At 37.9% G+C, this 144,179-nt stretch overlaps 1 protein-coding gene across 4 annotated transcripts; it reads left to right on the top strand.

Moving 5' to 3' along the window:
• The first annotated feature begins 49,025 nt into the window (after positions 1-49,025).
• On the top strand, positions 49,026-115,458 carry AP4E1 (adaptor related protein complex 4 subunit epsilon 1). 4 transcript variants are annotated; one of them, XM_036843161.1, is made up of 21 exons: positions 49,026-49,207; positions 50,976-51,047; positions 54,010-54,133; positions 58,122-58,195; positions 60,585-60,706; positions 63,298-63,457; positions 65,028-65,194; positions 68,620-68,693; positions 75,472-75,594; positions 75,695-75,804; positions 79,133-79,272; positions 80,311-80,423; positions 80,531-80,649; positions 86,806-87,108; positions 89,272-89,386; positions 99,978-100,101; positions 103,982-104,240; positions 107,737-108,294; positions 109,421-109,611; positions 111,129-111,286; positions 112,306-115,457. In XM_036843161.1, the coding sequence occupies exons 1-21, from the start codon at positions 49,058-49,060 to the stop codon at positions 112,464-112,466; spliced, it is 3,417 nt and encodes a 1,138-aa protein (XP_036699056.1). In that variant the 5' UTR covers positions 49,026-49,057; the 3' UTR covers positions 112,467-115,457. The 4 variants fall into 4 exon arrangements, with proteins under 4 accessions (XP_036699056.1, XP_036699058.1, XP_036699059.1 ...); XM_036843164.1 differs by lacking the exons at positions 49,026-49,207; positions 50,976-51,047 and having other exon boundaries at positions 54,071-54,129; XM_036843163.1 differs by lacking the exons at positions 79,133-79,272; positions 80,311-80,423; positions 80,531-80,649 and having other exon boundaries at positions 112,306-115,458.
• Positions 115,459-144,179: the final 28,721 nt, after the last annotated feature.

Genomic DNA, 144,179 nt, shown 5'->3' with positions numbered 1-144,179 from the left:
GTCCATAGTTTATATTAGGATTCACTCAGTGGTGTACATTTTATAGATTTGGGTGAGTGCATAATGGCATGTATTCATTATTATAGTACTATGCAAGAGTATTTTCACTGGCTTAAAAATCCTCTGTGCTCCACCTATTCATCCTCCACCCACCACCTTTAGATTTTCATTCCTCTGGTCCATCTGCAAATTGCCAAATCTCCCCGTAGCACTATTTTCATCACATTGCTACCTTGCTCAAAACCTCCAGTGGTGCCAATAATGAGGTTTCATTGTCTTTAGGCTGCTCAGCATTTATTTCTTTTACACCTCAACTCCCTTTGGGGAATTATCTCTTCCCATTGGATATAGTTTGGAAAAACTGTTAATCTAGTACTCATCTTCACCTATGAGAAGGGAATGTGACCCAAGCTAGGGCTTTGGACCAGTCAGTCCCTCTATTTGAATCATTAGCAGTGTGATAAAGAGATCAAACATGGTTGGGTATTCATTCACACTAGCATGGTGCTCGGCCTGCTTTAAGACCACTCTTTTGTTTCCTGCATTTTAGCCCTTGGAGGCCATCTTACTTTCTAATGTTTCCAAACCTGGTTTTCTAGCTTTCCCATTGGTTCTGGGAACTCCTGGTATTTTTCCTATATACTACTCTCTTGAAGTTTACCAGAGTTGGTTTCTGACGCTTGCAGGCAGAACCTGACTGATTCCTTCTCTATTATACAAAGTATATAAACTTCTTTCCTGGTTTCATATTCTCCATGATCCCGCCTCAGCCTATTTTGTCTTACTCACCAAATCCTTAGCCAGGTCAGTCACTTCCTGATACTGGAAAATGCCATGTTAGTCCTGCTTTCATGCTTTATGACATCCTGAAATGACCTATTCTCTTTCATGCATCTATATCCATTTACTGATTCTTCAAGGTTTGCTCAGGATTTGTTTTCTCTATGAAAACAAATATTATGCTCTATATTGTTTTCCACTATCTTTGAAATCCATTAATACTTAGTTATTAATTTTTTAGTTGGAATAAAAATAATTTTGCATTTGCAGGGACATTTGATGGACCAATCTCCTACTTTCTCCCCAATTTTTTTGACTGAGAACCTATTGCCTAATTCATCGTTGGGCAACTGTAATTAAGAAGTGTCTCTTACGTGGAACTGAAATTTCTCATCCTATAACCCATTAGTTCCTTTGCTCATTTCAGCTTGATATTGCAAACTAAGAATATACTGAATAAAGATTCTGTGCTTTAGCTAGTGGCTAGTCCTTCCATCTTTGTGTCATCTGAGAACTTGGCAAGGCTGCCTTCAATGTCTATATCTAGGTTGTTGATAAAAATATGAAAGAGAACAGGGCTAAAGACTAGCACTCTATTGGATACATATGTCCAGATATATGAATATGATATTTAACTATGAATCACTTAATAATCTGCATTTCATAAATTTTCCAAAATGACTTTGTGAGAAACTTTGTGAAAAGTTTTGCTGAAATCAAAATACACTAAGTCTGTGATATTCCCCTGAGCTACTAATCTAGTTACCCTACCAAAAAGAAAATAGATTATTTTGTCATGGTTTGTTCTTAGTGAATCCATGTAGGCTGCTGATAATCACCACGCGCCTTTTTAAATGTTCACAAACCAACTGTTTAATAATCCATTCTAGACTTTTACTGATCAGTCTCTAGCTTTGTGGTTTGCAATTTCCAGAAGCTATTCTTTACTCCTTTCTGGAAATCAGAACCCTTGACCATTTTCAGCCTTCTGCCACCTCTCACCTTCTCTGTGAAATCTTAAGGTTGTTGATAATAGACTGTGAGAACTAAACATTTTTGTTCCTCCCTTTGGTGCATGCTTTGTCTGGGTGCAGGCATCAGAACGACTTTAAGGCAATTACATTTTCTCTGACTCTTTACTAACCTCAGGCTGTAACATCCTGACCACCTCTTTTTTCCCTTGATTTGCACTTTAGTATGTATTTTAACATTATGGAAATGATATATGCTTATCATAAAACTATTCAAATATTATGGAAATTTACAAAGGAAAAATAAAAGTCTCCCCAGTCAATTCTGGTGTTAACTGATTGGAATGTATCCTTCTAGACATCGTTCATGCACTAACAAACATATTCTTATATAATTTTTAGATGAGATCATACCCTGCGTACTGTGCTGCAACTTAGTTTATTCACCTAACAACATATCATTAACACCATTCTATGTGTGTCATAGTTAACTTATTTTTGCAATGGATACATGGTATTCCTTTGTAAACATTGCAAAAACACACCCTTGTATGTGTGTATATATATACATATGACTCTCTTTCTCCACCTCTTTTTCTACATGCTTTCCCTTGAGACTAAAGGAAAACTTCATAGGGAGCTACTTAGAGAAAATAAGGGGAGGAAGGGCGCTACTCTGTCCCAGGAGCTCTGAAGTACACAGTCATGTTGTTATCTTGACATGGCAATTTATGATTTACAATTGCTTTGACATTTCATTTGATCTTCATACAAGTCTGTGAAGTAGATAGGCCAGACAGTTAATCATCCCATTTTATAAAGTCTCAGAAATATTAAATGTCTTGCTTCATGCCTCACAACTAGTTAGGGGCAGAGTGAGGTTAGAATCCACGTCTTCTGTCTCCTAAATCCTCTGCTTATTACAACGTAGACAGCTACCCGCATGTGGGAAGAAAATAGGACTAACTGAAAAAACCTGTGTAGTGATTCACAGGGACCTCAGGATATGGTTGTCAGGAATGTGCTGCATCAGTCAGCTGGTGTCATGCTGAGCAGTGTTGGTTTGGGGAGTTTTTTTATATGATGAGAAACAAAGAGAATGAAAGTCTCTCCATGTGTTTCTTAGGTTGAGCGATGATTTCTGCTTACGCAGTAGAGACAGTTGTAGTATATATATGAACTTATTATATTCTTATATGTAAGGCTGGGATTATTAACCCTGTCTGCACATTGGAATCACCTGGAGAGCTTTAAAAAATAACCACCGTGGGGGCCTCAAACCCTAAATAGTCTGACTCACTTGCCTGGAAGTGGAAAGTTCCTCAGGTGATTCTAATATGCAATCAGGGTTAAGAACCACAGAGTGGGAGGGCAGCCTGAGTTGTGAGTTAAACTTTACTAAGTCTCTGGGAAGTAATTTCTTCCTACTTCCCTGCAAGTTTGCCCCATCAGAAGGGTTTCCAACTCCTTGAATTTTTAGACATCCTTCCAGCATAGGACCACATACATAGATGTTGGTTGATCAACTGGCCTGATAGGTAGAAGGTTCAGCTGTCAGCAAACAGAAGAGACAGGAATCAAAAAGCCTCTATTTTGGGAATGGGGAAAAATAAAATAAAATGAAAAGGAAGTATCACAGAGTGGAAAATCAAGATTTTCTTCCTAAGGGAAATTCCATAACGTAGTGTGACTTGATCCTTTGAGTAGACAATAGCCAGTAATGTCAGGAAGAGTCAGGGAGGTTGTTGTGCAATCTTTCCAGGAAAGGGGGCACTTGTCATTCCCACGGCCTCCACAAGTCCTTAACCCTATGTTCACCTTCAGGGCTAAAACAGTAATGCATCCCAGTTCAGCTCCTGCTTATAGCTCTGGAGTCTTAGACCCTGTGGTCAAATCCAGAACCTCAGAATAGGCCCTAGAAAACATGGCATCCATTTAGAGGATATTCATCTTTTAACTAGGAGCCAACACCCTGGAGGATACAGGTTGAGAAGGCTGAAGTCACTTTATGCTTATGGTGACCCTTAAAGCAAGTTTGTTATTCTCTTTATCTACACCAGAAATAATCAAGCAACTTTTAGACACTGATCACCCTGGATGAATGGTCACTCACTGATCCCAAGAAGGGAGGTAGCAAGAAAATGACCTAGATTTTACTTCCATAAACATTATAGACTTAAGAAAACATCTTAAAATGTTACATGGTTTATATCACCAAACAGTTACTGTGTATGACTTCTTCTCACATTGGAAAACAGATACCACTGGGGTATGAAGGCACAAAACACCAAGGAACAAAGGCACTGAATATAAATAGATGGAAAAAATCTTACAGAAACCAATAGCTCCCAAGATAAAATCAGGATAGAGAGGAGCAAAAATTAAACAGGTAGTTCAATAAAGGAGTGATAATTATCTGTACCCAGGAATTTTAAATACTAGCATGTGGTTAAATATCATATTAAAAGACATATACAAGTAGGGTAATTAACCATATCAGTTTTATTGGGACTGTCCTGATTTTAGCACTGAAAATTCCTTGTATTGAGAAAGTACTCAATCCTGGGCAAACTGAAAGGGTTGGTCGTCCTATGTACAGGTCCATCTTCCTGGAGAATTAATGAATATAAGAAAGTCTGTTAGTTAGGGTCCCATTGTACACTCAAGTTATAATAATTGGAGGAGAGTTTAATAAAGGAACTATTTTAAAAGGTGTGGGCATATCGCAGGAAAATCACAAGGGAGGGTGCAGTACCCTACGACAGATAACAGCAGGACTCCCTGTACCACTCGAAGGCTTAAAGTGGTGAGTGAGAGAGGATCTGGAGCTAGATGGATGCTAGAGGTAGAGGGATATATGAAGAGGGCCACTTGACTGAGGCAGACATTTTAGATGGAAGGACATAGCTGATGCATAACAATCCTTCAGGGAGTGGGCCAGGGCATAAATATTCTGATGTCTCTCTCCCTCTTCCCTCTGACCTGTGGGTGCTTCCCATTGACCAAAACCAACCAGAAATTAGAAGGAAGGAAGCTGTTGATCTGCCTCCTGGGGTACAGAGCAGGGTGATAAAGAGTGGAGGGTGTACCTGAAGGACAAATAAAACCTATCCGGCAGAGAAAGAAAGAATGAATAATTATGTTTATCTCTGAAAAATAAGGTGGATAGTACAATGGTTGCTCTCCAAAGATTCAGCTTTGGGGAGAGAAAGGTGAACAGCAGGAATAACAAAATTGACCTTGGGATTCAAAACAGCTAAGAGTCAAAGGCTCCAAATTGTTTAGATCAATGCTGTCCAAGAAAATTTTTTGTGATGACAGAAATATTTTATATCTGCCCAATACTATGGCTGTTGAGCAATTGAAATCCTGGCTAAAGTTACTGAGTATGTGAATTTTAATTTTTATTTAATTCTAATTAATTTAAACTTAAAGAGAAACTCATGGCTTCTAGAGACTGTAATGGATGGTGCAGGCCTATATGCAGAGGTCAACTATGCCAGTGTACTGTTGCAGCTGGAGAGAAGCCAAAATGAATTGGATTTCACAGTACTCTCAACCTTGTCCTAACTGCTTTGAAACATTTTACACTGTTGACTATTCCTTCCTTCTTAAACTATTCTTTGTATTTGGCTTTCATGATACTACACTCTTCTGGTTTTCTCCCTGCTTCTCTGTTCATTCCTTCTCATTCTCTTTCGAAGGCTGGTCTTCTTCACTTTCCCCTTAAATGTTCCTCAGTATGTGAGGATACTTTGGTCTGCAAGCAACAGAAAATCCAACGCAAAGAAATTTGAAAAATAAGGAGTTCCAGAATCCAGTTGATTTAAGGGTTGCTTAATTCAGTGGCTCAATTAAGTAACTGAAGTCCCAGATTCTTTTCATGTATTTCTTCTTTGCCATCCTTAGTTTGTCAGCTTTGTCCGAGGACTAACTCCTTTCATGGTTGCAAGAAAGCTGCTGCAATTCCAGTCATAATGTTCAAAGGAAGAGGATGTATATTTTCCTATAGCTCATTGAACGATGTCCCAGAAAACCTAGGCAAACTTCTTACATCTTATTGGCGAGAGTTGCACGTATGCCCATGCCTAAATCTATCCCTGGAAAACTAACCATGATTAGCTCAGTTCAGTGGTTATAAAGATTTGCTGCACATTTGGATCACCTAAGAAGTTTTAAAAAATCCTGATATGCCCCAATCCAATAAAATTGCAATCTCTGGGGATAGATCCAATAATATATATAAATATATGGCAGCTTTATGGAGATATAATTCACCTATTTAAAGTAAACAATTGAGTGGTTCCTAGTAGTATATTTACAGAGTTGTGCAGCCATCACCACGGTAAGTTTTAGAGCATTTTTGTCACCTCCGAAAACTCTCACTGTCATTCCCCATTCCCCCTAAGACTCCAGTCCTAGGCAATCACTAATCTTTCTATCTCTATAGATCTGTCTATTCTGGACATTTCATATAAATGGAATCATACAATATGTGGGCTTTTTGTAACTGTCTTCCTTCACATAGCATAATGTTTTCAAGGTTTGTCCATGTTGTAGCATATATCAGTACTTAATTCCTTTTTATGGTTGAATAATATTCCATTGTATGGTATGCCACATTTTATTTATCTGTTCATCGGTTAATGGACATTTGGGTTGTTTCTGCTTTTTGGCTATTGTGTATAATGATTCTGTGAACATTTGTGTACAAGTTTTCGTGTGGACATATTTTTCATTTCTCTTGGGTATATGCCTAGGAGTAGAATTTCTGGGTCATGTGATAACTCTAGCCTTAACCTTTTGAGGAACTTCCAGACTGTTTTCCAAAGTGTCTGCACCACTTAGAATTTCCATCAGCAGTATAAGAGGGCTCCAATTTCTCTACATCCTTATAAATAATTATCATCTGCCTTTTTTATTATAGTCATCCTAGTGGCTGTAAAGTGCTTTTGATTTGCATTTCCCTGATGGCTAATGATGTTGAGCATCTTTTCATGTGTTTATTGACCATTTTTATGTCTTCTTTGGAGAAATGTCTGTTTATATCCAATTTTTCTCATTTTAAAAGTGGGTGGTTTTCTTTTTATTGAGTTGTAAGAGTTCTTTATATATTTTATTTTTTAAATAAATTTATTTATTTATTTTTTGCTGCTTTGGGTCTTTGTTGCTGTGTGCAGGCTTTCTCTAGCTGTGGCGAGCGGGGGTTACTCTTGGTTGCGGTGCACAGGCTTCTTATTGTGGTGGCTTCTCTTGCTGCGGTGGCTTCTCTTTCTGCGGAGCACGGGCTCTAGGCGTGCGGGCTTCAGTAGTTGTGGCTCACGGGCTCTAGAGCGCAGGCTCAATAGTTGTGGCGCATGGGCTTAGTTGCTGCGCAGCATGTGGGATCTTCCTGGACCAGGGCTCGAACCTGTGTCCCCTGCATTGGCAGGCGGATTCTTAACCACTGCGCCACCAGGGAAGTCCCTTTATATATTTTAGATACAAGTCCCTTAACATATACATGATTTGCAAATATTTTCTCCTATATTGTGGGTTGTCTTTTCACTTTCTTGATGATATCCTTTGAAACACAAAGGTTTTTAATCTCTATGAAGTCCAACTTATCTATTTCTTTTGCCACATGTGCTTTGGTGTCATATCTAAGAAACCTTTGCCAAATCTGAGCTCATAAAGATTTATTCCTTTATTTTCTTCTAAGAGTTTTATTATTTTCACTCTCGTAATTATGTCTATGATCCATCTTCAGTTAATTTTTGCATATGGTGTAAGGAAGAGGTCCAATTTAATTCTCTGCATGTGGATATCCAGTTGTCCTGGCACAATTTGTTGAAGAGGCTATTATTTCCTCAATGAATTGTCTCGTCATCCTATAGCAGATCATTTGACTATAAATGAGATGGTTTATTTCTGGGCTTTCAAGTCTATTCCATTGATCTATATGTCTATTCTTTTACCAGTACCACACTGTCTTGATTACTGTAAATTTGTAGTAAGTTTTGAAATCAGGATGTGAGTCCTCCAACTTTGTTCTTTAACAAAGACTGTTTTGGTGATTCTGGATCCTTACATTTCTATATGAAATTTAGGATCAGCTTGTCAATTGCTGCAAAAAAACCCCAACTTTGATTGTGATAGGGATTGTTTTGCATCTGTAGATCAGTTTGAGGAGAATTGCTTACTCTTAACAATATTGTCTTCTATCCATGAACATAAGATGTTTTTCCATTTAGTTAGACCTTTTAAAATCTATTTTAACAATGTTTTATAGTTTTCAGAGTATAAGAACTAGTGCTAGGATGGTGGAGAGTGGGTTGTTGTTGGTCGTAGGATGCTTAGGTTTCCCTAATGCACGTGAGTTGCATGGGGGAGACTAACAAATAAAAACCTAGATTCTCTTCAGACAGAACAAAAGGATATACAGTGAGAAGTAATTCCTTAGGCTTGATTGGTGCCTTGGGAACCACACTGAGGAAGGGGAGGTGGGGCATAGTTTATTTTTCACTTTTCTTGCTCCTACTCTTTTGCAGTTTCTGACTTCTCCAGGGCAGGGAGGGGTGAATGGATGACAGGTCAATGGGCTAAGGTTGGTGCTATTTGTAGTTTTCTCTTGGCTGAGGAATGCCTTCTGTAATAGCAGGTGACCAAATATTTGTGGGGCACCTTTATGGGTTCTTTGGCAAACCTGTGGTGGATCTCCACACACCTTTCTGTGCCAAAGGTGATCTTCTCTCTGGGTGACCTTTGGTGATCTCCCCTCCCCTTTTCTGTCCTCTTGTTATACATCCCCTCTTTTTGGTGAGGCGGGGGCTGTCACTCAGAGATCAGTTCTCTTAGACAAGGTTCTTTCAGACAGCTCACAGCTGGCTACCTGTAGCCAAGGTGTCCATTTGGCCCAGGGAATTCATGTATTCTTGCCATGCCGAATGGTGGAAGAGCAGTTTGACTAGTTCTGACTCTCTTCCCCTTGTCTTGCTGTCATGGTAGCTCTAGCCAGTCTCCTGCCTTCAGACCTCTCCAGATAGAGAGCAGGCATCAGGCCTAAGACTCCTGGGACACTTATCAGATTCTCCCAGGACTCGCAGGCTCTGCTCTGATAGTAAACAGCTTGGTGTGGCCTAAGAGTTTCTGTAACTCAGCCAGCATTCATTCAGGGGCTGATATATTAGTCTTTCCTGTCGCAGGCTATCCCAACTTCTGTGAAGATTCTCTTGGAACTCTACATACTTGGCTTGGGGGAGGGTGTAGAGGAGTTGGAAAAGGAATAGCGTCTTTCCTAGCACATATGACCTTGTGTGAATTAGGAAAAGTACCTTACTCCTCAAGATACTTTACTGCCATCTGCTGGAAATTTGGTATAATACTATACAAATCTCCAATGACTGCGGGGTGAATGGTGCCCCCTGTAGTTGTGCAACATACACTTAGCACAGCTGTAGGGAGTGTTCCCAAGAACAAAAACCTCCACATCTTTTGATTCTATGAATTCCTTTTCTAACAAACTTTTTTTTCTCATATTTATATTATGTGTGCATAAGGGTTTTATCTTTTCGTAAATCCTGCATAGATGTATCTAGCACCTTTCTTCCCAATGTGGGAGTATTTATTACCCTTTGTTTTCAACTTTATGGCCTTAAATGAAATTCTGAGAAAACAGAAGAATCTCATTTTACTTCTTGTTACTGCCAGCTGTTAGTCAGAATGCAAATGTAACTTCTGCAGAATCCAGAAGGTGACAGCTCTTTCGAAGTACAAAAATCACTTCCCTGTTGTCAAGGGCTTTGTAGTTAATAGATATTGTTTAATAATCATCAGGAATGTGTGGCGTCTATGCTCTGTTAGTTCCCAAACAATGATGAAGACTTTTGCTGACGTATTCCCGGTGCTCATCAGACTAGTTACTCATTCAGTCATCTTGACTGAGGAACGCACTTCCTGTTTCCAAGCACGTACCCCCATACCCTAGGTTAACTGTAAAATTGTCCCAGTAGGCCCTTGGCAGAATGCAGCTGCAAATGCTTCAGATCGCTGTCCTCCCAATCCCACTCTATGAGTAAGCTACCCTATCGTAAATTGATCCATTGATTATATGGAGCTGCCTGCCGCCTTTTTTAGTCTCAAGATACCATCTCAGTTTGGTGGGTACTTTTCATTCCCTCCATCCTCCAATAATTACATTCACAGGTACCAGGATTAGAACTTGGAAATCTCATTTTGGGGACTATTATCCAACCCACTACACCAGCGAAAATCACTCATACTATGGTCCATACTTGTGTTCTGCAATACAAGTGAATGATATTTTCCACAGACACTTTCCAGCAGACAGTAGGATTCTATTCGGTCAGTGCAAGTGTGGCTTTGACTTTCCACCAATGTCATCATCAATCATGAGGAACACACCCATCACTGCACCCACACTAGTGAGGTCATATTAGGTGTCTGGACCTTGCATGATAACAAGCTAAGGGAAATCACAAATAGAAAATCATCTGTCCTTAATACTCTGAGAGGTACAGTCATCAAATAAATTGTGATGTAAAAAATGACAGTCTCTTTGAAAATACAGAGAAATAAGAGGCACGCTAGAAGATTCCTTCCTTGTTAGCTCAATGGTTTTTCCTGATATTGATATTTTTTAGAGTATTCAAATTTCTCAAAAGCCTCTACTATAAAAATGAAGTAAGAAAAATCTTGTTCTTCAGCAGATATGTATAACCATAGCTTCTGAACTAGAAAGAACCCACCATAATACATTTTTTTCAGATATAGTATCTTTTGGTGAGCATGGAGGCCTTGTTTCTTCACACTGAATTGCAGTTGAAAGTGCTTGGCCACCATGCCGTTCATCATGCTGAATGAGGATCTGTACTGGTCTGAACCAGAATCCTATTAGTCTTTACAGTCCAGTAGGATTCCTCCATGAATAACATTCAGTGTTTCTTGCTAAATTCCTTCTTTCTGAAGAATATCCTTTGTGTTCAAATATACAAAAAGAGGGACTTCCCTGGTGGCGCAGTGGTTAAGAATCCGCCTGCCAGTGCAGGGGACACAGGTTCGAGCCCTGGACTGGGAAGATCCCACATGCTGCAGAGCAACTAAGCCCGTGCGCCACAACTGCTGAGCCTGCGTGCCACAACTACTGAAGCCCGTGCGCCTAGAGCCCGTGCTCCACAACGAGAGAAGCCACCGCAATAAGAAGCCCACGCACCGCAACTAAGAGTAGCCCACGGCGCCTCAACTAAAGAAAGCCCGCGCGCAGCAACGAAGACCCAACGCAGCCACTAAATAAATAAATAAAATTTAAAATATATATATATACACAAAGATACAGGGAACTCTCACAAAGCCATCACCAAGATTCTAGAATTATCAATATTTTGTTACACTTATGTAACCTATCTATTCTCTCTCTCTTTCTTTGCTGAGATATTTTAAAGAAAATCCTAGACATCATGCCATTTTATCCCTACATACTTTGGTATGCATATCTAAAAATCAGAGACATTTGCTTACATACAGTACACAAGACTAGTACCATGGCCAACAATAATTCTTCAGTAGCATCTAATACCCAGTGTATATTCAAATTTCCCTGAGTGTCTCAAAAATGTTTTTTTGTGGTTTTGGTTTGTTTAAACCAGGATCCAAATAAGACCCAGACACTAAATTAGATTGTTGTGTCTTTTCAATCTCCTTTAGTATAGGCTTTCTCAACAGTGGCACTATTGACATTTCGGACCAGATAATTCTTGTAGGGGTGGGAGTAGGGGCTGTCCTGTGCATTGTAAGATGTATAGCAGCATCCTTGGCCTCTACTCCCTAGATTCCAGTAGCACTGCTCACATTGTGACGATCAAAAATGTCTCCAGACATTGTTAAATGTCCCCCTGAGGATAAAATCATCTCTAGTTGAGAAAACTGATTTAGTTCAATCCTCCTCCTTTTTTTAAAATATGACATTGACTTACAGAATAAATTAGATGAGTTGTCTTGTACAATGTCCCACATTCTGAATTTGCCTGCTCCCTCATGGGATCATCTAACTTACTCCTCTATCACTTATTCCTGTCACTGGAAACTAGGTTAAGGGAGGCAAAGTTAGGCTCAATACTTTTGACAAAAATACTTCAGAGTTGATGCCGTATTCTGGACTTCATATTGTATCAAATCAAGAGGCCTAGCATGTCTGATTCTATCATTATTAGTGATGCTAAGATTGATCAGTAGGTTCAGATGGTGACAGTCTGATCCCTTCCTTGTTCTCCATCAACCTTCTATCTAGTGGTTTCATCCACTGATGAGCTTTGCCTGTATCAACTATTTGATTAGGTTGAAAATTGGAGATTTTCTTATTCTATTTTTGCTTTATATTTATTAACTGAAGTTCTTTTGTGAAGAAAATTCTCTCATCAACCATTTGGTTATTCTGAGGCATAGTTCCTTCAGGAAAGGCAGGATAAATCCTTAATTATTTTAATTGCCAATTTTCAAAATAAGCATTTGTACCCTAGTTTTCAATAATGACCAACGTGTGCAAATGGTGTGCTTGTTTTCTCTTGTTTGCTTTTTGATTCTGTAAAATTATGAACTTGGGGATTTTTATATATTTAATGTGTCTTAATCTAATAGTCAATATTCTATTTGATGCTCACTTTTTCTCCTATATTTGGCCAATGGGAGCTTCTTCATGTTTTTAATTTTATTTTTCCCAAGTAAGAAAGTTTAGTAGTTCTTTCAATGAGGGTCTGGGCAGTAAATTGCCCTGGTCTTTAAATGTCTCAAGAAGTCTTTATTTTGACTTCATTATTAATTAAGGTTACATAGATTAGTTACCATTATTTTTCCTCAGTACTTTGAAGATATTAATCTACTGCTTTCTGAAATCTACTGTTTTGACAAGGAGTCTATTATCTCTCAGATGACATTCTCTTATAGGTATTTTCTCTTTTTCTCTCTGGTAGTTTTTAAAAAAAATAAATAATACATTTTATTTTTTCAAGTATTTTAGATTTACAGTGGAAAGTACAGAGAGTTCCCATATATCCCCTGTCCCCACTCACCCACATCCTCTCCTACTACTGACATCCTACACCATGTGGTATATTTGTTACAATCTATGAACCACAACATCATTATCACAGAAAGACCATGGCTTACATTCGGTTTCACTCTCAGTGTTGTACATTTTATAGGCTTTGGCAAATGTATCCACCATTGTAATATCATACAGAATAGTTTCACTGTCTTAAAATCCTCTGTGCTCTGCCTATGCACCCCTCCTTCCTCCCTAACCCCTGTAACCACTGATCTTTTTACTGTCTCCATCTTTTTTTACTGTTTTACCTTTTCAAACCTTATCATACGGTTTGAATTACACAGTATGTAGCCTTTTCAGATTTGTTTCTTCCACTTTGTAATATGTATTTAAGGTTCTCCATGTCTTTCCATAGCCTGATAGCTCATTTCTTTTTAGCACTGAATAATATGCCATTGTGTAGATGTACTACAGTTTACTTATCCATTCACCTACTGAAGGATATCTTGGTTGATTCCAAATTTTGGCAGCTATGAATAAAGCTGCTATAAAAATCTGTGTGTAGATTTTTTGTGGATATGTTTTCAACGTTTCTGAGTAGATACCAAGGAGTGTGATTACTGTATTGTGTGGTAGGACTATGATTTGTTTTGTAAAAAACTGCCAAACCATCTTCTAAAATGGCTGTACCCTTTTGCATTCCCAACAGCAGTGACTGAGAATTCCTGTTGCTCCATATCCTTGTCAGCATTTGGTGTTGTCAGTGTTTTGGATTTTGCCCATTCTAATAGGTGTGTAGTACTTTCTCATTGTAGTTTTAATTTGCAATTCCCTAATGACATAACTTGTTTAGCGTGTTTTCATATGCTTACTTGCCATCTGTATTCCTTCTTTGATGAGGTATCTGTTCAGGTCTTTTGCTCATTTTTTATTTTGATTGTTTATTTTCCTAATGTTGAGTTTCAAGTGTTTCTTGTATACTTTGAATAACAGTTCTTTATCAGATATGTCTTTTGCAAACATTTTCCCCCCATTCTGTGGATTGTTTTCTCATACTCTTGACATTGTCTTCCTTTTTCTTTCTTTAAACTAAATGCCTGCCCTTCACAGTGTTTACTTTTTCCCACATTTATTGAGATATAATTGACATATATCATTGTGTAAGTTCAAGGTGTACAATGTGATAATTTGATACATGTATATATTGTGAAATAATTACCACAGTAAGATTAGCTAACATATTCATCACCTCACATATTTACAATTTTATTTTTTTGTGGTGAGAACTTTTAAGATCTACTATTCTCTTAGCAACTTTCAAGTGTTAATACAGTATGGTTAACTATAGTTACCCTGCTGAATGTTAGATCCCCAGAACTTACTCATCTTATAACTGGAAGTTGTACCCTTTGACCAACATCTCCCCATTTCCCCCATCCTCCAGCCCCTGGCAACCACTATTCTATTCTCTGCTTCTATGGGTTTGGCTTTTTTTTTTTTTTTTTTTTTAAGAAGTAGATTTATTAATATAGGATGCTTTTGAAGGATACAAGCGGGCAGGCGAGAGGGCTCTGCCCCAAGAACTAAGTGGGCTACATTTTTACAAACAAAAGAAAAGTGGGGAGGGAGAGAAGACTATCTTCCTTCTCTTCCTTTGTAAAGATGTTGCAGGAAAATGGGGCATGAGAGGATGGTCATGTCCCAGGTCTTGGGCAAGTTCCTGGGATGGGCCACCAAGTGAGGGTCCTTGGCTTGGCACAAGAAAGAATTCAAGAATGAGCAGGTAAAGTAAAAGCAGGTTTATTGAGAGAGATATACATTCCATAGGCAGAATGCGGTCTGTCTCAGAAGGCAAGAGCAACCTGGTTTTTTTTTTTTTTAAGGTTCCACATATAAGTGAGATCTACAGTATTTGTCTTTCCCTGTCTGACTTGTTTCACTTAGCATAGTGCCCTCATGGTCCACCCATGTTGTTGCAAACAGCAGGATTTCCTCTTTTTGTGACTTAACAATATTCCAGTGTGTGTGTGTGTGTGTGTGTGTGTGTATCACAACTTCTTTATTCATTCATTTGTTGATGGACACAGGTTGTTTCTATGTCTTGGCTATTGTGAATAATGATGCAATAAACATGGTAGTGCAGATATCATTTGAGATAGTGACATTGTCTTTTGCAGAGCAGATGTTTTTTTTTTTTTCTTCCTATGTTTTCCTCTAAGAGTTTTATAGTGTCCAGTCTTACATTTAGGTCTCTAATCCATTTTGAGTTTATTTTTGTGTATGGTGTTAGGGAGTATTCTAATTTCATTCTTTTACATGTAGCTGTCCAGTTTTCCCAGCACCACTTATTGAAGAGACTGTCTTTTCTCCATTGTATATCTTTGCCTCCTTTGTCATAGATTAGTTGACCATAGGTGCGTGGGTTAATCTCTGGGCTTTCTATCTTGTTCCATTGATCTATGCTTCTGTTTTTGTGCCAGTACCATATTGTCTTGATTACTGTAGCTTTGTAGTAGAGTCTGAAGTCAGGGAGTCTGATTCCTCCAGCTCCATTTTTTTCCCTCAAGACTGCTTTGGCTATTCGGGGTCTTTTGTGTCTCCATACAAATTTTAAGATGATTTGTTCTAGCTCCGTAAAAAATGCCATTGGTAATTTGATAGGGATTGCATTGAATCTGTAGATTGCTTTGGGTAGTATAGTCATTTTCACAATGTTGATTCTTCCAATCCAAGAACATGGTATATCTCTCCATCTGTTGGTATCATCTTTAATTTCTTTCATCAGTGTCTTATAGTTTTCTGCATACAGGTCTTTTGTCTCCCTAGGTAGGTTTATTCCTAGGTATTTTATTCTTTTTGTTGCAATGGTAAATGGGAGTATTTCCATAATTTCTCTTTCAGATTTTTCATCATTAGTGTATAGGAATGCAAGAGATTTCTGTGCATTAATTTTGTATCCTGCAACTTTACCATATTCATTAATTAGCTCTAGCAGTTTTCTGGTGGCAGTTTTAGGATTCTCTATGTATAGTATCATGTCATCCGCAAACAGTGACAGTTTTACTTCTTCTTTTCCAATTTGTATTCCTTTTATTTCTTTTTCTTCTCTGATTGCCGTGGCTAGGACTTCCAGAACTATGTTGAATAATAGTGGTGAGAGTGGACATCCTTGTCTCGTTCCTGATCTTAGAGGAAATGCTTTCAGTTTTTCACCATTGAGAATGATGTTTGCTGTGGGTTTGTCATATATGGCCTTTATTATGTTGAGGTAGGTTCCCTCTATGCCCACTTTCTGGAGAGTTTTTATCAGAAATGGGTGTTGAATTTTGTCAAAAGCTTTTTCTGCATCTATTGAGATGATCATATGGTTTTTATTCTTCAATTTGTTAATATGGTGTATCACACTGATTGATTTGCGTATATTGAAGAATCCTTGCATCCCTGGGATAAATCCCACTTGATCGTGGTGTATGATCCTTTTAATGTGTTGTTGGATTCTGTTTGCTAGTATTTTGTTGAGGATTTTTGCATCTATATTCATCAGTGATATTGGTCTGTAATTTTCTTTTTTTGTAGTGTCTTTGTCTGGTTTTGGTATCAGGGTGATGGTGGCCTCATAGAATGAGTTTGGGAGTGTTCCTTCCTCTGCAATTTTTTGGAAGAGTTTGAGAAGGATGGGTGTTAGCTCTTCTCTAAATGTTTGATAGAATTCACCTGTGAAGCCATCTGGTCCTGGACTTTTGTTTTTTGGAAGATTTTTAATCACAGTTTCAATTTCATTACTTGTGACTGGTCTGTTCATATTTTCTGTTTCTTCCTGGTTCAGTTTTGGAAGGTTATACCTTTCTAAGAATTTGTCCATTTCTTCCAGGTTGTCCATTTTATTGGCATAAAGTTGCTTGTAGTAGTCTCTTAGGATGCTTTGTATTTCTGCGGTGTCTGTTGTAACTTCTCCTTTTTCATTTCTGATTTTATTGATTTGAGTCCTCTCCCTCTTTTACTTGATGAGTCTGGCTAATGGCTTATCAATTTTGTTTGTCTTCTCAAAGAACCAACTTTTAGTTTTATTGATCTTTGCTATTGTTTTCTTTGTTTCTATTTCATTTATTTCTGCTCTGATCTTTATGATTTCTTTCCTTCTGCTAACTTTGGGTTTTGTTTGTTCTTCTTTCTCTAGTTTCTTTAGGTGTAAGGTTAGATTGTTTACTTGAGATTTTTCTTGTTTCTTTAGGTAGGCTTGTATAGCTATAAACTTCCCTCTTAGAACTGCTTTTGCTGCATCCCATAGGTTTTGGGTCGTCGTGTTTTCATTGTCATTTGTCTCTAGGTATTTTTTTATTTCCTCTTTGATTACTTCAGTGATCTCTTGGTTATTTAGTAACGTATTGTTTAGCCTCCATGTGTTTGTCTTTTTTACGTTTTTTCCCCTGTAATTCATTTCTAATCTCATAGCGTTGTGGTCAGAAAAGATGCTTGATATGATTTCAATTTTCTTAAATTTACTGAGGCTTGATTTGTGACCCAAGATGTGATCTATCCTGGAGAATGTTCCGTGTGCACTTGAGAAGAACGTGTAATCTGCTGGTTTTGGATGGAATGTCCTATATATATCAATTAAATCTATCTGGTCTGTTGTGTCATTTAAAGCTTCTGTTTCCTTATTTATTTTCATTTTGGATGATCTGTCCATTGGTGTAAGTGAGGTGTTAAAGTCCCCCACTATTACTGTGTTACTGTCGATTTCCTCTTTTATAGCTGTTAGCAGTTGCCTTATGTATTGAGGTGCTCCTATGTTGGGTGCATATATATTTATAATTGTTATATCTTCTTCTTGGATTGATCCCTGGATCATTATGTAGTGTCCTTCCTTGTCTCTTGTAACATTCTTTATTTTAAAGTCTATTTTATCTGATATGAGTATAGCTACTCCAGCTTTCTTTTGATTTCCATTTGCATGGAATATCTTTTTCCATCCCCTCACTTTCAGTCTGTATGTGTCCCTAGGTCTAAAGTGGGTGTCTTGTAGACAGCATATATATGGGTCTTGTTTTTGTATCCATTCAGCCAGTCTATGTCTTTTGGTTGGGGCATTTAATCCATTCACGTTTAAGGTAATTATCGATATGTATGTTCCTATGACCATTTTCTTAATTGTTTTGGGTTTGTTTTTGTAGGTCCTTTTCTTCTCTTGTGTTTCCCACTTAGAGAAGTTCCTTTAGCATTTGTTGTAGAGCTGGTTTGGTGGTGCTGAATTCTCTTAGCTTTTGCTTGTCTGTAAAGCTTTTGATTTCTCCATCAAATCTAAATGAGATCCTTGCTGGGTAGAGTAATCTTGGTTGTAGGTTCTTCCCTTTCATCACTTTAAGTATATCATGCCACTCCCTTCTGGCTTGCAGAGTTTCTGCTGAGAAATCAGCTGTTAACCTTATGGGAGTTCCCTTGTATGTTATTTGTCATTTTTCCCTTGCTGCTTTCAATAATTTTTCTTTGTCTTTAATTTTTGCCACTTTGATTACTATGTGTCTTGGTGTGTTTCTCCTTGGGTTTATTCTGTATGGGACTCTCTGCGCTTCCTGGACTTGGGTGGCTATTTCCTTTCCCATGTTAGGGAAGTTTTCGACTATAATCTCTTCAAAAATTTTCTCTGGTCCTTTCTCTCTCTCTTCTCCTTCTGGGACCCCTATAATGCGAATGTTGTTGCGTTTAATGTTGTCCCAGAGGTCTCTTAGGCTGTCTTCATTTCTTTTCATTCTTTTTTCTTTAGTCTGTTCCGCAGCAGTGAATTCCACCATTCTGTCTTCCAGGTCACTTATCCGTTCTTCTGCCTCAGTTATTCTGCTATTGATTCCTTCTAGTGTAGTTTTCATTTCAGTTATTGTATTGGTCATCTCTGTTTGTTTGTTCTTTAATTCTTCTAGGTCTTTGTTAATCATTTCTTGCATCTTCTCAATCTTTGCCTCCATTCTTATTCCAAGGTCCTGGATCATCTTCACTATCATTATTCTGAATTCTTTTTCTGGAAGGTTGCCTATCTCCACTTCATTTAGTTGTTTTTCTGGGGTTTTATCTTGTTCCTTCATCTGGTACATAGCCCTCTGCCTTTTCATCTTTTCTATCTGTCTGTAACTGTGGTTTTTGGTCCACAGGCTGCAGGATTGTAGTTTTTCTTGCTTCTGTTGTCTGCCCTCTGGTGGTTGAGGCTATCTAAGAGGCTTGATGGGAGGCTCTGGAGAGCAGATGTTTTTAACTTTAATGAAACCCAGCTTACCAACTCTTTCTTTCCTGAATCATGCCTGTGGTATTGTATCTAAAAGGTCATTGCCATAGTGCTCCAGCTATTCATCCCTCTGGCCATGGATCTCTTTTTATATGTATTTTTCTACTTAAGGTTCTTACAACTTGCAGGTAGATCTTATACTCATGAATGGCACAGGTCTGGGTTTCTGATTTCTTTTGATTCATGGCATAGGCTCATAGCAGGATTCCTTGATACTTCCACTGAAGTCCACAGTGCTTTAAATTTACTTCATGGGCAGCCCTTTTTGGCTCCTGGAATTATGTAGGGACTTAGGTTTCAGCTCCTTTTCTTGTATTAATATTATGACCTTATTTTAGAAGTTTGTATTTATTTATTTATTTTAAAATAATTTTTATTTAAAAATTGTGGTAAAAATACACAAAATTTTACTATTTTAACCATGTTTTTTAACATTTAAAAAATTCATTTATTTTAATTTATTTTTATTTTTGGCTGCGTTGGGTCTTCATTGCTGCATGCGGGTTTTCTCTAGTGCGGCGAGCGGAGGCTACTCTTTGTTGTGGTGCGCGGGCTTCTCATTGCGGTGGCTTCTCTTGTTGCGGAGCATGGGCTCTAGGTGCGTGGGCTTCAGTGGCTGTGGCATGCGGTCTCAGAAGTTGTGTCTCGCAGGCTCTAGAGCACAGGCTCAGTAGTTGTGGCACACGGGCTCAGCTGCTCCATGGCAGGTGGGATCTTCCTGGACCAGGGCTCGAACCCGTGTCCCCTGCATTGGCTGGCGGATTCTTAACCACTGCACCACCAGGGAAGACCTGTCTTAACCATTTTTAAGTGTACAGTTCAGTGGCATTAACTATGTTCACATTGTTGTGCTACCACCACCACCATCCATCTCTAAAACTTTTATCTTCCCAAAGTGAAATTCCATCCCATTAAACAATAACTCCCCATTTTCCTCTCCCTTAAGCCCCTGTAAGTGACCAGTTTACTTTCTGTCTCCATGAATTTGACTATTTTAAGTACCTCAAATAAGGGATCATACTGTGTTATGTTTTGGTGACTGGCTTATTTCACTTAGCGTAATGTCCTCAAGGTTTGTCCATGTTGCAGCATGTGTCAGAATTTCCTTTCTTTTCAAGGCTGAATTACATTCTATGTATGTATATATCACATTTTGTTTATCCATTCATCCCTCAATGAACACTTGGGTTGCTTCCACCTTTTGGCTATTGTGAATAATGCTGCTATGAGCACTGGTTTACAATTACCTCCCTGATCTCTATGACTTAAGACTTAGTGTCCTTTCCTCAGAGACAAATTTAAACTCTATCTCTCAGCCCCAAAGGCCTATTTCCAACTTCAAAACCCCTCTAAGTGATGTAGCTTCTGTTTCCACTTGTCAGGGCCACTGGGTACAGTTGTATAGATTATATCCTACACAAGGGCACCTGGGCAAGGTGGTGCATTGGGGTGAAATCAAGCTTGAACTCCACTCACCAAGTCCTGCAGCCATGAGGGTGAATCTACTCAGAGGGTGGTCCATTTTCTGATTTATGAAAAGACACCTAAAGGGTTATCTGCCTTGGCTCTCACTTGCCTCTTCTTATGGCTTTTAGTTTCTGCGTCAGTTTTAGAACCCAGAGATTTCCCTCTCTTGCTTTTGAACTTATTTATATATTGCATTTAATTTTTTGTGCTGTTATGTGTGTTTTATTTCTATGCTTTTGGAATAGGAGGAAAGGTCTTTTCATTGACTGGAAGTTATGACCTTTACTGTTATTTTAAAATAATGCATTTCTTCTGTATACTCCTTATTCTTCCAAATTTAAATGGGGCGGGGGGGGGGGGGGGGTTACAATAAAAGAAACAGGAACAGTTAAATTCTAACCTATTAAGAGCAAAAAGATAAAGTGTCAAGTAATGAAGTGTGTATGTAATGCTAGGAACATATTTGTGCTAAGGGGAGACACTGAAAATAAAACCTAGTTGCCTATTTCAAATATCAAGGGAAATATGATGGGCTGTATTTAGGGCATATTATTTGGTAATTGATATGTACACAAAATATTTGTTATTCTTTAATTTTCCCATACAAACAAAAGGATAAACCCCTCTTATCCCCATAACATAGAGGTTCACTGTATACTAGTTATTCTGAATTTGAGTGTTTATAAGTGTAAGATTGGCTCTCCTATGTTTGCTTTCCCATCTCAAGAAGCCAAACATTCCTGATTTATACAAAGTAACTGTCCCTGCCTTCCCTTGTTATAACACCTAGCAGGTAGCAATGGAAGATGTTGTCTGTTCAGTCTCACTGGCTCTATTCACAGTGGAAGTTGAAGGGTTTGCACTCGAGGCAATAATTCTCCCTCTGTGCTTTCCTTTATACAATGTCCTAGAAAAATGGAGACTTAAACGTTGCTTAACTTGTTTGAATGGGATGTGAATGTAGAAGCCACAGCTTTAGGATTCTGAACCTGCAAGTGAGGGCAGACCTCAGAAGTCATCAAATCCTAGTTTTGAAGCCAATGGAGTAGCCTACAATTTTTTGTGTGTTTTCTCTTCTTGTTGGCCACAGAGCATAAGCAGATAACTTATGGCTGTGAACGCTCCCTAGAGACCTGGTGGCAGAGGTCTATACCTGAATCATATGAGAAAAAAAGTCTAGTCTCCCCAGCCAACAAAAGATGGCCTCACTTTTCAATGGCGCCTTATTCAACCTTTAGATAAGGCACCGACATTCAATTTTGCTTAAGGTGGGTAATTTCAGAGCAGCCAAAGCAGGAGTGAAGTTAACTTGATGAATCTTAAAACAACACTATGGGAAACCCATATTCGTGCTCACAGTGGGGTAACAAAAGTTCGATTTGCCTGAGATGGATGTAATCAGAAAGAGAAGGACTAATCAAGAAAGAAGAATGGGGGACTTCCCTGGTGGTGCAGTGGTTAAGAATCCGCCTGCCAATGCAAGGGACATGGGTTCGATCCCTGGTCCGGGAAGATCCCACATGCCGCGGAGCAACGAAGCCCGTACGCCACAACTACTGAGCCTGCGTGCCACAATTACTGAAGCCCGAGCGCCTAGAGCCCATGTTCCGCAGCAAGAGAAGCCACCGCAATGAGAAGCCTGCACACCACAACAAAGAGTAGCCCCCGCTTGCTGCAACTAGAGAAAGCCCGCACGCAGCAACAAAGACCCAACGCAGCAAAAAAAAAAAAGAAGAATGGGATGAGTCATGGGATACTTTTGGAATGTGAAACAGAAATAGTTTACCTCTGTAGTTTTTTGTTCCCTGGGGAGTTTGAAGATGCAGAATATAATTCTCCTAACCTCAGCTCACTAACCTGTTACTACCCCTCATGTTAGTTTCTGAAATAGTCTTGGTGGGGATAGGAGACCAGGGCATAATATGGTCTGCTACTGTCTTTCCCCAGGCTCAGAGAAAGACATCTTATATATGTGTCAGAAGAGATCGAGTATTGGGTGGTGATATTTCCATAGGAACCTAGGTCTGCAAATGGGCTTGTGTAGCTCCCTTAAATTACAGGTAGACTAGGTATTAGCAGTTTCCCTGCTCAAGAAATTCCACTAGAAAGAGTCTAGTCCCTAATAGGATTGCTGCTCCATCTAGGCCGCTCTACTCCTTCTGTGAATCCCAGCCCACACCTTAGTCGTGATTCCTCCTCCAATTCCTTCATTCTTCCAACTCCCACACCTGGTGTCCATAAAAAACCTGTCTTCCTACTTCCAAGTGATTGCAGAGTGCCACTTGATTCTTTAGAGGAGGGAAGCAGGCAGATGGGAATGTGTGTTGCTCCAAGTTCATCTCCCACATTCTCTCTACCATGTGGATAGAGTGTAAAAGCATGAGTCCTAACCACATTTAAAAAAATTTTTTATTGGAGTATAGTTGATTTACAATGTTGTGTTAGTTTCAGGTGTACAGCAAAGTGATTCAGTTATACATATACATATATTCATTTTTTAATATTTTTATATAGGTTATCTAAGAATATTGAGTAGAGTTCCCTATACAGTAGGTCCTTGTTGTTATCTATCTTATATATAGTAGTGTGTGTATGTTCATCCCAAGCTCCTGATTTATCCCCCCCCCCCCACCTCGCCCACCATACTTCCTCTTTGGTAACCATAAGTTGTTTTTTTTTTTTAATTTTATTTATTTTTTTAAATACAGCAGGTTCTTATTAGTTATCTATTTTATACATATTAGTGTATATATGTCAATCCCAATCTCCAAATTCATCTCACCACCCCCCCGCCCCGCTTTCCCCCCTTTGGTGTCCATACGTTTGTTCTCTACATCTGTGTCTCTATTTCTGCCTTGCAAACCGGTTCATCTATACCATTTTTCTAGATGCCACATATATGCATTAATATACAATATTTGTTTTTCTCTTTCTGACTTACTTCACTCTGTAAGACAGTCTCTAGGTCCATCCACGTCTCTACAAATGACCCAGTTTCGTTCCCTTTATGGCTGAGTAATATTCCATTGTATATATGTACCACATCTTCTTTATCCATTCATCTGTTGATGGGCCTTTAGGTTGCTTCCATGACCTGGCTATTGTAAATAGTGCTGCAATGAACATTGGGGTGCATGAGTCTTTTTGAATTATGGTTTTCTCTGGGTATATGCCCAGTAGTGGGGTTGCTGGGTCATATGGTAATATAAGTTTGTTTTTGATATCTGTAACTGTTTCTGTTTTGTGAATAATTTCATTTGTATCATTTTTAAAAATCAGATTCCACATATGAGTGATATCCTATGATATTTGGCTTTCTCTGCCTGACTTACTTCATTTAGTATGATAATCTCCAGGCCCATCCATGTTGCTGCAAATGACATTATTTCATTCTTTTTTTATGGCTGAGTAATATTCCATTGTATATATGTACCACATCACCTTTATCCATTCCTCTGTTGATGGACATTTAGGTTGCTTCTTGGTTATTGTAAACAGTGCTACAATGAACATTGGGGTGCACTGTCTTTTTGAACCATGTTTTTCTCTAGATATATGCCCAGGAGTGGGATTGCTGGATCATATGGTAGCTCTATTTTTAGTTTTTAAAGGAATCTCCATACTGTTCTCCATAGCAGCTGTACCAATTTACATTCCCACCGACAGTGTAGGAGGGTTCCCTTTTCTCCACACCCTCTCCAGCATTTATTGTTTCTGGATGTTTTGATGATGGCCATTCTGACTGATGTGACGTGATATCTCATTGTAGTTTTGATGTGCTTTTTGACCATTTGTGTGTCTTCTTTGGAAAAATGTCTATTTAGATTTTCTGCCCATTTTTTGACTGGGTTGTTTTTTGTTTTTGTTTTTTTTTGACATAGAGCTGCATGAGCTGTTTGTATATTTTGGAGATTAATCCCTTGTTGGTTGCTTCGTTTGCAAATATATTCTCCCATTCTGTGGGTTGTCTTTTCATTTTGTTTATGGTTTCCTTTGCTGTGCAGAAGTCAACCACATTTTAAGCAAATATGTTTTCTATATTCCACTGTATACTTTTACTTGCAATACAAAATATGATAGTGATTTATATTACCTTCCAGTAATTGGTAGGAATCACATATTCTTATTAAACTATTCTCAGCAATTTATACTCTATCATAACTTCAGTTTATCACAGTACCTACCTGCAGTGCTACCTGATACTCTCCTCCCTGAAAAGAATTTCCTTCTCTTGTGCTGACTTTGCTCTTTGCTGTATAAACTCCCTTTTATAGAGTTTCACAGTTTGTTGGAATAATGCTGTCCTTCTCCCTTCCTTTCCCAGCTGGGTTCAGGGGCTTGGGGGGATGTTGCGTTCTATGCTCCTCCATTTCTAGTGGATTCTTTCCTGCTTCCTTTACTCTTCTTCTCTCCTCTCCTGCTCTCATCACCAGTGTCTCCAGTCTGCTTTTTCCTCTCTTTCCTCCTTTGCCAGTCTTATAGCACCCTCTAAGAAATGTGATTAGCAGGAAGAAGGTTTCTGTACACTGGTATCAATTTCTTCTTTGACTGAATTTTTAGCTTTTGTGTAGTCTCTGAGATTTCCGCTACAGCAACATTCATGGAGGACAGCTGGACACTAGGGAAAGGAGAGGGGAAGGCAGGCAAAGAAAGAGAGGAGGGAAGGAGAGGGGCCCTGGGAGGACCCCAAACAAGCTAACATGGAGCATTTGGGAGTAAACCCTAAAAAGAGACACACTTTTGCAATATTTTTCCAGTTACAAAGTACTTTTTACATTTGTTACCCGATTTATCTGGGGCATAGGTATGCTTCACATTTTGCAGATGATGAAATGGGGCTATAAATTAAGAATAATATAAACTATGATGCAGCTTGTAATAGGAGAGTTGGGGTTTGAGGCTTCTGACTTCAGCTCTATTTCTCTGTCTACCATTCCATAGTTTTAGGAAAGGTAAGGGGGGTGAACTCAGGGAGAATTCAAGTCACCTTACAAAAGGCTATGCTTTTCACAAATTCAAAAAAACAAAAAGTCAAGACTTAAACCCTAGATTACCATGATTAGTTTTTCTTGGGGTAACGAGATAATTCAAAAATTAGGTGTGTTTGTTATAGCAACAAGGAGTGAATTACCTTCCAAATTGGAAATATCCCTTAATAGTCAATAGAAGAATGAGTAAAACTGTGGAAGAGTAAATCTGCTTAAAGATAAATATAAGATCAACTTTAAAAAATTCCTGAGGCATTGACAGAGCATGAGACCTAATTTCCAAGTGGGCAGAAAGCTCTCTTTCTGAAACAGCTTTACTTCAGTCCCATGTAGATGTAGAAAGATGGACATGGAGACCATTCAGGGTCCCTTCCAGCAAGGCAGGGATGATGGACATATTCGTGGGCCTTTTTCACTTTTCATGATTTCAGAATCTTACAAGATTCTATTATTCTCCATCCTTTCTGTGCCTTTGTGAACCACTTGTTCTACCTTAAAGCACGTCTGGAATATCCAGGGCAAACATTCTGAGCAAGGAACTTATTGAGTGTAAGGTCTCTAGAAAACAGACTGCTGTGTCATTGCCTTTGGAAAGCAATCATTTTAAGATAGTTTTCAGGTAGGTGAAAGACCAGTGCAACAAACTGATAAAAGCCCTCTGTCATCTGATCTTCTGCAGCCATTCTGATGAGAAGTGTGTTCCTGTTAGGAATCTGAGCAGAAGCTCTGGCCAGGAGGCCTCTATTTTGCTAGAATCCTACCCCAATTTAAGGGTCAGATTGCAGCTCTCCCAAAAAACTGCTCTGTGCTAGGCTGCATTATTTAGAAAATTCCAATAAAGCACCAGAATGTCTGAGATAAAAGAGCTCTTTGTAAATTAAGGAGAAAAATAAAGGACATCAGCATAATCCTATCTCTAAGCCAAATCTGGATAGTGTTAAAGTACTTCCAAATAACACCATTTAACTCCTTCTTTGCCAGAAATACAAGAATCTGCACTGGGAAAAATGTCTCTCAGCAAAGCAACACCTCTTGAACTTACTACTTAAACTATGGAAAGGAGAAGGAAAAAGTGGGAAAGGGTAAAGTGGGAAGATGTCAAGGAAATGTCCCACTCTTAAAACACCTTAAAAAAGGAAAAAGATTTTAATGCCAAGATTTGCTTAAAGAATTTCCTCAAGCCCACTAGGGACCTAGAATCCATTGACCCTGACCTCTTTCATCCCCCCTCTTCCCATTGTGTCCTTACTTCCCTCCTTATCCAACTGCCATTGACAGCCCTTTCATACAGCCCCAATTTCTTTGCCCCTCTCTCCTTTCACAGCACTTGTCTGGCAAACTCGTAACTCTAATTAATACCAGCTCTGCCTACTTCACACTTAAAAGTGTTGGGGAGACACACACAACCATGCTAACTGGACTCAATTTAAATTTGTGGTCATGGACATCATGTGGTCCTCCCTCCATTCTGCCTGCCTATTCCATTGCATCTCCCACTCCCTTAGACGCCTAGTTCACACCTGCCCCCTTTTACTCTGCTGGTCACCTTGCTTACTATTTCCTTATATGCAAAATTAGAGGAAACTTCCATGTAATCCCATTACCCTAATTCCCCCGCAACTCATATCTGTTAAACCTTTGGAAGATGGTGCTCAGCATCAAATTCATGCTCTTAGTTGTCATTTACTTAAAGGCAGTTTCTGGAGGTTAAAATAATCAGAGAGCATCAAGATAGCACTGTCCTGGGCACACTCTCTGGCAGCAGTGTCCCTTTGCCTTGTACTGCTGTGTCTCTTCTGTCTGAAGTTTCAATAAATGAATGCAAGCCTATGTAAACTAGGGACCAAGCATATACCCCATGCCTACATTTCTGCTGAACTGCAGGTCACATGTCTCCCTGGGCCAGCCGTGGGAGGATCTAGGAGCACAGACTACTTTTGATTTTCACTGCTGTGAACCCTGTCCAACTGCCACACAGAGCCCTGCCTAAGGTTTTCAGGTGCATGTTGCAGGGGTAGGGTGGGACCATTCAGGCCAGCACCTGTATAGTGCTGCCCTGCTTTCTGCCACATCCCCTGATGTATGCCACATGAAGAGACCATGGTAGGACTTGGAAAACAATCTTGGGCATTTTCAAAATAGCTACTATTTGTCGAGTATCTGTTATATGCCAGGAGCCTTACACATAATAGCTCACTTAATTCACACAACCACATTCCAAGGTAAGTTTCATTGTCCTCACTTTCTAGATGTAAACACGCTGCCAACTCCAGGGCCTCGGTTTCAGATTTCTGGATAGTACCTTCTCCTACAAGAATACATGTTTCCCTGGGCACAAGCAACAGGGCTGCCCTGACCCATTTGGATTCATATGAAAATAAAAGCAGCACTGTCTCCACCTCAAAAGTGACAAAGCAGGCAGAGAGACAGCATAGGTTTGGAAGCTAAAAGCAATTGTGTTACCAATGAGAATACCTAGCCAGGTTCTCCACTGAGAACATCGGTGTTTAGGTTTCCTCAAAGTGCTTTCCACCACCCAGGGAGTTACGAGTTTTACATTTTGTAAAGGGCTTAGTTGGGTCATTTCACCAGGACAAAGGGTGACAACAATGAGTAGTCAAGTTTTTACCTCTTTCTAAACTGAAAAACTCTCTAGCTTCGAAGCAATAGCTTTTCTAGATTCTTTCAATCGACTGCCAACCCTCCCTCACTTAAAAAAAATCTTATAAGTTCTGGGCATCCTGCTGAAACAACCCCATTTAAAAGATTAGAAAACTGAGATCTAGAGAGGCTTAATATCCTGCTCAAGATCAGGCAAGATGTGCCCAAATTTTAGATATAAATTCCATGTGTTTTCCATTGTAGAACACTGTAAAATTAAATACTATAAACTCACAAAGAACTTGAGAGATACTCCTTAATAAAGTCCCAAGGTTGAACATGCCCCTATGTATTTTTTTCTGTGGAAGAGAAACTAGCCCCAATCTCTACATGACTATAACTGGAAAAATAAATATTGATCCCATTTCTTCCTGTAATTCTAAATTCTAGATCATAGGAATTTAAAGTTGTAAGCAAATTTTAGACATTAAAATCCATCATAAATTTTAAGTATAAGGGAAAACCCAGAATAGCCTTATTTAAAACAAAAAAAGCATCTTTAGATAAAATGCTTTTTCACATACACATTATTGATAAATGAATCTATTGAGACAAAAATAATATTAGAATAAGCTATCTCTAAAGGACTGGTCCTTTTTATGTTAATGGTAAAATTACAGGTTTAAAATATATACGTTAGGATGAAGGTGAAAAAAGTTATTTTACGAAGACCATCAAAGTACAATGAAAGTTTTGGTTTTCATACAAGGTTTGAATTTGTTTTGTAGATTCTTCTTTGTAATTAGATTTAGGGTTTAGATTATCTCACGTGACTCTCTTATAAAAACAGAGGTTTTAGCCAAGCACTGACTTGCAAAATAAAAACAAAAAATGTTCTCCTTCAGGGACTAGCCTAGCTATAGTTTTAGTTGTAAGTTCAGTAATGCATCTACACATACATGGTAATTAAATCTAGCGTCTAACAAACTTAAAGTTAAACTTTAATGACCTTTTATAGCTGGGCAGTAAATTATATGTAAATGAGTCATGAATATAGACCTTAGTTTATAGAAAATGTCAAAAAACAGTACTGATTGATATACCACAAAGAAAAGAGGCTGTGGAGATCTGCGTTCTAAATCTAACTCTGCCACCATAGGTCTTTCATCAAATCATTTAGCTTCTCCGGGCCTCAGTTTACTCATTGGTAAAACATGAGGGTTACATTTGGTTAATTGTAACTAATGTGTGTATAGTGCTTAAGTCTCCAAAGCTCTTTTCTGTGCATGGTCTATCTTAATTCTTTTAACTCTATGAAGTAAGAAGGACAGATACTGTTACCCTCATCATACAGATGAAGAAGCTGAGGCTCATAAAGGCTAAAATATAAGACCAAAGTCATGCAGTTTGTAAATGGTAGAGCTAGGATTCAGATGCAGCCCTTCAGACACAATTCTGTATAGGAAGACACCATGCCTACCAACTCTAAATGTCCGATATAATAAAGTCGTGTTTAGTCATCACTCAAATATAACCAGACTTTTAAAGTACCTTAAACACCATTCAGCAAGCACAACATGTTCTCTAGCCTGCAGGACCGAATGTTTTTATGATCCACTGTAGGAGGATCCAATTAGTTGCTAAGTTAATAGCCAACTTTATAGCCAAGCTAATAGAAAAGCCACATTACACTGGCTCCTTTTTGTCAGACCAGCCACTTTTAAGACTTTGTGCTGATTTATGTCCCCTGATATTTATTGGAATCTCTAGGTTACTGTAAAATAAAAATGCTCCCTATTTCTCTGTTACTAAAATGTGTTAAGTCACAACTGTAGCCAGAACACTTGTAAGTAAACAATGTAGAGTTTTCAAGCAGTTTAAGAAATAATGCTAGTTATGTTTCCAAACTCTTTCCTCAGATGTTTGACCCCAGGCATTTGGTAAATCCTAATAAGCCATTTCAGCTTGGTTTCCTCTTCAAGTCAAGCCAAATATTACATGTGCATGGCATGCTTTTGTATTTTTCAAAGGGCTTTCATGTTCATTATTTTGTTCTATCCTGATATAACACTAATGTGTAGGTTGAAGCTGTTCTCTGTGGTCTCCCAAAACAGCTATTTATTTAGTCTCTGATTTTCTGTCTGCTTTTAACCCACTGGGGCATTGCAAATGTTAAAGAAGGAATAGAACAGGAGGGTCACAGAACTTTTATGAAGATAATAGAATGAAGAACAGGAGTGTGCGCTAAGTCCACCTTAAGTTAGCAGTGCTTGAAACTAAGGAAGCAACAATAATAAAATAGAGCAACAAATGTTTCAAAAGTTATGAATCAATCTAAAAAATATAACCTAGGTTCAGTCATCAAATTTGTAATTCGAAAGGATAAGAGAAAGTTGTAGGAAGTGGCAAAAATACCTTTGTAGCAGAAATGCCCATAGCACTTAAAGATGCAGAAGGAGGCCAAAATAAATTAATGCTAATTTTTTGAAAGATAAAGTAAGAAATAACTGAACACAACTTTACCAAAACCCATAAATGTTCAAAGTAAGAGAAGAGAATGGAGAGTGAGGTTAACAGTTAGATGTCATGGTTTAATCAATAGTCCTTTTTATAATAAAGTTTTAAAGATTATTTGAAAGTGTTAGTTTTTCTTTTTATAAAGAAGAAAACATGCTGGTATGTACTTAGGAAAGAATATCTGGAGGCATATACATCCCTTTATTAGCAGCAATTGGCAAGAAGAGAATATTTATTTGTATGGATCTTGATCTGATCTGACACAGAAGTTTCCAAATGTTCTCAAAATATGTATGAGTGTGCTCTCTTTCATAAGACAGTAAGCTCAGTCTCCTTTAAAAATTCCAGCTGGAGAGCTACTGATCTGCCTGTAAACTTACTGTCCCTTGAGACATTTTACGTCAGTGTGTTTCAATCATGGGCCTATCAAAATTTGGCTTCATGCCTCTCATAAATTGGTTGAGGGAGAAGGAAGAGAGGAGAGAATAAGAACCAGAAGTCACAAGATGGAGGATAAAATATTGGGGTTGTATTTCAACTTATCCAGGAACAGAGCAGGTAGCATTCTAAGTCTATTGCCAGTGATAGCGTATTTCAGAATGCTCAGGGCCTTCTAACCATATTATATATGCAAAGTCTCCTAGAAAAATGCTAATTTGGTTGACTGCCACTTTGGGACGATCCTGGCTCTGGGGCTGGAGTTGTTTTCATCTGTTCCCTCTGGGTGCAGTTAAATGACCGCCTATTGACTGAGTTGGGAATTGCAGCTTCCCTACAGCCCCGGAAGCTTTTCAACTGAGCCACTGAATGAGAGAAATTAGCTTGGCAAACCTCTCCCTATCAGAGACCTCCTTAATGACCCACTTTGCAAGTCTTTTTCCTCGTCCAGAAGAATTTCTCACAGAGCCTTCAAGTCTCATGTTTCCTAACAGGGTTACCAAAGGGATAAGCTGAAACTATTGATATATAAACTGAAACACATATAAGTAGTTTAAAAAATTACTGTTGTTTTGTTTGTCAAACCCTTGGAATAGGTCATCAAAGAGCCTTGTGAAATGCAAGTCTGTCATAAAATCAGGAATATCAAGCTAGGCAAGATTTAAGAAATCAATAGTCTGAACCCTTCATTTCAAGAATGAGGAAACTGAGGCTCAGAGAGGTAAAGAGGAGGAACTTCACGGGGCTGTTATACTTTCATTCATTTATTACCAGATATTGTTCACCGAATTTCTACTTGGAGCTAGGTGCTGGGGAAGCAAAGATGCATAAGATCCAAAGAGCACTCTGTCTAGATGGGAGCCAGACTTGAAAGCAAGAAAAAAGAGTGTGGGAGTGCAGTGGTGGAGCTGTGCAAAGGACCTGCTCATGCCAGATCCACTGGGGACACGGGGTCCCATATAAGTCAACACACTTTAAAAAGCACACAGAATAAAAAAAACAACAACAACATGGTATATCTGTACAATGGAATATTATTTTGCTTTAAAAAGGAAGGAGATTCTGACACATGCTACAGCATGGATGAATCTTGAGGACATTATGCTAAGTGAAATAAGCCAGTCATAAAAGAACAAATACTATATGATTCCCCTTACATGAGGTACCTAAAGAAGGCATATTCAAAGAGACAGAAAGTAGAGTGGTGGTTGCCAGGGGCTGGAGGAGGGGCAGGTGGGGAGTTATTGTTTTATAAACACAGAGTTTCAGTTTGGGGAGATGAAAAAGTTCTGGAGAGAGATGGTGGTGACAGTTGAACAATCTTGTGAATATACTTAATACCACTGAACTGTACACTTAATTGTTTCGATGGTAAATTTTATATTATACATATTTTACCACAATTTTTAAAGAAGTACACAGAAAGGAATGAAAATGAACCAACTATAGCTCCACACAATATGACATGAAACTCTCACAATGTTGAGCAAACAAAGGCAGGCACAAAAGGATGCAGATTGTGTGCTTCCCTCTATATAATCCATGTATTAAAAGTCAGGGTGTGGCTCACCTCTCGGGGAGGTAGAGACGAGATAGCATGGGCTTCTAGGGTTCTGGTAATGCTTCTGTTGCTTGATCAAGGAGTGACTCTGTAAAAATTAATTGCACTGTGTACATATAACCTGTGCACTTTTCTGTACATATATTAAGCTTCAGGTTTTTGTTGTTGATTTATGGGACATAGACGAACTGAAGAGGAATCAGAAGGAGAGTGAAGGGATTTTAAACTTTCATAGGAGGAAAGGTTGAATCTTTTCAGGATGGTCAGTAGTCTGTAGTCTTCAAATACCTGAAGGAGTGGCATGTAGAAGAGGAAGACAACTTTGCTATACCCAGAGGGGTAGAACTTGGAGGTGAAGGTGGGTGGGAGGTAGAGGAAGACAAATTCAGCTCATTATAAAGTATGCTTCAGGGACTTCCCTGGTGGCACAGTGGATAAGACTCTACGCTCCCAATGCAGGGGCCCTGGGTTCGATCCCTAGTCAGGGAACTAGGTCCCACATGCATGCTGCAACTAAGAGTTCGCATGCCACAACTAAGGAGCCAGCAAGCCGCAACTAAGGAGCCTGCAAGCCGCAACTAAGACCTGGTGCACCAAATAAATAAATAAAATATTAAAAAAAAATAAAGTATGCTTCTGTTATAGGGTTAGAATGGGATCTCTTAGAAGATCATACAGTCAAGTGGAATGAGCACTGACATCCAGGCCAACTGTAATAGGTACGAACCCTGGCTTTGCCACTTAACTTGGACTAACTAAGTCACCCTATCAAGTCTCAGTTTCGTATTTGTAAAATGGGGCTAGTGCTAACTACCTTGCTGGGTTATTTTCAGGATTAGTGACAATATATACAAATGCCTAGCTCAGGCCTTGGCCCACAGGAGATGCTCAATAAATGATAGAAGTTATTTTCAGTAGAACATTAAATAGAAGGTGGATAAAACCTCTGTAAGGTATTAGACTATGTATTCAAGCACTGATCCCTTTCCACCCCAAGAATCTATGATTCTTTGCACCTTTCTTTGTAACTTTCCCAAGATCACACAGCTACTGATTGGCAGGGCCTTATGTTCCTGTTCACTCTGGTAGCTGCCTCAGGCAAGAGGGTTACCAAGCAATCTCTTACCCAGTGGTAATTAGATAACCATCATCTGCATTAGGCCCTGAGGGATAGGGCCCTGTTCCTTTAAATTCTGAGTGTGCTCTGGAAAAGCTCAAAGAGGGGAAAACCTGGGAAGGTTGTTCAAGTGGTGGGCTGTGAACAGACAGTTACAGCTTGAGGATACCATGGATCTCTGGGGCAGGAGAGGGGGGAAAAGGGAGAAGGGAAGGCGAGATGGAGGGGAATTGTTTTTAAAAAGTGAATTAAAGACAAAATTTGAAGACAAGCTTAGCCTGACTCGCCATTTTTTAGGGTCCAGTTATTACTGGCCAAATTTATAAAGCATAAATAAGAGATGCTACTTTGAAAACCAGTTTCTTCATTTGTAGGAAAAGCAATAGATTCATTCCACAAAGGCAAGAAAAACCTGTGTTAGTTTAGCACTTTGGGCTAAGTTTTCCCAAAGCCTCTTTCTTATCCTGATTCCAGGCTTACTAACCTTTACATTTCCAAAGGAAATGACTTGCTGGAGTGGGGCTTCTCAGTTTTACTCAAGGTTACCTTCCTGACCTCTGTTGAATATTTCTGCCTTGGATTTATGCCCTGGAAACAAGGTGACTCCTTGTGACAAGAGACCTGAGGAAACAAACACCTAGAAACAGTCTCCCTTTGTCTTAGGCAGTATACATTCTAGTCAGACTGACCCTTTTAACTTGTTTATTCTCTATTGGTGCTCAAATGTTATGTCTTGGTCTATACGACTTTCATATTGGATGAAAAATAAATGGTACGAATTTAGCTCGCTATAGCTTTGGCCCAGGCCAAAGGAAAGAAATACCAGCAGCTTCCTTTTGCAAGTAGCAACTTATTTTAGCATTTTCCCTCTTCAGACTAAAGCCCTTGGTAGAAACCAACATTACAGACCAAGCCTACACAAAAACCTCAGATTTTAGTCATATGTCTCACAAGGATATTACATCATTTCTTAGTTTACCAGACAAACATTTCCTGAAACACAGAGATCCACTGCAAGCTTTTGCCTAAAGGATTTTGGGGTGATCTGTAACTAGATCTCCTTACTTGGCTATCCCATCGCAGGTTTTTTCTTTCAGCTTGGTCAGTGGGCCTGTCCTTTTCACAGGCAGAGGACAAAGCAGTTAGCTGTCTTATTTTTTGGATCCCAAGAAGCCCCTTGTTGACATTGTTAGGGTCCTGCAGGAAACCACGGCATATTCAAAATGAGTAATTTGAGGAGAGTATAGTAAAAGGACTATTTACAAAGGTAAACAGAGTTTCGGGGAAAACAACAAAGGACTGGACAGTATCGCAGGGTTAGTAGCTGTGAGAGAGAAAAAAAAGAGCAGTTAGTTACAGCAGTGGTTGTCAAACTGTGTATGAATTACTTGGAGGGCTTGTTAAACATAGATTGCTGGGCCTACCCCTGGAGTTTCTGCCTCAGTAGGTTTGGCGTAGGACTGGAGTATTTGTATTTTTCACAAATTCCCAGGTGATGGCAAAGCTGCTGGTCTGGGGAGAAAACTGTGTGGAGAAGGCAGTTTGATTCTAGCTGTGCCCTCCATAGAGAGATGCAGCCAACCTGAGGAGAACCAGCAGGGAGGAGACCAGGGGAGTCTAATCCAAGCAGCTGAATAGCCCCCTCTCCAGTCTCTTCTGTTGCTCCTCATTGATGAAACTCAACCAGCAGCCAAAAGACAAGGGAACCCATTGATGCAATTCAGGAAGTTCAGCCTCTAGGATACAGATGAGAATGGAGAGTGGATCTGGAAGAGCAAATGGAAAATACCAGCACTTCCACCCCAAAATATCTTCAAGTACCTTGTCCTCACTATTTTTTTCATGCTGCCTTATATATCTAACATGCTTTCCAGTGTACATGAACATTCACATACACGACATAATGTATTTCTCAAAGTAACCCTACAGGGTAGGTGGGAATGATATTTATGCTCATTAAAAATGTGGAAACTAAGGCTCAAAATAGTAAAGGCTGCACATTTGATAAGAGCTGGGACTTCCACACAAGTTTTCTGCGTCCCAATTCATGAGTCTTGCCACCACTTCACAGCTCAGACACGAGGGGATCGCAGTGACGTCAGTCTCCCCTCTTCCGGCTCCTGAGACGCTCTCTCTGCTTCCTCACTGTCCCATGTGCAACTCCCTCATGCTGCATCCTCTTCTGGAAGAGGTGGCTCCCTTCCCGACTGAGGAGCTCAGCTCTTGCTCAAGGGCATATGGTGAATTTAGTCTCCTGCTAAAGTCATTTCTTTGGGTTATTCGCTGGTTTTTAAACTCTTCAGTGGCAGGGCTCCTTAAAGTCTTAATATGGGGCCTTTGAAGAGGCCAATAAACTGCAGCTCTTACCCCCTCTGTGTTCAGAACCTTATGAAAAACAGACATGGAGATAGAAGCTTTAGCTTTGATAGGGTAAGGTCACAGTGCAAGAGCCCCACAGGTCAGGGCTTACAACCAGACTTCCTGACACTTGCCCCTTAGACCTTCTGGGGAGGCAGGGATGGATGCATGTGTGCGGGGGCTCAGGGCTGGAGGCACCTGTCTGGCGGGCAGGCTAGTCCCAGGAGAAGATGAAGAAGGGGCCGAGTGTGCTCAGTTCCTTCCCCAGTGGCCCAGTCAGCTGAGTCCCTCCTGCCCTGGGGAGAACTGAGAGGGAACTATCAGGAAGGCAAATGTCTTTCACAATTTTGAAGAAGTGGAGATTCTATTTTATGGACCTGGGAGAGGGAGAGAATGACCTCCCTCCACAATAATGCCCTTTGAGGAATATCTTGCTCTTAGCAGTAGGAACAATTGATGTAATGAATTCTCTCATATGATCTAGGTACAGTATTTTTAAAGATTTGACTCTCATTAGTATATTAGTACAGCCTCAGGTCTCTTTAGGTGATTAATACCACCTCAGGTGATAGTATATTATCACCTCTTTGGAATGCTACTTTTGTTTCCTTCACCTTGATTCATTTCTGATCTCTTGACCATTTTCTACAGTGCTTTGGATTAGAGCCTCCTTGAAGATTGAAAAAGTTCCCATGGTTTCCTTCTGAGAAGATCCTGCTTATTGAATCTAGAGTCTATCTCTTTTTCTTGTCCAGGATCTGGTAGACTATTGGGAAAAGTCCTTACAAGGGTTTCCTGGGAACTGGATTTTTAAAACAAGTATCTGTGGGAAAATACTCTCCAAGTACGAAGGGGCTCTGTTTTTGCCTCTACTTATTTCTCAAGCTCCTTGGGGAAAAGAAAGTACTACAGGTCAAATCTTTTTACAAGTAAGCTCCATTGGACTGTCCAAATACACGGTATGGATTAGAATTTTGTTTCATTGACTGTGGCTTGAATTAGGTTAGGCATAAGCTGTGCTGTGGAGGACTCTTGGTTAAATAAAGATTTTCATTGCAAATTTATTTGTTTTAGAGGAATTTACCTGGTAAACACAGATCTCTTCCAGCTAATGTTTTCACCAGGCTGATTCAGACTGGGGAACAGGAGTGGGAAAACACTGTGGACACAGTCTGCTGGCTAGCAGTCAAGGCAGAGGAAAGAAAACATAGGCAAAGGTCTGTGTGAAATATGAATCTGAGTCACAGAGGGAGAGGAAGAAAATAGTATGTGTCATTCTGAAAAAGCTCCTCTAAGGGCAGTTTCTTTTGGCTATAACAGTTGCCTCTCTCCTGGAGAGAGTCACAGGGCCTCAGCTGGCTCTTCCTGCCCCATTTTCAGACTTAAAAGGAAGCCACCTTCAGGCAAATTCCCCCTTCCTCCCAAGAAAGAAAATGAAAGGAAATTGAGAGTACTGGTCTCTGAAGAACCTGGGTGGGGTTTTGAATGAACCCAAGAGAGTGCCCTCCCTCAGCTGAGAATGTCTGCAGTCACAACTGGGACTTGCTCTTCTGGTGCCCCCTTGGGCATGAGGGTGTTCTTTAAAGTTGCCTAAATCCCCACTATTGCAGTCACCAGAACTCTACCCATCATGTCTCCTTTTCTAGGCCTTGCCTCTCAGTGTGGAGCGTTTCCTGACTAACTTTTGGCCGTTCTCAAGGCTGCTCTCTTGAACTTTTTCTCTGGCCACTCCCTATAGGCCCTCCTCAATATATTCATTTCTCTAACAAATTCTTTCTTTCCATTTGACATGCATCTCTGGTCACTAAGTCCCAGAAAGATCCTGCAGCAAACTGTGAATCAATAATAAATGAGCATTTCTAACATTCATTTAAATATTTTACACTTTTATTGGGATATAACTTACATACCATAAAATTCACCCATTATTCACTTATAATAGTGTACAGTCAATGATTTTTAGTAAATTTATAGTGCTGTGCAACCACTGTTACAACCTAGATTTAGAACATTTCCAACACCCCATAAAGTTCCCTCATGAGTATTTGCAGTCAATTTCACCTCCAGTTTCAGGCAACTGCTGATCTGATTTCTGGCTCTACAGATTTGCCTTTTCTGATCATATCATATAAATGGAATCATACAATATACAGTGTTTTGTAACTGGCTTCTTTTACTGAGCACAATGTATTAGAGGCTCATCCACACAGCATGTGCTTCATTTTTTTCTTTTTAATATATTATTTATTTATTTTAAAGTATTTATTTATTTATGTATTTATGGCTGCGCCAGGTCTTAGTTGCGGCACAAGGGATCTTCGTTGCAGCATGTGGACTTCTTAGTTGCGGTATGCGGGCTTCTTTAGTTGCAGCATGCGAACTCTTGTTTTGGCATGTATGCGGAATCTAATTCCCTGACCAGGGATTGAACCTGGGCCCCCAGCATTGGGAGCACGGGGTCTTACCCACTGAGCCACCAGGGAAGTCCCTTCATTTCTTTTCATGGATGAAAAATGGTCCATTGTATAGATATACTACATTTTGTTTATCTATCATCAGTTTATGGACATTTGGGTTGCTTCCAGCTTTTGGCTATTATGAATAATGCCGCTATGAACATTTATGTACAAGTCTTTGTGTGAACATACATTTTCATTTCTCTTGGGTAGATACCTAGTAGTAGAATTTCTGGGAAATTTGTTTAGCTTATTAAAAAAAAACTATAAATCTGTTTTACAATGTGGCTCTTCCATTTTACTTTCCTACCAACAAATACATGAAGATTTCCCCACATCTTGTCTACCACTTGGTATTGTCTGTCCTTTTGATTATAGCTCTAGTGGGTATGTAATGCTATCGTATTGCGGTTTTAATTTGCATTCATCTAATGACTAATAGTGTTGAGTATCTTTTTTAAGTGCCTTTTACCCATTCATGTATCCTCTTTGGTGAAATGTGCATTCTAATATTTCCCCTATTTTTAAATTGGATTATTAGTCTTCTTATTACTAAGTTTTAAGAGTTCTTTGTATATTTTAGATACTAGTCCTTTATCAGATATACAATTTGTAATATTTTCTCTCAGCCTATATCTTGTCTTTTCAACTTATTAACATTATCTTTCGAAGCACACAAGTTTTCATTTTGATAAGGTCCAATTTATCAAATTTTTCTTTTGTGGATTGTGCTTTTGATGTCATATTTAGGAACTCTGGGACTTCCTTAGTGGCGCAGTGGTTAAGAATCTGCCTGCCAATGCAGGGGACATGGGTTCGAGCCCTGGTCCGGGAAGATTCCACACGCCACAGAGCAACTAAGCCCATGTGCCACAACTACTGAGCCTGTGCTCTAGAGCCCGCGAGCCACAACTACTGAGCCTGTGCCCCTAGAGCCTGTGCTCTGCAACAAGAGAAGCCACCGCTATAAGAAGCCCGCGCACCGCAATGAAGAGTAGCCCCCACTTGCCACAACTAGAGAAAGGCCGTGAGCAGCAACGAAGACCCAACACAGCCAAAAATAAATAAATTAAAACACAAACAAACAAACAAACAAAAACTCTGCCTAGCCTAAGTTCATGAAGATTTTATCTTACGTTTTCTTCTAGAACTTTTATAATTTTACTTTTATATTTAGGTGTAAGATCCATTTTGAATTAATTTTTGTGTATAGTGTGAGATAAAGGTCTAAGTTAACTTTTTTTTTGCATATGGATATCAAATTGTCCCAGCATCATTTGCTGAAAAGATTGTCCCTTCTCTATTGAACTGTTTTGGCTACTTCATTGAAAATCAATTGATGGGGACTTCCCTGGTGCCGCAGTGGTTAAGAAGCCGCCTGCCAATGCAGGGGACACAGCTTCGATCCCTGGTCCGGGAAGATACCACATGCCGTGGAGCAACTAAGCCCATGTGCCACAACTACTGAGCCTGCGCTCTAGAGCCTGCGAGCCACAACTACTGAGCCAGCGTGCCAGAACTACTGAAGCCCGCGCACCTAGAGCCCGTGCTCTGCAACAAGAGAAGCCACTGCAATGAGAAGCCCGTGCACCACAATGAAAAGTAGCCCCTGCTCGCTGCAACTAGTGAAAGCCTGAGCAGCAACAAAGACCAATGCAGCCAAAAATAAGAAAGAAAGAAAGAAAGAAAGAAAGAAAGAAAGAAAGAAAGAAAGAAAGAAAGAAAGAAAGAAAGAAAGAAAGAAAGAAAGAAAATCAATTGACCACAAATGTAAGAATTTATTCCTGACTCTCAATACTGTTCCATTAATATATATGCCTATCTTTATGCCAATACCACACTGTCTTGATTACTGTAGGTTTACAGTAAGTTTTGAAACTGGCTATTTTAAGTCATCCAGCTTTGTTCTTCTTTTTCAAAATTGTTTTGGATATTCTATATAAAATTTAGGATCAGCTTGTCTGCTTGTGCCAGAAAGGCTGCTAAGGTTTTGCATACAGTCTATAGATCAATTTGGGGAGAACTTCAATCGTAACAATATTGATTCTTTCCAATCCATGAACATGGAATATCTATCCATTCACTTATATCTCCTACCTATCAACAGAAAGAAAAATTGACAAAATTGAAAAGAGAAATACAGTGCTACAATAATAGATGGAGACTTCAATATCCACTTTCAATAGTGCATAAAAAAACCAGACAGAAGATTTATAATGAAATATAGGCCTTGAACAACCCTATATACCAATTAGAACTAACAGACATATATAGAACACTGTACCCAACAACAGCAGAATACACATTCTTCTTAAGTGCAGATGGACTAGTCTCTAGGATAGAGTGTATGTTATTGTCTTTTGTTATGTTTAATAAATATTTTTTGTATCCCATTTTAATTCCTGTGTTAATTTTTTACTATATTTTTGGTGTTATATCAATGTACCATGAATATCTTTCCATGACGATAGATACAGATTCTGTTCTAGAATTGAGAATAATAAAAACATGCTCTCTATCCCTGAGGGTTCAGTTCTAATAGGGGAGAGAGACATAAAAATAGATCATTTCAATTCAATTTTAGTAGAGGTTGTATAAGGTACAAACATGGGGCAGGGAAGGCTTCATAGAGGAAGTGATGCCTGAGTTCTGTTTTAAAGGATAAATAGCAATTTTCCAGTTAAGTAAAGAGTAGAAGGATATTCCAAACAGTCAGCATGTGCAAAAACATGAGGAGTTAAAAGTGCGGCATGTTCATGGAACTATCGACAGCTCAATATCCCTAAAACAACAACAAAAAATGCTAACCTAAGCCTTGCAGGAAAAGAGGTTAGAGAGGTGGGCAATGGGAAAGTTATCAAGGTCTAGATCCCCCAATAAGGAGTTTGCAATTTATCCATCAGACTATTTTGAACTGAGAATAATATGGTCAGATTCTGAAATAGAATGCTCTCTCTGAAGGATTAGCTGAAAAGAGAAGAAATTGGTGGTGGTGCGTGACTAATTAAAAGATTTTTATAATAATCCAGGACAAAGATGAGATAGTAAAGCAAGATGGCAGGGGAAATGGAGCAATGGGGATGTTTTAAGCATGTTATCAGGGGTAAATGGAAGCAATTTAGCTTGAGTGGGAAATCAGAATTATTGGTGAGAGCTCACAAGGGCTTTGCAGGGAAAACACTGCCAAATGTTAAATGCAAAGAGCAAGAGGATGAAGAAAGCTAAATGGAGTTTAGAAGTTGAGGGGGTTGGGAATGGGATGAATGACTTAGAGCCTAGGTGAGAGTCTGGCCAAGGATAGAGGGTGAGAACTGGGGCCGTGGGTATGTGTGTGTCCTGTAATTCCTCTATCAGGTGGTTCCCATGCACATTCCTGGGACAGCCTGGAAACCTTTGAGTAAGGGAGCATGAACAACTGTTGTCTGTCTTCAACAGTCCCATCAACTGAGGGCAGGAATTTTTGGAAAAATGTTAGATGAAGCAATGATTCCCTAGAGATAAACTCTGAAAATAAGTGGGCTGAATTCTCTGTGGGCACAGGGGTGGAATCTAAGGCTTTCAAAGTGAAAGCTAATGTTTATGTATAAAATATTTCTGAAGAAATAGATCATAGCAGTTGTTTCTATTGAAGGGAAGTGGATGGCTGGGGAATGGGAAGGGAGGACGACTTTTCTGAGTATAACTTTTTGTACATTTTGAATTTTGAATAAACTGAATTTAACATCTATTCAAAATAAAAGTTTTAAAAAAGGAAGCTGAGGAAATGTACTGGAGAAAAATACTTATCACCCCTTCACACATCTGTATGTATTTTCAGGTGAGACACCCCTGCTTAGACAGCCCTGTTTGTTCCCGTAGGGGAATAAACTAGTTTGCCCTTTACTGTCCTAGGACTACTGCACCTTCTTAAAATGCACTGAGTCACTTCTCTGCCCTATTTTCAGCTCAGTGAGAGCCACCTTCCTCCCTGACTGGAAGAAGAGACAAAGGAAATCCAGTTCTTGAGGGTTTAATTTAATAGGTTCAATCCCTGTGACAGTATGTCATTCTGAGTGAAATTACCTGGGACAGAGGTAGAGATGGGAAAAGGAGAAAGAAGAGCCCATATTTACAGAAAAAATATACAGTCTAAATTTACAAGCTTAAAAAAGAACATCCATATCCCCTACATTTTAGGGTAGGACTTGGAGCCAGAGTCTCAGAACAGGAAGCCACAGACAACCTCTTCACTGTCAATACCATGAAAGTACAGGTGAAATGTTCCAGGCTCAGAATCTAGATTTAGGGCTGTAATTTCAGTTCTACCCCTAAGGTTGTGTGACCTTGGTCAAGTGGCTTCCAAAATCTAAGTATCAGTATCCTTTTCTACAAAATTAGCTGATTGGATGTACAGAGGAACTCCAAATATTCTTTCAGTTTCCAAATCTTATAATTCTAAATCTTAGCAGGGCCTGCCATATAGCTCTGTAGCTTCTCCCAATAGGCATTTCACTTCTGGGCTTTCAACATTTGTTTCTTAGCTCTACTTTCAAGTTTTAGTTTCGGGAGGTGAAAGTTAGAGGAGGAATAGAAGGAATTGGTGGGTATTCAGTCTTTGTGCCTGGGCCACAGGGTAGGAAGCTCTGGTTGTTGTTTCAGCAATTATTCCTTCATAACCTGGTCAATTGGAGATAATTTTGTATTTTTTCCCCCCCAATTTCTTTTTCTGAGAACTCTTTTGTCTTCTTCCCTTGCAACCATCACCCTACCCCTAAACTCTTGCTGTTCACTGGCCTATACTCATATATTGATTGTTGTGACTGAATTATAAATATAATGATTATTTCAACAAATAATTGAGCACCTACTATGTACTAGATAAGCAGTTTTCAAACATTTTGGTTTCAGGACCCTTCTATATGCTTAAAAATTATTGAGGCCCCCCCCAAAGCTTTTGTTTACATGGGTTATATTTATAGATATTTACTGAATTAACAAAGTAAAACTGAGAAAAATCTAAGCTATTGATTTTAAAATAGCAACAGTAAACCTATTACATGTTAACATAAAAAAAATAAAAAACAACTATATATTCAAAATGAAAAAAGTGAGAGAAGTAGCATTGTTTTACAAATCTACAAATCTCTTTATGTTAGGCTTAATATAAGACAGCTGGAATCTCGCATGCTTGGTTTTGCATTTAATCTATCACTTTGCGGTTTGCAATAGTTTCCTGGGGCTGCTGTAACAAATTACCTTGGTGGCTCAAAACAACAGAAATGTAATCCCTTATAGTTTTGGAGGCCAGAAGTTCAACATCGGTCTCACTGGGCAGAAATCAAGGTGTGCTCAGGGAAGCACTCCCTCTGGAAGCTCGAGAGGAAAATTCATTCCTGCCTCTTCCAGCTTCTGGTGGCTGCTGGCATTATTTGTGACTACTTGTTCCAATCTCTGCCTCTGTCTTTACATCAATTTCTCCTCTTTTGTGTGTGGTGGCTAATCTCCCTCTACCTCTCTTTTTTGTTTTCTTTTTCTATAAATTTATTTATTTGTTTATTTTTGGGCTGCGTTGGGTCTTCGTTGCGGCACGCAGGCTTTCTCTAGTTGCAGTGAGCAGGGGCTACTCTTCGTTGTGGTGCAGGGGCTTCTCATTGTGCTGGCTTCTCTTGTTGCGGAGCACGGACTCTAGTCGCGCAGGCTTCAATAGTTGTGGCACGTGGGCTCAGTAGTTGTGGCTTGCGGGCTCTAGAGCTCAGGCTCAGCAGTTGTGGTGCACGGGCTTAGTTGCTCCGCGGCATGTGGGATCTTCCCGGGCCAGGGCTCGAACCCGTGTCCCTTGCATTGGCAGGCAGACTCTCAACCACTGCACCACCAGGGAAGCCCTGGCTCTCTCTTATAACAACATTTATGATGGCACTTAGGGCCCACTGGGATAATCCAGGATAACTTCTTTATTGCAAGATCCTTAATTTAATCACATCTGTGCAAGTTTTACTATATAAGATAACATTCACAAAGTCCAAAGATTAGGATATGACCATATCCTTGGGAGACAGTGTCAGCCTACCACAGGTTGGTATGTTGTTTGAAGTTTATGAAGAAAACCTGGTCTCACACAGATATGTAGTTCAGGAAAAAAGAGTATTTTAATAGCCTTTTCAAATAATTGTGGATATTCTTCTTTGATACCATACCAAAACTCAACAAGCAGTAGTTTCTTAAAGGTTTGTTGCAATTTTAAAATATATCAGTGAACTTTTTGTATAGGGTTACATTAAAATCATTGGTCTATATTCATTTTAAATAGATCTTCAGTCCATGCATAATTTTATAACATCATGCATTGATCATTTGGAAAATATTGTTTCATTGAGTTATACAGATCTTCTGAATACTGACACTTTTAATTATACACTATCAAAAAATAACATTCATTAATATCACCACTGATCTTGTCAGAGCAGTTCTTACATATTAGAGATGATCAGACTCCTGGTAGCAGATACAATACACATTTTTCAAAATTCCAATTTACTCTTGAAAGTTTGAATTTTATTAGTGGTAATGAATACTGTCAGTTATTTTTCTTGAGGCGACAGACTCACTGCTCATTTTCAAGAAAGCCATTGTTTGTTAGTCATTATTTCAACTAAAATTGTATTCCATGAAGAAAAGTGGCTGGTTCAGCTTTCAAGTCAAACTGCACCAGTGCTTTTCCTTGAGAAACCTTGGTTACGTGTCAGAACTGCTTTATGTGTCCTCCCCATTTTGTCACACACAGTATTTAAAAGAAATGTACTCAAGGGTTGATATTTAATAAAATTAAAAATTCTTACTGCTTCATTAAAGATATTCTTTTGAGAAACTGCTGGCTTTTTTTTTTTTTTTTAAATGTGAGTGTCAGTGGTGAAGAGTACAGTTGGGAGCCTCTGCCTTGATTTGTGCCAAGGTGGCCAGCAGTTTTGCCCAGTATTGCTTTTATACAATTAGTGCAAATATCAGCACAGTTGTTCCAGAATAAACTATGAGATAAAAAAAAATTGTACAATGTTTTATTTCAGCATCACTTTAGTTTATTGCCAGGCATTTATATAGATCTTCAAGTACTAGCTGGTGCTGCCACCTGACAGATACAAGCAAAGCAACAAGACTAGCTACATCTATAATTATATAATTTTTGTCCATCTTAAAGACAGTATAATTCTGCAGATAGGATATGCACTCAGTCTTTATGTTTGCAACGGAATTTCTAATTTGGTGAGTTACTGCATCTTTGGAAAACAGTACTGCCATGATTTCTTTGACTGATTTTTCATCTAGCAGACATTCACTCAGTAATGTACAGGCTTTATTAGTCTCTCAGCTATCGTATGCCCTTCTCCAGCCAGTGCAATACAACAATTTAACCTGTAAAATGCTTCAGTTGGTTTTTCATTTCTACTTTGAAAAGTGGTAACAAAAAAAGCTTTGGCTTTTAAAGAGGTTATCATTTTTAAAATATTCAATTCCCTTTTCTTTAAACTCTGAATGATTGGTCTCAAAATGATGCCTCAACCTACCTGGCACCATAATAGTGCTTGAAAATATTCTGTTGAATAAGACAAAATAAGGTAAATCATTAACTTCTCTAACGTCAAGGAAAAGAAATAAGCTTTTGCCACATTTTCCTTTCTTATTTACAGTTTCACCCAGATTATTCCCTTTACCTGAGTCAGAATCCTCTGATATTGATGTCAATATAATCTTTTTCAGCATCTTTAGATGTGGGAGATTGAGAAAGCAGGTCTTCTAATCTCCCTCTTGTGAGTCAATGAAAGAATCTAAAATTAAAAAAAAATTATAAACAAAATTTTATTTTAGAATAAAAGATTAAATTCTAAAAAATAACAGTTTTAGATAAAATTTAAATATTTAGAAAAGTCTTCAATAAATTAAAAATATTCTTGCAAAACAAGTCAACAAAATGAACTTTTTTCTTGTGTTTCTACATAGGCACAAGGAGAATTTAGGGATGTCAAAATACCATTTATTGGATGATTAAATGCGGAGAGATAGGGTATAGATGAATGTCGACAAAATTCTTTCTTAGGGAGAAATGGAAATTTTTATTCGAGCCAACTGAGGATTACAACCTGGGAGACAGTCTCTCAGAGAGGTCTGAGAACTGTTCTGAAGAGGTAGAGGGGGAGGCCAGTAGTATATGTGACTTTGGCATAGGGGTATGTGCAATCAAGCATTCATTCACCTTGGTAGAAGGTTAGTGCTACTTGCGAGGAACAGATATATTAGTTAAGGGTTTTAGTGCTTTTCTAAGTATAAGAAGATGCTGGGTTCATAAAATTTTCTCCTAAAAATATCTAACTATCTGAGGGCCAGTTCTGTCAGTTTTCCAGAGCACAAAGTGCCTCATGCTGAATTCTTTTCAGAGTATATTGTAGGTCAGCAACTGCAGTGGCTAATGACTTGATTTTTGTATAACTGGATGATAGGTAACATTCTTTATTTTACAATCCCTTCCCTTTTGGTCTTACTTTTGACTAAGGTTTGGGAGTCATTTCATGACCAATTTGGCCCATGGTGCTAGGAATGCTCATTCCCAGGCCAGGCAAGGATTTCATTGATATGCCCCTCACTGTGCTATTACTGGACTAGGCCCTGTTAACAGTAATCAAAAGCCTCTGGACTGCCTGTCTTACTAGTCTGTTACGGTCCAGGAAACGGTTCCCTCTTGTTGCTTCTTCCCATATTTGGAGTTACACTATTAAGATCATTGATCTTATAGGACTATATATTTGACCAATAGTTTCAAATCACCTAATCATCATTAATTTCATCTGAGGCTCAGCCACACATTTGGTGATGCAAAAAAACAATAATCTTATAAAATATGTGGAATACAAGTAACGTTCTAAGTAAATATTTAAGCAAAGAACTTCCACTAGGTGTGGCCCAGCATCTCCCCAGGTCACCTGACCAGCCTGTTGTGCACCACCCGCTATCTTTAAGGGAAATGATATACTGGCATTGTACATAAAGTTCACCAAAGTTGTCTGCACATACAAGGTGAGTGGTGGAGCATCGTGACCCCTTACAGGATTGAGAAATGAATGTTATCTTCAAAGAGTTACATGGCTGGTGCCAGAAGAAGAAAAATTGGTCTTTACAGCTGAGCAGATACTTCTGCCATTGCGGAAGTCTGGTTAATGCGTGATGCAGATGCACAATCAACACTAGAGGGGAGAGAGGAGGCCCAAGTGGGCGGAGAAAAATTTTATGTCTAAATTTCTCGTCTTGCCTTAAAATATGAATTTTTATTTCATCATGAAGATAGCTTGTAAGAACACACTAGAAGTACTGAGGACAAACTGAGTTAATCTCTGAAAACGCACTTATACCCTAAACATTAGACGAATCTATAAAATACAGTAGTACTCAAGCACACACTTCATCAGTCAGTTAAGAGGTTGTAAGTCCTCTATCCTCTTGAAAACTTCTCTATACGCTCTGGAGAGGATGAGAGTGAAAACAACAAATAACATTTAAGTAATACTATGAATATAATTTTGACTTCCTGGCTCCTTTGTTAGGGTCTCCTTCAGAACTCACCAGACCACATTCTCAAAAGCACTGCACTAGATTCTGTTCTAGATGGAAGCTGAGGTGACAGCAATGAAAAAGACAGGGAGATACATATTTATGTAGTGGCAACTGCCATCAGTTCTAGAATGGAAAAGAACAGAGCGTTGTGAGAGGATAGGACTGCGACCTGCTGGGCAGGAGCAGTGGGTCTGGGGGGCGCGGGGGTGGCCAACCGACCACTTCCCCTTCTTGGCTGCCTCCCCAAACCCCAGAAGGGGGGCGGAGGGGAAGGGACAGTGGCCAAGAGTCCCCCGTACGCGGCGGGCGCTGAACCCGGTAGGATGAGTCCACAGGGCAGCCGCGCCGTCATTCAACACCACCAAGGTCCCCGGCACCGCCAGGGCTAGGGCCGCGCGTGGCGCCGGGGCCCAGCATCGATTCCGCCCCTCCGAGTGCGGTCGAGGGAGGTGGGCGGATTGCCGGTGGTCCCCCAGTCAGTGAGAGGGTGCCGAGAGAGGGCCAGGAATGGCCACCTCCCCGTGCGGTCTCGGGCAGCGCGGAGGTGGCCAAAGGGAAAGGGAGACTTTTGCGGCCGAAGTGTAAGAGGGACGGACGGCAGCGGCTACCTCAGGAGGACCCAGAGAAGCTCGGGACGCAGGGGTTGCCATCGAAACCGGGAGCGTCCGGCCCTTCTGCTCCACCACAGGAGGACCACGTCCGCGCAGGCTTGGCGCGCGGTCTTTCGCTCGCGGACTCTCGCGCCCTCCGGCGGCGTCTGTCTAGAACGACACTGTGCTTGTCCGCGCGGGACGCGAATAAAGATTTCTTTTTCAAACAAACAGGAAGTGCCTACGGAGGCCGGGGAGGCGGCGGGGTAGGTCCTGGGCATGAGGCCGGGCGGAGCCCGGAGGGCGGGTGGCGGCGGCGGCGATGAGCGACATTGTGGAGAAGACGCTGACGGCGCTGCCGGGACTCTTCTTGCAGAGCCAGTCGGCTAGCGGGCCCGCGGCCGCCAAGGCGTCCTTCTCCTCCCGACTGGGAGGCCTGGTCCGCGGCATCACCGCGCTCACCTCCAAGCACGTAGGTGTTCTCTGGGCCGGGAGGTCAGGGGCGCCTCGGGGAGGCCCCCTCGCTGGGAGGCTCCGGTCCGGCGGCGAGCCTCCGGGGCTGGCCGTGAGGCGTGTGTGTCTGTCGGTCCTGGCGTCTGTCCGGAAGCGTCACTTTGCTGCCCGGACTGACAGCTGGGAGGCCGAGTTTCCACGGTTGGCCCTGACACTGACTCATTATTGTCTGGGGCAGATATCTTTAATCTTTGAGCCTCCGTGTGTTTCTTGAACGTTGACGTAACAGAGTACCAGTACACATTTCATAGGTTGTTTCGAGAGTTAGATGAGACATCGAGCGTGTGAAACTACCAGGTGCCATGGAAGTGTCAGCATTATTCTCCTAAAAAGTTTATTTCGCACTCGGGTTCTTTCTGTCTCCCGGTTCTTTCAACTGCTAGATGTCATACACTAGAACAGACCCTGCCATTTGAACCTGTTGTTCAGTATGTTTGGGGAGCTTGAGATTCTTAGGTTAGACCTACGGGTTGGGCAAAGAAAAAGCATAATTCTCCCTAAATGCAGTATTTGCTGAGTAAGTCTCTGCCTCAGATGGGCTTTGAAAACGAGCAGTTATAATGGAAGTTTTTAAGTTCCCACAGACTTTTCAAAGCTTCAGGGATTTACTATCTTAAAAAAAGATCATATGGTAGGTCAAAATCTGTTCAAAAGATATTTGTGGAAGAGACTATGTGTTAGACCCTAAAGAAACAGTGTAAAACACATTTCCTTTTCCCAAGGAATTGTTCCTTCATCTTGGGCTTAAGACAGCTGTAAGCAGTATACAATGAAATATGTGTCAGGAGAGAAGAAAAGACAAAGAAAGTTTTTCTTCAAAGTGCTCTGAGCGTTTAAAAACGTTCTTTTTTAAACTGAAATAAGATGATGTTGTACTGGGGAGGATCAGCTTCACATTCAAAAATCACAGAAAACAATTATTTGTAGACTTGATATTGCTTGTCTTAAAATTTTGTCCTTTGCTTGTTTTTATGAGGTGGCTGAATGAAATAAAATACTTTTGGTTTTAAACTGCAGTTTGAAACCGTACATAAGGTATCTAAATGTAGCAGTACTTCACTAGGATTGTTAGTTCTTGGTTAGTCACCTAATGGGCATCTGCTAATTCAATGTGTAATTTAAAGATAGCATGATATTCGTCAAAATTGGGGCCAATTTTCAAGTGCTTAAGGAGGTGAAATACAATGCAGACAGTAAAAGTAACCATATCAGTGTATTTATTCTGTGTGTGTGAGAGAGAGATGGGAAGTGAGGGAAAGGATGCAAGGAATAAGGAAAAAAGGATAGGGAAGAAGAATATAGTTTAAGGGAAGAAGAACAGTTTCTGTTTCTGCCTTCTTACCCTGTTTCTGTATTCCATGAAGAAGGAGAAGGTGTGAGAACCTTATTCTGGGCCACTACATAAAGAATTGCTTTTCTACTTTCTCTCCACTGTTAATTTTTTTTAAAAACCATTTTCTGCTAACCCGTCCTTAAGGGGACAGTAACTGAGTGAAAAAAAGAGGAATGGTGAGTTAACATGAAAATATTTATTCTTTCCAGGAATGATTCTGAGGGTTGGAGAAATGCCTGTAGGCAAATCTTAAGTGCATAATTTTTGTAACTCTCCTTTAAAATAATGTTTCTTTTTTATTGAAAATATTATAAGTTATATTTTTCCCTTTAAAAATACTGTTAGAGTTTAAAAAGGTGGTTATTCATGCATTCAAATATTTTCATTTTTTCAGGAGGAAGAGAAATTAATCCAGCAGGAACTAAATAATCTGAAAGCAACTGTTTCTGCTCCTAATACAACTCTGGTAAGTTTGCATAGTCAGTGCCAGCACGTTTTGAATTTGAAATCTGGTCCACTGTGGACTCAATAGTGGCATTAATTGATCAGTTGCTAAAATCTAATTTATCACAGTCAAAATCAGTTATGGATGGTAACAAGTCAGACATTAACTTTAGCCTTTTATTGCTGACTGGCTGCACCAGAGCAAGACTTGCTTGACTGATGGCAGTTCAATGCCAACATGATGATAGTTACATAAATGTAGGACTCCTGAGACCCCAAGGCTGATCTTATTGTTCTAATGTTGTGCACTGGGAGAAGGTTAGGACACATCATTTAAAATAGTATTTTCAGGGGACTTCACAGGTGGCTCAGTGGTTGGGAGTCCGCCTGTCAATGCAGGGGACACGGCTTCCATCCCTGGTCTGGGAGGCTCCCACATGCCACGGAGCAGCTAAGCCCGTGCGCCACAACTACTGAGCCTACGCTCTAGAGCCTGTAAGCCACAACTACTGAGCCCATGCGCCACAGCTACTGAAGCCCGCATGCCTTAGAGCCTGCGCACCGCAACTACTGAGCCCATGTGCTCTAGGGTCCACGTGCTGCAACTGCTGAGCCCGGGTGCTGCAGCTACTGAAGCCTGCGCACCTAGAGCCTGTGCTCCGCAACAAGAGAAGCCTGTGCACCACATCGAAGAGCAGCCCCTGCTCGCTGCAACTAGAGAAAGCCCGCGCACAGCAACGAAGACCCAATGCAGCTAAAAAAATTTTTAAAAAAGTAAAAAATAAAATAGTGTTTTCAGACCTGAATTGATATATTGTAAATCTCTCATTTTACTGTTATATCTTGGAATATAGGTTGGCTGACAAGGTAGAAAAGTGATTTTCTTGCTGTAAAACTGAGTATATTGCACAATAGCTAAATCAGGATCTAGTTTTTAAAAAACTTGGTTCCATATAATTTGATTTTCAAACAGCATTCATCCAGCAACTATTTAAGCTGTGACCACCATATGCAGACCACTGTGGGACTGTGGGACTGTCCCTACATAGTTAGATTAAGGCCTACTTTTTTTTTCTTTTAATTTTTATGTGGTTTCAGATAATGAGATTTTTCTAAGCAACGTTTATTCAGCAAATATTTTGTGAGTGCCTTCTTTGTGTAAGTTGCTGTGGAATACTCTTCTAATAAAAATATTGCGGTGATCATTTTGCATGAATACATGATTATGTATGTGAATAACACTTGTAAAGTCTGAGAGAATGTATATATTTCCTTTTATGGTCATAATAATATGTGGACAAATGAAACTCAAAACATAGTTAATGTGATCTGTGTGTGTATGTGTATATGTATGTGTATGCATAGATATGTATATGTTTTTATGTGTATGTATAAAATCACTGTGTGTTATGATACTTGATAGAAATGTTACAGAGAAATAGCTTCTCTCTTTTCATTTAGTTTGATTTCCATTTCCTATAATTGGCATCAGTAAATACAGTTTTCATGTTACCAGACATAAACCTGGTGTTGACAGAATTTAGATAAGTAGGTAGAAGTTAGGGAGCCAGAGTTTGAAGGAAGATTTTATAATATTTATGGCCATCCAACTCTGGGCATACTTTACAGAATAGTCTGTCCCTGAGGTGGTCATGTAGAAGTTGGATTATAATTTGTTAAAGAAATTTTCTAGAGTGAATTCCTGCATTGGGAAAAGCATTTTCTTCTCCAAAAGTAAGAGAATAATAATGTATGCAATAGAATTTTACTTAAACAAACTCCATAATGACTTTTGAAAAGCTATGAGATAAAATGTTACAAAATCAAGGTTGATACTTAATGGCTTAAATGAATACTTTCACTCCTCATTGATGTAGAAGCCTTTGAAGAGGCTTCCAGTATACTTTAAGCTTGTTTTCTCAGTGTTTAGTAGTTTTAATTAATGTGCTGATGGATTAACTTTTATTAAACACAAGTGACCTAAATTAAATCATTAAACATTATTCCCTTAAGATTTTCCTGTGGTTTATTTTTAAACTCTTCATATTTACATGTGTGTATATATATATATATATATAAAATCTACTCTCTGTATATAATATATATGAAATATAAATGTTATTCTTACTTTAAAACATTTTATTTTACTGTTTTTTAAGCATTTTATGATTCAGTAATCCTGTAATATATTAACCCTAATTAATTTTTAGATATTAAAATAGTCTGAGCTTTTCTTATTTTGAAACACATTTATATTTTAAATTTTTGATTAAAATTTGCTATAAATATTGATACAGATATTCTCATACTAATAAAACAGATTTATAGAATCTCTTAAAATAAGTTATTAGCTCCTGTTATAAATATTGAAAGATCCAGTTAGGTTAAATATTGGAATGATTATACCATTAATGAAATCATAATAGTTGTGAGAATTGTTGAAAAAGTAATGCTTATAAAACAAACTGTCGCCTATTATCATATAGCACAGTAATTCTGAAGAAACTCCAGGTGCAATTTGGTCTTTAAATGTGAAAAATATTTTCATCACAGAAATCATTACCAACTTGTGGGAGCTCTATGGATGCGTTCATTTGACAAAGTATATTAAAATGATGTGCTACATTCTAGAAGCCACGTTAGAGTACCACGAGTGAAAGTTTGTCTGAGGACCACGTGTCTCACATTATAACCAAATTTTACGCGAGGGACACCTAGAATTAGAAATAGCTACATTTGATTTATTTTGTATTGTTGCCAGTAACAAAATATTGAGATAATTTTACTGAAATGTGTACTGTTGGTAGTTAAATTTGGGAGAAACTCTTTATTTATAAAGTCTGACTTTGGGTGATTAATTTATATATGTTATTTCTTCAGTGCCAGAATTAAAGACTTCTCCTATTAAATGATTACAGCATACTAAAAAAAAAAGTCAAAGCATTCTATTTATTTATACTGTTACTGGATATTTTGTTTTTCAGAAAATGATGAAGGAATGTATGGTGAGACTTATATATTGTGAAATGCTTGGATATGATGCTTCCTTTGGTTACATACATGCAATCAAGTTGGCACAACAAGGAAACCTTTTAGAAAAAAGAGTAGGTATGTATGTGTTTAAGACTCTTGCACTTAATGTTGTCCTTAAAGTTCTGGCTATTATATAAAGTGAATGATGGCAGGTGTGTAGTAGGGTTTAAGAACACTGCCTTGTGATTTCCAAAGCTTTAAAAGATAATGCTTCAAAAACTCACAGTCTAAAAATGGAATCAGTTTTCCTGATTCATAGCGTTTTGGAGTTATAGAAAGGATGAAAAATTGCCTGTTCTTGTGATGGTGGTTAGATGACTTTGTCAAAACTCATTGAACTATGTACTTAAAAGGGTGAATTTTCTTATATGTAAATTATACCTCAGTAAAGCTGATCTTAAAAAGTCTGTCTAACCTCATCAGTTTAATGATAAGGGATGATTTTTTTATAGATAAAACTGAAATTGACTTGAATAATTTTCGGTATCCTGCTCCTAGTTTAACAATTGTTAACTATGAGGATTTGAGGTATCTTTTAAAAAATTTTATTTCTGTAATCAACCTTTAAGTCTATTAGGAAAACAAGTACTTAAATCTTGTATTCATATACATACAGCTTTATATCAGAAACTTAAGAAGGAAGCACTTTAGAATAATATAGGAGTAGAACATGTTCTTTATTCAAAGAAGTTGATAGTGTCGTGTTGTCAGGGACCAACATTCTTCTCAAGTTATATTGACCTGTGCTGTCAGATGATGGGTATGGCGTGGGAGATATCTTGGTAAAGACTCTGAGACTATATGAACACACTGTTCCACTTGTTGAATCTCACTCCACCAAAAATACTCTTTTGTCTTCTAGATTTGTTACATTCATCCCTCCAAGTAGAGTGTCCTCTGGCATCTTGTCTCTCCCTTTCTGTATTCCAAACCAAGTTTTAACTCTTCTGTGATCTCTCAGGTGGCTCCTACCACCTGTTGTCTTACGGTGTTTGTCTTTTCATGTCTTTTCCAAACTAATTCTGAGATCCCTAACAGCAGGAAATTTTGAAAACAATAGACAGTCTATACTTTGTACATCTGTTGCTATATTTTGCTTTTTAGACTTTCATGTAATTTTTCCATTTTCAATTAAATTTTATTTTTATTTTTATTTATTTTTATTATTTTATTGGTTTTTTTGGCCATGCCACGCGGCTTGCGGGATCTTAGTTCCCCGACCAGGGGTTGAACCCAGGCCGTGGCAGTGGAAGCACTGAGTCCTAACCACTGGATTGCCAGGGAATTCCCTAAATTTTTTTTTTCAATTTTTATTTATTTATTTATTTATTTATGGCTGTGTTGGGTCTTCGTTTCTGTGCGAGGGCTTTCTCTAGTTGTGGCAAGTGGGGGCCACTCTTCATCACGGTGCACGGGCCTCTCACTATCGCGGCCTCTCCCGTTGCGGAGCACAGGCTCCAGACACGCAGGCTCAGCAGTTGTGGCTCACAGGCCTAGCCGCTCTGCGGCATGTGGGATCTTCCCAGACCAGGGCCGGAACCCGTGTCCCCTGCATTAGCAGACAGACTCCCAACCACTGTGCCACCAGGGAAGCCCTATTTTTAAAATATGTAAAAATTACATGTGTACATGGTCCAAAAGTTAAGACCTGATAAAAAGGTATAGTCAGAGAAATTTCATGTTTATCTCTAACCCCTCTACCAGCTTTGCCCCTTACCCCATGGGTAACTATTTTCTTTAGCTTCTGATTAATCTTTCCATTGTTTCATTTTGAAAAAAACAAGCAAATTCATGGGTACACACTCAAATACTCTCTCTTACACAGAAGATAGCATGCTACAGAGATTATTCCGCATCTTGTTTTGACATCTTTATACTTTTATACAATTGCATAGTTTTCAGTGGGCAGATGGATGTACCATAGTATTTTCAACGAGGTCCCTATTGGTGGAATATATGGGTTGTTTTTATTTTTTGCTCTAATAAATAATGTTCAGTGAAGGACCTTGTATGTGGGTTATTTCATAGTTACAGTGACTAAGGAAACCTCACAGTCATTTTTATTGAGATTCATGATCTTCCTTAGGAAAGTATTTTATTGACACCTAGAAAGACGTGTCTGTGGGTATCAGATATTCTTTATGTGTGCTAATGAGTGGAAGTTTTTTTTAAGATAGCATTTAAATTTTTTATGCCTTTACTCCAGTACCATTGCCTTATCTACTCTCCTGAGATTTCTAAGGCTTAGTGCTTTCTCTGATGGATAATGCATTCTTATTTTTCACATGAATACTGTTGAGTAAATAAATCTCAGTACCCACTAAGTCAGGAATTATGTTAGGTGCTTTATCTTGTGAGATGATATTTCGTTTGACAGAGGAGAAAACTGAAGCTCAGAAAGGTCAAGTCAATTTTCCAAGGTCATAGAGCTACTAAATGGTGAAGCTAGAATATAAACCCAAGTTTCTATGAGTCAAAGCCTGTATTCCTATCCTGTACCTCACTCTTAGTCATATCAAATGTATTCTCTAATCATTGTTGTTTTTCTTTGTTTTCCTGAAACCTTTTAAATTTTTTGAATCACAGAATATCTTTTTCCCTGTTTCCTGATAATCAAAACAGTTTCCTTGTTTTCCCTGATTGTCAAAACAGGATATTCTTTTTAACAGATAGAATTAAGATTTCATAAGGTTTTGAGGTGGTCTTTGGATTAGTTTGTTGATCTTCTTGAATCTTGATATTGGTGACTTGAGAGGGGGTGATATCTTAGCTGAACAGATGTAATCTGATAAGACCTAATTTCTGCTTTAAATGCTGTCTAGGGTTTTTCTCTTTCCTGGTCCTGGTTTGTTCTTTTTTCTCTCTCCTGATTGTGGGAGTGATAGCTCTGCTCCTCTGACCTTCAGTGAAGATGTTGCAGTGGGTCATGCTGCTACTCCTTGGTTATGAGAACAGGAAATTTTTTTAACAGTTTTCCCATCTTCCCCAACAGACACAGTATGGATGCTGGATAGTAATAGGGGTAGCTAACACTAGAATTGCTAATAAAAAGGCTGGAAGAATTGAGAAGAATGAAAAACAATGGGAATGGGAGTCAGGGAATAAGGTCTCAAAGTAGACTGTGTGAGAGACAGAATAGCATAGGGGTTAAAAACGTGAGCTAACTCCTACTGGCTCCGTTGTAGTCTTGGCTCCACCATGTAGTAGCTGTAGACCTTGGGCAGTTATCCTTTTGGGGCCTCATTATTATATTGGGGATAATAAGAATATCTACCTCATAGAGTTGTTGTGAGGATTAAATGAGGTGAGGCTTGTAATGTACTTAACCCACAGTAACTGTCTAACAAATGTTATCAATATTAAGGGTGACAGGAAAATGACATGGAGCATCTAGATTCCATGCACATGGTATTTGTCAGAGTATTAACGTACTTCCTCAATTTTAAGTTGTATTTTTTAATGTTTTGATGTTATTAAAATAAAAGTACCTGAGTAAATGAGTACATTTAATGTGGTAGACATTGTTTCTTTCCGCAACAACTTCTATTCATTCAATAGTTTATCTTCACATTGAGAAAATAAGGTATTGTTTATGGCTAATAGATGATTTACATCATATGGATTGGTATTAGGTAGCTCATTCAGTAATACAAATAGCTAGTAACTCACTATTAACTGTAGTAGCTATTAGTTTTTGAATAATTATATTTGGCTACAAGACAGAAAATGTTTTGATTGATTGTGTAGAGATTTGCACAGAAGATAGAAGGCATATATTCCTAATGTCATTTACAGGACTTTAAGTTGGTGCACATAGCCTCTTTTCCATTTCAGTTATATCCTGTGAAATACCTAATTGTGAAAGACTTCAGGGTGAAGAACATCTGAAATCTTCCTTACTGAATTTTTTGAACCTTGTTATTTTACTATTTGTTTTTATATTTACGTGTAACTGGTATCTTTGACACTTAAATTTTGGAATATATTATTGCTTTGTTTAACTTCTTGGGAAATGTTAATTTTTGGCAGGTAATTATGAGACTTTTCCTCTCAAATTTTATAGGTTATTTGGCTGTTTCTTTATTTCTACATGAAAGTCATGAACTGTTGCTTCTCCTTGTGAATACAGTTGTAAAGGTATTGTATTGTATGCTGGTTAATATGAAGTCTTAAATTATTCCTTCAGGCATCTGACATTTCTCATCAATCGTATTAAATTAGGTACTTTTCAAAGAAGGTGGGCTTATAGAATGGGCTTAGAAAGATCTTTTATATCAGTTTCTGCATCTGTAAAATGAGGATAATAATAGAACTTAACCAAGTTGTTAGGGTTAAATGAAACACTGTAGAGAATAATAGTTGCTACTGCTGCTGTTATTATTGTTTCATTTAAAAAAGCAGAGTTAACGAAAATAAACTCAAAATGGTCTAAAGACCTACATGTAAGACCTGAAACCATAAAACTCCTAGAAGAGAACATAGATGGAACACTCTTTGACATAAATTGTAGCAATATTTTCTTGGATCAGTCTCCTAAGGCAGAAGAAATAAAAGCAAAAATAAACAAATGAGACCTAATTAAGCTTAAAAGCTTTTGCACAGCAAAGGAAATAATTGACAAAATGAAAAGACAACCTATGAAATGGGAGAAAATATTTGCAAATCATGGGACCAACAAGGGGTTAATATTCAAAATATACAAACAGCTCATGCAACTCAATATCAAAAAAAACAAACAATCCTATGAAAAAATGGGCAGAAGACCTGAATAGACATTTTTCCAAAGAAGACATATCCATAGCTAACAGGAAATGAAAAGATGCTCAACATCACTAATTAGAGAAATGCAAATCAAAACCACAATGAGGTATCACCTCATTGAGAATGGCTATCACGAAAAAGTCTGTGAACAGCAAATGTTAGTGAGGATGTGGAGAAAAGGGAACCCTTGTACACGGTTGGTGGGAATGTAAATTGGTCAGCTACTGTGGAAAACAGTATGGAGGTTCTTTAAAAAACTAAAAATAGAACTACCATATGATCCAGCAATTTCACTCCTGGGTATATATCTGGAAAAAATGAAGACACTAATTAAAAAAGATACATAACCCCAGTGTTCATAACAGCACTACAGTAGCCAAGACGTGGAAGCAATCCAAGTGCCCATCAGTAGACAATTGGATTAAGAAAATGTGGTATATATACGCAATGGAATATTATTCAGCCACAAAACAGAATGAAATACTGCCATTTGCAGCAATGTGGATGGACCTAGAGAATACTATTGAAATTAAATATTAGTAAATAAATCAGACAGAGGACAAGTACTGTATGATATCACTTATATATAGAATCTAAAAAATAATACAAATGAATGTATATGCAAAACAGAAACAAACTCACAGACATAGAAAAGAAACTTGTGGTTACCAAAGGGGAGAGAGGGAGGGACAAATTAGGAGTATGGGATTAATAGATAACAAACTACTATATTTAAAATAGATAAACAACAAGGAGAGCATAGGGAATTATACACATTTATCTTGTAATAACCTATAGTGGAGTATAATCTGCAAAAATACTAAATCACTGTGCTGTACACCTGAAACTAATACAATATTATTAATATACTTCAGTAAAAGAATACATTAAAAAAAAAGCAGAGTTGGAATTATAACTCAGATCTCCAGACTCTTAGTCAGATGCATCTTCCATGCTGTTGTCTTTTTCTCTAGGATCTGTTTTAAAGGGATGTGATATAAACTGAATAATTGAAGTCTTTTAGATTCTGAAAGTCAGTTTAAAGAAGAACAGAGTTTAATTGGGTAACTGAAATGTACAGATAATAAAAACACAATTTAATCCATACACAGTATTGTTTCCTGTTAAACGTTTAAACAAAATTGGTAATGAAGTATAATTGCATCGTTGAGCTTTTTCATGTTTATCTTGTTTCAGTCTTTTGATATATGAGAGAGAGTGTGTGTGTGGGTGTGTAGTATCAATACTTTCTGAATTGTTAAGTTATATACTCTCTTAAGTTTACTAGTAGCTTAAACTTTTGCAAACTTTCAAAAATGTAGTTTTGGGTTCTATTAGAACGGTTTGTAAACTTTGTGCTTATGTAAGTATATATGAATGCATGCATTTTATCATATATATTCAAGAATTGCTTCCTTTTAAACTTCCACTGATATTGTTGATTAACAAGAAGAATTCATAAAATTATTCTGTTACTAGTTTAGAAAAGTTTTAAAGGCTGTAATAAAGAAGACTACTTTGGTCATTGTAAACAGAAATGCAGTTTCCTTTAGATCAGTTGCCTTTTGGCTACCTTTATCTATTGACTCTATTAAGGCAGATGAAACAGGGATATTCCTATAAAATATGAGGTAAGCCTAAATGTACAAATTAATTTAAAAAGTTAGTAGAAAACTATTAAGTGTGTAGGACCATTGCAATGTTGAACTCAATGTCCCTAGATTCAGAATTTGCACTGAATGTTTTCTTTGCTTAATAATGTTAGGACTTGCAGAGCACTAACCTAGTAGAAGTATGTATGGCACTTACTATCGTCAGCCAGATTTTCCCTCGAGAAATGATTCCAGCTGTTCTTCCATTAATAGAAGATAAACTTCAACATTCTAAGTAAGTAAATTCTTTTTGGATAGGTGTCTACACTATGTATTTCAAAAGGAAAATTTATACTCAGAAGTTTATTCTAACTTTAACTTAACGCTACCAGGATAGAGGATATTCTTTGACTGCCAGGTATAATGCAAAAATCCCTGATATTTGTCCTTTATTGTCCTTTATTTTTATGTGGGTTTAGAAAAATGTTAGGCAACTTTCTAAAGTTAAACTGAGAGTCAGTGGGGCTTAGCATCAGGAATCCTTGGCTTTCTTCCCACTTCTACTGCTAACCATCAGGGGTCCTGTTTTTCTCTTGGCTATATGGGGTTGGTTGAAGCTCCTTAGTTCTCACAGAGTTGTTTTGAGGATAAAGTGAAATAATGGAAAACATATGGAAATGGTTCAAGTGCTATGAATACAGACCTTCAATGTATTGGGGATGCTTTATATCAAAACTGCAGCTCTCAAATTCTGTTTTATAGCAGAATATATCCAAATGAACCTTAACTTATAGTATCTTGCTAATCTTGTATGATTCCTTAACTCTCTCCTTCTCAACTTGATTACTTTTTCACCACACTTGGAATTATTTTGTTTTTGACCAAGCCCCTTAACTTCATAATCTTTAGAGTTAGGGAAGAGTTTACAGTCACTTGCCATTTTTCCTTTGTGATTGCAGTATTTTAGTTATATATACATTTTTGATAAAGATTTCTTTTGTTACTCATATAATATTTCATATGCTTAAGTCAGTATTTTTAGTGTTCTAAGATTTTAAAATGTTGTTTTATGGTTTGTGTTCTTTAAATCTTGGACCATGAATATTCCAGCTAAAAATGATAGCTTTTTCTAAGAATTATGGAATAACTTCAGAGATTTTTCAGACTTGTAATGTTTTGTTTATATCAAATCTGTGTTTAGAACAAATGATGGGTATGGAAAATTAATTACTGGAAATAAAATATTAGCCTTTCTTAGATAATTAGAGGTTGATCTGATCATAGCAGAGCATATTTTTATGAAATTTTTCCATACCACCACTGTTTTGTGGTAGCCATACTTACCCTTTGTATGAAATCTTTCTAAGAATTGAATTTTTTCCTTGTTGCTTCCCATTTACCCTTTCAATTTTTTCCTTATTGCTTCCCATCTACTGTCATTTCAAGTCCTGGCCTTTCCTGTCTTCTACCAGTTAGAGTTTAGACTTTCTGAAACTCTGCTTTTGCAATTATGGCCATACCTAACTCCATGCTATGGAGTAAAGAGCTAAAGACAGAACTATGGGACAGAGCTACAGATAAGCCAGTAGATATCACAACGAAGCTATGAGACAGGGCTTGGACTCGACTTTTGAATCCCTGGTTATATTTCAGCACGCCAAACTCACAGCCCAAATCCAGGTTTTTTGATATCTTGTGTTATTGCCACCACTTTGGGCCAGACCTAGGGATTCCTGAGCCTGTTCAGAGTTTGTATTCTTTTTCCTCACCTCACTTACTTACTCTCTCCCGGAACTCATATTGGTTAACGCCCAATAGCAATACATTGGGATATAGTTTACAGTTACTGTAGGATTAATACTAATGGCAAATCTTTTGTTAATCTGCTTTTCTTTTTATGTGAAAAGAATTTTCCATCATGACATAGTTTACCTAGGAAGATAGTAGGTTGCTTGTTAATGCAGAGGCTGAGTGACCATTTGTTAGGAATCTTATAAAAAGTATTCTTGAGTGGAACACAGAGGATTGCATTGAATAATCTCAATTTTGAGATTCTATGGTTTTAGGTAACAGAAATACATATTAAGGAACCCTGAAAGTAAATACTTCCGTACTGCTGTTGTGGGCACTGCCAGCATAGTCTGCAAATATGAGCTATGTGGAAATAGGCATAAGAGACAAAAACAAGGAATATAATTCCTTGGAAACTACATTATGTTCATAGGATAGCAACTCTTTATTTTTGCTTCTTGTGTGCTAGACATTATCTGTTACAAATGAAGTGCAAGACTTGTGTATACTTTCCTCTTCATTGTAATGAGGTTTTTGAAACATGAGCTGGGCAAGGAGAGGAGTAACATCTTTTAATGTAAGTCCCCCTTATACTCCCCTGCCCCCGCAAAGTATTTGGAGTATGTTTGCCCATGATATAAAAAAAGAAATATGAAAAGCTAGAATGTTAAGGAGACTTTTAATATTGATGGAGAGACTGTTACTAGCAGAAATTACCTCTCACTCATTTAAACTTACTGTTGATTCTTTTCCCAATTTCTGGAGATATGGCTTTCAAAAATGGAATTAGGGAATTAAGGAATTTATCTTTCCTGGTTTGTTTTGGTTTCAAAAGTAATATATGCTTGTTACCAAAAAATTTTATAACTAGAGAAATATATAACATGGACAGTTAAAGTCTCTTGAGGTCTTACCTCCTAGAGATAACCACTTTTTATAGTTTGGTAGATTAGAATAAAAAATTAATAATAAATGTGTAATTCTTTCTTTTTAGATTCAGGTAACAGCTGGTATTTTAAAATCATCTGGTCCATAATCTTTTCAAACTAAATGATAATTCAGATGGTTTATTTAGATTTTATTTTTTATCTTTAGGGAGATTATACGAAGAAAAGCTGTCCTAGCATTATATAAATTCTATCTCATCGCTCCTAATCAAGTACAGCATATCCATATTAAGTTTCGGAAAGCACTTTGTGACAGAGATGTTGGGGTCATGGCTGCTTCCTTGCACATATACCTTAAGATGATTAAGGTAAGTTGGCATTTTGAACAGGTACTGAGTAGCTACCATTAGAAAAATATAGTTATGTAATTAAAAGAAAACTCATATTTTTCAGTAAAATGCTTAGGTCACATTTAAATTTGTATTATTGACACTTTAATAGTAATATTTGCATGTTGTTGATCACATGAGTTGTAGACAAATTATAGATTTAGTCTTTTTTTATGCCTAAAATTTTTTCATTGTTACTAAAGAAGCATGGAAAAATGGTAGCTCTGGAAGGTGGTTGAAATTTGCAGATTTGTGGTTTTTCAAGCAGTGCCTCCCTTTTATACAACTTCATGGGATACATATAACGGTTTATAGAAATGAGGAGAGCTGGTGGGGAACGTGCAAGGCATAGTCTACAGTGTTGACTCCATATGTTGATACTGTGTTGGAGGAGGAAGGGGGGTTGAACAGTATGGTAAAAAATTTTTCTAAATGATGATACAGGTTTATACTAATTCAACCCCAGTGTATTGCCTGAAACCCTTTGTGTCTGAAAGTATATATTTGTGAGAGATTTCATCATACCTCATAATGCAATGGGATATGCTGTTGAAATCAATTTAAAATTACAGAAGCTGAAGGTTGTGTTTACTTTTATGCATTGTGTGCTCCAAAATAGTGTGGCATAAATAGATAATTGATATTAAATCTTATTTTTCCTCTAATATTTATTAAACTCTGAAAGAGCTATTATTTCCCTTCCAAAAATTTGTCCTTGATACATAGTAAAAATTACAATGAAGAGTCTAACATTCATTTTGAGGAATGTGTATTTAATTTCCCCAGTTCAGGCAGATGGTTACTAGACCTATAGTGGTGATCAATTCGTAATATACATAAATGCTGAATCACTATGTTGTATACCTGAAACTAATATAGTATTGTATGTTAACTATACTTCAGTTAAAAAAAATAAGATGAAAAAAAAAATTTCTCCAGTCCAAGAGATTAGTCAGATAGATAATCAAGGCACACTCATTCAGAATCACAAATATGTTTAAATACTATAGAGTTAATTAATTTTTGATAAGCAGGCTTACTGATTTTGGGGGTTTTAAGTGTTTGAGTAATTTTGGCTATGCTCTTCCACCTGGAATATATTTAGTTCAATCACATGAGAAGTCTTTTGAAAACAAAATTCAGAGATTGGAAACAGACCTTGGTTTTTGTCAAAAGTAGAGGTATTACTGCTTTTTTCAGTATGCCAGTTCTTTTCAATTTTTGCTTTAATTGCTGAAACTAGCTTTTAAAGGTTCTAAGATGTAATTATAGAACTTTGGAAATGTGATTAAACTGTATAGGAAGTAGGAAGTGGTGGAAGCTTTTTAGGGCATGATTCAGCTCTGGATCTGGTAGCCAGAGGAGTTTCATGGTGGAAGAAATTACACAGTTAGAGGACTGTTTCATTAAATATGAACATGAAACTTCTTAAGTGAGCATGTATTAAGTTAGATTCTTTATGGCATTTCAACCAGGTCTATTTTATTTTAAAGACATTATTATTAACAGAAAGTTTTTTGTTTTGTTTTACTTTATTTTTTGGATGTAGGAGAATTCATCTGCATATAAAGACTTGACTGGGAGTTTTGTAACTATTTTGAAGCAAGTGGTTGGAGGAAAACTCCCCGTAGATTTCAATTACCACAGTGTACCAGCACCATGGTTACAAATTCAGCTGTTGAGAATACTAGGACTTCTAGGAAAAGATGATCAAAGGTAAACTATTCTAGGTAAATCTGATAGGCTTTAGTCATCTAGAGGTGTCATGATAAACCAGCTTCTCGCAATGCTTAATTGACTTAATAGTGATAAATAAGCCACTATAAGAAGTGTAAAAATTCAGGTTGCTGGGATAATCCTGGCTCTCTGCTTATCTCAGTCCTACTCACAGTGCAAGATACCTTTGAAGCTCCATATGTTCCGTGAAACTTTCTTAACCATTCTAGTCTGGGGCTTGGGAAACTTTTTTATAAAGGGCCAGATAAATATTTTAGGCTTTGTGGGCTATATGTTGTCTATTGCAACCATTTAATTCTGCTGTTGTATACACCTCAAAAGCAGCCATAAATAATATGTAAATGAATGAGCACAGCTATGTTCCAAAAAAACTCTTTAAGGACATTAAAACTTGAATTTCATATAATCTTTTTGTGTCATGAAATATTATTCTTTTGATTTTTTTTTCAACCACTTAAAAACGTAAAAACCATTCTTAGCCTGTAGCCAATACAAAAACAGGCATCTGGACAGATTAGGCATGCAGACTATAGTTTGCTTACCCTGTTGCTCTAATTGGAACAATTCATTTGTTTGAATTACTCTTTTAGGCAGTAATTTTATTAAACTTTTTATGGGTGCCTTTCCAGTTACATATATTTTTGTAACTTTTAATTTTGCTGTAGTTTTTCAAGCTTACGGAAAAATTCCAAGAATAGTACAGGGAGCTCTCTCTACCTCTGTTCATCAATTATTTGTATTTGCTTTAATCATTCTTCTCTCTCTGTGTGTGCATGTGTGCACACCTGTTATTTTTATTTAAGAATTTTTTTCTGAACTGTTCAAGAGCAACTAGATTTGGTCCCCTTGAGAGCAGGGACCATGGCTTGAGCCCCTGATGTGTTTCTGTCTTGAGAAAATATTATTAATCAGGTTCTGACTTTAGAGATGTGGTTCTGTTTTATACAGTAGGGTACATTTATATGCTAATACTTTTTAAAAAAATTTTATTTATTTTTGGCTGCGTTGGGTCTTCGTTGATGTGTGTGGGCTTTTCTCTAGCTGCCACGAGCAGGGGCTACTCTTCGTTGCGGTGCACAGGCTTCTCATTGCAGTGGCTTCTCTTGTGGAGCACGGGCTCTAGGGCCCACGGGCTCAGTAGTTGTGGCGCACAGGCTTAATTGCTCTGCGGCATGTGGGATCTTCCCAGACCAGGGATCGAACCGTGTCCCTTGCGTTGGCAGGTGGATTCTTAACCATTGCACCACCAGAGAACTCCTATATGCTAATTCTTTAGTCTCACTTTACTAAGGGATTGTCCTCTAGGCTATTATTGCTCCTAGTAATGTCTCCTCAGTGTCATGTCAGCATCCGTCTTTGGTGAGCTCCTGATGAGCGCTAACTGGGCTGTATCACTCTTGGTGTTGCTATTTTACTTTTTTCTATGTTTATGAATCTCAACCTTGATTGAAACCTAGGGTGAAAACCTGGAGTTGATGAAGCAGACACACACATTAGAAATGTTTGTCCTATTGTGGAGCTCTAGTTGGAGTTCACTAGAATTCTGTTTTAAAACCATGAATTTCATAGTAATGCATTCAGACCTCACTGGTCCAAAAGGATTTAATGCCGTCATACGTTGTCAGGAAGTAACTTTGGAGGCATTTAGTGAATTTACTAAATTCGTTAACTCATTATCTTCCTTCTTTCCTTCATGGATGAATTTGAAGAATATGTGCAAAGATGAGTATGTTGAATAGAGTTCAGAGAGCTCAGTTGAATAGAAATTAGGCTTAATTAAATGAATAAAGAGTAGAACTCTCTTATAATGTTATGGAACATTAGAATGTTCGTCCCCTTCTTTGTTGTCCCAACTCTAATAAGATTTTATGTTAACGTAGATTTCTTAAGTTATGATTAGCTCAGTGTGGCAAAGTAAAAATGTTAAGTTATTTTATAACAGGATTCTAATGTATTTAATTGAAAGAATTAATTTACTGGAAAAATCTCTTATATTTATGGTCTTTTATATCTATAGTTTGAATATTTTCTTGTGTTTTATAGCATTCTGCTTCTTAGGTTATTAACAGTTAGCTCAATCATGTCTGCAAATGTTTCCACATTTCATGTGGTTAATTATGATTCTTATGCCGGACATTGGCTTTTAAAATTGGGCAACTATACCATAATCTAAGTGTAGTATTACCAAATTTGGGGAGGGAAGGATTTGTAATGTCTACTGTATGGTTGTCTGTAGAAGAAATGCTTACATAATAAAATGAGGAATTTTAGGATATGGTTCTGGATTCTCACTGGATATTTATACTTTAGTTAGGATGCAGTAGAAGTACATGCACTTCATATTGAGTTTTACAGCTGTATATTTGAAAAAAAAAGACATTTTCTGAGAAAGTTGTAACATACATGATATGTAATTTGTATAGCCTCAGATTATTTTCATCTTTTTGTTTGTTTTATAGTGTAGTTTCTCCGCAAGAAACAACTGTGTATTCTATGGGTTGGTTTTTTTTTTTTTTTTTTTTTTTTTGACTACGCCACGCGACCTGTGGGATCTTAGTTCCCCGACCAGGGATTGAACCCACGCCCCCTGCATTGGAAGCGTGGAGTCTTAACCACTGGACTGCCAGGGAAGTCCCTGGGTATTCTGTGTTGATGGTGCTTTTTTCTATTAGTGTTTTTTGAGTTTACAAAACATACAAAAATATCAGCTGAGAAGCCATAGTTTTCACATTGGCCTCTTGGAGAGGACTTTTCCTTGGAGAAAAGGCTTGGTGGCAGAGTGCTAGGGCTCTATAAAACACTGCATTTTTGTATAGTGTCTACCTCAACCCAGTAACAATAACTGTAATTGGTGACCATAAAGACACAGGAATGTTATTAATCTGTTAATTCCACAAAATATAATTTCTTTATTATTTAACATAAATGAAAGTTAAAATTTTCTTTCTGATGAACCTGGTACTGCTCAAAGAAAGACTAGTATTTGAATATTTTTTAAAAACTAAGTGTTTGAAATACAGATAATATACTGTCTGGAATAATCTGGTATGTGAAGTATTAGTGTAGTAACTTTAAACAGGTAGAAATATTATATTACGAAGAAAATTATAAAAGATAGCATGTTCAACCAAACAAAAACTTTATTTGTAAGTAGTTTCAGATTGAGGAAAGAGTTGGTTGACTTATCTCTTCATTGACTAGTCAGCTTTGATAAAGCAGGAAGTTAAACTCATGAAAAAGAACAAATGGAATCTTTAAGAAGTGAAATTCCCAATTCATAAAATGAATTTCTTTCACTTCTTTTCTGTAGATCCTCAGTTTTAAAGAGAGAGAAGTTTGAAAAACTATGTTTTATTGGGTTATAATACTATAATTCTACTGCAAATAAAATATCTTTTAAACAGGACAAGTGAATTAATGTATGATGTTCTCGATGAATCCTTACGAAGAGCTGAGTTAAATCACAATGTCACATATGGTAGGTAACATATGTAAATGCTGCTCTAATGACTAATAATGTTTTCAGTATTATAGCTAAATCTGTGTTAGAATATTATAAATTTCAATAGAATTTTAAATGTTAATTTTTAAGGTGGTTTTGGGATTATTATTTTTCACTGGAAGCATTGAATAACTAATAGAAATAATTTGAAATTACGCCATTGTTTAAATGTTGACCTAAATTGACTATTATAATTGTCTCTCTTTTTAAGTCTTTATTTTTAAAGAGAAATTGTCTCTGTATTGAAAATGTCCATCAAGCATCTAATTGACTGTGAAGATAACCTAGTAGGTCCATTCCATACTAAAGACAGTTCTTAAATGAAAGAATCAGTCAACTAGTCACCAAATATTTCTTAAGTTTTTGTTATTTATCAGGCCCTGTGCAAGATGCTTGGAATACAGTCGTGAATAAAATAATATTATCGTTGAGCTCACAGCCTAGTTAGATGGAAAGGGACAGGTAGTAGAAATGTTACAGAAGTGAATTTACAAGGTACTCTGGAGAATACAGCAGCTAGTCTTAGATGAGAGGGAGAACAAGGAAGGCTTTTCTGAAAAAGTGATATTTAAGAAGATAACTGAAGGATGAGTACGATATAGATAAGAATATATAGATGTGTAATAATGTACTTTTTAATGAAGAGACAATAGCTATTTATGTTAAATACAATTTTACAAAGTAATTTAGTGATAAGAGACAAGAGTAAAATGGGGGAGGAGGGAGGAGAACTGAGAAAAGTAACCAAAAAAACTTCCAATCTTAATAGCCAGAGGGAAGAACTCTTAGTTCTTTATTGATCAGCCTGAAAAAGCTCGTTGAAGAAATTGGGATATTTGGAGATATTTAAAGGATAGAAGTAAAACAGTTTGAATCTCACCTGGTATGGAGAAGGGCAGTAGAAGAAGTATTGAGAGATATAAGTCAAATGAGGAGTCATTTCTTAATCTGGTAAAATACCATGAAGTAGGGGATGGAGAGCGTTACTTGTTCTTTCAGACAACGGTAAGCTGTGGATCTTTAAGAACAATGGTTGTAGAAGTGCAGAGTAGATTAGAGGGCAGAAATTGAACTAGTTTAACTGTAATAAAAGTGCTTGACAAAAACGCAGTAGGAATAAAAAGAAAGGATTGCATGCATAAGACTAGTATGGAAAAAATAATGCACATGGTAGTGAATTGGGATAGTAAATTTTGAAGGATAGATTTATGTTTTGTGTGTATAAATGGTAATTAAAGTAATAAGTGTGGTGTATTCATTTGTTCAACCAGTATTTATTGAATGCCTACAAAACAAAAATTTAATTTGTAAACTAGGTACAGATTGAGGAAAGAGTTGATTGACTTAACGTATTCCTCCATGCTAAGTGTGGGAGCTTAAGGGAAGAATAAGGTAGACACAGGCCCTGCCCTTATAAGTGTATAGTATAATGAATAGTTGACATCATCTAGGATCCTGCTATATAATGAGAAGAATAAGGTGCCAGAGATAAGGATGACCATTATTGAGGCAGGTGGTTTGGCTAGGAGCTGTCAGAGTATCCAGAGTAGTGTCAGAATCTTTGGAGGCAGCAAAAGTAAATTAAAAAGTTTTGCTTGAGATATAATCATGGTCTAGGATAAGGGTTTGAAAGGCTCTCAAGGAATTCTATTTAAAATCAATTGTCTGCTTTTTTTCCTTGCAGAAAGTTTTTTTTTTTCTTTTGGTAATTGACATTTCAGCTTTAATTTTTAAATTTTTTTGAATAGGTAATATATGCACATGGTTCAAAATTCAAAAGGTACAAAAGGGTATACAGTGAACAGTAAGTGTCCCTTTGACCCTTATTACCCACCACCCAGTTCCCTCTCCTGGAGATAACCACTGTTAATACTTTTGATTTAGAGAATACTGTACACCTGAGGAAATATTTTTTAAAGTTCTCCATTAGGACATCCTTCTTTTATTAAGATTGCTGGGACCAATGCCAACAATTTATTTCTTTGTAGTCTGTCAGTCCAGTGTTTCACCTTGCCAGAGAAACTTATAGTTTCTATTGTTTCCCTTTTTTCCTTTATTTATCTTCTGTTTGTTCTACATTTCCTCCCGTATTTGTACTGATACAGTTTATAGCTTACAGTGATTTTATCAATGGTAGAGTGTTCTCTAGTAAACCTAATATAAATATCTTATAACTTAAAAATGTGAATTTTAAATTATAAATTTCATAAGGGCAGGGACTGTGTCTGTCTTATTGGCCAGCATATCCCAGTATCTGGCACTGGATTACTCAGTGAGTAATATGTTTTAATTGAATTAAAAGAAGAGAAAGTTATTTTACTTTTATCAGTTATCTTATTGGGTTTCAGTCTTAATATTTTCTAAACTGTATTTTTATGAAAGTTTCATTATTATAACTTACCTTAGTGTCAAATCAAGAAATAAATCACATCAGAGGCATTTATTGAGTATCTGCTATGTGCCAGGCATTGCATAAAGTGATGTAGAGGATATGAAGAAGTATTAAATATAATCTTTGCCTTCAAGGAATTTACAGTATAATGGAGAAGATAACTTATTTATGAAAGCATAATACCAGTATAAGGCAGAATGCAAAGGGGAGATAAAGTCAATAAATATTACAGGAATCCAAAGGCGATAAAGATCACTCTGGGCTTCAGGGCACATAAAGATTTATTGATGTAATAGGACCTTGAAAGATAGGATTAAGATAGCCAGAAGGGAGGTTAAAAGTGGTTCTAAGGCAGAGGGAACATGAGAGAAGGTGTAGAAGCGGGGGTGTTTAAAACAGTTTCAGAGAACAGTGACTTGCCAGCCTGATTGGACAGTTCATAGTGGAAGCAGTGGGAAGCCCATATTGTGGAGGTCCTCCCGTGGCAGCCAAAGGAACTTTATACTGTATAAATCTGGAGGTATGGAATAGTTTGGGGCAGGGTACTGATAAGATGAGAAAGACATTTTTAGTAAACTATTTGGTAAATTGGGAGAATTACGTAAAATGGAGTATAAGGGATAGAACCATCAAAAGTAGATAGAAGTACTTTTCCCACTAAGTACACCTAAAAACTCTGGACATTATATGTAAAATAAACATATAAGACTCTGAAAGGTGGATAAATGAAGGTAGACTGGTTAGGGACCTTGGCATGCAAGGAACGACACCAAGGTGAGTACCCTGGGCTTTCTTTTTGCCTCATATACCCCAGACTGGGTACTGGAGAGCCAGCAGTCTGAAAATGCCAACAGGTGCAGACAAAAATGCCCTGAAAAAAGCCTGCTCTCTAGCTAAAGGACTAAGGGAAAAAGAGCAAACTAGCAAGATAGAAAACTTTCAGATAATAGCTCTTCTATTACAGTCAAGCACCACACAGAAAAAACTGTGGACCACCCACAGCAGCAGAGGCTGAATGGAGAGTCAAGATTTCCACCCTCACCAGATATAATGAGGTACTCCAACCCTTCCACGGGGCTAGTGGTGAAGACCAAGAGGGGCAGCTGCAGTTTCATCCCTGCCAGATGTTAAGGGGGACCCTCCCTGGCGTTGCCAGTAGAGATGATGTGGGAAGCCTGGATTTCACATTATCCAGGAGTAGGGAATAATGAGGTACCCCTCCCGTCTTTCCTGAGGTGGCGTTAGAAGAAGCCTAGTGATGAGTTAGGGCTTTTAAACTGGTCACGTATACCAGGGCCACCCCCTTAATCTCAATGCAGGTTGTATAGGGAGCAGTAACGGGGTGCCCCTCCCTCTTCCAGGCAGGGTACCTCCATCCCCCATCCAGAAGGAACCAGCATCCCCTGCCTCTCCAAGTGTTAAAGGAGGCAGAACGGAGAATCTGGACTGCCACCCTCATTGCATGGTACCCGCATCTCCCTGCCAGAGTGGTGACAGTAGTTAACTTATTTAAAATGAAAGTAAAGTCTAGTCTGAAGGATACAGTGTCAGTAGAACTTCTTCAAATTTTGTGCATAATCCTACCCAAAATATCTATGATAAAACCACAGTGTCACAAATGTTAGAACGTTATTAATTTTTAATTTGTTAATTTTTTACTTGATGGTATTTTGATTCAGGACCTGGCTTGCTCTGGAAGAGTAAACAAAGCTCCACTATGCATTTTACTTTTAGAAATCCTTAGAGGTTCTACAGCAAGTCCCCTACATACAAACAAGTTCCGTTCCGAGAGCGTGTTTGTAAGTCCAATTTGTTCATAAGTCCGACAGAGGTAACCTAGGTACTCAACCAACACAGTTGGCTATGTAGTACTGTACTGTAATAGCTTTATAACACTCTTCACACAAACAATACATAAAAAACAAACACAAAAATAAAGCATTTTTAATCTTACAGTACAGTACCTTGAAAAGTACGGTAGTACAGTACAGCCGCTGGCATACAGGGGCACGTTTGTATCTTCGAAAGTTTGCAACTTGAAGGTTCATATGTAGGGGACTTACTGTATTCTTTTAACCACTGCAGTGAGGAGACAGCAGAGTAATTGCTTTTTCATTTATGGACTTAGACTTTTGTAGAGTTGGAGAATAAAGGCTCTTAGCCTCTAAATTTTAAAATAATTTAAAAACCTATTAAGTTCATTTCAGCTCATTTATGCCTAGGTTGACTAACAAGTGCAATTTTTGAACTATTAATTTTACTTAAACTAGCTTTTCAGAAATCTTATGAGCATCTAAATATAAAAGTTTAGGTTTTAGATGGGTATTGAGAAGCTTTTGCTGTCAGTAAAACATCTTGATAGGAGAGTTCTAAATGGTAGAAATCCATAAAGGAAAATATGTCAGTTATGATAGAAAATGGAACATCATCATTTTTAATCTTACTTAGGACTAGCATGTTTGTTCAGGGTTTGACAAACTTTTTCTGAAAAGGGGGCTAGATAGTAAATATTTTAGGTTTTGTGTAGGTCATATAGGTTTTTGTCATATATTCTCCTTTGTTTGTTTTAAACCTTTAAAAATGTATACCTAAAACTAATAATTTTATATGTGAGTTATATCTCAAAAAATGTAAAAATCATTCTTAGTTCACAGCTTACAAAGATAGGCTGAGGGCTGTGTTTAATGATGTGTTGCCTACTCCTGCCTTAGTTGATTAGTTAGTTGACTAAGGCTCTCTCTGTTTACTTCGTGAAGTCATAAAATCAACTTTTTTCATAGCACAGAGTAAAGACTTTTTACAGCATAACATCTGGATATATAAAGTATCTTTTTAGGTTCAATTGACTTACTTTGTAGGTTTTCCTTTAATTAAAGTCAGTTCCCTTCTTAAAGAGTTGTTTATTTCTTTTTTTTTTTTTTTAAAGTATATTCCTACCTTACTATTTTTTATTTATTTATTTATTTATTTATTTATTTATTTATTTTTGCTGTGTTGGGTCTTCGTTGCTGTGCGAGGGCTTTCTCTAGTTAAGGCAAGTGGGGGCCACTCCTCATCGCGGTGCGCGGGCCTCTCACTATCGCGGCCTCTCTGGCTGCGGAGCACAGGCTCCAGATGCACAGGCTCAGTAGTTGTGGCTCACGGGCCCAGCCGCTCCGCGGCATGTGGGATCTTCCCAGACCAGGGCTCGAACCCATGTCCCCTGCATTGGCAGGCAGATTCTCAACCACTGCGCCACCTGGGAAGCCCAAAGAGTTGTTTATTTCTTAAAAATCTTTCCTTCAGATTTCTTTTCTCTCTCCTTCTTTAGAAAGTATTTATTTATGTAAAGCTTTTTACCGGAAATTTATATGTGTATCAATTTATAGGCAACTTAGCAGTGTAAAACATAGTTGAATATTCAGGATCTATCTTATGTCCTGTACACAAATGTTTGATTGTTATGTTTTAAGCTTTTGGAAAAAGAGCAGGAGTGATTCTATCAAAGACACGATACGCTTCAACTATGTAGTAGAACTGTTTTTAAGTCTGCTGATTCTGTGTCTCACTTCTCATTCTGTGATTCCAAAGGACATGCAGGACTTTATGGTGCCTAAATGATTCTTCTTTACCATGGCAAAGCTCCAGCTCTTTGACTCATGCTCTTTAAGAGCGTTTGAGAAAAATTTTAGTATCCACTTTGATCATCTATTATAGTTATCAGATCTTTGATGAGACTAGAAAATCAAATTTGAACACTATTAAGATGTTCAGTAGATTTTCTATATCCTTGGAGGTTAATTGTTAAAAAGTGATTTGAAGATTTTTGAGTAGTGGCCCTATTTTGAAATAAATGCTAGAGCATCCTGAAATGATTATGTTGAAATAAACCACACTGAAATAAACTACATATACAGTTTCTGTGTCAAAGTGGTAGAAACTGCCTAAGAATAAATTATTTTGAAGCATTCAAGGAGTGTTGGAAGTATCTATTTATATAGGAACAATGAATGTATTACTTATGTGTCCGTTAGAATGTGATTTCCTTGAGGGCAGGGGTTTTTGTCACCGCTATATCCATACTAGTAGAACAATGTCTGGCTCATAGGAAGTTTCAGAAAATACTTGTTGCATGACTGAATATATCATTCTTATCTATTAATATATATCATTCTCTTTAAATTGTACTGTGGTAACGTAATCCTAACAACTGTATAAAGCCTGAAAACAATAAAGTTCTTATCTTTGAAAAATTTCCATAAGTAAGATTTTTGACTAAAACTGACCTTCCAATTAGTTTGTTTTGTTAGGAGTTCTACACAGATATATTCTTTTATTATGCCTCAATATGATCCCTGACATTATAATATTTTATTTCTGTAGCTATTCTGTTTGAATGTGTACATACAGTCTATTCTATTTATCCTAAATCGGAATTACTTGAGAAGGCTGCCAAGTGCATTGGAAAATTTGTTTTGTCACCTAAAATAAATCTCAAATATTTAGGTAAGATGATTGGTTCTTTTGATGGAAATTACCAAGAGTTTTTGAAATTTGCTGGGTATTTGTCCTATGTCACTTTCTATAATGTAATCTTTGCTTCTAGGATTGAAGGCTCTTACCTATGTTATCCAACAGGATCCCACTCTGGCTCTTCAACACCAGATGACAATAATTGAATGCTTAGACCATCCTGATCCCATTATTAAAAGAGAGGTAAACTGGTATTTTGAGTAATGTATGTGAAGTGTTACAATTTTTAAACTCTGTTGGTATTATGGAGAGAGATTAAAATGGTGGGCAGCGTGTATGTGCACACGTGTGTATTTTAACATTTGAGTGCATTTTATTCTTTCTATTGAAGTTTAAGGAACTTTTCTAAAAAGCACTTGTGTCAGTAATTACAAGAATGGTTTTATTTTTTTAATTTATTTTTTTAAAACATCTTTATTGGAGTATAATTGCTTTACAATAGTGTATCAGTTTCTGCTTTATAGCAAAGTGAATCAGCTATACATATATCCCCATATCTCCTGCCTCTTGCGTCTCCCTCCCACCCTCCCTATCCCACTCCTCTAGGTGGTCACAAAGCACTTAGCTGGTCTCCCTGTGCTATGCGGCTGCTTCCCACTAGCTATCTGTTTTACATTTGGTAGTGTATATAAGTCCATGCCACTCTATCACTTCGTCCCAGCTTACCCTTCCCCCTCCCCGTGTCCTCAAGTCCATCCTCTATGTCTGTGACAAGAATGGTTTTAAATTATGAGTTGAGACTTCCCTGGTGGCACAGTGGTTAAGAATCCGCCTGCCAATTGCAGGGGAACCCTGGTCCGGGAAGATCCCACATGCTGCGGAGCAACTAAGCCCGTGTGTCACAACTACTGAGCCTGTGCTCTAGAGCCCACAAGCCACAACTACTGAGCCCACGCACTGCAGCTACTGAAGCCCATGCGCCTAGAGCCCATGCTCCACAACAGGAGAAGCCACCGCAATGAGAAGCCTGCACACCGCAACAAAGAGTAGCCCCCGCTCGCTGCAAGTAGAGAAAGCCCGCATGCAGCAAGGAAGACCCAACACAGCCAAAAATAAAAATAAATAAATAAGTTTTAAAAATAAATAAAATAGAAAATGAAACAAAAGCTGTCAAGACAAGAACACTCTTAAAAAAAATAATAAAAAAATAAATTATGAGTTGGAGGAGTTAGGTCCAGTTACCTGTATAGGATTCATTAATATCTTTTTGGTCCAAGAATTGTATCAGTCGGAGACCTGAATTCTATTCCCAGGTCTTCCTGTTAGTACAGTTTTAAGAAGTAATTTATGATGATTAATTTTTTCCATTATTAACATCTATAAACTAGGCTAATGCAGTCCCTATTGAATATGTAGGAATGTTGAAAGAATTAATAAAGATATCCCTAAAATGGTTTGAACTTTTTGGAAGGAAAGGTGTATAATTTACTTAATTTTTTCCAACTTTTTCCTTTTATAAAATTGCTTCAGTATCTACTTGGGTATCCATGTAGATATATCTGTTAATTCTCATGTAGAGAATCACTCTATACCTTTATTTAAAATGGTATATGGGACCTAGGTAAGAAGAGTAGATAGTTTTATTTCTGATTTTAAAAATAATAAAGATAAAAAGAATCTACTAAACATCTAAATTACTTAAAAGCAGTGAATTAAAAGTAGTTTATTGAGAGAACACTGTATTACATTAAACAACTATAATTTTTAAAAGATAAGATTAAAAATTTTGAATTTTAGAAGTACTATTTTTGAAATAATACTTTCAAGAAATTGCCATCTACATATATATACATATATGTTTTTTGCATTCATATTTTTAATCTTCTGAAAATTGTTACCTGCCTTGAATGAATCCAGGAAGTTTACAGATGTACTAATTTCTATGTGTGGACATTGTAGAAAAATGAGAAGATGCCAAGGGACATTAACAAATAATTATATGGCTCTTCCACTTTGAACAGACATAGAGCATGCATTTTCTTTGTGTGGTTAAGTACTAAATTGAACACAGGTGACTTAGATACAGTTTTTTTAGTGCTGTATTTATTTATTAGGATCTCATTTAAAAATGAAGGTCAAAGGGAAACTAGATAACTTTTAAAATTTGAAGTCTGATCTGTAGTGAGAAAAGTAGCTTGAATTTTTGGGGAAGGGTACTGAGTATCAGTGGTGCCCCAAGAAGGCACTGCAGTACTGTCTCCTCGATGCAACTGTCACTTCTAACCTCCATCAGTAACTATATGGCAAGAACTTTGGTCCTGGGGTATGGAGTGACCTGTTGCTTGGGGCTGGGATTCCCTTTTACCTGATTTTATTACTTTTCTTTCATAGCAGGGAAAAAGAAGGCAAGAAGGAGTTAACAGAAAAGACCTTTAGCCATGCAGTTCATAATACCAGTCCCCATTCAGTCCTGGAAATGCTAAATTTCATGGTCTTAGAGTAGGAAGTAAATTTGGTGTAGATTATCTTAAAATACGTGACATATAGAGTCTACAGGAAGCATGTCTGAAGCAGCTTCATAGGTTGAAAGCTATAAATACATGGGGGACCTATGTATTTATAGATTTTAAATGGTGTTAAGGATTAACTGGAACAGTTTAAAAAAAATTCAAAATCTGTTGTACTTGAAGTCCTGGGTATAAGGACTGAAAAATTAGAAAGAACCCTAAAGATAGATGAACAAATTTGATGAGAAGGGTATGTGGAAATTCTTCTGCAGCTAATATTCTTGATCCTGAAATTCCAGTAAATGATGCTTTCTCTTTATTGCCCTTTGTCTCATACTGATTTCTGGGAACTATGATATTTTTAGAACCCTGATGTAGGGCCTCAGAAAGCCAGCCAAATGGGAGCTTACTCTGGTACTGGTCTTCCTTCATCTTACTTCAGGCAGCAAGAGGTATATGCCTCATCACTGAGAAAGCTGTAAAATGGTTCTTCCTTTGATACCCGAGATTCTGAACGTAGGCTTTGCTGGGCTTTGAAGTGCTTACACTACCTTATCCATCCATTAGAGACCGTTTGCCCTTAGCTGACAAATCTATTCAAGTGTGGTTTTCTGTTGTTCGGGTAGTGTGGAAAAAGCATTTTGCAAAACTGGATTTTTATATGTGTATGCATGTATACACACACAGGCGCACGTGCATAGCACACAGGCCTAAGTAATGTAGGTTTAAGAAGCTGTTACATTTTTAGAAAATAGATTATTAACCTTTTAACTTTTTAGTCTTTACATGGCCTGTCATGTAGAGATGTCAGATCATAATTATCTATATCAATAGAAGGCTTTTGGACTTTGGATTACAATTCTTTTTTTTTTTTTTTTTGACAATAGTCTTACCTTTCTTAAGTTCTGTTCAGTTAAAATGTGCATTTCTTGAGCACCTATTAACTGCCCAGTAGAGCTACATAAAAGTGGAAGAATCAACTGTTATAAACCTATATGTTACAGTATTTATTTGTTATCATGCATAGTTTTATAATACTATTTTTATTTTTCTTTCTTAAATAGACTCTGGAACTTCTTTACAGAATTACTAATGCACAGAATATAACAGTGATTGTCCAGAAAATGCTTGAATATTTACATCAGAGCAAAGAAGAATATATTATCGTCAATTTGGTTGGCAAAATAGCTGAGCTGGCTGAGAAATATCCTTTGTTTGGACCATGAGTCATAAAATACCTTTAGTTACACAGTGACTTTTAAATGATTGGTCTAGACGTGGTCACTTGCAGGTGGAGTTCAGAGGCCCAGCAGTAACTTCCATTCCTGATATTCAAGCCTCTCTTGTTGTCAAAAACAAGAATTTGTGTAGACTTCCTAGGGGATGACTTTTTTCCTGGTTCTTTTTATTCCATTGGTCACTATTATCAGCAGGAGGATACAGGAATCTCTGTCTGATTCCTCTTAGAGCCCCTCCTTGTCTTTGACTTTACTTCCTACTCAGTTTCTTTCCTGAGTAAAAGTTCTTGTTGTTTTGGGGGGATTGTTGAGGGGATCAGGATGCTAAAATTTATCCTTTACACTACTGTTTATACTGGAAATTGTCACAGTAAAGTAGTTGGCAACTCCATTCACATGTTACTTTTCTTCACATTTGTTTTTTAAAAGTCAAAGGAACTTTGCAGGTCACGAGGTTACTCATCATTCTTTTTAAGATGTCTGTTGTTTAAATCTAAGATTGAATGAATGAATAATGCTGATCAAAGTATCTTGGAAATTGCTTAAGTGTAGTTTTGTCCTAACCAGCGCTATAGCTCTGGCCAGCAGAATGATAGAATTTTAGAAGTGAAGAGGAATAGATTAGAAAAGAGGGTAAACTTGTTCAGATAGACATGTCACAACATTTAGCTTCTGAAGTGCATATCATTTTGCATTGTTTTTGTCCATAGTTAGCTGGAACATTTCTTTCAATTATTTCACAGTTATTTATTGGACACCTGTTATGTGCAATATATGGTGCTAGATAAAGCAACATGAACTGGTTTATTAAGTTTATTCAATAAGCTTTTATTGAGCACCTTTTTACATAAAACTGGAGTATAGAACAATTTATTGGCAGAAGTTAAAGGTATAAATGCCAAACTAGGATGAATTGAGAGTTATTTTTTTTTAAGATTTATACAGAAAGGATAATTTTAATAAGTGGCATCTGGAAGTGTACTTGTTCTTAACACTGTGGACACATATGCTCCTGATAATGCGTGGTTTATTCAGACAATGAATGCTGTATTTTCAGTGGGAGGAGATGTTATGCATCCTGATATTCCCAATAACTTTCTGAGACTGCTAGCAGAGGGTTAGTAAACTATTGCATTCTGCAAAGATTTTAAAATTAAATGTTTTTATTACAGAGTCCTTAGAGAATTTAGTGGAAATTAAAATGGTATATTAATTTCTTTGTAGGTTTTGATGATGAAACAGAAAATCAACAATTAAGGCTCTATGCAGTTCAGTCTTATTTCACTTTACTAGATGTGGAAAATGTGTTCTACCCACAGAGATTTCTTCAAGTTATGAGTTGGGTGAGCAAAGTACATTGAATCATAAATGTTTATAATATTATTTTTTTATAAAGTCAAATACTAATAATATATTTCTTCAGAAATCATTCAGTTCTACTCAGTTAACTCCTTCAGCTGTCAATTTTCTTTCCCAGTGGCTACCTTCTATCACTTAACTATTTACTTATCTATTCATTCTCTCTGCCATCTCACTTGACTAGTCTTTTAAATATGGGTATTTATTTAGATGCCTGTCTGTGTCTACAATGCATTTGTTGTGTTTTCTATGTGAATCTATTTTTGAATATGTGAATACTCATGTATCTGTGCTATGTTAGCTTTCTATTGCTGCATAATAATGTTACCACAAACTTAAAACAACATACATTTGTTATCTCACAGTTTCTGTGGGTTAGGAGTCCAGGCATGGGTTTTCTGCTTAAGGTCTTTCAGGGTTGCAGTCAATGTGTCACTTGGGGCTGCTGTTTCATCTGAAGCTTGATTAGTAAAGGATCTGCTTCCAAGCTCACATGTGGTTGTTGGCAGAAATCAGTTTCTTGCATCTGTAAGACTGAGGGTTTGAGGTTCAGACTGTTGACTGTTGGCTGCCCTTAGCTCCCAGAGCTGCCCTCAGTTTCTTGCCAGGTGGGCCTCCCAACATGGCTGCTTGCTTCATCAAAGCCAGCAAGGAGATCATCTCTGCAAAACAAGGTCACAGTTTTATGTTATATAAACCTACATAATCGTATACATCCTGTCACCTTTGTATATTCTTTCTTGTGCATATGAGTGAGCACTTCTTTAGGGGGAGATTTGGAGAAGTGCAGCTCTGGGTCATAGAATATTCACACTTTAATATTTTATGGTTTTGCCAAATGTTAGCATGTTAACCATAATTTTACCCAGACTTTTATTAAATAATTCTTTGAAAAAATGGCATCATAAATACCCCTATACTTTTCACCTAGATTCCCAGTTAATATTTTTAACCACCTTTGCTTTACTGTATTTATTGGGTTCCCTAGGATCTTATGGAAAAACCCGAACGAACTTTTTGGCCAATCCAATACATCTATATCTATAGCTAGGTCTACCTATGTACAGTTTGTTTTGTTGAGCCGTTTAAAATTGAGTTGCAGACCTCATGACACTTACCCTATAAAAAATTCAGTGTGAATCTCCCAAGAGTGACGTTCTAGGTAACCATAAAACCATTATTGCACTAAGAAATGTGACCTTAATTCATTAATATCACCCAATATACGGTCCATATTCAGACTTATCCAGTTGTCCAAAAAATGTCTCTTATGACTATTTTTCTGCTACTCCCAATCCCATATCAGGTTAAGATTCACAAATTGCATTTAGTTATATCTTTTAGCCTCTTTTATTTTACAGTGATGCTCAGTTTCTTTTTGTTTTCATGACATTGATTTTTTTGGATGAATACTGTTGACTCGCAGAATGTCCAGCATTCTGAATTGGACTATTTCTGGTTCAGTTAAACATTTTTAGCAAGAATACTACATTGTCAGTATGTATTTCTCACTGCATTGTGTCAGGATGCCTATAATGTCAGTTCGTCCAATTATTGGTGATAGTAAATTTCTTTGTTTGGTTAAGATGGTGACCTTTGTAAAGGGTCTCACCATTGTAAAGGTGCTGTTTCTCCTTACTAATTTAGAACTAATCTGTGAGGTGATTCTGTGAGACTTTGTGAACATCTGTTCTTCAACTATCTTTCATCAGTGGTTTTAGCATTGATAATCCTTGCCTAAATTGATTGTTGTATTTGGTGGCCATTTGTATTTTCCTCCATGAACATGACATGTTCATATATTTAGAGTGTTTCTTTTTCTACAGCATACAAATCCTGTACCTGTTTTGTTAGATTTATACTTAGGTACAGATGGTCCCTGATTTAAGATGGTTAAGCTTATGATTTTTCAACTTTACAATGGTGCAAAGTGATACAAATTCAGGAGAAACTTCAAAATCTTTTTTTTTTAATTGAAGTATAGCTGATTTACAATATTATATTAGTTTCAGGTGTACAGCATGGTGATTCATTATTTTTGCTGATTATATTCCGTTATTGATTATTACAAGATAATGGGTATAATTTCCTGTACTATACAGTATATCCTTGTTGCTTATCTATTTTATACATAGTAGTTTGTGTCTCTTAATCCCTTACCCCTAACTTGCCCCTCCCCTCTTCCCTCTCTCCACTGGCAACCACTAGTTTGTTTTCTTCTTCTTTTCATTTTATTTTATTTTATTGAAGTATAGTTGATTTACAGCATGTGTTAGTTTCTGGTGTACAGCAGAGTGATTCAATTATACATATATGTACATACTCTTTTTCATGTTCTTTTCCATTATGGTGTAGTACAGGATTTTGAATATTGTTCCTTGTGCTATACAGTAGGACATTGTTGTTTATCTATTTTATATATAGTAGTTTGTATCTGCTAATCCCAAATTCCTAATTTATCCCTCCCCCAACCCCTTTCTCCTTTGGTAACCATAAGTTTGTTTTCTATGTCTGTGAGTCTGTTTCTGTTTTGTAGATAAGTTCATCTGTGTCATATTTTAGATTCCACATATAAGTGATATCATATGGTGTTTGTCTTTCTCTTTGACTTACTTCACTTAGTATGATAATCTCTAGGTCCACCCATGTTGCTGCAAGTGACATTATTTCATTCTTTTTTATGGGTGAGTAGTATTCTATTGTGTATATATACCACATCTTCTTTATCCATTCAGTATGTTGATGGGCATTTTAGGTTGTTTCTTTGTCTTGGCTGTTGTAAATAATGCTGCTATGATCACTAGAGGCATGTATCTTTTCAAATTATAGTTTTCTCCAGGTATATGCTCAGGAGTGAGATTGCTGGATCATATGGCAACTCTATTTTTAATTTTTTTAAGAAACCTCTGTACTGTCTTCCATAGTGGCTACACCAATTTAAATTCCCACCAACTATATAGGAAGGTTCTCTTGTCTCCACACCCTCTCCAGCGTTTGTTATTTGTAGACTTTTTGATCATAGTCATTCTCACAGGTGTGAGGTGGTATCTCATTGTGGTTTTGATTTGCCTTTCTCTAATAATTAGTAATGTTGAGCATCTTTTCACGTGCCTGTTAGCCATCTGTACGTCTTCTTTGGAAAAATGTCTGTTCATGTCTTCTGCCCGTTTTTTCATTGGCTGTTTGTTCTTTTGATATTGAGTTGTATGAGCTGTTTGTATATTTTGGAAATTAAATCCTTGTTAGTTGCATTATTTGCAAATATTTTCTCGGATTATGAGGGTTATCTTTTCATTTTGTTGATGGTTTCCTTTACTGTGCAAAAAGCTTTTAAGTTTAATTGCATCCCATTTGTTTATTTTTGCCTTAGGAGACAGATCCAAGAAAATATTGCTACAATTTATGTCAAAGAGTGTTCTTTTCTAGGAGGTGTATGTCTCAGGTCTTACATTTAGGTTGTTAATCCATTTTGAGTTTATTTTTGTATATGTTGTGAGGAAATGTTCTAATCTCATTGTTTTACATGTAGCTGTCCAGTTTTCCCAGCACCACTTATTGAAGCGACTTTTTTCTCTGTCCTATACTCTTGCTTCCTTTTTTTCACAGATTAGTGGACATTAGTGTATAGGTTTATTCCTGTATTTTGTTCTTATACTCTGCAATCTTGCTGAACTCACTTATTAATCTAGAATTGTTTTTTGTAGATGTCTTGAGACCATGTTAAGAATTTTTGCATCTCTGTGCATGAGGGATAGTGGTCTATAGTTTTCTTGTTTTTTTCTACTCTGTTTGGTTTTGGTATCAAGGTAATACTGGCTTCATAAAATGCTTGGGAGTGTTCTTTCCTCTTCTGTTTTCTGGAAAGATTGTGTGCAAGGGTGTTGTTTAGTTTTTAAGTGTTTTGAAAATTTCCTGTTATCTTTCCTGTTACTGATTTCTAGTTTGATTCCATTGTTGTCAGAGAAAGTACTCTATAATTTCAGTTCTTTTAAGTTTGTTGAGGTTTATTTTATGACCTAAGATATGATCTGTCTTATATGTTCTGTGGGTGCTTGAAAAGAGTGGGTATTCTGCTTATTGTTGGGTGGTGTGTTCTATAGATGTGGATTAATTCTTTTGGTGATGGTGTTGAGATGGGGTGTAGATATCTCTAACTATGTGGCCTCCACTGAGCCTGAGTCTCTGCTAGGCTTCCGCTGACACCACTCCAGCAGAGAGGGGGAGGGCTACCTCTTTAAACTTGGGTGGAGGTGAAGTATAGGCTTCCTATGTAGTCTTCACAGACACTGCAGAAGAGTGGGTTTTTCTACAGCTTGGTGGGGATGAAGTTCCTGGTTTTCACTCAGTCTCTCTGTTACCACCCTTGCTGGGGAGTTGGGATGCTTTTTACAACCTGGTAGGTGTTGAAGTCTTGACTCTCCACTCCACCTTTGCTGGTATGGGTGGGGCTACAGTTTTTTCTATTTGGTGCTTGGTTGGAGTAGAGGGATTATTATCTGAAAGTTTTCTGTCTTTCTGGCCCTTTGGCTAGAGGGCAGGCTTTTCTTGGGGCTTTTTTGTCCTTCTCCCACTGGCATTTCTAGGTTGCTGGCTCTCAAGTATCCAGTCTGAGGTATATGAGGCAACAGATAACCCACTGTATTGTTCCTTAGGTCCCAAGGTTCTTAGTGATCTGCCTTTTTTTCTCTACCTTTCAGTCTTTGTATATGTGTTTTATGTATAACATCAAGGGTTTTTAGGTGTACTTAGCAGGAAGAATAGGGGAAAAATTCACCTACTCTATCTTCCCAGAAGCTTAAGTCCATTGATTTTTTTTAAATTAATTAATTTAATTAATTTATTTTTGGCTGCATTGGGTCTTCGTTGCTGTGCGCAGGCTTTCTCTAGTTGCAGTGAGCGGGGGCTACTCTTTTTTTTTAACATCTTTATTGGAGTATAATTGTTTACAATGATGTGTTAGTTTCTGCTTTATAACAGTGAATCAGCTATACATATACATATATCCCCATATCTCCTCCCTCTTGCGTCTCCCTCCCACCCTCCCCATCCCACCCCTCTAGGTGGTCACAAAGCACCGAGCTGATCTCCCTGTGCTATGTGGCTGCTTCCCACTAGCTATCTATTTTACATTTGGTAGTGTATATATGTCCATGCCACTCTCTCACTTCGTCCCAGCTTACCCTTACCCCTCCCCGTGTCCTCAAGTCCATTCTCTACGTCTGGCAGGCTGATTCTTAACCACTGTGCAGCCAGGGAAGCTCAAGTCCATTGATTTTTGAACTGGGATTTAGGTTACCTGTTCTTCTAGAGCTTCCTTCCATCTTTTATTAAACCAGTCAAAAAGTTATCTTACTATTTAAGGATTGAATTTATGTAGTCCTATTTCTTTTTTTTTCCTCTTCTTGTTACTAGCCATAAATCTTCCCTTGCCTATCACCTCACCTCACTGCTTTTTCTTGCTGATCCCAGTATTATACATGAATATACTTCATAAATACTACTTAGGAAAGATCTCACACTCCATGAATTATCAGTTTATTAACGACCCTTAGACCAATAGGATTATATATCACCTGAATAAATTAGATGTAGGAAAGAGTATGTGTAAAATAGATCAGTGTTCGTCAGAGTCTCTTCTGTGGATCATCTACATCAGAATCAGCTGATGCTTTTTCAGAATGTGTATTGTAGATCCCCACCACAGACATACTAAATCAGATTTTCTGGGCTGAGAGTATAGAAATGTGTATTTTTATGAAACACCTCAGGTGGCTCTTATGCATACTAGTATGTGAGAACCACTTGTTTAAATGCTTATTGGAAAAAATAGTAACAGAATGTGAAAGTGCTTTTAAAAACCAACATCCAAACCTGGAAGTTCAGAAGAAAGCTAACTTGTAATGGTATGCTACTTTATATATTGTTAACGATAAAGATGTGGAAAACCTTTTTGTATTCACTTCCAATTCTTGGTGTAATTTTGAACCTAAAATATACAATTGTATCTTTAATAATTTCTTCACCATGAGAATATGTTTAGTATAAGTTAAATTCACTCCGGCAGTAGGCACTTTGTTTAGATTTCTGAGTATAGTTGTTATATAACTTGATACTTACATATATATATTTCTTTGTTTTAGGTTTTAGGGGAGTATTCCTACCTCTTAGGTAAGGAAACGCCAGAGGAAGTTATAACCAAGCTCTACAAGTTACTTACGAGTGACTCCATTTCTTCAGAAACAAAAGCCTGGATAATTGCTGCTGTGACCAAGTTGACACCCCAAGCACACTCTTCTAATATAGTTGAGAGATTAATCCAGGAATTTACCACATCTTTGGATACTTGTTTGAGACAGCATGCATTTGAATTAAAACATTTGCATGAGAATGTGAAATTTATGAAGGGCTTGCTTCCAGTTGATAAGAGTTGTGAAGACATGGTGGTAAGATATCTGCATTCCATCTTTTACAAAATTGCATTGTCTTTAAACAGAATAATTCTTGCATTTGTGATATATCTGGAATATGCCAAAATGTCATTTCTGTAGCACTTTAGATGAAGGTTGGCATTTTTCTCACATTAGTGTGAGAAGGCATTTGAGAGCTTCTACTCAGTAGTGATCCTAAATAGTCAGGAAGACTAATCTGTTCTGGAGAACTGCAGTGAAGGGGTTTATAGTCTATGACAGTCTCTTTTAACATATAATAATTTGAGAACTTAAAAATTTTATCTCCTTTGAACTTCTCTAATATGTCATTTTATTATTGCTCTCTTTTCTTTGACAATGTAAGAAAAAAACAGTTCTCCATTTTATTTTGTCCATCTACTATCTAAATTTTTACTACTTTGCAACCTGATCACCCACCTTTTCTTCTCCCACCTACTTTCAGCCAGTACTGCTTTTAATCCAAAGCACTTAGTTACTGCTCACCTCTGAGTTCTCTCTCAGATTGGTGTAAATCTGAAAACTTCCAAAAGGAAGTCAGATTTGTTCAAATTTTTATATTAGATGTCATATAGTTGAAGGAGAGGGGAGGATGGGCAATATTCCCACTAATTATGACTCAGATGTTCATGGCTTGTATTCATTTTGAACCTTTGTTCATTAATTTTTTTCATTAGCTCCGCATGGGCAGAGGCCTTGGTTTAACATTTGTTGGCATTCCAGAGACTATATGAATAAATATGCTATACATAGTATTAAACTAGTTAGTTACTCTACTTCCCTTTCTTCCAATAAAAGATAATGATGATGACATGGCTTCATCTCTTAAGAATCTTATCGAGGGACTTCCCTGTCGGTCCAGTGGTTAGGACTTTGCCTTCTAATGCAGGGGGTGTGGGTTCAATCCCTGGTTGGGGAGCTAAGATCCCACATGTCTCGTGGCCAAAAAACTATAACATGAAACAGAAGCAATATTGTAACAAATTCAATAATGACTTTAAAAGTGGTCCACATGGAAAAAAAAACTTAAAAAAAAAACTTATCAAAACTAAACTTTGCCAAATGCACAGTGTGACATGCCACTTAAATTTTTTGAGAATTACCTGCTGTTCTAAATTATCTGAGCTGTTTGTATACACTTGGCTAAATTAGGAGAGGCAAATCTGTGGTTTCTGAGGTCGTTACTGCTATAGCCTCTTGTGTATCTCATTTTTATTTCTCCCCTCACTTTTTCTTTTCTCCTTTTCCCCTTACTCTTTCTTCATCTCTTTATTTCTTTTCATTTAAGCATTCTCTTGTACCTTTCTATTCTTGTACTTTATTGAAATTAAGTAATTTTCCACAGGTTTGTAACAAAGCATTTTTAGGTAGAAAGGAATAGGATAGTTAAATCAAAGGCACTGTGAGAGGCTGGATAATGGGCCTCCCCAAGATAATCACATCTTAATCCCTGGAACCTGTGCATATGTTACTTTATGGTAAAAGGGACTTCGTAGGTTTGATTAAGTTAAGGATTTTGTAATGGGAAGATTATCTTGGATTATCTGAGTAGGCATGATATAATCACAAGGGTCCTTACAAAAGTGAGGCAAGAGGTCAGAGAGGAGAAGGCCAAATAACAGTAGAAGCAGAGATTGGAGTGATATAGCCACAAGCCGAGGAATGCTGGCAGCCTCTAGGAGCTGGAAGAGACAAGAAACCTATTCTCCACTGGAGCCTCCAGAAGGAACTAGCCTTTGCTGGGGGCTTTGTTTTTAGCCCCCAGCAGCAGGAAACTAATGTAGACACTATAGTTCATAGTGTATGTGTCTTCTCCTCTGGTAGATTACAAGTCTCATGAGGCAGGACTTGTGTCTTCCTTTGTCTCAGTTATAGCATCTAACATGATGCCTTAACATTTTGGATGCTCAAAAATGTATTCTACAGTGCAGTGAAATGAATACCAAGTGCACATGACTTATATTGTTAGATTCTTAGCTGAGTGTTTTGATTATAGATGTTTCAGAAAGAGAGTTGAGTAGCAATTCTAGGGTTGAAGTTCTGTTTTTCACTTAAAAATTATTTTTAGGAAATATGGGCTGAAGTCACTTCTGTGAATGTGCAGTCTACTGTTTAGGGTAAGTTTTTTTAATTCCTAATTTTTGCTTTACTTTAATATAGGTAGATGCTTCCTTATCTTTTCTGGATGGTTTTGTGGCTGAAGAACTAAGTCAGGGGGCAGCACCTTACAAACCTCACCACCAACGGCAGGAGGAAAAGCTTTCTCAGGAAAAAGGTAATTTTTCATGGGTTTATAATAAGCTAGATTGTAGGGATATCACTTTTTAATGCAATTGATATTATAGTCATGTAAGTAAATAACTGAGGAGATTCATTATCTCTCATTAAGTCTGCTTGTGACTTGTTCACCCTGACCTTGTTTGGGGTAAACAGGAAAAAAAAGTTAGCCTAGAGGTGTTCCCAAAGCCATAGGTTTCATGTACATAAGTGCCTAAGATATGGCAGCCATCCTGGAATTTTAAAAGAACTTGAAGGTGGAATTATCATGTTGGTCACTGTGTAAAGGGCTGACAGATATCAGCGTGAGCATATCTGCAGAAGAGCTTCAGAAGAAAACTCTGCTTTCTATGAACTAGTGAGTTTCATTTTATTCTGAACAATCTTGTATAGCTTAAGTGTGTTAAAATGCTTCCTCCAATGAAATATCTGATCAGTGAATTTAGGAACAGCTTAGAAAGAAAAGAATAACTTTACATTTAAAAAATGTAGGCTGTCAGGGAAAGACTTCTGTCATTATTTTAGTAAAGAGGAGATCACTGAGATATTTGATGGTGGATGGGATATATATATATATATATATATGAATAAAGGGAGACCATTAAATATTATCTATACAGGAATTCAGAATGTTAATACTGAAAAGTTCAATGCCGAAAGGTCTTTTTTTTTCTCCTATTCATTATTTAATGATTTTGTAGAGTACTTATTATTTTTTAGGTTCTGCGCTAGGCATATGAGTACAACTAAATGGTTGATCCTACAATGAAACCAAAAAGTATAAACACTAATAATAGGCTTGATGTTATTTTTTCGTGGAAGTATTTGCTCTTTTAAGATTTTTGACATTATTTAGCACAATGATACCTAAAGGCCTAGAAAATACAATTTTCTTTCAAAGGGTAATCAGTTTCCTTCCCATTTAACTCCTCATGTATTGATAGAATATGTGGGGGGAAATAAAGTTTTGAATTACAGTTGCCCAACCTCTGACTATAGTGCATATAGAGGCCTTATGACATCCAAGGCATGGAGTGAAAATCTGGAGTTCCAGAGTGGGAGACATGGTCCAGTTGTCATATTTCCTTATTTTCAAATGTCTGGGGGCCATCAGTTGCTCTTTTTTTTTTTTTTGGCTGTGCTGTGTAGCATGCGGGATCTTAGTTCCCCGACCAGGGATGTCCCTGCAGTGAAAGCACAGAGCCCTAACCATTGGACCACCAGGGAATTCCCCATCAGTTGCTCTTATTACTGCAATTCAAGGCTAGGGTAGGCAAGAGGGGGTAGGACAAGGAGCCTAATTTCTGGCACTGCCTTTCTTCTTTCTTAAAATAAGTTAAGTGGCTGATGCAAATATAATAGCCCTGAAACTCCCCAAGCTAGTATATTCATTTGCCAAGTACATTTTTGATCATGGAATCATCATTATAAATGGGGTTAAACTGTCAAATTAAGCTCTTCCCCTCTCCTCCCAAACCTATTTTTCAAAAGTTCTCTAAAGGAAAATTGAAATTTCATGAGCCTAAACTGTCTTTTATATCATGGAAAAGGAAATCAGTTACAAGACAGGACATAGCAAGTGCTTATGCTATATACTTGAAGAATAAGTTATAAAATCATGTATCTTATAATTGTGGCTATGACAGAAAGTAAAGAGTGGGGGAAAAATAGGTATTTTCTGCCCAACAAGTTGTTAATTCTAGAATCCTTCAATTGGCAATCGGTTCTGATACTGATATTGTTTGAGATTTTTATAAATCATTTGAAGAGTAGTAGTCAAATGTCACTTTTATGAAGGATACGGTACTTAGCTCTCTTGGGTAGAAAAATGCCAAGTTCATAACAATAAACTTCAGGAAAATATTGTAAGATAATGAGAATTAGCAAACATAGGTGGGATAGTGGGGAACAAACTTTTATTACCAGTTCCTACCAAAGAAAAGCATTGAGGAATCAGTGTGGATTATTCTGTTAAAACGTTATTTGAATATGTTGTAGCCCCAATGTTAGATAAAACCAGAGATAATAAGGGGAAGTAGCAGGATAATCTTCTGTCTACAGAACTATGGATTTTTGAAAACCACATCAAGTTTAGACTGTTAGTCTCTCAAAAAATAAAATTAATAACAGCTGGGGATGGTCAGAGAGGTATAGCGAAATGATCAAGGTATAAAAGAACTGCAGAGAACTTCAAGATGGAGGAGGAGTAAGACATGGAGATCACCTTCCTCCCCACAGATACATCAGAAATATATCTACACGTGGAACAGCTCCTACAGAACACCTACTGAACGCTGGCAGAAGTCCTCAGACTTCCCAAAAGATATATATATTTTTTTCCTTTTTCTCTTTTTGTGAGTATGTATGTGTATGCTTCTTTGTGTGATTTTGTCTGTATAGCTTTGCTTTTACCATTTGTCCTAGGGTTCTGTCTGTCGTTTTTTTTAGTATAGTTTTTAGTGCTTGTTACCATTGGTGGATTTGTGTTTTGGTTTGGTTGCTCTCTTCTTTCTTTCTTTCTGTCTTTTCTTTTTTTTTTTTTTTAATTTTTTAAAAATTTTTAATAATTTTTTTTTAGTTTTTATTTTAATAACTTTATTTTATTATTGTTATTTGTTTCTTTCTTTCTCTTTTTCTCCCTTTTCTTCTGAGCCATGTGGCTGATAGGGTCTTGACGCTCCAGCTGGGTATCAGGCCTGTGCCTCTGAGGTAGGAGAGCCAAGTTGAGGACATTGGTCCACCAGAGACCTCCCAGCTCCATGTAATATCAAATGGTGAAAGCTCTGCCAGAGAGCTCCATCTCAACACTAAGACCCAGCTCCACTCAACAACCAGCAAGCTACAGTGCTGGACACCCTATGCCAAACAACTAGCAAGACAGGAACACAATTAGCAGAGAGGCTGTCCAAAATCATAATAAGGTCACACACATCCCAAAACACACCACCGAACGCGGTCCTGCCCACCAGAAAGACAAGATCCAGCCTCATCCACCAGAACACAGGCACCAGTCCCCTCCACCAGGAAGCCTACACAACCCACTGAACCACCCTTAGCCACTGGGGGCAGACATCAAAAACAATGGGAACTATGAACCTGCAGCCTGCGAAAAGGAGACCCCAAACATAGTAAGTTAGGCAAAATGAGAAGAAAGAGAAACACACAGCAGATGAAGGAGCAAGGTAAAAACCCACCAGACCAAACAAATGAAGAGGAAATAGGCAGTCTACCTGAAAAACAATTCAGAATAATGATAGTAAAGATGATCCAAAATCTTGGAAATAGAATGGAGAAAATGCAAGAAACTTTTAACAAGGACCTAGAAGAACTAAAGAGTAAACAGGCAATGATGAACAACACAATAAATGAAATTAAAAATTCCCTAGAAGGAATCAATAGCAGAAAAACTGAGGCAGAATAACGGGTAAGTGACCTGGAAGATAAAATAGTGGAAATAACTACCGCAGAGCAGAATAAAGAAAAAAGAATGAAAAGAAATGATGAGGACAGACTCAGAGACCTCTGGGACAACGTAAAACACGCCAACATTCAAATTATAGGGGTCCCAGAAGAAGAAGAGAAAAAGAAAGGGACTGAGAAATACTTGAAGAGATTATAGTTGAAAACTTTCCTAATATGGGAAAGGAAATAGTTAATCAAGTCCAGGAAGCACAGAGAGTCCCATACAGGATAAATCCAAGGAGAAACATGCCAAGACATATATTAATCAAACTATCAAAAATTAAATACAAAGAAAAACTATTAAAAGCAGCAAGGGAAAAATGACAAATAAGATACAATGGAATCCCCATAAGGTTGACAGCTGATCTTTCAGCAGAAACTCTGCAAGCCAGAAGGGAGTGGCAGGACATATTAAAGTGATGAAAGGGAAAAACTTACAACCAAGATTACTCTACCCAGCAAGGATCTCATTCAGATTCGACAGAGAAATTAAAACCTTTACAGACAAGCAAAAGCTAAGAGAATTCAGCACCACCAAACCAGCTTTACAACAAATGCCAAAGGAACTTCTCTAGGCAGGAAACACAAGAGAAGGAAAAGACCTACAATAACAAACACAAAACAATGAAGAAAATGGTAATAGGAACATACATATTGATAACTACCTTAAATGTAAATGGATTAAATGCTCCAACCAAAAGACATAGACTGGCTGAATGGATACAGAAACAAGACCCATATATATGCTGTCTACAAGAGACCCACTTCAGACCTAGGGGCACATACAGACTGAAAGTGAGGGGATGGAAAAAAGATATTTCATGCAAATGGAAATCAAAAGAAAGCTGGAGTAGCAATTCTCATATCAGACAAAATAGACTCTAAAATAAAGACTATTACAAGAGACAGAGAAGGACACTACATAATGATCAAGGGATCAACCCAAGAAGAAGATATAACAATTGTAAATATTTATGCACCCAACATAGGAACACCTCAATACATAAGGCAAATACTAACAACCCTAAAAGGGGAAATCGACAGTAACACAATCATAGTAGGGGACTTTAACACCCCACTTTCACCAATGGACAGATCATCCAAAATGAAAATAAATAAGGAAACACAAGCTTTAAATGATACATTAAACAAGATGGACGTAATTGATATTTATAGGACATTCCACCCAAAAACAACAGAATACCCATTTTTCTCAAGTGCTCATGGAACATTCTCCAGGATAGATCATATCTTGGGTCACAAATCAAGCCTTGGTAACTTTAAGAAAATTGAAATCGTATCAAGTATCTTTTCCGACCACAACACTATAAGACTAGATATCAATTACAGGAAAAGATCTGTAAAAAATACAAACACATGGAGGCTACACAATACACTACTTAATAACGAAGTGATCACTGAAGAAATCAAAGGGGAAATCAAAAAATACCTAGAAACAAATGACAATGGAGATATGACGACCCAAAACCTTTGGGATGCAGCAAAAGCAGTTGTAAGAGGGAAGTTTATAGCAATACAAGCCTACCTCAGGAAACAGGAAACATCTCAAATAAACAACCTAACCTTGCACCTAAAGCAATTAGAGAAAGAAGAACAAAAAAAACCCAAAGCTAGCAGAAGGAAAGAAATCATAAAGATCAGATCAGAAATAAATGAAAAAGAAATGAAGGAGACAATAGCAAAGATCAATAAAACTAAAAGCTGGTTCTTTGAGAAGATAAACAAAATTGATAAACCATTAGCCAGACTTATCAAGAAAAAAAGGGAGAAGACTCAAATCAATAGAATTAGAAATGAAAAAGGAGAAGTAACAACTGACACTGCAGAAGTACAAATGACCATGAGAGATTACTACAAGCAACTATATGCCAATAAACTGGACAACCTGGAAGAAATGGACAAATTCTTGGAAATGCACAACCTGCCAAGACTGAACCAGGAAGAAATAGAAAATATGAACAGACCAGTCACAAGCACTGAAATTGAAACTGTGATTAAAAATCTTCCAAGAAACAAAAGCCCAGGACCAGATGGCTTCACAGGTGAACTCTGTCAAACAATTAGAGAAGAGCTAACACCTATCCTTCTCAAACTCTTCCAAAATATTGCAGAGGGAGGAACACTCCCCAACTCATTCTACGAGGCCACCATCACCCTGATACCAAAACCAGACAAAGATGTCACAAAGAAAGAAAACTATAGGCCAGTATCACTGGTGAACATAGATGCAAAAATCCTCAAAAAAATACTAGCAAACAGAATCCAACAGCACATTAAAAGGATCATACACCATGATCAACTGGGGTTTATTCCAGGAATGCAAGGATTCTTCAATATATGCAAATCAATCAACGTGATACACCATATTAACAAATTGAAGGAGAAAAACCATATGGTCATCTCAATAGATGCAGAGAAAGCTTTCGACAAATTCAACACCCATTTATGATAAAAGCCCTGCAGAAAATAGGCATAGAGGGAACTTTCCTCAACATAATAAAGGCCATATATGACAAACCCACAGCCAACATTGTCCTCAATGGTGAAAAACTGAAACCATTTCCGCTAAGATCAGGAATAAGACAAGGTTGCCCATTCTCACCACTATTATGCAATATAGTTTTGGAAGTTTTAGCCACAGCAATCAGAGAAGAAAAAGAAATAAAAGGAATCCAAATTGGAAGAGAAGAAGTAAAACTGTCACTGTTTGCAGATGACATGATACTATACATAGAGAATCCTAAAGATGCTACCAGAAAACTACTAGAGCTAATCAATGAATTTGGTAAAGTAGCAGGATACAAAATTAATGCACAGAAATCCCTTGCATTCCTATATACTAATGATGAAAAATCTGAAAGTGAAATTAAGAAAACACTCCCATTTACCATTGCAACAAAAAGAATAAAATATCTAGGAATAAACCTACCTAAGGAGACAAAAGACCTGTATGCAGAAAATTATAAGACACTGATGAAAGAACTTAAAGATGATACAAATAGTTGGAGAGATATACCATGTTCTTGGATTGGAAGAATCAACATTGTGAAAATGACTACTACCCAAAGCAATCTACAGATTCAATGCAATCCCTATCAAACTACCACTGGCATTTTTCACAGAAGTAGAACAAAAAATTTCACAATTTGTATGGAAACACAAAAGACCCCAAATAGCCAAAGCAATCTTGAGAACGAAAAATGGAGCTGGAGGAATCAGGCTCCCTGACTTCAGACTATACTACAAAGCTACAGTAATCAAGACAGTATGGTACTGGCACAAAAACAGAAACATAGATCAATGGAACAGGATAGAAAGCCCAGAGATAAACCCACGCACACATGGTCACCTTATCTTTGATAAAGGAGGCAAGCATATACAGTGGAGAAAAGACAGCCTCTTCAATAAGTGGTGCTGGGAAAACTGGACAGGTACATGTAAAAGTATGAAATTAGAACACTCCCTAACACCATACACAAAAATAAACTCAAAATGGATTAAAGACCTAAATGTAAGGCCAGACACTATCAAACTCTTAGAGGAAAACATAGGCAGAACACTCTTTGACATAAATCACAGCAAGATCCTTTTTGACCCACCTCCTAGAGAAATGGAAATAAAAACAAAAATAAACAAATGGGACCTAATGAAACTTAAAAGGTTTTGCACAGCAAAGGAAACCATAAACAAGACCAAAAGACAACCCTCAGAATGGGAGAAAATATTTGCCAATGAAGCAACTGACAAAGAATTAATCTCCAAAATTTACAAGCAGCTCATGCACCTCAATAACAAAAAAACAAACAACCCAATCCAAAAATGGGCAGAAGACCTAAATAGACATTTCTCCAAAGAAGATATACAGATTGCCAACAAACACATGAAAGAATGCTCAACATCATTAATCATTAGAGAAATGCAAATCAAAACTACAATGAGATATCATCTCACACCGGTCAGAATGGCCATCCTCAAAAAATCTAGAAACAGTAAATGCTGGAGAGGGTGTGGAGAAAAGGGAACCCTCTTGCACTGTTGGTGGGAATGTAAATTGATACAACCACTATGGAGAACAGTATGGAGGTTCCTTAAAAAACTAAAAATAGAATTACCATATGACCCAGCAATCCCACTTCGGGACATATACCCTGAGAAAACAATAATTCAAAAAGAGTCATGTATCACAATGTTCATTGCAGCTCTGTTTACAATAGCCAGGGCATGGAAGCAACCAAAGTGTCTGTCGACAGATGAATGGATGAAGAAGGTGTGGCACATATATACAGTGGAGTATTACTGAGCCATAAAAAGAAATGAAATTGAGTTATTTGTAGTGAAGTGGATGGACCTAGAGTCTGTCATACAGAGTGCAGTAATTCAGAAAGAGAAAAACAAATACCGTATGCTAACACATATATATGTAATCTTAAAAAAAAAAAAGAAAAAATGGTTCTGAAGAACTTAGGGGGAGGACAGGAATAAAGACACAGACATAGAGGATGGACTTGAGGACACGAGGAGGGGGAAGGGTAAGCTGGGACGAAGTGAGAGAGTGGCATGGACATATATACACTACCAAATGTAAAATAGATAGCTAGTGGGAAGCATCTGCATAATACAGGGAGATCAGCTCGGTGCTTTGTGACCACCTAGATGGGTGGGATAGGGAGGATGGGAGGGAGACGCAAGATGAAGGGGATATGGGGATATATGTATATGTATAGCTGATTCACTTTGTTATAAAGTGGAAGCTAACACACCATTTTAAAGCAGTTATACTCCAATAAAGATGTTAAAAAAAAACGAAATTAAAATAGAAAAAATAAATAAAAAAATAAAAGAACTGCAATACAAGGTAAGATAAAGAAGGAGTGTGCATATAATCAAAGCCTCTAAAGTCACAAAGGATACAAACACGTTAAATATTGAATTACTCACTTATGTCCAGGATAGTTTATATTTTTATCTCTCATCTGGATTACTTTTAGTAACTCCGCTGACTCTCAAGGACTCTCTCTGCTTCCAGCTCATGCTTTCTTTTCTGTATGAATTGCCCTTTTTCCTCATTCTTCATCTGGTTAACTTCTACATATTCATTAAGTTGCAATTCAGCCATCTTCTTCCTTCTCCTCACTCTTTCTGCATACCATTAGTCTCTTCCTGCTTCCCAATTTGCACATGAGCTCTTGTTCATCTAGTTAACTATCTCCAATTTTGTCCCTTCTAGTCATTCCTCTCTGTAAGGATCTTGGCAAATTTTCACTTAAGAATGAAAATAATGTGGTTTGAACTTCTTTCTCTATGTTGAACCTTTCTCGGCCTTTCTTAGATGACAGTCTTTAATTTTTTTGTCTCAGGATTGGAATTTTATCTGACTATTCTCCAGGTATTGTCCTCTTCCATGTCTAGTCTTTTTTTCCTCTATTTTCAAACTCTTTAATTTTGAATTCTTTCTGCTCTTTGCTTAAACTTTTTATCTTTACTTGCTTTTTGCCTTAAACTCTTAAAACATTTCTTGAGCTCTTCACTGTTCCTGGAAGTGTCAGTGCAGAGGCTGGATGACTGACTGTCACAGATGCTATTTAAAAGAGACCAATATGGGATAGAAGGTTAAACCAGATGATTGGAAAGCTTAAAATGAGAGGATATTCTATCTGAAAAGGACCTTAGATTTAGACAGGTGGTTTCCAAACATGATTTAGAATCAGACTCACATAGAGAGTTTTAAAAAAATGATACAGATTTTTGAGACCTACTCTTATACCTTCTGTAACTATATCTCTGAAAGCCTGGTTGTGTGTATAAAAAGATATGTGAGAGATTCTGTGACGTCAGCTTGTTCCTAGTTATCAAATCAGCACTTGGAAATTGCTGACCTAGTCCAAACCCTTCACTTTACAAAGAAATCAAGATCTAGTTCATAACCTAGTTAACACCCAACCTACATCAAGAACTGGTTCTCCTGATTATTAATTAGCCCATTTTTTTTTATAGTGAACAGTCATTCCTCTTTTATATCATTCATTTAGCTAACAAACAAGCTAATTTATTTAGTACTCTTTGGATTAGGTGCTGTTTCCTTTGAAGGAGACAGTGTAATATAATGGTTGAGAGTGCAGTCCTGGAACCAGAGTATCTGATTTCTCATTTGCCTCTTTCATTTCTTGTCTTTGTACTCTTCGGTGACTTCTTGGCAAGCTCTTTGCCACAGATTCCTCATTTGTAAAATAAGGATAATAATTACAGAAGTTCATATTTTATTTTCTAAGATACTTCTTATAATTTAAGAAGGTCCTTTGTATTATAATCCAGACAGTCCAAAGAGATAATGTGCCAGTTAGGATTAAGTTTAGCTAAATAGCATATTAGAAAACAGAGAAAGCAGGGCTTTATACAAGGCAGAGGGTTATTGCTCTTTCCCATTAAAGAAATCCGGAAGTAGGCAGCCTAGTATTGATGATGGTTTTTTATGAACATAAAAGAGGAAGGAAGAGAGGAAGTTTTTTCTTCCAGGAGGATTCCTCCCAGAAGTTGTACACAAAATGTGTACAAAGGAAAGGAAAGGAATCTGAACCTGGGTAAACGTTGTTTACCTTGTTTACTTGCTGGGTAAACCAAAGCAAAGGAATCTGAACCTGGGTAAACCTTGTTCTTTGTCTGTAAGGGGGATTTCACATTGAGGGCTCCATCAGTCCAGTTGGTACAGGAATGTGCCTAAGAGCATTTTGTTAAACAGAAACATGGTCAGCTCTTCATTCATAGTTCATTAAACATTTTTGCATGAGAGCAGCAACTTTGCAGTAGACCTGGTTTATCAGTTGTCTTTCCTAATTGAATTCTTTTTTAGCTTTTAAGGGTGGTAAAAAGATAAAAATGAAAGACTGTCTTTGATTAACTAATTGTATGAAGACTGTAGTAGAGATTTAATAAATCATAGCTGCTTTATTATTATTGCTATAAATGTTTGATTAGATCATTTCCAAAGTCCCTTCCAGTTTAAAAATTGTCACTGGATTCTAGTCTTCAATTATTTTATTTTTTGCTTTTTTTTCATAATTTTTGCTTTGTTTTAAATATGAACCTCTGTTGTTGTTTTAAAATTCTAGTTCTCAGTTTTGAACCATATGGACTCTCCTTTTCTTCATCTGGCTTCTCTGGACGACAGTCTCCTGCTGGCATTTCTCTTGGTTCAGATATATCTGGGAATAGTACAGATACCGGGCTAAAAGAGTAAGTTCCTTTCTTATTAAAATTGAGAACATGGGAGTGTTTAAATGTCTTTACATGTTGAAGGATTCCTGAAAGCTAAATTCTGCATGGGTTGTTGTTTCAGCTGTTTCTATTTATTGCTGTCAGGGTATTGATAGTGTATAGCCTGTCCTTGTACTTTAAGAGAGCTTGCTTACTTCCAAGACAGTATAGAATGTATACAAGCTTTACACATAGTAATGATGTGTGTGTTATTACTACATATCATGCATACACACACACATATATTTTTAAAGAAGTGTATCAGAACTCATATACCCAGGTGAGGTGACTGTTCATATCATTCTGCATTCTCATAATCTACTTCTTATAACCATCTCATTGGAAGATTGACGAATATATAGATGAACATAAAGATGATGACTTCACTTGAGAAAGCTGTGTGCTTTGCTCAGAATGCTTTCAGAGCTTCTTTCCAGCCACCTTGAAAACTGGTGATACATTTGTCTAAATGTCTTAACATAGAGTCAAATCTTCATCCTTTTTAGGTAAATTTTGATTTTGGAAATATGAATAAATTACTAGAAATATGATTAAGTTAATAAAATGAGATAATGTATGTAAAGTGCCTCATACAACCCAGTACGTAATAAATGATCAATAAATGGTAGCTACTAAAATTAATAATTGTCATTGCTATCATTATTGTTATTATCCAAAAGCTGAATTGACTACATAAAATTAGTAGTCAAGCTGGATAACTTTGGTCAGTATACCAGTGTGACATAAAGTAATGAAAATGGCTTTCTTGTTTGTGAAGGAGCTTCTTCTAAGAGTTCAAAAATGTTTTGGGTAATGACAACATTGTTAGAATAAATGATAAAATCTCAAAGGTGACAACTTTGAAAGATGACATTTGAACAGACTCAGTAACCTTATTTTATGTTCGTCTTTGCATTTGTCAGTCTTCCAGTGATATGGTTATAAGAAGTATTTATCAGAAGAATGACACATAGATTATGAGGAATGTAGAATGATATGCTAATTGAAATGGCATAAGTTCAAAATCTCTCTCTTAGCCTTTTTTTTCCTGCTCTGTTGACACCCTTTTCTTTCCCAGACATTTAATTTCAGTATTATAAGCATGGGGAGCAGATACGGTTTGTGAGCATGTGATGGTGGTGGTGATAGCAATTAAGTGCCTCAAACAGGGAATAGAGGGGCAAGGGAAGGAGAGACAGAAACCCTCCAAACCCAGGGAGGAAACGTAGTCCCTTTTGCCTGCACAACAGATGATGGCATCTGCTTTTTTAGTATTGAACTAGGATCTGGCGGACTTGACAGGGCCTTGTAAACCCTGTATGTGTACATGTACTACCCTCAGAGAAATGACATTTGGCAAAGCTGCTCAGGAATTATACATATGCTGTATTATCATGAAATGCAACATGAGGGATGAATTTAAAATTTCTTTCCAAAGAGGACCACAGCTCACACATTATTTCAGATTAGGAACCTAAGTGGTAATTGGCAAGGTGAATCAGCTTTAGAGAGGAGATGATCATTCTTCTGCAGTCTCTGGCAAGCTGAGAATAAAGTGGGGCAAGCCCAATTTAGCATTTCTTACCTTAAGCCCTATTACGGAGCAGCACCCTACCGCAAATGGGAATTTCTAGAGCTCAAAGTACATTCCTAATCTTTTGAAGGTTGCTTGGCCATAATCTACATCTGTGTTTGAATGGTCTGATTAAAAACAGCACAAAGGTATACCATATAAAACCATTAATTATATTATTATTGTCAAAATCCAGGCAAAGATGACTTATGTTTAAAAATTTTTTTACGGTATGTTTCATATCATAAAGAGGCATATTTTGTGTATGAAATGGCTTTATGCTGCTCTCTTATTTATCTACCTCCTTTTTAGACTTTCTGTATGTAATGCATGACAGTGAAAATTTATGTTGATAATAGGCATATATGCAGGCTCCTTTTTCCTCCCCTTCTCATTTTTGCCTGTTATTGTGGGTTGAATTCCCTGGGAAGTGCATTCCAAGGTGGAATTTAGCATGCAGAATATTAAGGAGTGCCCTTGGCATCAACAACTGTGGAAGGAAGGGAAAAGAAGAGGGTTTGGGCAGAGGAAGAAGTTAAGAAGCAATGCAGTGCCAACAACAGTGTCTGCTGACCGCATAGGAAGCTCTGAAGCTAGAATGGCCCATCTGAGCTCTCCTGAGTTGGGCTAAAACGGGTGGCCAGGACTCTATACTTCTGTTCATCAATTATTGGATATGGGCTGCCCTGGAAAAGGGCATGATCTGCAGTTGAGGTGACTCTCTGCAACTGAGGCAAATCCCTAAGGGTGCTATGCTCCTAACAGCTGTGCCAACAAAGTCCTTCATTGAAGGGGGATCTGGATGGAACATCCCAGGGTCTACCACACCTACCTTTTTTTAGTTAAACTAATATTTGAATCATTTGGGGAGTTGCTCTTTTTTATTCCCCCCCCCCCCAATAATTAAAGGATATGTTTTGGTAAACAGGGTTACAAAAAACACTGTAATCCTGCTGTGGGTATTCATGAATCCTTTTGAGTTGTTGCTGTTGAGCATCCTAGAAATGCTGGGGTCACATTAAGGGTTCCCCTGATGACTTTTTTGTCTGCTCACACAAGATCAACCAGTTTTCTTCTAAGAGGTTTGATAGATAACTAACAGTTTTGGTTTTTTTTTTAACTTTTTAGAAAACTCTTTTGGTACCTGAAAGAAAGGGACGAATGAAGATATTTGTAAAGGAACATTCAGCAATAAAATTCATTGAGTAGGAATGGACTAATTCCCTATAGGGCGTTCTTTATTAACATTAGACTTTATTTTAGCCAGTTGGTGCTTAATAGCGTTAGTTCTTCACTCAGTATGAAGTATAATGATCTGTTTTTGTTTCTGGCATACTACAGAAAATCAAACTGACTATGATTCCAACAAATTAAAATGGAATAATAGTACAGATATTTCTCAATCCTTCTTTTAGATTCATTTCACGATCTGCCTATCTTGTAGTACAAATTTTAAAAATTCAGTTTTGGATCATGAGAGGGATACTTAAATGAGCCAGTGCCAAGGACACATGGTTCTTATATGAAAACAATAGAGGCAGTCTTTGGCTGTTTCAGCCTGCACTTATGATTCACAGCTGTAGCTTTTGGGACAACAGTAGGTGAGTCCTAATTCTAATCACAACTTTTTTCTTTTTCATCTCAGATATAAAAAAACTCCTAACCTTCATGCTTTTTCCAAAAATACTACTGTTTTCTTCTACAGATCAAACCTCATTCGTTTTTATAAATGTACATTTATAATAGTTGAAAGTGTAGCTTGTGCTCACATTGAGAAAACCTTGTGGATTAAAGGTAAATTTACACATAGGAGTAGATTAGAATGATTTTTTTTTTTTTTTTTTTCAACAGGATTTTATGTAGTGAATTTATGTAGTGTTAATTCCTTCACTGAATGATTATAGGTATGAAACTTACATCATTTCTGATCTTTAACCCATCAGAATTAAAGATATTTTTGAAAAGTCAATAGGTGAAAGGAACTGATTTACAGTAGTTCTATTTTTGGACATCTTATTCAAGGAATTGAATGAAAATTAAATAATATGAAATTTTTAACTAAGTCTAGAGTTCTGTTGCCTTAAATCTTTTGGTTGAAGAGTTAAGGGAGGTTGGCTATAACTAAAATAAAATCTAAAGATCTAGGTTTTATTTCTGGCACATAGAATATAATATGAAAGCTGTTTCTAAAAGGTCATGACAATGATGTGTTTTTAAAAACGCCTCAAGAAGGTAACTATTTAGCAATTATTTAAATTGACTTGATTTCATTATCAATCTCCTTAGGACAAATAGCTTGAAGCTGGAAGGTATAAAGAAATTGTGGGGGAAAGAGGGCTATCTTCCCAAGAAGGAAAGCAAAACTGGTGATGAAACAGAAGCTCTGCCAGTTCCTCAAGAGAATATAATAATGGAGAATGTAGATCAAATTATAACAAAAAAGGATCAATCTCAAGTCCTTACCCAATCTAAACAGGAGAAAGAAAAGCAGCTGCTGGCATCATCATTATTTGTTGGACTAGGATCAGAAAGTACAATCAATTTGGTAAGTAGTCAGTTATATTCCTTTGAGAATCTGTGTTCCCTGTTTTGAACAAAAAAACTGGCTCTACAAAAGCTCATGGCTGTTATCTATACACATGGTAGGAATGGCTTCCCCAGCTCCAGAGCCACCAGTGACATACCTTTTATATTCCTGAAAGAGAAAATCTAATTGGCTCAGCTTCAGTCAGGTATTCTCTTTAATCCAGTCAGTTGGGGCAAGAGTCCGGGTCCAAATTAAGTTACAAATATGACCATGTGTATTCTCACCCCCACTGTTGGAGAGGACAGGTCTCAGTGGAAAGGGGACTTGATGGAAATATTACCAATAGTAATAGTTCAAAGATATTGATATGTCTGTGGAAAAAGTACTTCTTAAAATGGTATTTTTAATAGTGAAAAAGAGGAATCAATTTTGATGTCCTAACAGGAGAATTGGTACATAAATTATACTAGCTCTGAATATTACTTCGTCATTAAAAATGATAAATACTGCATTGTAAAATTAATACTTATATATTAAGCAAAAAAAGCAGAATATGAAGTTTTACTTATACCTTGCTTAAAACTGTTAAGATAAAAGTATATTGAGGTTGAAAGGAATTATACAAAAATGAAAATTATATTCAGACATTATGATTATTATTTTCAAAACTTTTTATGCCGATATATTATTCTCTTAGTAAAAAAATGAAAAACTGGAGTGAAGGACAAGTGCTATTTTTGAGTGTCTGAGAATTCCACATGTAATTTTCTGTTTGGTGGGCAGATGATCCCACCTAGTGCAAAACTGTGATTAGAGCTATATTTTCTTCAGTTTTACATCATCACAGTTCTTTCATCCTCCATTTCCCTTGGTGGAATTTCCCTTCATCTCTGTCAACACTAGGCCAGTCTCTAGGCTACACTCTTTGCCTGTATCTCTTTCTTTTTTAGATCCCATTTTTTTCAGACTTGATATTCCTTTTTAAGAAAAAGCAAATTCAGCCTAAAAGTATTAATAAGTGTCTTAATGCTGTTTCAGTCAGCATTTGTAGTTCAGCAGCAGAGTGACTGATTTTGGGTCTTTGAGCTGTTCCAGCAGGCCGTGCTGAGGGTACCAGAGAATGATCTGGCACTGATAGGGCAAGTTCTCAGTGGTCAGAGTGCATCAAGTTCAGAGTGCATTCAGGCTTATGGAGCCCTGATTTATGAACCTCATTGCTGGTGTTGAAGGATTCCTGCCTTCTCAACGAAGTGCATAGCTTTCAGTTAGAGTCTTTCTCTGGAGAACATTCAGGGTGATAAATTAATTACCAGACTTTTTTGTGGTGGGCTTGAAATCAGAAATGTAATTAGGATGTTTTTCTATTTAAGTTAGGTTAAATCCTTTTTGGGTTACCCCTTACATTTTTCTTTTCCCCTCAGCTATCACTAGAATAGTTGAAAAAAAAAAAAAAGAGGTTATTTCCCTGTTTTATGGGGCTGTGAATTCTGTGAGGAGCTATAACTCAGACGGCACCTTGCAGAAAGGAGGGGAAGCAAATAATTACATAAAATTAGCATGTATTCTCTTACCCCTCATCCCCAACTTTTCCTCTCTCACTCGGGCAAAGCAGACAGGATTGGCACTGAATATGCTTCATCTGTATCATAAGTCCTTCTGCATGGCTGCTTTTCTCTAGCAATCCTATTCTCTTCTGATTTTTCTGGTGTTTAAGGTTCTCAGTTACATAGATCTAGGCTGTATTGAGTATTTCATTTTAACTAGCTTTTAGGTCTGTGGTCCGTTTTGAGTTAATTTTTTTACATAGTTCACTGTAGGGGTTAAGGTTTTTTTTTTTTCTTCCCATCTTTGCCTTTTATTTCACCTTCATTTAAAAAAGTATTTTCTCTGGGTTGTGAACCTGAGGTTGACTGTTTCTTTTCTTTAAGTAATTTAACAAAGATGTCTCTCTGGTGTCTTCTGGCTTGTGTAACTTCTAACTAACAGCAGATTAGACAGTGCAGAAGAAAAGATCGGGGACTTCCCTGGTGGTCCAGTGGTTAAGACTCCACACTCCCAATGCAGGGGGCCCGTGTTTGATCCCTGGTCAGAGAACTAGATCCTACATCCTGCAACTAAAAGATCCCACATGCCGCAACAAAGATCCCGTGTGCCACAGCTAAGACGCAGCACATCCAAATAAATAAATAAATAAATATTTTAAAAAGTAAAGATCATATACTTGAAGACAAAGTAATAGAAACTATCCAAAATGAAATACAGAGAGAAAGAAAAGACAAAACAAAAAACAAAAAACCCAGAGCATCAGTGGCCTGAGGAACAATATTGAGCAGTCTAGTGTACATCTAATTCGAGTCCCATGGCTACTGGAAATGGAAGTCCTCCTCTCCCCACAACCCCCAACTTTTAAAATTAATTAATTAATTAATTTTGGCTGCACTGGGTCTTCTCTAGTTGTGGTGTGTGGGCTCTCTAGTTGCAGCATACAGGCTCTAGAGCACGTGGGCTCAGTAGTTGTGGCACATGGACTTAGTTGCGGTATGTGGGATCTTAGTTCCCCAACCAGGGATCAAACCTGGAGCATGGAGTCTTAACCACTGGACCTCCAGGGAAGTCCCCCAACTTGTTTTCATTTTTGTGTTAAAATAATGTTAATTCTTGTTTGATGGCTTCTGAATTGAAAGGTAGGAGACAAACTTAGCTGCTGAGACTTGGAAGAGAGCTAGAATTCTGGTTAACTAGAATCGTGTGAAGGGTGGCCACTCAGTGTTAAAGCCCCCAGGAGGATGAACTTAAAGTAGACCCAGTCTGCTGCACTGATTCTACATAGAACTTTGTGAGGCAAGGGGGCACTTGAGCCATCACTCTTCTTAGATGGATTCGCAGACATTTCCTTGGGAGGCTTAGCTCAAGAATGGCAAGTTTGCTGTTCCCATCTCCTGAGTCTGTACCAGACATCACTAGTTATTTTTAGAATTCTTTCCTGCTGTGTGTTCCAGTCAGCCACACTAGCTGATTCTTGAGGTGAAGTCAGTTTTTCTTCCCTGTTTATCGACTCACAGGTCATGAAAACAGGATTATTATAGATTACTGAACCAAAGTTTGACCCATCCCTGTATTTGAGGGTATCTCAGCTTCTACAGGACAACTCTGGAAACTCAAAAAATGGCTAGCTTTCTCACTGTTTTTAATTTGTGCAGTTCTGTACTCTAGTTTTCTTAAGTCTAACAAGTTTTTAGAATTGTTCATGATTGACTTTTTGACCTTATTTCTTTTTCTGATTTTATGTGTTTTTAGTGAGAGATAGATTTAGCTTACTAGTTCAAAGTTATGTAGCTGTCAGAATTTTAGGACTTAACATTTTATTCATCTCTGAATTTTTGTTAATCTATGCTTTATAGGTAGAACCTTAGCAAGTTAGTACATTGCTCATTTGAAATTATAAAAAAAGAGTTTAAAACTCATGACTTCGTAGAATGGTTTCTTTTTCTATTATTATGTTTTGTCTTTGCAGCTAGGAAAAGCAGATACCCTTTCTCACAAGTTCAGAAGAAAATCAAAAGTCAAGGAAACCAAAAGTGGTCAAACAACCACTGCTCAAAATATGACCCGTTCTTCCTTTAGTTCTTCATCAAATGTGACTTATGAAGAAGACTATTATTTGGATAATTTGCAGGATAGAGGAGACAAAGAAGTAAAGAAATTTTCTCTTAATTCAGAACTTTTGGATTCTGAGTCACTCACAGAACTGCCCTTGGTTGAGAAAATCTCAAATTGCAGGCTGTCTACACCCTCTTTGTTTGCTGATAACAACATGGAAGTTTTTCACCCTCCTCAGTCCACTGCAGCCTCACTTGCCAATGAAATCTCTTTAGCTTCTTCTTTGTTGGAAGAAACTACTGAACACATGCATTCAGATCTTATGGAGGTCTGTGATAATGAAACCATATCAGTGTCTTCTTACAAAATTTGGAAAGATGAGTGTTTGTTGATGGTCTGGTCAGTTTTTAATAAGAGTGCTTCAGAACTGAAAAGTGCTAACTTAGAAATTGCTCCTGCAGAAAATTTCAAGGTAAGACAATGAATTACTTAATGTTTCTTAGTGTAAGAAACATTACTTAATGTTTCTGCTGTTGACTCATCTGATGGCTTGTAAATTTCTCCCACATCCTTCTTTCCTCTTTAGCAAAAACAGTGAAAGGTGTGACAGATTGTTTTATTATTTTAAGTCGGAAAAATTTATTCAAAACAGACAAGGAAACATAATAAATACGTATTGGGGAAGACTGAGAAAACTGACCCAATTTCTTTTATGAGCTAGAATGCATTGAATGGGATACCACCTGGGCCTGACCTGGGCAGAAGTTCCTGACTGTAGATGTGCATTAGAATCACCTGTGGAACTTAAAAACACAAAACAAAACCCAATTCAGTTGTCTGAGCTTTACCACCAGAGCTTGAGTAAAGGTGGAGAATGAGAGGGAAAGATTTTTTTTTTTTGCACTCTCCCAGCTTTAAAAATCTGGTGCTAGGGACTTCCGTGGTGGTCAAGTGGTAAAGAATCCACCTTCCAATGTAGGGACACAGGTTCGATCCCTGGTCAGGGAACTAAGATCCCACATGCCCCAGGGCAAGTAAGCCTGCGCACCACAACTACTGAGCTCACGTGCCTCAACAAGAGCCCGCGTGCAGCAAACTATAGAGCCCGCACGCCCTGGAGCCTGTGCGCCACAACTAGAGAGAAGCCCGTGCACCACAGCGAAGAGGCTGCATGCCACAACAAAAGATCCCACATGCCTCAACGATCCCACATACCTCAGTGAAGCTCCTGCATGCCACAGCTAAGACCTGATGCAGCCAAACAAAACAAATTAATTAAAAAAACAAACTGGTACTAGCTAGTATTGAGAGCCACATGACTAGAGTTTAATCTGTTTTTTGTTGTTGTTAAACCATACAGACATTTTCATTGTAATGCTATTTGTTACATAATTCTGACCTGTGTATTATTATTTCTTAATTATCTGTGCTAGTGAATTTTTCTCAAGTGAAGTTGTCAGTTATCTTCATGGTGTGGCTTGTTATTAACATCTCACAATTGTATGCTTTTGTACCACTTCAATTAGATAGAAAATTGTTATTCATATGATAGCCTGTATTGATCCCTTCTTCAATACTTACATTACTTTTATTTACAGATCACTGAGCAACCTGGATGCTGCTTGCCTGTAATAGAAGCAGAAAGCACCAAAAACTTTCAATACAGTGTGCAGATGGAAAAACCTTTCACAGAAGGGAATCTTTCTGGTTTTATAAATTATCAAGTGATGGATACTCATTCTGTTCAGCTCGAATTTTCAGTAAACTTATCACTATTAGATTTCATTAGGTAAATATTTTTTAGAATATTAATTCAAGTTATTCATTCAGCAAATATTTATTAGGCCTCTTCTCTGGACAGAGCACTGTACTAGGTGCTAGGGAGTGTAACAACTCAAAACTACACATACCCCTACATTTAGGGAGTGTTCAGTCTAGGGAGGAGACATCGAACAATCACATAAATGCATGTATAATTGTGAATTGTGCTATGAACAGGAGGTAAATGGTATGATGGGCCATTATAATGTGGGACCTGATATAGGTTCGAGTTGGCTAGTGATCTTGGAGAACTTCTGAGAGAAAGTAATATTAAAGTAATGTTTAAACTGAAATAATTTCAAAGATTCTGCCTGACTTTTTTAAAAGCTTTTAAAGTTTCTTTCATTTGTGTTTCATTTATTTGATTAATTCTTTCATAAAGTCTGTTCATTAAGTTTTAGAGATCTGCAAGAAAATGGCTCAACAAAGTTACTAAACTTTTATTAGACATACAGTATTTAATATTATACTAGCATTGTGCAGTTACCCAAATAATTGCAAACAACCTTTTAACCCTTCAGCTCTTGTTTAGTATTATGAATATATTATACTATATTCAAACATTTTTTAAAATGAAGGCTGCCTGAACCAATAATGCAGAATACCAATGAATATCTGTAAAAAAATTTTTTTAACCTTCACACATCTACCTGTGTTAGACTACTATAATTTTTGCCCATTCTTTAAAGTCTTTTAGTAAGAACATGTTTATCAATCTGTCAGAGTATTTATTTATACCTGTGTTGCTGAAAAGATAGAATCTAGCCTTCAAAAAACTTACATTCTGTGACTATGAAGGTATGTCCCATGGTGAGCATTAGTAACCTGAAGAAGCACAACATATATGACACAGACGGTTCTTCTGTGCTTATTAATAAAATCCTCTGTATCTTAAAAAAATATTTTTCCTAATTATAAATTCAATACATAAAGATTTAAATGCTACAGAAAAATATAAGTAGAATATAAAAATTTCCTATAATTCCTCCCAGAGATACCCCATTGTTAACTATTTGATCTTCAGTCACCTGAACCATTTAAAAAATACATTTATTAAAATCCTTTCTCTTGGTCCAGTTTGCTTAAGGTGCTAGGTCTTTATATTCTTACACTTGTACATGACTTTGATAGAGTATCTCATCCCCAAATCTAAAGTATACATGAAAGAAAAGTTTTATATTTGAATGATTCATGAAATTACTTGGTGAGATTTTACTGTAATGACTAATACTCAGAAAAAGAGAGAACTGGGTGATTTATTGAAAAGACATTTGTTCTTTAATAACATTTGCTTTCAGCATTTTCTTCAGGTTGGAAGATAATGGTAAGTATTCTAATCATATTTGGTTTAAAAAACATAGATTTTGTGGGATTTAGATTTACAATGATTTTTTTTATTCCCATGAGTCATTTGAAATGTATTTGTCTGTTTAGAATCATTTCATTCTTAATGGACATAAATCTAATTTTAAAAATTATTTTCAGGCCATTAAAAATCTCGACTGAAGACTTTGGTAAACTCTGGTTATCCTTCGCAAATGATGTGAAACAAAATGTAAAGATGTCAGAATCACAAGCTGCTCTGCCTTCTACCTTAAAGGCCCTGCAACAGGAACTAAGACTTCATGTTGTTGACATTATAGGTTTGTAGTGTTCTAAAAAGGCAATCTTGTGTTTATAGGGGCTTTCTTACAATCAGAAAACAAATCAACTCTTATAAGTATCAGATTTCTTAGAGCTGTATTTCATGTTATGAGTATCTTTCAGATAAGTGTGTTGTTCAGACTTTATTAAAGAATTTTTTTGTGTTGTAAAATATACATAACAAAATTTACCATTTTAACCATTTTTAAATGTACAGATTAGTGGCATTAAATACATTCATGTTGTGCAGCCATTGCCACCATCATCTCCAGAACTTTTTCCTCTTTCCTAACTAAAACTGTACCCATTAAACACTAACTCCCCATTGCCCCTCCCTCTCCAGCCCTTCACAACCACCATTCTATTTTCTGTCTCTATGAATTTGACTACTCTAGTTACCTCATCTAAGTAGAATCATACAATATTTGTCCTTTTGTGACTGACTGATTTCACTTATCATAATGTCTTCAAGGTTCATCCATGTTATGTGTCAAAATTTCCTTCCTTTTTAAGCCTGAATATTCCATTTTACGAATATACCACATTTGTTTATCCGTTAATCTTTTGATGGACACTGGGGTTGCTTCCACCTTTTGGCTATCGTGAATAACGCTGCTTTGAACATGGGTATACAAATAAATCTGTGTTTGGGTCCCTGCTTTCAGTTCTTTCGGTTATATACCCAGAAGTAGAATTGCTGAGTCATATGGTAATTCTATATTTAATTTTTGGAGAAACTGTCATGTTGTTTTCCACAGCAACTGCACCATTTACATTCAGCAATGCACGGGGGTTGCAGTTACTTCACATCCTCACCAACACTTATTTATTTATTTTGATAATCACCATCTTAATGGGTATGAACTAGTATCTCACTTTAGTTTTGATTTGCATTTCCTTAATGATCAGTGATGTTGAATATCTTTTCATGTGCTTATTGGCCATTTGTATATCTTCTTTGTAGAAATGTCTATTGAAGTCTTTGTATTAAAGAATTTCTCACTTTGTTTTGCTGTAGGCAATGAAGGGCTGTTGGCCTGTCAGCTGCTCCCATCCAACCCCTGCTTGCTGCATTTCCGAGTTCATGGTGACATGTTAGCCCTGTGGTTCAGATCCTCCTGCTCTACTCTTCCTGATTATTTACTATATCAGTGTCAAAAGGTGATGGAAGGATCCTAGCAGAAGCTCTGCTTATATTTTACTCCATCAAAATAAATGGTTTACATAGATAAACTTATTTACCAAAGTAAAAAGGACTCATGGTACTTCTAATGAAAATGGGGATTATTATAAGTTGTGGTTTTATGTGTTTTCTTTATGATTCCTGATCAAGAAAGATCCCCAAGAAACTGTACCCCTAACCTTTTACTCAGGATTGTACAGTATGTTTGGGTCCTAAAACAGTGACCTAAGCTAATGTTATAAACTGCTAATGATTTATATATCACTTAGTGTAGAGGGACTGAAAATATTTATTTTGTTATAAATAATTTTATAGCAGATTTACTCTAGTGCTAGCTGATTTATAGTAAAGCCAAGTCTCAGTTCTCTGCATTAATGGAAGGGAGACATGGACTTAATAATCCCAAATCGAATTCAAATTTGGCTTTGGAATGCAATGTATGCTTTTTGGTAGGCAAGTCATTACTTTCAATAATGTTTTGCTTAGATCAGTATTGAACTAAGTTGGCACAGCCCACACTAATAGTTCAGGAGATCCATGAGCATGTTGGATATTGGGGGGATCCAATCTGTGGTACAGTTTTTATTATAGGTAACTTGTTACACATAATTGCAGACAGTTAGGCTATAAAATTTGTTTCCACTTGTGTTTATTTTTAAAATTCAAAGTGAATCACTGTATTCTTGTTTTACAAACTCAGAGCCATTTACAAAATATTGTATAGAAACAAAACCTGTAAGAGCACACAGTACTAAAGCAAACAGGTATAAAAGGACTTTTTAGTTATGGCAAATATCTTAGTTTCCACTTGGGTTTTTTTTTTTTTGGCAAATTAAAATTTGTGATTAGAGTATAAACGGCAAAACCATCTTTCCTTGGCTTTGAGTCCACTAGTACTCAATGGATACAACCAGAAGAGTGACTGTCTAAGTATACCATACAGGTTCTTCAGTAAAATATATGATTTTTATGTTATAGTTGTGCCTATATATATGGCCTTTGTCAGAAAAGAGGTTAAGCCTAATATGAATGATAGACCAGAATCTTGAGATTATACATTAATGTTAAAAACTGAAATAGTATTTTATAAAACCTTATGGTGCTGTGGAAAATATTTATTATTTCACTTTTTCTGATACTTCACCATGGAAACTATTCAGGTAATATAGTTTTAAGTCATTGCAGTTAATACTCTGGTTAATTGGTACTGTTGATCACCCGGGTGTGGAATTGTGGTTTTAGGTTATCTCATTATTGATCATAGCTGATAAAGATGCTGAGGAGATTCCCCAATGCTGATAGAGTTCATTAGTCATTTGTGTTTAGCATATCTCTCCCTAAAAACAAAAGCAGCATTAAAAAAAATTAATTTATAAGTTATTCATTTAGAAAAAAAAACCTTGTTAATTTCATGCTTTTAAAAAACACACAGTAAAACCTTGCTGCAAGAGCAATGAGAAGTGGCTAGAATTTCCTGAGTAGGTTTCTTCTTTTGAATAGAAGATCAGATTCATCCTTAAGCTCCCAGAAGTGTCATGATGAAGGGAATGTGAATGATGGGGGAGTGGTGGACACTGGTGTCTAGACTCATCAGCTTTCTCTTTATTCCTGCCTCTGTCAGCAGCACCCTCCCACCCTACCTGGTTCTGCTGATACTCTGACAAAGAGATAGGAAGTGCCCTCTCACTTTGCAAAGGAATGTAGAGTGTGGCAAAAGAGGTGTTTCTGTTTTTTGTGTCCCTGCTTCCATGTGTTTGCGTGGTCACCAACGCTGGGTGTGGAGCAGTGGATGTAAGGTGCCCAGCAAGCAGATGGACAGCTAGCTGGGAGAGATTACAATGAGCTACTGTGCTGCTTTTTTACAGGGTGTTCATGGGTGACAGTAGCAGTTGTCATGAGAGACATGCTTGGCCTACAGCTCTGTCTGTTGGTGGGAAATGTGTAATGGTAGGTTAGGGCTGGGAGCATGATTTGGGGTCTGCCAAGGGGAACATGGTGTCACTTTTGTTCTTTCTAAACCCACTACTTAAAAAGTAGGGTAACAGAGTTTCTACTGAAATGTTTAGTAGAATGTTTACATTTTTATATTTTTATGGTTTTTAAAAACAGTAATAGGAAAGAGTAGATTTTAAAGAACTTTAGAGCAGTATATATTCTACCTAAACTAATTAATGTTTTAAGTTCTAGATCAGGCATCACCAACCTTTTTTGCATTGTAGGAGATGTGACCATGAAGTAGGAAGAACAATTTTTGTGGGCAGATCGTCTCTTTACCTTCTAGTCATAATTTAGTCAAGTAAAGGGGCAACATCTGGAGTGAGAGCTATTGTGGGGGAGACTCAGCTGTGTGAGTTCTGTGCTGGGCATCTTTGCTGAGCATGCATGTGGCAGCAAGTGTGAATCTGGGGAGAATGAAGGGAAGACAGGAAAGCCTTAAGAGCAGGTGGAGCAAGAAGGATCAGGCTCCCACCAGAATAGTCCCTGTGGAGTCAGGCAGATTAGTCTCAGGGGAATGTGGGCCCCCGAGTAAGGGTCCTTCTGAAAAAACTGCGGATGGAGGCCGAGCAGTTACCAAGTGCTAATGTGCCAAGCATGCCAAGCACCACAGACGCTCTGCAGAGGAGCATTATTCAAGACAATATTCTGTCGTCTACCAGAACAATTGTGGTGAAAATGCAGTATTTTATTTGTTCCTTTATTTTAGTTCATGTCATGAATATTTTAAAATATCGAGCTTTTTTTTTTTTTTTTTTTAATGGATAAATGTGGTCTTTGTCTCATGATTCTGAGTCACTAAAAGTGCACTGAACCTATTCACATGTCTTTTAAGGTGTTTGTTTTCAAAATTTAGGAGGGAAAAATGCAAGTGAATAACAACTTACCAGGCATTAATTACCTTATTTTGGAGTTGAATTCTGTAATTTGAAAAAGATCAGTTAAATGTGTAATAAATACAAAGTGATCTATATTGTTCTTTGGTCTATATGTTCTTTATCATCTAAATAGCTGAATAAAAGTAATACTATTCAGTAATTAGATAGGCATTAGCTAAAAAGAGCAGAAGCAATTGGAATGGGATGAAAAGAGTAATATACTCATTACAGCCCCAAAGAATGTCATCTAATTGGTTAAATGTATAGATAACTGCTCTTTCTGTATGATGTTCAGAGAAAACTTTATGGGCTTCCGACAGGTTAGAGCATGGATCGATCCTCAGGTGCCTGTCCCTATCCCCTGCTTTCATCCTGGCCTGACCAGAGCATTCAAAGCAGAGTGTTTTGTTTCTGTATTCCTCTCCTCAAGATGCAAGAAACACGGTAAGTCAGGTGGTGACTTAGTGTCCAAAGACTCTGAGTCTCCTGGCCATCTCTGTATTGTGTATCCTAAAACACAAAACTAGATCAGAAATGGTGTTTAAATCTCACTGGTGCCTCTTGTTGCCTATACTGTGTAGCAGAAAAAATGTTCTGAGACTTGAAACCCCATCTTTGGGCCACAGAAGGTAAAGGAGGTTTAAATGCCTCACACCCACTGCAGTAACTAAAAAGAAGGGTGGCCTGTAGCCAAATGGACTGGGGTTAATGATTATATGAAAGTTACTTGTTATGTGTGTGCATAATGAGAGACTGTGAGCTTTTTATGGTTAGGAACCGGGTGTGTATTTTTATGTCCCTTTTGCCTGGTACCTGACAGTCACTCAGTTTATTGAATGAATGACTAAAGAGACCTGTTCCCTCAAAATACGTAATCTGAGACCAGGTAATATCCAGGGATTGATTTTAGTGATCCTGTGGCTCTCCCAGAAATAAAGAAAAGTGATCTGATCTGGTTTATAGATATGTCAGCAGAAAAGGGTTCTAGTGAAAATAGCTCGTGCCAGTTTGTACCAGGTAGGAGAGAGGAAATATGACCACTTGATGAGAACCTTACCAGCTTAAGGCTAAGTCCCATGAGAATTTGCCATGTCATTTAAGAGCTCTCTGCAAAATGCAGTGTGATTACAGATAGAAATTATGACTTGGAGAATGGGGACTTTGATGTCCACGAAGTTTTACTGGTCTAGAAGAACTTGTTCTAGGACAGAAAGCAGTAGACATTTGGTCAGTGAAGTTAAAGATAGGGAGCTAATGAATATTATAAGGCAGATTTACCAGCTAAATTAGTATCACTTATTTCTTTAGCAAAGTAAGAACTGATAATGGGAGAGACAACTATATTGACATTATTAAGGTCAATAGTGTCAGGAAAGTTGGGAAGGAACTGGCCCTCTGGGATAAAGCACAGGAAAAGGAGTTATTTAAAAGGAAATGTGTTTCATTTGCATCACACGAGAAACTTTATGGAGGATACCCACAAAAATGAGTCCCAGAAAACTGTGATTGTGGCCTGGATGCAGAGAAGATGGGCCTACGAGTGGGGAGAGTCAAACATGTTTACCTATAATGCTGAAAAAATAGTGGCTCCTCGTAAGTGGTTGCAGCTAGTTGATGGGCTTTTTTCCAAGAGAGGGAATCAATTTCCTTTAGTTATTTTAAACTGTTTTCCTAAGTGGATACGTACTTTTCCTTTCTTAAAACATTAAGTTGCCAATGTGACTAAATGGCTGACTTCAGGAAGTTTTTTCCCTGATGGGGTCTGACAGGACTTATGCCAAAGGTTAGAGACTAGAGCCTAGAGATTATTTGTGCTTCAGTGAGAGAAAAGTAATTAGAAATTTGTTTGCACATCTTCTCCACCCTTTATATTATGTGACAAATAGGAACAGAGGCAAGGCTTATATATTGTTAGGGAGAGGCATTTGGTTTGATTCGCTACCACATAATTTAATGAAGGTAAGGGCAATATCCATGACTAGAACAAACTGGTCCTCATTGATGATGGATATCAAGATGTAAGAATTTAGTTTTTTCATCTTAGTTGATGGTTGATAGGGCTAAATAGAAGAGTTTTTGTGAGCTATGGGAAAGGTGAAATGATTTGAACCCAAATATTGGACCAGTCTTCACCTACAGAAGTGATAGGAGTGTCTTTTGTTACTCATAAGGAGCCTTTTTGAGCACACCTGAGTTAATGCTAATGAGGTGACTTTGGAGTGGGGCCCACACACAGCCTCAGAAATGGGCTGGTCATCAGAGAGACCAAGTGATTAGACAGTTAAAACTTTCAGCCCTACCCACTGACCTCAAGGAAGGGGAAGGTTTGGGGGCTGGAGATTAAGCTCTAAAAAAATTATTGAACAAAGGGATTTGATGAACTTCTGTGTTGGTGAATGCATCACATCCTGGGAGGGGACACACCCGAGTTCCAATGAGGACAGAAATTCCTGTGCTTGGGACCCTTCTGTTTCTCAGTCTGTGTACCTCTTCATCTGGCTGTTCATCTGTATCCTTTATATTAATATCCTTTATAATAAACTGATAAGCGTAAGTAAGTGTTTCTCTGAATTCTGTGAGCCACTCTAGCAAATTAATTGAACCAGAGAAGTGGGTTGTGGGACCTTCCAGTTTATAGTCATTGGGTCATTAGCATAGGTGACAACCTGCACTTGTGATTGGTGTCTGAAGTAGGGCAGTCCTGTGAAACAGCCTTTAATTTCTAAGATCTGATGCCATCTCCAGGTAGATAGTGTCAGAATTGAGTTAATTTGTAGGACAGCCAGTGTGTGTCCACTTAGAATTGGAATTGCTTGGTGGTGTGGGGGAAAAAAATACATCAATTGACCAAAAAAAAAAAAGTACATATTTAGGTTCTGCAGTGTGATTTTTTTCAGGTTGTCCAACATGATGATTTAATATATATTGTGAAATGATTACCACAATCAAGTTAATTAACACATCCATCACTTCACATAGTTACTTTTGTGTGTGTGTGGTGAGAATACTTAAGGTCTTAGCAAATTTCAAATATACAGTATGAATACTACTAAGTATAATCACTATGCTATCCACTAGACTGGGGACCTTTTTAAAATCCCATACCCTAGACCATAATCAGATTCTCTGAGGGGTCAGACATAGGCTCCAGTTATTTTTAAACTCCACAGGTAATTACAACATGCAGCCAAGTTTGAGAACCCCAGTTTTAGATGCTATCTCACCCCATGCTTCCTCAGTGGGATTTTTTTTTTTTTTGGTTGTGTTTTCCCCACACTCCTTCCTGCAATGGGGATTGATTAAAAGTAATTAGCTATTGAGTGGGAGGTAACTAATGGCATTATTTGGAAAGATTGGGTAGGTACAGAGGAGGAATCTTGTGTGAATATATAAAAAGCTGTAGGTCCTATGGTAGTATCAGCTTAGTGTTTGAATTTAACAAGCTTAGGTTTGCTCTTAAAATGATAGCGTGGTAGGATTTGAGAGATGAAGATCTCTCAAGTCCTAGTGGGAAAGTACTGTAGAAATCATTAGGTAACTTGCAAATTAAAGTTGGATCATCAAATTTTAATTCTTGGCTTCACTAATTACTAATTTGTGCCTCTGGGCAAATTACTTAAACACTCTGTGCCCCAGTTCTCATCTGTATAATGGGGATAATAATAATACCTACCTTATAGGGTTACTGTGAAATGAGGTAATGCACATAGTGGTTCATGTGATCATAATCTTATCAGTTTCTTATATCAGCTTATTAACATCATTATGGAAAAAAAGAAAAAAGAGGGAACAGTAAAGATGAAGGAAAGAGAGGGTCCAGATAAAAGTGAGGAAATTTAGCAGAGTCAGAACGCATCAGAAAACAAGTTGCCATATTTTTTAACATAGAAAAAACAGAAAAAAGAAAGCTTTGTGAAGTTAGAAAAGCTATTTTCAAGTATATCTCTAAATATTTAGAAAAATAATTTTATAAAAATGTAAGCAACAGAAAAATACTATGGTCAACTCCCATATAAACTTATTATGAGAGAGAGAGAGAGATAGTAAGACGTGGGATAATATCCCTACAGAAAATAAAAGCATACTAGTATAACATGCTTGCAAAATAGATCAAAACTGTTAACCTACTGTTTCAGAACAAGCTAGATGAAATTTTTAAAATGATTTAAGATGTGAAAGAACAGCATATATTAGTACTGTATAAACTCAGAAATGTGACAGAAATTAGGGAAGAGATAAAAATTAAAAATTTCAGAACTGTAAACTAGAAGAAACACAAACGTGAATAAACACAAAAAATAATGCCTTAAAGGAAATAGAGGATGAAAATGAGGATTTTTAAAAAAATTTATTTATTTTATTTATTTATTTTTGGCTGCATTGGGTCTTCATTGCTGCGCGCAGGCTTTCTCTAGTTGCAGTGAGCGGGGGCTACTCTTCTTTGCGGTGCATGGGCTTCTCATTGTGGTGGCCTCTCTTGTTGTGGAGCACGGGCCCTAGGTGTGCAGGCTTCAGTAGTTGTAGCATGTGGGCTCAGTAGTTGTGGCTCACAGACTCTAGAGTACAGGCTCAGCAGTTGTGGTGCACGGGCTTAGTTGCTCCGCGGCATGTGGTATCTTCCCAGATCAGGGCTTGAACCTGTGTCCCCTGCATTGGCAGGTGGATTCTCAACCACTGCGCCACCAGGGAAGCCTGAGGATATTTTTAAACTACATGAAATAGAAGTAAATATTCAAGAGAAAGTATCAAATATTGAAGATAGGCAAAGAAAATCCAACATATGGATTATAGGAGCTCCTGAAGAAGAAATCCAAAGCACAGGACCAAAACAAATCCTAAACAGGGTAACTCAAGGGGACATTCCTGAAAGTACAATTTAAAAAAAAAAATTTGTAGCTAGAGGGAGTACACTGTATACCTGAGACTATCAACTGATAAACACAAAGACAAGACATTCTAGTAAGATTACTAAACTCTTTTAAAAATAGAAAAAATTCCTTAGTCATCTAAGAAAAAATAGCAAGAAACTTATAACGAAAAGAAGTCAGATTATTATCAGACTGACACATGCTTATACCAGAAGAAAATAGGATAATATATTTTAGATACTCAAAGGAAGATGTGAACCAACGATTTTACACTCAGTAAAACTGATCTCCAAGTTTAAAGAGAACAAACTGCTATCAACATATAAGTAGTCAGGGAGTACTGTTCCTATGAACCCTTCCAGAGGAAGCTACTAGAGAATGAGATTCATAAGGACTGGTTGTGAGCATTGAATGTATGGTTGTTTGTAGACCTAGGAATAAATGAGAATTAAAAGGGAGAAGGTGTAATATATAATGGCTATATGCACTGACAATGCAGATACAGTACAACTGAAAGAAAGGAGGGAAATATAAACATATGCAAAATCAAAAAAATTTTTTGTAATTGTAACAGTAGTGGTAGTATTATCTGAGACTCTGTAATGTGGAATAAAACAAATGAGTAATTATGGGGTATTTCAATTTTATCATAGTCTGTATCCTTGAGACCAGGATTCTCAGAGTGGAGAAAAGTAAATATAGATATAATATAGAAGATGGTGAATAAATTCTGTAGTTCTCGTTTTGTGTTGAGGACACACACACACACACACACACACACACACACCTACTGCCCAGATTATGGGCCTGAAGTATAACACTATTTCCCTCTAAAAGAAACTAAGGCTTCTCAAAGAAATGATTGATTCCAGGTCTGGGACAGAAAGTATGTGAGATGAGTCTGAAATATCTTTTATACCAGGTAACAAAGAATCTATCAAAGACCAGTAAAGTCATAGCAAAGAACACAGTACCTAACTTGAAGAGGCTCCCACTGGCCAAAAATGAGATAGTTTGAGCTTCAATATAGGTATGCATTGAAATCCAAATATGCTTAAATCCTTGAGTTCATAATGCTTACTGTTGGAGGATTGTAGGGAATAAATTCATTGTGTTGAAAACTAGCAAATGAAGAGATTAAACCATTGGATAACCAAATGGTAGATAAAGAGAAGCATCTCTTAATAAACTATTCCTGCTAATAAATGAAAAACAAATGATAGAATATGTATACTTTGCAATCTTCAGTGAATTAATGGATCTAGGTATTGAACACTAAGACTGTTAATACCACAGAGAAAGGCAACTAGATGTTTTGTGCCTCCCAATGAAAGAATACAAATCACCTATTATCTTAACCAAAGTGGTAGAATAATCTGAGTTTGTTAAGTCTCTGGATAAAGTTGCCAGCTTGCAACTCACAATACAGAGGAGACAGGAATAAGTTAAACTGCATCACAAGTTTGCAGTCAGCAAAATTCAGACTGGAAAACCCTAGAGACCTTCAACAGATAAGGAAAAGAAAGAGATGGAATGGAATCTTCGGATTAAAAGAGACATATCAAGTTTCTTAAGAATGGGCAAGACAAAACTATAGTGTCTCGGGATGCATAGTTGGTTATTAAAACTAAAAGAAATGCAAGGAAGTGATTGTAATAAATGCTGGGTGATGTTACTTTGGGGCAGGGAGGAGCTTGTGGTTGGAATTGGGCCCACTGAGTGGCTTTTTGGGTGGTTGGCAAAGTATTATTTCTTGACCTAGGTGGTATTACAACAGTTTCCCCCTTATTAATCATTTATTAAGTTAAAAGCAAAAATAAACAAATGGGACCTAATCAAACTTAAAAGCTTTTGCATAGCAAAGGAAACCATAAAAAAAAATGAAAAGACAACCTACGAACTGAGAGAAAATATTTCCAAATGATGCAACCAACAAGGGCTTAATTTCCAAAATACAAGAACAGCTTATACAATTCAGTAACAAAAAAACCCAAACAACCCAATTGAAAAAATGGGCAGAAGATCTAAATAGGCATTTCTCCAAAGAAGACATACAAATGGCTAATAGATACATGAAAAGATGTTCATATCGCTAATTATTAGAGAAATGCAAATCAAAGCTACAATGAGCTACCACCTCACACCAGTCAGAATGGCTGTCATTAAAAAGTCTACTAATAACAAATGCTGGAGAGGGTGTGGAGAAAAGGGAACCCTCTTACACTGTTGGTGGGAATGTAAATTGGTGCAGCCACTATGGAAAACAGTATTGGAGGTTCCTCAAAAAACTAAAAATAGAGTTGCCATATGATCTAGCAATCCCACTCCTGGGCATATACCCAGACAAAACTATAATTCAAAAAGATACGTGCACCCCTGTGTTCATAGCAGCACTATTCACAATAGCCAAGACATGGAAACAACCTAAATGTCCATCGACAGATGAATGGATAAAGAAGATGTGATATATATGTACAATGGGATACTACCCAGCTATGAAAAACAATGAAATAATGCCATTTGCAGCAACATGGATAGACCTAGAGATTATCATACTAAATGAAGTAAGTCAGAAAGACAAAGACAAATACCATATGACATCACTTATATGTGGAATCTAAACTATGACACAAATGAACTTATCTACGAAACAGAAACAGACCTACAGACACAGAGAACAGACTTATGGTTGCCAAGGGGGAGGAGGGGTTGGGAAGGGAAGGATTGGGAGTTTGGGATTAGTAGATGCAAACTGTTACATGTAGGATGGATAAAGAACAAGGTCCTATTGTATAGCACAGGGAACTATATTCAATATCCTGTAATAAACCATAATTGAAAAGAATATGATAAATATATATATATAACTGATTCAGTTTGTTGTACAGGAGAGATAAACACAACATTGTAAATCAACTATACTTCAATAAAATTTGAAAAAATAATTTATTAAGTTATCTATTTGTATAGTGTGGTTTTCTGTATCTATGTTTTATTTTACTGTTTAAAAAGGGGTTTCCAAAAAAAGATTGTATGTCATTAAGATGCCCCTAGTAAAGAAGTTTGAGCCACTTTCTATAATCAGTTTTTTCATATCATATTTTTGCTTATTATTAATCTATGCTCTGTCTTTCTTGGAGAATATGGGAGCAGCAAGGCTACCACTACCAGTGGAGAAGGAAACACACCAGTTGCTCAGCTTTAATTTCTCCTTTTCCAGAGACTTTTCAAATTGAACCATCCATGATGTGATGGTTCTTTGTTCAGCATATTTCATTCCCCTTCTCCTTTCTCCTTCCATTCTTGTTGGTATGGCCAATGGAATGTTAGTGAATGTAATACAAGCAGAGGTCTTAAGTGCGTATGTGGTTTGGCTGGGCTGTTGTATGATGGTGATTTGCTATGAGGAGAGTTTGTGCCCGTAGCTGATGCTCCTTCAGTGGCATGCCCTACTCTTTGCTCATTAGGTGGTTGGATAAAGAGAATCTGGTGAAAGTCTCCAGAAAGGAGACAGTGGAGCCACTGGCTAAAAGAAGCTTGAGTCCCTGAATGAGGCAAACTTCTGTTCCCAATGAACCTCCTTGGACTGTAACCCGAATTTACAATAAGTCTTGGGTTGTGTTAAGCCACTGTGATTTTTGGGTTTGTTGCAACACCTAGTATTACCCTGACTAATGCAACTGCATAGACTTATGCTGTCCAATATGTTAGCCACTAGCCACATGTGGTAACCATGCCCTTGAAATGTGACTAGTCAGGACTGAGATGTATTTTAAGTATAAAATAAGCATTGGATTTTAAAGACTTTGTACAAAAATGTAAAATATTAAAATTTTATATTAACAATATTGAAATTATTTGAATATATTAGACTGAATAAAATATATTACTAAAATTTTACCTATTTTTATTTTTAATGTGGCTACTAGAAAATTTAAATATGTGACTACATTATATTTCTATGGAAGAGTGTTATCTTGGAACTAACATTCAACCAAGATCTCAATTTATAGACCTACAAAGATCAAATCTAGAAAAAACAATCAGTGATTATTCCTTCCTTGCTGCTAATCCTAACATTAAATCCATTATCCTTAAACTTTAATGGCAATTCCAAGAGAATTATGTCTTCTTAAAAGGAAGAATTTCAGGGACTTGCCTGGCAGTCCAGTGGTTAAGACTCCACGCTTCCAATGCAGGGGGCATGGGATCGATCACTGGGCAGGGAACTAAGATCCCACATGCTGTGTGGCACGGCCAAAACATAAGTAGTAGTAGTAATAATAATAATAATAATAATAATAATAATAATAATAAAAGGAAGAATTTCCCTCAACTTCTGGAAGAATTTGATATCTATTTGTTCTTGTCTTTGTCTCCTTCCTATGTCTAACTTACCTTTGTCTAAACTGCTATTAATGTGTTTTTCAATTCAGACATAATATTTTTCATCTCTAGAGGTTCCATTTGGGTCCTTTTTATATCTTCATGTTCTCTCTTCATCATGCTCAGGTTTTCTCCTAGTTTCTTAAACATATGGAGTGTAATTTTATTTATTTTTATTTTTTATTTATTTTTTTAAAGATTATTTTATTTTATTTTTGGCTGCGTTGGGTCTTAGTTGCAGCACACAGGATCTTCGTTGAGGCATGTGGAATCTTTTGTAGTGGCATGCGGGCTTCTCTCTAGTTGTGGCATGTGAGCTTTCTCTTCTGTAGGTGTGGCGTGCAGGCTCCAAGGTGCGTGGGCTCTGTAGTTGTGGCACGTGGGTTCCAGAGCACGTGGGCTCTCTAGTTGAGGCACGTGAGCTCAGTAGTTGTGGCGCGCGGGCTTAGTTGCCCCGTGGCATGTGGGATCTTAGTTCCCTGACCAGGGATCGAACCTGCATCCCGTGCATTGGAAGGCAGATTCTTTACCACTGGACCACCAGGGAAGTCCCTGGAGTGTATTTTTGATAGCTGTTGTAATGTCTTTTTTGAGTAATTCAGGCATCTCTTGTCATTTCTGTGTCTGTTTCAGGGTTCAGAGTGCTAACCATTATACATGGGGCCTGTGTCTGTTTCTATTGATTGTATTTTCTCCTGTTATTGGTCATATTTTTCTGCCTTTTTGCATGCCTGGTATTTTTTTTTTTTTTTACATGCCAGACATTGTGAATTTTAGCTTGTTGGGTGCTAGATTTTACTATATTCTTTTACATGGTGTTTGGGTTTGTTCTGGTGCTTGATTAGGTACTTGGAATTGGATTGATCTTTTCAAGACCTGCCTTTAAGGTTTATTAGGCTTGGTCCAGAACAATCTTTAGTCTAGGGTTAATTTATCCCCCGTAAGGCAACACCTTTCTGAGGATTCTTCCTCTGTGTCACGAGGGCACTTTGGCTGGTGAAACATAAACTATTTCTATCCGCAAATATAGCCATCCTGGCCTCCCTGAACTCTTAGAACTTTTCCTCCCTATCCTGTGCCCTGGAAACTGCCTCCAGGTAGTAAGGTGGGACAATCACAGGGCTTGCCTTGCTTTTGTTCCCCTTCTTTCAGAGAAATTAGAGTCTTTTGCTGGTTGTTTCTCAAAGTCTAAACAAATCACGATTTCGTATAATTTCTCCAGCTTCCTAGTTATTTAAGGCAAGAGAGTAAATTCAGTTCTTGTTACTCTTGGCCGAAAGAGGTAGTGCCCTAACCAGGTTTTGATTTCATGAAGGACACATTCCTACCCTATTCTAGGGATTCCTGAGGCACTTGATCAAATTCAGTATAAAATTTGGAAAGGAGAGGTATGTGTCACTCTTTGCAGACACAGAACCCTCCTCTGTATGTTTTAGGTTTGGCCAGGTTATTAAAGATAATGAACCTACAATTAGGGAGTGCAGTTAGCATCAAAAGGGAGAGCCCCTTATTGTGGCAGCTAAGTGTTGATTAAGAAAACAGAGTGGAGTAGAAGAGGACTTCTTAAATCTTCCCATCAGAGTGAAGCCTCTGAAGACTTGCATCAACAGACATTGCCAGGCAGGCCAGAAGGGCACAAGCAGAGGCCTTTGCTGGAACAACTCCAGGCTAAAAACTCCAGTGTCGGCAGTGGTATTTGGGAATGTTCTTTGTGGAAGAATACTGTGGACTTTGAACTACTGATTTGTCTGTGAATAGTAGGTATTTTGGGGAGTGAGGGAGCAGGGGAGAGGGTGGTTGTTTCTCAAAGTTTCCTTCCAAGGACATGAAACTTATAAATGTTGAAAGTATTGTCAGCTCCTGGGCTGTCTAACAGAGTATCGCTTCCCAACCTCTCCCTCAGGTTTCAAGGGCAGAAGTCAGAAAAGTAGGATATTCATGAAGAGTTGTCCCTGTAGTGTCATAGATCTTACCAGTATTTTCATTTTTGTTAGTTTTTTTTTTTTAAAGTAAATTGTTTCTCAACTAAAATATTTCTTGGTTTAAGAAGTACTATTACTTGTCTGAGTTTCTCTTGGGAAGTTGGCTACCAAAGTCATTGCAGGTTTGTCCTTTGTGCATAGAAGATAAGGAATGGCGTGTGCCATCACTTCCTCTTCTGAGGTCGGGGTGGACATTGCAATCTATCACATCCCTCCTGCCCCTGGATTCAGGACTCAGCTTCAGAATTCTTTCTGCCATAGCACTTCGGGCATCCACTACTAGTTAGTCTGAGTTGCCACTCAGAATGAAACTTATTTGTCCTCTCTATTTTAAATAGTACAAAGCTGGTTTGAAATATCAGCCTCTGGGACTTCCCTGGGGGTCCAGTGCCTAAGACTCCACGCTTCCACTGTCGGGGGCATGGGTTCAGTCCCTGGTCAGGAAACTAAGATCCTGCATGCTGCGTGGCACAGCTAAAATAAAATAAAATTAAAATGTCAACTTCCCTCACATTAGGGGGTTCCCAACTTGTATTCTGCAAGCTCCTCTATATAATTTATCTACTATCTATAATGACTTTCTACCCCTAATTGAATCCAAAAGGCCTCCAACAAAAAGTAATTTGTCATCAAAACAACCAGAAAACATTTATTGAGTGCCACTGGGTCAGAGGTTTGTTCCAAACACTATCATGGGCTTAATCTCCCTAAAGCCCTGAAGACAGATATTATTTTCCTATTTTATTGATGAGGAAACTGAGGCTCAGAGAGTTTAAGTGACTTGCCTAAGGTCACACAGATATCTAGCAGTAGAGTTAGGACTTAGATTGGGATTTTATCATCATCCTTGAATACCATCTGCCTGTTTTCTTATTTCCTTTTTTTCTTTCACACCTCTTGGCTTTGGTGAGGAGCAGCTGGCCCTTTGGGTGTTCTGCCAGTAAGAAGGTGCCATAACTTCCATGAGCAGATTGACAAGCCTGTCACTGGGAGGGTTTTTCTTTTTCTACTGGAGACATTTTGCTTTTTCTTTTCTTGGTTACTTCCAGATTTGGAGCCATTCTGAATGATAAAAGTCCAGCTAGTCTAAAGAAAATTGAAAAATTACAGTAATTTCTTTTTACTTTAGATTAATTTGGCAGGAAATTATATAATGCTGTGATTATTTTATTTAATTGAAACAGGTAATTGTGAAGCCAGAGGAAGGAAAACTATGTTTAACAAATTAATCATTGGTAATTGATTATTCACTGGTATTTTTTTTGGTTTTGTTTTTTATTAGAAGAATAATCATCACCAAAAATGAGTGATAAGCAGATTAATCCAGCATACATCCACAGATACACACACACACAGGTACATATATAATTATTTAATGAAGTAAAGAATTGTTTCAGCCACATCAACTTGCGATCCTCTTAATATTAAGTTTCTTGGGCATTGTGCCCTGACTGCTCTCAACAGGGCATAGTGTAGAATCCTCAGACCACCCAGAGCCTCAGGACCAGAGGTCAGGGGATGCGTATCTCTCTCTGGGGCAGGGCAGTCTGTCTGAGGCTGGATGTCAGGCTTTACTATGGGTCCGGGGAGGTGCTGTTGCCAGTCTAGAAGCCCGGAGAGGAGAGGGAGCAAGTGCCAGTTGTCACACCAGGCTTCTTATGCTTCTTCCCAGACCTCATACTAGAGAACAGAGGGGGACACGACCTCTGGAGGATTGGGCCTGCAGGAATAGAGCAAGTGGGGGTAATCCTCCCTCCTTCTCTTCCTCCTCCCCTTATTTCTTCCCTTTCATCATTCGAGCACCCTTTATAGGCCAGTTGCGTGCTAGTTCCTGGGGAATGAGACCAGGTCCTTGCCCTTAGGGAGTTCTCGGTTTGGGGGAACTATCCAATGGCAGAGAGCAGTGGTGGTAGGGACACAGGTAACTGCAGGAGCCCCACAGTGTGTTCACAGGGGACCTTCTCCTCTGTGAGGGTGTGCAGTGTCCTGGTTCCTCAGGGTACAGAGGAGCTATTACCTGTTACTCTGGATTCTTTCTTTCTAAGTAGGGTGATCATATAATCTGTGGTGGAAACTAAGACACTTAAAAGTGAATGATGTCTTAAATATAATTTGAATTATACAATTTTTGAAATATTCATTGATGAACAAATTACTTTTGTTATATTGGTGGATTAATAAAATAAAAAACTATTTTCAACAAATTTTGGGGAAAAAAACAACACAAATCTATGTATATCAAAGCAAAAGTTTATGTCTTTACACTGATTATCTGATCATTAAAAAAAATAACATAAGCAGAATTATTTTTCTTGGAACATATTCACATTTCCTAGCCATTTCTGTCCCAAAACAGGTCACTGGTGTTTTTCTGAAGAATGCATTGAAAGATATGTTATTAACTTTTTTCTCAAAGTTGCCTGTAATCTTCTTCAAAGTTGCATTTTATAGTTAATAAGTTTGAAATTGTTGATAATATTCTCTGAAGACCATATGTTTGTTAAATTTTAGCATTTTTTGTTGAGATGTAATTCATATAACATAATATCCATCATTTTAAAGTGTACAATTCAGTGTTTTTTAGTATGTTAACTATGTTGAACAATCATCACCACTATCTAATTTGCATCAACCCCAAAAGAAACCCTGTGCCAATTAGCAGTTAGTACCAATTTTGCCATCTCCCCAGCCTTTGGCAACCACTAATGTTATTTCGTACCTATGGATTTGCCTATCCTGGATATTTTATAAAAATGGAATCATACCATATGTGGTCTTTTGTGTCTGTCTACTTTCACTTAGCATAAGGTTCATCCATGTTGTAGCATTTAACAATACTTATTATTGTTAATATTCCATTGTATGGATACACCACATTTAGTTTATCCACTCCAGTTGATGGACATTTGGATTGTTTCTACATTTTGGCTATTATGAATAATGCTGCTGTGAACATTTGTGTATAAATTTTTACATGAATATATGTTTGCAGTTCTCCTAGGTATACACCTAGGAGTATAATTGCTGGGTCATATAGTAACTCTATATTGAACTTTTTGAGGAACTGCCACATGGTTTCCCACGGTGGCTGCACCATTTTACATCCCCACCAACAATGCATGAGGCTTCAGATTTCTCCACATCCTCATCAGCACTTGTTATTGTCTGTTATTTTTGTTATGTCTAGTGCGTGAAGTGGGTAAAGTGATATATCATTGTGGTTTTGATTGGCATTTCCCTAATTCTGATGATGTTGAGCATCTTTTCATGTGCTCAACATCACGTCTTTTCTGGAGAAATGTCTGTTAACCTTTTGCCAATTTTGAAACTGGGTTATTTGTTGTTTTATTGTTTAGTTATGAGTCCTTTATATATTATGGATGCAAGACCCTTATCAGATGATTTGCAAATACTATCCGCATTCTGTGGGTTGTCTTTTCACTTTCTTAATAGTGTCTTTTGAAAGCACGAAAGTTTTTAATTTTGATGAATCCAGTTTATCTATTTTTTTGTTCGATTGCTTGTGCATTTGGTGTCATATCTAAGAAATCATTGCCTAATCTAAGGTCATGCAGATTTTTCACCTATATTTCCTTCTAAGAGTTTTATACTTTTACCTCTTAATAATACTTTATTAAAAGGTGAAAATTCCAGGACATATGCAAAAAGATGTGATACCAGGACAAGCATATATTGAGGTTGTCCCTGGCAAACCAAGGATATATGGTCGCCCTACCTCTGATGGGCTGGGGCAGAGAGGCAGCTGGGGCAAGGGTTGATCAAATTCATTTCTCTCCTTTACGTTTATTCAAAGACCTGAAAGGACTCAACATTTCTTTGATGCCAGATAGGATCTAGACTGAGTTCCATGGGGGTACAGTGACTTTCTTTAATCTTTTATGTAATCTATAAAGAGATCTTCACCCCCAGGCTGGGCATCCTGAAAAAGGGGGTTACGTGGAAATGGACGTGAGAACATGCCTAAAATCTACTTCAAATTTTTATTCAAAAATGGATACCCTAGCTCTTGAGAGTTAGTAACATTGCCTCTTTTCATGGTCCCTTCAGCCCTAGGGATTGGTGGCAGCTTGGGTTCATGTTACTGCCAATCTATGGGGTGCATTAGTGTACCCTGTTAGGCTCCTCAGCCTTCATCAACTTGATAATCAATTCCTGTACCAAATTCTCTCATTTGAAATGTCTGGGGTGCTTTCTGTTTTCTTGACTGAACCTTGATTGATTCAGAGCTCTTCTCTATTTCCTTTTTGTCATAATCTTTAGGTGCTTAATGTTGCCCACTTCATTCCGTTATGGTAATCTACTTAGGGTTACTGTGCTATCCCTTCCTGGGTTTTCTGTATTTTATATACCCTGTCCTCTATCTTCTATCAAAACTTGCCACATCAATATTCCATTACATTGTTTTCCAAGAAAACAGCTAGCTATTTGACCTACAGCTGTGCCAAGGTGTTAGGCATGATAGTGGATTACTGTGTATCCTTCTCAGGAATATTTAAACTTTGCATAGAAATGTATGGCAATATGATGCTTTACTCAAAAGAAAGAGTTCCAATGTTAGAATTTTAGGCTTTTCCCTAGGAACTCCTAAAATTTCACCAAGTGTGTGGTGCTTACATTAAGTCGGTCCTTTCTGCTGAGAGACTATCATTTTCTCAAACGGACCAGAATTTGGGCAGCCAGAAATGAAACAAGATGGGCTCAGAGAGACCATAGATTGAAAACAGCAGGAAATTTTCTGTTATTTGTTTTTCTGAAGTGGGCTTCCAAGCAAGGTCTGCTGATCAACAGAATAGCTAAGTCCTGTTCTCTAGGGGTAAAATTGTACCATGGAGGAGGAATTTGGGTTAATGGCTCGGGAGAGGGCAGGGATGGTCAGATGGAGAAATGACAGGGCAGGCAATTGTGTTTGAGCTCCAAAGCAATCAGGTTCTAGTTCTTGTAAAGAACAAGGATAGAAACAGAGGAAGCAGAGGGGAAGCAGAAGCAAATGCGCAGCTTTGTGACTCCTCAACTGCTTCCAGACAGCCTGAGATAGGACTTGCTACAACCTGAGAACAACAGAAACTACTGTTTACCTGGGCAGGTGACAATGACCACACCCCTTTATATGAAGCCTTGGCTGCCTCCCTCCAGGATCAGCCTGCCCTTAAACAGTCATCCAGAAATTCCCCAGGGAAAGGAGTAATGTCAAATAAAGTGACCTACAATGAGGGATTCTTCCAAAACCCGAAAAGCCATTACCCAAAATAGGCATCCAACATAGTCATTTATGACTTGCCATAAATACCAGCACTAGCAATATTATCTTCATATGAGGAGTTGACTTCATAGTGCTTTAGAAAGTTACAGCATTATAAATATCTACGAATATGTTATTTCATCTGCTTCATAATTTGTCTGCTCCAACAGAGTTCTGGCCAATTTTAGAAGTTTCCATGTAAATATATGAATATAGTTGTAACAAGGTAATGAAAACAGAACAAAATGAGGTCAAGTATCACATTTCATCCACAAACATTATGATAGAATGAAATTGTTTAATGGGTGACTAAAGTAACTTGTGTGTGTGTGTGTGTGTGTGTGTGTGGTGGAAGTGGGGTGGGGGGAAATGATGTGTGTATAGCCACCAGGCTAAAAGAGAGAAAGGATGCCTAAATAGGGAATGCAAGGAGCAGACATCTTTAGAACCTCTATTTTCCCCCCCTCTGGTTAATGGTGTTCATCTTTAGAAATGATTTGGTGGTGACCTAACAGACTAGACTCAGCACATTTATGTACATACAAATTTAAACTGGCACTTTAACAGTAACAAAAAATGTTACTTTATAACACTCAGTGCCCTGTGACACATCTGGAAGTGTGCCATTAAAGGAAATTAATTCTGAAATGGAGTTGGTTCCCATCTATTGTCACTAAAAGTCATTTAGGTGGAAGTGAACAGTGTGGGGTTGACTCTGTGAAGGTGTTAATTAAGGGAGCAAATAAAGAAATGGGTTAACAATTATTGCTCATGCCAGTTTCCTGAAAAAATATGCCTGGGGTCTGATCTGTGATTCTCTCTTCTTTCTTTGAGTTTGGAATCCTCTCCTGCTCCCAGTTACTTTTCCAGCTACTTGAGATACTCTGGGGAACCTTATTGATGGCTTTGGTTCCCAGGTATGCTACAGGTTTGGAGCTGGCAGATTTCAGGTTGAGGAGTTTCAAGTTCAATACCCAGGAGACACATCGGAGGGTTCAGCTGCTGTTTGAATGTCCATGTTGTATAGGTAAATTGGTGACAGGGTAGATTAAAAAACCACTGCTTAGTGGTTTGCTGGCAACTGATTTCCTCCAGACTTCCTCTCAAAGGCTCAAAGTGAACTCAGTAATATTATTTCTAGGAAGGAGTGGAAGTAAAGGTGGTAAGAGTATTGATTTGAGACTAGGAGAGATGCCTAGGTCTGGAAAACTTGGTTCTTCCTCCTCCTGAGACTTCTGTTTATAAGGGCAGGAGATGTGGCTTTAGAGAGCAGGTATCTGCCATATAATCTGCTTTGGAAGTAAGCGGCAACAAAGGGGGAATGAAAAAAAATCTAATTTACCATTTAGTCTAAAAGTAAACAAAATTATACCTTATATCTCACCAATTCTTTACGTTTATTTTTATTTTTTATTTTTTGTAATGTGGTAGCTCCAGGACCACTTTGGATAGTGAATACCAGTGACCAGCACCTTTTAAGTGCCTCCTGCCTGAGTGTTTGTTCTCTCTTGTCCTGGTTTCAGTGGAAACTCAGCAACCTCTGGGCCCTTTTACAAAGCATAATTGGGGGCTTACAAAGAAAGAAGATGGAGTTAAGAGCATTCACAAGTAAATTCACCCAACAACTGCTATAAGGGGTGTAGGTAAGCACACACCAGATATTCAGGAAGGTTTGAAGGATGAAGTGAGATGCAGTGAGCTTATTATAGAACCTGGTGGAGCTCAAGGAACAATTTCTGAGATAAACATCCTTATTCAAATGCCACAGACACACTGTTTCCCTCAACAGAGAGACTTGAGGCCCAGCAGTTTTTATGCTAGAGCAAAAGATCTGGGTCAGAATCAAAGTTTTAAAGACTTTTTATTGAAGAAGTTAAAAGATTCATTGGCCAGCAGCCAAGTGTAGTCTGATTTGTTTGCATTTCCTCTGGGAACTCACAGGCAAGCAAGGAACTGGCCAGCCACGACTGTGAGGGTTACTCACTCCCCTGTGGGCCTTTTCTCCCTGGGCATTTACAAGGTGGGGGAGAGAGCCAGGGGAACCCTTTCCTCACAAAGGCCCAGTTCAGCAGCCCAGTCAAGCTGCAGTTCTCTTCAGGGTAAAGAAGCCTGCAGTCTCCCCTCCCATCAACCCAGTGTTTATTAGTCCACAAGTGAGACCAACATCACTCAGAGGGTGAGAGGCAGTGAGGGGAGAGACGGGAGGCGACATGTCACCACTTCTCTCTACCAGTCATGGTCAGAGGACCTGCTCCAGGCTCAGAGGCATCAAGCATGCATGCTCATGGGCTGGTTTTCCTTGTTCAAGTTCTTGCAGGTGTTAAGTTTTGCCAAGAATCTTTCAAACAACCCTACTGTCCATAGTTAACTCAGAGAGCTTGGGGGAAATTTGTTGACAGAATTTAACTTTAAAAAAATGAAAAAAAAAAAAAACCAACAAACCCAAAACTCGTTATGGTTTTGGGATTTAGAAAAGAAGGTGCTGGTATATCCACACGTGTGTACACACACACACACACACACAGAGCATAAAGATCCCTCTCTTTTTCTCAGGAATTTGATCATACTGGTAGAAAATTAGGCAAAAATGTAACAGGATATATGACTGCAAGAAGATGGAGGAGGAGTTGAGAGATTTAAAGAGGTGGGTCCCTGGTTCTCTGGGACCAATAAATCCTGACATGTGGCTGATGCCCCTTGCTGAGGAATTCATGACCTCTTCAATAGTCTGCACACCCAGGTAGGGGGTGGAACAGGAAAACTGGAGGTCCTACTTGTATAGATGTGCTAGGGCATGGGGTGAACAGACAGGGGACCCAAGGGTGAATGTGCCAAGGAGGATTCTGGGAAGGTAGTGGAGTAAGAAGCAACAGGAAATGTGTTTCCCCACCTAGAATAACAATCGCACTGGCAGAATTTGTCTTACATAACTATTTTGGAACTCTGAAGTTTATTGAATAAGGCTTGTCACTTCCAGGGGAAGACTTGGAAGGTTAATTTTGGTCAATTTCCGCTCTTAGCACAGTAGTAGCTACCCATTCCCTATCCCCAGCCACGTGGCAGGCAGCTGTGCGCACATCCCTGTAGCATCTTACGTACAGCTTGCAGGAACCAAGGTGGGCAAAAAGGACCCTGTCTTCCAAATATCGGGGATCTATGCTCCGATCACTGATTGCTCCTTCTGATCACAGACGTGCAGGTGATCATTGTCGTACCTCCCACCATTGCTGTAAGTCCCTCATCTTCCAGCTGATGTGACTTCTAGGGGATTTAGAGAACTGGCACCTTCCCCTCTTCATATTTCTCTTTTTTCCTTTTTGGGAGCCAGGTATCAAAGACAAGGACATTCAAAATCACCTTCATATATGGGGAAAATTAGAAAGTGACTATGCATGCCCAGGGAAAAGTGCAAGCTCAGAAAGGACCTGAGAATACCTTAGGTTTATAGCTCAGGCTTTGCACAGAGACAGCCTATGACAATAAAACAACAACAACAACAAAAACAACAAAATCCAGCAAACTCTGGGAAAGGGGAAAACCTGATTTCCAAAGTTAACACATTATTAGATTCAAATGTCCAGATTTCAACAAAAAATCATCATCCAAGGATCCTATATCTGGCTAAACTTTCCTTTAGAAGTGAGGGAGAAATTAAGACGTTCCCAGAAAAACAAAAGCTAAGGGAGTTTGTTACCACTAGACCTGCCCTGGAAGAAATGCTCAAGGGAGTCCTGCAGGGTGAAATTAAAAGACACTAGGCAGGGCTTCCCTGGTGGCACAGTGGTTAAGAATATGCCTGCCAATGCAGGGGACACAGGTTCGAGCCCTGGACTGGGAAGATCCCACATGCTGCGGAGCAACTAAGCCCGCACGCCACAACTACTGAGCCTGCGCTCTAGAGCCCACGAGCCACAATTACTGAAGCCCATGTGCTTCAGTAAGCCCCTGTTGCTCTGCAACAAGAGAAGCCACCGCAATGAGAAGCCCGTGCACCGCAATGAAGAGTAGCCCCCGCTCACTGCAACTAAAGAAAGCCCACACACAGCAACGAAGACCCAAGGCAGCCAAAAAAAAAAAAAAAAAAGACACTAGGCAGTAACTTGAAGCTGTATGAAGAAGTAAAGATCTCAAAAGCAGTAAATACATGGGCAATTATAAAAGCTAATATAAATGTAACAATAATTTGTAACTCCGCTTTTTGTTTTCTACATGATTTAAGGACTAGTACATGTAAAAGAATTATTTGTTTATGTTTTGGGGGACACAATGCATAAAGATGTCATTTTATGACATCAACGACTGAAAGGGGTGGGGTCAGAGCTGTAAAGGAGCAGAGTTTTTGTATGTTATTGAAGTTAAACTGGTATAAATTCAAATTAGAGCATTATAACTTTAGGATGTCAAATGTAATCCCCAGGGTAACCACAAAGAAAATAGTTATACACAAAAGGAAATGAGAAAGAATTTTAACATTTCACTACAAAATATCAGCTAAACACAAAAGAAGAAAGAAATGCAGGAAATGAGGGACAAAAAGCTATAAGGCATATAGAAAACAAGTAGCAAAAGGACAGAAGTAAGTCCCTCCTTATCAGTAACTACTTTAAATGTAAATAGATTAAACTCTCCAATCAAAAGACAGAGATTGGCAGAATGGATAAAAACACATGATCCAACTATATGCTGTTTACAAAAGACTCACTTCAGATCCAAAGACACAAATACGTTGAAAGTGAAAGGATGGAAAAAGATACTTCATGCAAATAGGAACCAAAACAGAGCAGGAGTGGCTATACTAATATCAGACAAAATAGATTTCAAATCCAAAAATGTTACAAGAGACAAAGAAGGACATTGTATATTGATAAAAGGTTCAATACAGCAAGAAGATATGACAATTATAAACATTTATGAACTTAATAGCAGACCATCAAAAGCCGTGAAGCAAAACCTGATAGAATCAAAGAGAGAAATAGATGGTTCTACAATACTATTTGGAGACTTCCGTACCCACTCTTCCTTACACTTAGCTGAATCCGCCCCCCTTCCCCCCATGCAGAGGCTGATGAGGCTTGTCTTCAACACAGAGGATGCTTGAGGCTCAACCTGGTTCAGCATAATGAGTCTTAGTCATGGGTGTCATCAGGATTTGTTTGCTCTTAATCTACAGTCATAGGGCAATTCCAATACTGAGAAATTATTGTTTATGATATTTGGTGGGGGAGGGGTGAGCCACTTTTATATTGCTAGTAAGGTGAGTTGGGGTTGGGAGGTGATAGCTAAAGGGTACCAGGTTTCTTTTTGAGGTGATGAAAATGTTGTAAAATTGACTGTGGGTATGGTTGCACAAAACTGTGAATATACCCAAAGCCACTGAATTCTACACTTTAAATAGGTGGATTGTATGTTACGTGAATTATATTTCAATAAAGCTATTTTTAAAAAGGTGAGTTCACAGACTTAGAGAATGAACTTATGGTTACCAATGGGGAAGGGTGGGAGGGAGGGATAGACTGGGAGTTTGGGATTGACATTTACACACTGCTATATTTAAAATAAAATGCCTAAAAAAATAAATAAATAAAAATAAAAAGGTGAGTTCGCAACACCAAGGTGCATGGAATATCTTGGTGAAGATATGTATTAAAGATGATTCAAACAATGCGGGGGAAGGTTTTGAGAATTCCATAAAATGTCCCATTTGTTGGGGGAATGGCTTTATTAATATATCTTAAAATAATTCTGATAGTTTCCCATGATATTTGACTCAAATCGGTAATGACTTATTCATTACTTCGCATATTACCCTGTTATCTCTACAGAGATACATTACTGGAGTGGGACACGTTTCAGCTTGAAATGTATGTCTTAGTAAAAGATCAGTCCTAACATTGAATAGCAGTGGGCCCCTGCTAAGCTGGTGACTGGCTGACTACCTGGGCCCACATTGTGCAGTTCACTGGTCTTTGTGGTTTTTACCTTGCATTTTCTGGCTTAAAGCTTTTCCCTTCTGAAATCACGAATTTAGATCTACAGTCAAAAATCTTTTTTTTAAATTGAAGTGTAGTTGATTTACAGTATTGTGTTAGTTTCAGGTGTACAGCACAGTGATTCAGTTTTGTTTGTTTTGCAGATTATATTCCATTATAGGTTATTACAAGATATTGAATATAATTCCCTGTGGTATACAGTAAGTCCTTGTTCCTTATCTATTTTATGTATGGTAGTTTGTATCTGTTAAACCCATACCCCTAATTTGTCCCTCCCACCCTCCCTCTCCCCTTTGGTAACCATAAATTTGTTTTCTATGTCTGTGAGTCTGTTTCTGTTTTGTATATACATTCATTTGTATTATTTTTAATTTTTAAAAATTTTATTTTTTTATTTATTTTTATTTTTGGCTGCATTGGGTCTTCTTTGCTGCGTGCGGGCTTTCTTTAGTTGCAGAGAGTGGGGGCTACTCTTCCTTGTGGTGTTGCGTGGGCTTCTCATTGTGGTGGCTTCTCTTGTTGTGGAGCACGGGCTCTAAGTGTGCGGGCTTCAGTAGTTGTGGCTTGCGGGCTCTAGAGCGCTGGCTCAGTAGTTGTGGCGCACGGGCTTAGTTGCTCCGCGGCATGTGGGATCTTCCTGGACCAGGGCTTGAACCCATGTCCCCTGCATTGGCAGGCGGATCCTTAACCACTGCGCCACCAGGGAAGCCCTGTATTATTTTTTAGATTCCACATATGAGTGGTATCATATAGTATTTGTCTTTCTCTGTCTGACTTATTTCACTAAGCATAATATTCTCTAGGTCCATTAACCCCTAGTAGGCCTCATCATTTGCAAATATTTTCTCCTATTCTGTAGGTTGTCTTTTCATTTTGTTGAAGGTTTCTTTTGCTGTGCAAAAGCTTGTAAGTTTAATTATGTCCCACTTGTTTATTTTTGCTTTTATTTCTTTTGCCTTGGGAGACTGATCTAAGAAAATATTGCTACAATTTATGTCAGAGAATGTTTTGCCTATGTTCTCTTTTAGGAGTTTTATGATGTCATGTCTTATATTTAGGTCTTTAAACCATTTTGAGTTTATTTTTGTATATAGCTTGAGGGAGTGTTCTAATTTCATTGATTTACACGTAGCTGTCCAGTTTTCCCAACACCACTTGTTGAAGAGACTGTCTTTTCTCCATTGTATATTCTTCTCTCCTTTGTTGTAGATTAATTGACCGTAGGTATGTGGGTTTATTTCTGGGTTCTCTATTTTATTCCATTGAACTGTATGTCTGTTTTTGTGCCAGTACCACACTGTTTTGATTACTGTAGCTTTGTAGTATAGTCTGATGTCTGGAAGGGGTTGGCCTCCAGCTTTGTTCTTTTTCCTCAGGATTGCTTTGGCAATTCTGGGCCTTTGTGGTTCTATATAAATTTCAGGATTATTTATTCTAGTTCTGTGAAAAATGTTACGGGTATTTTGACAGGGATTGCATTAACTCTGTAGATTGCTTTTGGTAGTATGGCCATTTAAACAATATTAATTCTTCCAATCCAAGAGCATGGAATATCTTTCCATTTCTTTGAATTGTCTTCAATTTTCTTTCTTTTTTTTAAATTAGTTAATTTTTTTTTATTTCTTGGTTTCCTTTTTTTTAAATATAAATTTATTTTATTTATTTATTTTTAGCTGTGTTGGGTCTTCATTGCTGCGTGTGGGCTTTCTCTAGTTGTGGCAAGCGGGGACTACTCTTTGTTGCGGTGCGTGGGCTTCTCATTGCAGTGGCTTCTCTCGTTGTGGAGCACGGGCTCTAGACATGTGGCCTTCAGTAGTTGTGGCACACGGGCTCAGTAGTTGTGGCTCATGGGCTCTAGAGCACAGGCTCAGTAGTTGTGGCTCACGGGCTTAGTTGCTCTATGGCATGTGGGATCTTCCTGGACGAGGGATGGAACCCATGTCCCCTGAATTGGCAGGTGGATTCACAACCACCACGCCACCAGGGAAGACCCTCTTTCTTTTTTAAATTTTTATTGGAGTGTAGTTGATTTACAATATTGTGTTAGTTGTCTTGAATTTTCTTTATCAGTGTTTTGTAGTTTTCAGCATATAGGTCTTTTGCCTCCTTGGCTAGGTTTATTCCTAGGTTTTTTGTTTGTCTGTTTTTGTTTTTACTTTCTATACTCAAAGATCTTGAAGGGAATCATTGAGGTGTCATTTCTCAGTCCATTTGGAAGTATTGCTTCATTTGAATAATGAATAGCTTCACTTCTAAGAAACATACAATATAGAAATGCGCAGAGCTTCTTCCCTCTTATGATGCTCAGAATGTGAAATTTTGGAACTGGAAGGATTCTTGGAGACCTTGTGCAACTCTCTGTTTTTACAGTTGAGGAAACAGGCCCAGAGAAGTGAAGTATTGATATAAGGAAATCACCAGGTATTGGGCAAGCTGAGACTAAACCTCCTGACTCATGGCTTGTTTCATATTCTATACCTTCTGCTGCCTATGAAAGCTGAAAAGAAAATAAAACCCAAAATACTCATCTCCCTGGTCTCCCCAAACCCAAACTCAACATCCTGTTTCTAAAATCAAGTTGTAACTGTTTCTGAATCACAGAGCAGGGGTAGCCCCATCCTATCACTGAGGAAGTATGACTCTCTCAGCAGGGAAGCTGCTGCTCTGACAGGTGGAAGGACCCCACTTACCCCCCAGGGACAAGCCCACAAGCTCTTCCTTCACAAGTGACAGAGGCTGGAAGAGTGCTCTCTCCCTCCATAAAGTAGGCTAATTGCGGCTTCCTTGCTAGCCTCCGCACTCGCTCTGTGCCAAGCTCTGGCTCCCATCCAGCTCCTCCTTAAGGGAGAGCCAAACCCCAGACTCCCTTGTCCCAGGAGCTGGTCCAGAAGGGCCTTAGAGTCAGCAAGAGGAGCTCTATACCACAGCCTGGGGGACCCTGGCTGCCCAAGCTCCAGCTTCCTGGGTGAGTGGCCAGAGCTCTCCTCTGTAGAGACCTGCCCCAGCTCAGCAAAGAAAGGACAAGGTAGGGAAAGGACAGGTTAGTAGTGTCACTGAGGAATATATGAATATACCACTATACCAATATAATGAGAATATACCAGTGCTGGAGGTAAGGTGTGAAAGAGAGCTTGCTCTGGCTGACCACTCCTTCTTCTGACACTGGGAGGAATTCTGAGTGCCACGTGCCTTAAGTTCAGACAAGAAATAAGCTCCTGGTATCCTGGGACCACACAACTGACTCCTGGGCCTCTGCACTCCAACAGGTGCTGCTGAATTGGGAGAGTATGAGCAGGTGCAGGTGACTTTTCTTCACAAGGAGGTTTTGCAAGTTTTCTCCACTCTTCCCTTCCTTGGGAGGAGTAGTGCCTGGTGTGTCCAGTGATGGCCTCTCTTGTGCTTTGAGATTTATTATCAGAATTGCCAGGATGGGTTGGTCAATTCTTTGATTACTTATGGTAGATTTTTCTGGCCAGTTTTCAAAGGGAAGGCAGGACATGTGGGATCCCACCTCTTTCTGTAGAAGGCCTATGTGTCCCCCAGACACAGGTTCACCCCTCAACCTTTGAGCCCCAAAAAATGAGTCACCGTCAAGGGCAGGGTGACACTCATTCATTCTCTGCAAGCCTATACTTTCATATGTTGTAGCAACATTTCTCAAAATGAAGAACTCATGGACGCCCAAGCTATGCCTGCAGACCCCTAGGGGATGCCCAGGCCTAGTTAGAGAAACGCATTAAGCTAAAGTCTTTTCTTTTCTTGATCAATCAGCATGAACAACACTGTAAACACAAAGAGAAACTCTGACCCTGAAGACAGATGGCACCACGTGGCTATAAGGTAGTCATCCATATGTGACTCAGAAGGTACTGAGGCTGATTTTGATATTTAAAAAAATATATTTATTTATTTGGTTGCACCGGGTCTTAGTTGCGGCACGTGCGATCTTCTTTGCTGCGTGCAGGATCTTTGTTGCAGTGTGCGGGATCTTTAGTAGCGGCATGCGGGGTCTAGTTCCCTGACCAGGGATCGAACCTGGGCCCCTGCATTGGGAGCTCAGAGTCTTAACTGCTGGACTACCAGGGAAGTCCCTGATTTTGATTTTTTTTTTTTTAAAGTTGTCAGAATGAAACAAGAATTTAAAAACGCCTTTTAGAACTCATGGACTTTAACCCACTCCAGCTCACCCCTGCTCCCCCAGAACTTTCAGGGATTTCCAGATGCCATTTGAGGAACAGGATTGTAGAAGAGTCTTTCCCCTATCAAGCAAGGCCTCCCTCTAAGGAAAGAGCAAGAGGTGGCCTGGTTTGAGCTGTGGCCCTATAGCAGGATCACACTAAACAAAGGAAACCCACTGACCACACAGTTCTGAGTTGGGAGGGCCTTGGAAACCCTTTCTTCAAAGGCCATCTGATTCATGACTCTATTGTCAACATCCCATTCCATTCCTGGACAGTTCCTGCTAATGCAATGTCTTCGCAGCCAGAGTTGGCTGATCTAGAATTTTCACTGATTGGTTTTGCTCTTGACATCTGGGACCATGTTGAATTTTTTTAAAAAGCCCCCAAAATATTGGGGCAGAGGGTGCGTAGGCCTGATTTGAGCTCCTTTCTTTTTTTATACAAATGGATACAAGAAGTTCATTGGAGCAGCCAATGAATGTACTGATTTGCTTCTGAAAACTGTACAGATGGGTGAGATGGGAGTTTGGAGGAGAAGTACAGATGGCGAAGTCTTTTCATTTGGATTTGTCACTGAGCAGAGACCTGGAGTTGCTGAGGGTGTCAAGACTCACAAATGCAAACACAGGGAAGAAGAGTGATAACAGACACATGGCAGGCACAGCCAGCAGGGAATGTGTTTCTGTAGGGTTCAGACACACGAAGAAGGACACAACCAGGGATGGGGTGGAAACTTCAGCACAAGTCCCTGGTGTCCTCCCCTGGGGACAGAGCTGAGTGCTCAGGGATGGTGGAAGACACAGTGATGTTTCCAGATGAAACTGCTCCTGCCACGCCCCCAACCCTTAAAGAGTGGGTCCTGTCTCTGCCCTTGGCTTGCTGAGCCAGGCATTGCTCTCTGAAGTTTGTGTGGGGCTTGAGCAAGTGAGTGTTTTAGTACTGTTGCTTCTTTTGAAATCGGTTTCTTTAAGGTGCCACCTACATGTAGATATTGTAACTTTGCTTTTGTGGGTTCTCACTATCGAAAATGCAGTACAGAGTTCTAAGCACAAACGTACATCTACAGAGTCTTATTTTTATAAGCATCTGCTGGCGTCTGTCACATTGTTTTCAACCAAAACAGCTTTTTAGGGGCACTAAGTGATGTGGTTAGAGTCTTCAGGATAAACCAATAATGAGATTCCTTGGCCACTAGATTGTTATGTAAAATATTTGAAATTTGTAAGCTTTTCTGTTGGCCCATGAAACTCAGTCATCACTTGAATTTACATGCCAGCGGTATATTTGAAAGGCATACACGGGATAGGTGTTGACTTTTTAGAGGTGTGGTGGGTTAATTGTGCCTGGGTAGCCCAGGTTCCCTTGGCTACTGTTGATACAATGGAGACACACCCCGCTGGCCTCGCGGTAGAGCGCCCTTTGGCTGCCTCAGTGGGGAAGCCTAAGGTGGTAGATCGTTTTGGTCCACACCGTCATTGCACCCCATTCCTTCAGCGGCTCGAGGCTCAGAACCTCCCGCTGTGCTGTGACCTGTGGAGAGGGGAGAACCCGCAATCCTCTTTGGCTGGGGATCCTGCCTTCTTCCCTGCTGTGTCTCAGATGGACAGGAGACAGTTCCACCCATTCCTTTGGCAGGGCTGAGTTCTCTGGGTAGGTCCACCTACTTAGTGAAAAAAGAACCTGCTTCTAGAACCAGCCGTCATACTAGAAAGTGGTCCTTCATCAGACAAGTACACCAACACAGGCATTGAGGAGGACTCTGTATGTGAAAATTCGGCTATGGCTGGGCTGCTTGCTGCCTGGTGGCAGGTGGGCAGGTAGGAGCCTGTCGCCCGTAGCTTCCACAGGCGCTGCCTAAATGACCAACAACCTCCCCAGCCCAGATGTGCACAGGGCATCACTGTTCCGTCCCCGGGACTGTGAGAAGGGGCTGGGCCATGTTTGTCAAACATGGAGACAGGGGCTGACTTAACTATTCCCTATTCCCCACTGGACATCCTTCCTGTGAAGTAATTTTGAATACTGGTGGCTGAAGAACTTAACAGGATACTTTATACTGATGTTGACATGGGAGCCAGTTGGGGCTGAATGGCCACAGCAGGTTCAGTGGCCATCTTTTCACACCCTCCCACAAACCATCTCTTGATGCTCCTGCTAGAGAGAGGCCAT

Source organism: Balaenoptera musculus, chromosome 2 (assembly GCF_009873245.2).
Source record: "Balaenoptera musculus isolate JJ_BM4_2016_0621 chromosome 2, mBalMus1.pri.v3, whole genome shotgun sequence".
NCBI classification, from domain to species: domain Eukaryota; kingdom Metazoa; phylum Chordata; class Mammalia; order Artiodactyla; family Balaenopteridae; genus Balaenoptera; species Balaenoptera musculus.
Note: the sequence above shows the minus strand (reverse complement) of the source record. Positions and strands in the feature narration are given on the sequence as shown.

Excerpts from the sequence above, each read along its gene's own strand:
- AP4E1 (XM_036843161.1), top strand. The coding sequence starts at position 49,058 with ATGAGCGACATTGTGGAGAAGACGCTGACGGCGCTGCCGGGACTCTTC. Across the intron at positions 79,273-80,310 it reads ATAGCTGAGCTGGCTGAGAA|ATATGCTCCTGATAATGCGT; the intron begins ATATCCTTTGTT and ends CACTGTGGACAC. Across the intron at positions 80,424-80,530 it reads TCTGAGACTGCTAGCAGAGG|GTTTTGATGATGAAACAGAA; the intron begins GTTAGTAAACTA and ends ATTTCTTTGTAG.